Consider the following 141,136-nt stretch of genomic DNA (forward strand, 5'->3'; position numbering starts at 1 on the left):
TATTTATTGTATTATTTAGTATTTACAATTTCAATTGGACTAGCATGTTTACATGTATTGTACAAATCTGGTTGGAGTTAAAACAATAAATCTATTACATTTCTTTTCTAAAGTCATGTAAACATGATGTATTTGGTCTTCAAATAGAAAGAAATCATAAGAAAAACACATGTTTCAGCTTTCTTAGGCACAAAATAAGGTTATCCAGATTTGGTTGTAAAGTGAAGTTTTCATTGTCAAAACGCCTTGATGTCATCAATGTAACATAATGTACTCTGTAGATAAACAGCCAACACAACACTGATAAATCATCTTCGAATTACATGTTGAGGAACTCATTAAAGAACTGATGGCAGATAAAAAATGTATCTTTCTCCTTCAACCAGGTGAGTTTTGTTCATCACTGCGGTGACTTTATGTGCATGTACAAGAACAACAACTGCCTCCTCTATCAGTGCTGTTTAATGATTATTTTAAAAGCCTCTGGGGCTCCTTCTTAAAAGTTCTCAAATGAACACAGCCTGCCAAAGGAGACATTTAAATGTTGTAAATCTAGTTGAAAATACATCACCTGATTTCAGACTTATAACTGAGTCGCCCCCAGCCTACACATTTTCAGTCCACGCCTGTTTTCTGTGTCTACTTTGGTCACCTTACGCTTGATTTAATTTTTGTCAGGTTTGAATTTATCTCTTGTTGGCGACCTTTGTTCATGCAGATAAGAGTGAAGCTGTTCTCACTGCTCCAAAGTGTGTAAATGTTTTATTTATGCTCTATGAATTGTTGCATCAAACAAGACACTTAAACCACATATATTGCAAATGAAATAGCCTATAAATGTCATAAGCTGAAAAATATGCACTTCTGGTTAAAAGGATTTAAAAGGAGGAGATTAGCAGAACCCTGACCCACATTTATCCACAATGATTCTCACCGTGTGTCACTCCATACCTGCTCCACAACCGGATGCTGTTACAGATACTCTGCAGTATAATCCCCTTTCCATGAGACCTTTCAGGACAACAATGTGAAGATAAGGGACCCCCTAACTGTGAGGTGTGAGCCACAAAGAGACTTTCCAAGCTAGATATGACCAAGCATGTGTGGCCACTTGCTTCTAAAGCAGGGTCCAATGTCAGCTTGTCCTTTTTTTTTTTCTAAGTTTCAGAAGTTTCCAAGCAACTCTGTGCCAAAATACTCTAACAATGCAGAGACCTGGATGAGACTGAGGTGAAAAGTACAAAACAATCAGCTGACAGACAAGAAAATTGCCCAATTCGAGTCTTGTGGGACAAAAGAGGCTGCTGACAAAGATGTAACTGAAGTATGTGCTGTAACAAAAGCCTGTGAACAAGCCCCACCTTGCTAATCATCTCCTGTACTGCCGGTGAGGTTTCTTTATGGCTGAGTTGGTATGGCATCCTGAACTGGACCACTCTGGTGTACTCACTTGTGCCAAAACACAAGGATGCTGAGCAAGCGTTGAATTTGGCAGGATTATTGCTGACCTTTTATCAAAAGACTTGCGAGTAAATGTGAGGATGCACAGGGGGAGGGGAGCGTTCAGACAAGAGGAGGAGCTGTTTGTGCTCCTTCGCTGACCTTGGCAAGAGTCGGCGCAAATAAATGACCAGAGATATCAAGTGTCGGTGAGTAGTTCAAGTTCACAGCAGAGGAAACACTGAGTTCTGATCAGACTTGGCAGCTTAAAGTTGGTCTTAAACCAGTAAACAGCGATTATCAATGATCAGAAGGCACAATGTTTACTGCACAGGTGGTTTAAAGTACCCACAACATGCACGTTACAGCTCCATTATTTCTTTCTGTGTCTATTAAGAGGTTTATTTAATGCTCTGATTTACTCTGAAAGCACCTTCAGACCATGTGTCTGAAAACGTTTAGTATAGCTCCTCCCTTTCAAAGGCCGCCCTCCAAAAAAGCCCAATTTTCTAGAAGGGATCAAGGACTTGTGGTCATCTAGCCCGTCAACTGGGCCTCTTGGGGTTACGTGGATGACTAGATTACCACTTTTTCTTGACCCCTTGAAATAAAGGGGCACTTTACCTTTCCTAAACAGAGGGTGGGAGTCGGACCTTGGGGAAGGAAATTATATTATTGAGGTTTGTCAATCTAACCACTAGACATACGTTTTATCAAGGTGTCATTCAGAAAATCTCTCTTTAGTGTGAACTTAGGTCTTTGTAACTTTGCTTTAAACTATGAAGAGATGATAATAACCCAATATTCAAGAAAAGAGTCTAACTTTACCAGATGAGTTTTTATTGGATCTCAGTATTATCATGTGATTAACAACACGCTTTTGATCCCCTCAGAACATGTTTTGAATAACAATTTTGAGTCTGAAATCAAAAACATTTCTCTCACCATTTGAAAATCCAGAATGAATGAAAATATAAATACTGTTCATGTTAAAAGTTGCAACTGCTGGACATACATAGATACATAGATGTATGACAGATTAAGCTCAGATTTGACCTCACATCAAGTCAAATCCTTGAGACCAAAAAGCTAAAGCTGTTACTGTTTACCAGAATAGAAAGAAATCTGCATTAAGTGTGAGATAATTAAATACACTTATTTAAAAAGTAAATTAAGTGAACCATAATTCTGGATTCGACTTCACTGCTGTTGACGCCTCCTCTGCTGCACCTCCAGTGGCTGAAGGCGAACGGGTCTCACTGGCCAGCGGAGGCCTCGTCTTAAGTTCAGGGACTCATGGTCCTCAAAACAAAACGGTGAGTGCTGGAAACACGGCGCAGCATTTACGTGGGTGCCAAGCGGCAGCAGGAACGGAGGGTGATAGCAGGCGGGTAACATGGCGGCTGTGGTCAGACTGCAGACTGGATGGATCTGATCTGAAATGCCCATTGAGAAACACTCAGGGAGAAGCTCACTGAGTTCTGTTTTCTCTTGATGTCCAATTATCTCCTGCAGCTTCTTCACCAGGTCCAACCTGATGTGATGGAGCTTCAGAGAGCTCAGAGAGGAGTCCAAGAAATCTGCCAATGTTGTCTTTCCTTCTGAAAACCTCTGGAACAGCAGCTGTGAGAGAAAATGCTGAAGATGTTTTGCAGCACCCCTGTTTTTCTATCATACCCTGACATGTTGCTCCTTTAAGTGTGAAAAATGAAAAAAATTTTAACGTGTTCTACTTGACTCCGAGTCCCACAGCTGTGCCAGATTTAGTATATTTCCCTAAATTACCAACATTTATCTCATGTAATGAAGCAAAGAGACATCTATAAATTGCCAATCCTGCAGATCTCTTTTATAGGCTGCAGTAAAAAATTTCAACAGCATCTTATTAACAACAAGCTATTTGAATTATGTCTCGTTACATATTTTATTAAAGAAAACAGGCAAAAAAAAAACAATTTTCTTACCTCAAACTGCTCCTCTGCGCGATTGATCTTCTGCAGGAGGCACAGCTGAGCATGATGAATGCTGTATTTTTCTGCTACAAAAGAATATAAAATGTTTCAGGACATTAATTGAACACCTTCAGCAGTTTTGGCAGAAATTAGACCAGAGTCTGGTTCAAAACTCACCAAGTTTTTCCTGTTTGGCCTGAGTGATGCTCCTAAGTTTTTCCAGCTCCTTGTACTTCATTGCAAGTAGCAGCTTTGTATCTCTAAATCTTGGCTTCTGGGAGAGACTGGCTTTGGCCAGCTTTTGATTCGACACCAGCATCTTCTCAGCAGCCCACTGCAGCCTCTGAAACTGGCCACGACCACAACAACAAACCCAGTCAGAAATGATTTGGTTGGAAGAAAAAAATAGGATTAATGATTTAGTCTGCAGGACTGATGTGAAGATGTAGCCTCATGAATGTTTTCCCCTCTTGCCACTTTATACTTTAACTTCCACCACACTAAGAAATCAAGGTGCAGGAATGGTCCTAAAAAGGTACATATGCTTTGTTGCTCCAGCTGTACCTTAGTAGGATACGAGTGCTGTACTTTTAAAATCAGTATATTCTATTACATCCTTGTCTTTCTTATGAAAAAAAAAATTCTATACCCTCCAGTGACAAAACAAATGCCCACAACCTAAATTGTATGTTATGGGGAGTGTTGGTAATCTTTCTTTTAAAAAGTAATTCAGTTACAAATAACTTCTCCAAAAAAGCAATTGAGTTAATCCTATTTTTTTTTTTACCTTGAAAACTATGTAGTTACTGAAATATGATACTTGCGAATGAAACAACCCCATGGCATCAACAAAATAGAGCTGAAATCATTATTCATCAGTTTAATACTAGTTCAAGTCACTTTTGCATGATTTGGAAATTAGATTTTCTGCTTTTGATACAACGGAAGGAGTAATACTCTTACTTTAAATCTTTATGTTTTCTGAGGTGGCCTAACACTGTCAGTGCAGAAGTCTTCCTCTTACAAAGTGTTTGTCACCGTGTTTTTGCATCGTGCTATTTGTAAAGTTACTTTTTTCCGAGGTTTCTTCTTAAAACATTGTTGTCCCTCCACTCACCTTGTCGCTGCACCTAACAATATGGTTTATTTCTTCTTCGTTTTCTAGCAGCTCTCGCAGTTCTCTTATCCTCCGAACGCCGAGATGCAGCTGTGCCGGCAGAGACATAACGACCCCCAGCTCCGGACGCCCCGTCTGCCGCCTCACTTAGAAACCTGCAGCTCCTGAAGCGTCCCGCTACGAGAGCAGGTACTGCTGCATTTATGGAGTGTGGGAAACCGCGCCATCACAAGTTGACAGAGCACATAGCTGAGTATGAGTTCAGCATTTATGACAGTTTGACGTTCGTGGGAAGAGGATAGGTGCGCAAGCTTGTTTATTACATTTTTTGTCGTCTGTTTCAACCAACAGGCTACTGGCAGTGTTGGTCATCTTACTTTAAAAATTAGTTTGTTACAAATTACTTCTCCCAAAAAGTAATTGATTTAGTAACTCAGTTACCTCATTGTAAGAGTTTTTAATATAAAGATGTTTATATTATCTGATTGAAGAATAAAAACACTATATACAGTATTTTAGAACATTTGGTATTTATTTGAACTCAGTAGATTGCAACATGCCATATGACATGCATAGAAATGAAAATATATAAAAAATGAATATTGAAAATAAAATTCAAGTGCAAAATTAAGAAACACGTGTAAACTTGGGTAAAAACGAAACAAAGGAACATCTGGCCATCATCCCCACCCCTGCTCTCTTCAGGCAGCTGATGTGTACCCAAAACCTGACACCTTGCGTTTCATTCAACCAAATTGTAGTAACGCGCCACATTCTCAGTAACGGCAACAGCGTTGCAACGATGGGAAAAGTAATTAATTAGATTACTCATTACTGAAAAAGTTAGTAACGCCTTTATACTCTAACGCCGTTATTACCAACACTGATTATGGTTAATACCGTCTTGAGTTTCGATATTTATCTTTAGAGCGCAGCCTTTTTAAGAATTCCGAGGCAAAATTGTCCCAACATTTTATGTGAAATTCCTAAAACTAAAAAGTGTAAACATTTCAGGGTTTGAGTAAAGAATAAAATTATTGTACAAGCTATCAAATATTATGCTGCAGTTTTTATAGTCACACTTATGCATTCTGCTTTAAATGTGATTGGTATATTTTTAATAAACTGCTACAATGAAAATATAATAAACATGTTCAGAAACAAAATGTCATCTTATAACAGTCATACACTGTATGGTAGTTATGATGCTGCTTATTTCCCATGATGTGTAGTTACCTCACTGACAGATGAAGAGTGGGGCTTTATACACTGTACAGTGTGTTTTTACCTCAGTGTGTGTTACTCTGACGTCCAACACTGAGCTTTGTGTGTTTACCTTGTGCTGTCTGTCCTGTCAACAGGGCCAGCCGGGCTGCCACCCTCAGAATAACTCTGCCTCATCTATATGTAGCTTGAGTTAATCCCTAAGACGCGTTCTGCTCTTGTCCCAGGCGCCTGTCAGGGGAAGCCCTGGAGACTGAGAGGAGCTTCGTCTGCAGACAACATGCACATTCACCACAACAGCCCTGAAAACGGGACGCCTCCACTTTGTGAGTACATTATTTCTCATAGTTGACCTTTATATTATCAGTATGGTATGCTGATGTGGGCATTAAGCTTTTTGCTGATTGCCAGAACCTCATGTTGCTCATTTATAATAAACACATTTTACCATTTTTACATGCTCATGATGCAACAGGATACAATACAATACATTTTTGAAATATTATGTGTGTGTATTTGGTGGCAGTCGAATGCTCTGTGTAAATGTGAATTTACAAGCCTGTGATCGCTTTCCGCTAAGTTACATAAGAGGCTTTTCAGTCCTCTGTGTTGTATTTTAGGCAACAGTGATGATTATGCAATGTTGTCTACTGCCAGGCTGTTATCACCAGGAGAGTTTTCTTATTTTCTGTGTCTGTAATTTAATTTTTGTTCACCTGGCTTCACATTCTCAAGCCTTTTCTGGGGGTCTGAAGAAGTCACATCAATGTTAAATCACTTATTTATCCTTAAATGCCTCATTTGCAGGGTATTCAGCAAGCAAACAAAAACTTCCAGGCCTTCTTAGGGCAGATATTTAACTTGCAGAAAACAAAGGTTTTGCTTCAGACATAATTTACTGCTGTGGTCCCAGCAGTGGTTTCATGGCCTGTGTTTTTGGTAGAGCACCTTTGGTATCGTTATTGATTAAACAAGTTTTTTGTCCCTGTAATGACAACACAAAATTTGCGGAAGGAAAGGAAAAAGTCCTTGTGGTGTTGGGCGTGTTTCTGCTGCATGTTGTATTTTATCAAGTTATTAGCAAAGATATAAAACAACTACAAACAAACAATGTATTTAATGCATTTATGCTACATGATGCAGTCATCTCTCTTAGGTTGTTGCACATATGAATGCAGGACTGTTTGAAGCATCATCGTTGCCGTTAGTTGAGTTTCATGGAAGAGTTCAAGTTGACTAAAGCTCCAGCTGGTTGGTTGTAATGTGCAGCTGGTTGGTGCACATGTTTGTGCATCTAGGTGTGAAATCATTTGATTTCAGTAACTTTCTGTTTAACATTGATCAGAGTGGATGATGACGCCTGCCTGAGTTTTCTGGGAGGTGGAGAAGGGCATCCAGGCCACTTCTATGGGAGTTACAATAATGTAATAATTGTATGTGCTGATAACATCCAACACAGGTTGTAAATTCTCACAGGAGCCTAGATGTGATAATTCTACTTATTGTTTACTGGGTGGTGGTGATCTAGAGTAGACTGGAATGTATCTAAAAATATTTGTCCAACTTATTAACATGCATGAGGGAGTGTTCCTTGAGATAAAGTGCTGGAAAACGTGGTTTGACATCCGAGTACGTTTGAAAAGAATTAAGAAATAAAGTTAAACTGCTATAATCCTTATTTATGCAGTTTCCTTATTCTAAGAATTATATATTATTCTGTTTCCATTATCAATCTTTAAATTAGTTTTCCTATGGATCACTTAATTTGTGTTTAACATTATGATTTAAAAAACATCCTCAAATTTGTCTGATAAGCTGTTAAAAAGTAATTTTACTGAGAAAAACAGCATTGAATTATCTTAATTCACTGTGAAGAAAAAGCTAATATTTGGATTTTTCTGAGAAAACTCCATATTATTAATATTATTGTTGATCTATTTTATTGCAGTCACAAAATGATCTGCTGTAAATTAATGTCATTTAAGTGCTGTAATTATGAACCCTGATGCTCATAATTAAATTTTTTTTTTGTTTTATTTCTACCTCTGGAGCCCCAAAAGACTTGATACAACATTAGTCATAAATACAGCAGCACTAAAGCTAATTGCACTGTATTATATTCTACTATATTGTCTTCACACAGTATGATGTGAAGATTGACTCGTGGGTCATCCTCACCACCAGGATGTGAGACTCAGCCTCTTAAAAAGTAGTGTCAGATTATCAAACCCATAAAACAATAATTATAAGATATTAGATGTATGCATTTTGGTAGATCACTGCTAGATTTGATTGTCTTGATTTAATCTCTCAGTACTTCAACAAAACAACACTCAGTCAGCTGGTTTTCACATCCCCGCCATCTCTCATTGTTTCTGCCTCCTCACATCTCAGTGCAGTAATGCATCCTCTGGCCCTTCTACAAAGCCGCCTCTGGGACGTTCAGCTTTGAGGGAACCAGAACCGACCACCCACCATGAGCGTTGACAACGCTTGCAGGTCAGAGCTGGACTCTGACCTCCACGGAGAGCTGGCAGACATGGTGGCAGCCATGGATGTGGCTGCCAACCGCATGACCCCGCCTAACGGCTACAGGTCAGGGGCTCCAAGGAGCGCCAGTGGCCACAGAGCTCGACTCTCAGACAGGAAGATGTCCCTGCAGGAGAGGGGAAGCCGCATGGCCCGACAGCCGACAATCGAGACCAAACGGGTGTCGATCACAGACGTAGATGTAAGGAATGTTTCTGAGGAATGTGGAAAAACTAAGCTCATTGTTTGAGATATTTTCTAATTCTCCCTTTAATTTCTGTAGGATTGTCTCCAGCTCAACCAGTATAAACTGAAGAAAGAGATTGGAAAGGTGATCAATCAGTATGATAGATGATGTAGTTATTTATGAGTGACAATTTATAAAGCTCTGCTTTCTGTGTACTGCAGGGTTCATACGGAGTGGTGAAATTAGCCTATAATGAAGATTCTGAACAGTACTATGTAAGCCAAAGCTTTTAAGCTAAATTTAACTGTTTATGTGAGTTTATCTTTATCAACATCAATTAATTTTATTTTGTTCATTTAGGCAATGAAAGTAGTTTCAAAGAAGAGGCTGATGAGGCAGTTTGGGTTTTTGCGTGAGTATCATTTAAATGTCTAAAAAGGTTCCTCTTGTCTAAGTCTTGTGGTGTTGATGATGTGTGTTTTTGTGTACTTCCAGGCCGCCTGCCTCCTCCAGGATCCAACACCCAGCAGGACCTGATTACTAAACCCATGTTGCCTCTGGAGAGAGCGTACAGGGAGATCGCCATCCTCAAGAAGCTGGACCATCATAATGTTGTGAGACTGGTGGAGGTCGGTGAGACGGCAGCATGTTAAAAAACAGAACCGTTGCCAGATTACATACTGTGATACAGACTTAAACTTTATTAGAAATAAGAGAAACCAAAGTTGTTTGTGCTTGCAGAATACATGCAAAATAAATTAAATCACACTTTAAAAATGTCAAACTAACAATAGTTCTACTGATTGTTTACAAAAATAACTAGAAAAACATGAGACGACTCATTAATAATATTCCTTTTAGGTGCTCGATGACCCCAATGAAGATGGACTTCACATGGGTAGGAAATCACTCATCTGTTTCAAGCAGCAATACTGTGTTAGTACAACTGTCATTAAAATCTGATTACTTATCATTAAGCCTTCGAACTGATGACAAAAGGGTATGTTTTTGTGTACTGTTGCAACAGTTGGCTACATAAAGATTTGGTGATGAAATATAGTAATGACACCATGTTCTATTTTGCTTCACACGTGGTCAGAGCGGTGATGGAGGTACCCACAGACAACCCCTTAACGGAAGAGCAGGCTTGCTTTTACTTCCGAGATATTGTCCTGGGAATAGAGTACTGTAAGTGAAAAGAGTCTTAGGACATTTACTGTAGACATGAATCCACATCCTTGTATGTGGATTTGAAGTAACAGGATAGATTTAATACAGACGTCCTTCTCGGTTTAAGATCTAATCAACAATCCTGTCATGTTTGTAAGAGAACAAATTATGCATTTAATAGAAATTTCCTTAAATTGCATTTCCTAAATATTCATCTTACATTATCGTTTAGTCTGTTTATGTCTATTTTAGTCTTTGTTTGTCTGTTACTGCACATTGAGCAAGGAGAAACACAGTTTTGTGACTCACTTTGACGTTTTGACTTAATAAAAAATTTTAGACATCATAAAATGCCAAAATGCTAACGGAGATGGTGTTTTTAGTTGATCAACACCATCTCGTTTGTCTTTTCTGTTGTGTGTGTAGTGCATTACCATAAAATCATCCACAGAGACATCAAACCCTCTAATCTGCTGCTGGGGGACGACGGGCACGTCAAAATCGCAGATTTTGGTGTGAGTAATGAGTTTGAGGGGACAGATGCTATGCTGTCGAGCACAGCAGGGACGCCAGCCTTCATGGCTCCTGAGATGATGACTGAAAACCAGCACAGCTTCAGTGGAAAGGTGAGACTTCATCTGTGAATTCCACCTGTTTCAGGGTGTGACGTGTTGTCAGACCACCCACAGAGAGCCCATCAGAGATAACACACCTTGTTTGATTTCACAGGCAGTAGATGTGTGGGCGATCGGAGTAACACTGTACTGTTTTGTCTTTGGGAAGGTAAGCTTGCAGCAGGATGCATGTACAGTAAGAGGCCAGCCCAGCATTGAGTTGAAATATGTGAACTGTTTTATTTTGTTTTGTCCTGCTTCAGTGCCCTTTTTACGATGAGAACGTTGTTTCTCTGCACAACAAGATCAAGAACAAACCAGTGGAGTTTCCAGAAACGTAAGCAAACATGTGGAAACATTTACACAGAGCTTCCAATGATTCCAATTAACTGTTATGTGTCAGATGCATAAAGATGCAACGATACCACCTGTATGGATTCAAACTATGGCTTGTTTTAGGCTTTAAGAGTCCATGTGAATTTGGACATAGACAAACAACTGCAAAGAACTTTAATCTGTTGAATGTGAGCATAATTGTCTTTAGAGAATAATTAGAGCAGGTTTTCATCACCTGTGAGACCTAAGGCAAAATCATTTAACTTGTGCTCACTTGGTATAAATTAGTGACATTTGGACATCAAATATTTCAAGAGCAATTTTTTTCAACACGTCATCTCCCTCTTTTCTTTTTTCTCTTCTTTTAACAGGCCGTCGATAAGTGACGAGTTGAAAGATCTCATTGAAAGGATGCTGGATAAAAACCCCACAGAAAGAATCACAATCCCTGAAGTAAAGGTGAGAGTGAGAACCATAACGTGGCATTTTCACAAGGAACGTGTTTACAGTTCCTTGTTACTTTGTCGCAGCTCCATCCGTGGGTGACAGAGAACGGCTCAAATCCTCTCCCTCTGGAGGAGGAGCACTGCACGGCGGTGGAGGTCACTGACGAGGATGTGCAGAACAGCATCAAACTCATCCCTAGCCTGTCTGCTGTGGTGAGTCGCACACTGCCCCCACCCTCTGTCTTCTGACAATGTGAAGACCACAGCGCTCAAGGCTGCTTGTCAGAGTGCTTCTGCTGAGATATTTCTGATGTGATACTTACTTTGACTTCTTTCAGCTGATTACTTCAAGGGTTCGGCACTTCATTGATCTGCTAGTGTAGCTCATTTAGTCTCAGCTTTTATATCATTGGTTTGACTCAAATTAGCACTCAAATGTCAGCACCTTAAGCCTATTTTCTGTCTGGCACTTAAGTCTCAGTGAAAAATATAAACAAAAAATTAAGTAATCTGAAGATGCTACATTTGAATAATGATGATGTAATATTTATGTGACAGCAGAGGAGGATTGGAAATTATTTAACAGTCTGAGCGTATAAGATTATTAAAAAGATACTATCAGCAACTCATCAACTAGAGAGAGAAAGTAGGACTTTTAACAAAAGGTTGTTAAAAATTCCTTACTTACCTTACCTTTACTGGCAGCATGGAAATATTTTGACTCTCTCTGATCTCCCCTGCAGATTCTTGTTAAGTCCATGCTAAGGAAGCGGTCTTTTAGTAATCCCTTTGAGTGTCAGGGCAGACGGGCAGAGAGGTCCATGTCTGCCCCTGGAGGTCTTCTTCCGTAAGTAGCCTACTCTGCCAATCCTGTCTGTTCCGCTCTGCCAGCTCTGCGATTAGGCCTCTAACAAACAAAGCAGCGAGCAGATGCTTAGATTAAAACTAGATCAGCTTCATACTTCATATGTAGAATGTCTCTCACATGTTACACATCGAGATCATTAATCTTTGAATACTGACGATCTCTTATGCTGTATTTGTTGTGTTTCGGTCCTTAAATGAACAGCACTCTCAGGCAGATAAAAGCATCGGTCCTGTCTTGATAAGCTAAATGGAAGCCTCTGCAGCAGCACTGAGGGCTTCACTGCTTTTGTTTTCCATTAACAAGCCGGTCCTGTCTGTTAGGGGCACAGCTAATTACACCTCTATGTGAAGAGATGCAGAGCTGCAGCTACATCCTCCTCCTCCACCACACTTACCCAGCCACCAGCTGCACTTATGCCCAGGGGATGCACTTTCACACTCAATAAAACAATCCTTCTGGTACAGGTGATGTCTTAGCGGTAAAATCAAGGTTAGAAACAGCTGGTGGGAATGTGGAAACTTGGGCTGATAGTTGGGTTGTTGCTGTTATGAGAGCTTCGAAAAATGTATTGAAATGTAAGTATTTCATAATCTGAAAGGTCTCGATTGATGCTTCAGCTGGCTTACAGAAGATCAAGATGTCTTATTTTGATCTGCTGGGAGGGATGAGGTATTGTGGCATCGTGTTCCAGTTTACAATTCATTCTGATACAAATCCAAAGGGTTTAACATCTAATATATAATATATATATATATTATATATATATCTATATATATATATAATATAAGTAATAATGGTACAATGTTTTTTCATCCAGTTTCATATAGTTTTTACACAGTAACTGTGTTCTTTAATCAAACAAGGCAGTCATTTCTCATTATGTTCCTGTCAAAAGATGGATGAAAAACATTCAAATATTGAACAAAACACAACTTCACATAATTGTTCACTGTTTTTCCATACTGGAGCATCTTAACATAAATAAGATAAAAACAAATAAGACTTCCTGACGTGTCAAAAAACTGACAGGGGAACCTAAAGTTTCCCGCTTCCAGCCTGCATGCTAACCTCAGCTAATCTCGGTGGTTGCTGCTTGTAACTTCGTATTTAGAAACATTAATCAGTTTTCTCATGTAGCTCTCAATCAAAGAGGCATGCAAACTTATTTTCCTAAATGTCCATCAGTTGAGCGAAGAAAAAATGTGTTTATGACAAAGTGTGTTGCTGGCTAACAGAGTGTAAACCCTGGCTTCTTATATCACATCTTCTTGCAGTGGTGCTTGGGGCTTACTGGGGTCTTCGCCTCTGCTTCATCCTTCCTTGAGGTAAATTGTTAAACATGCATTTAGGCAGAGCTCACGTGCTTTTTACTTAGCACAGCTCATCAGTTGTTTGTTCAACCCTTAAGAGGATTTAAGGTGGACAAAACAAAACAAAGCTCTCAGCTGTACCTAAAATAAAAGGCAGTTGATGAGTACTTTGTGTTGGCTTTCCTGTCTCTTGTGTCCTCTTGAGGGTGATATGGATAAAAGTGACGAGCTGTGCTGGGAACACGCACTCTATGACATTTTTAGTGTAGTGTCAACCCTCTTCTCCCTTTTTCCTCCTCCTTGTCTTCATCTGCAATCTCACTTAGTACCTTCAACAGCATGAACAAGCATTTGTCGCCCACAGGAAGGTCAGCAGAGAGGGCAGCAGAGAAGGAGAGTTGGAGGACTTGTATGAAGATGAAACATTTTCAGAGTGTGCAGATTAATGTGACACATGTGTTTATGTTATGTGTTTATGCATTTGGCAGACGCTTTTATCTTATTGGTAGGCAGATAGGGTAAGGGGGTCTTGCCTATGGACCTCTACTGGAGGTAGTACCTTTTATGCAGGGGATTTGAACACAGAAGGTGGCAATCATACCACTACACTATCCAGTCCCACATGTATAGCGTGTGTGTGTGCAGAAAAGTATATTTTTTACCTTTCATTGTGTCCTTTTCTCACTTTATTCGTCTTTTGCACCATACTGTGCTGTGTTTGTGTCCAAGAGCTTGAGATTTAACTATTAATATATTAGAGATGTATTGTGCTTTGGATCAATAAAATGTTCAACAGTAAGATTTCATGTCATTGTGTCAACTGTACTCGTTTGCTGTTAAAATTTCCGTTGCAGCTGGCATGATTGGTTTTATTGGTATTTATGGACTCAAATTGTAAATAAGCTCCATAAAGAAGATATTTTTACATTTTCCTACATCAGCTGACAATAATAAAATTCATAAAACTCAAACAGACTGCTGACTATATTTTTTGTGTGATGCAGCACCACAACACTAGTGTTTAATATGTCTTATACATTTACCCTCTTTTGTCTCATTATAGTCTATATTCAATGACTCAGTATGTTTTCTTTGAGGCATTTAACCTTAAATAATATTTAAAATACTTTTTTAAACGAAAACATTCATGCATACTTCACCACATGTTTTTAAGCCCGAGTCTGAATGTTTAATGCACCTAAGTGTTCAGACCACAAGAGGGCAGCAGCACTGTGCTGCAGGTAAAGAGCTCAACAGCAATCATCCACCGTGTTGGTGCCTTCAAGCAAGAGCATGAAGGATGCCTCATTTGCAGGGGCATGGTTCTAATACCCAGGAGTAAATTTCATTTCACTTGAAATAGCTGAATCATGTGCGCACAAAATGTACAAAATTTGCTCTTTTTTGGATCTAATCAAATGGATGTTATTTTTGGAATATTTTTACATTTACACCTAGAATAAGATATCCCAGAATCAGCATACATTTTAAGTTAATTTGAAATAACACAAGTCCAAAACAAGTGCAATGTTAAACTTAATACTTCCAAAAATGTTAGTCTCCGTTTGTGATTCTGTGGTGACATAATTTTTCTCAGTAGCAAGATACCTTATCTGGTATGAACTCTGGTACAACCCTAATTTCTTTGTTCCTTTGATTGTGCTTCAAAAATAGATGTTTCAGTATTGAGGAAGGAGGTGGTATGATGCTGCAAAACATAAAAATTCCCTGAGAAGTTCTACTGCCAGTAAAAAATGACAGCATTTACTGTCAACATGTTGTCCTGAAATTTACAGGTTCATCACACTGTTTGTTTCTAGTAAGGCAGGACTTTCTTAGGTTGAGTGGGTAGATTTTCTCTCTAGTGGTGTGTTTAGTAGGTGGAACAATGTCTCTGATGGTGTGAGACAGAACAGTCTTCTATATGTGGAAAATATATGGATACTGAATAAATGAAAATGAGCCTCTTGTCCTAGGACAGCTGGAATATGCCCCAGCCTACCTTTTTAACTTTTACTGTGATGAACAATAAATACGCAAATATGACAACATTTAGGAAAGAAAGAGAATGAAATTCAAGTTATGGGTCACTGGCTTACAGAGTAGAAGACAAAATACAAGAGCAATTGAATTTTCTTGTTTTGACTCTGACTTAACAGATCAATCTTAACATAATGGAGAATAAGGAAACCCATAAAGTAGTTCTGCTAAATACTAAGTTAGAGTTGTAACTGTTGTCTTTTTCTTTACTTAAAGTTTCAGCTGTCTTTTTTTCTAGCTACATTTTCTCTTTCATATCAGAGAAAAATTACCAATTAAAGTATTCCTGCTAAATCTTAAGTAACTAGCAGAATTATCACTGCTAGCTATAAGTATTGTCTATTACTTAGCTAAAGGTTATCTATTTAGTTTGAATTTATATTTATATTGATATATGTTTGCATTGTAATTGTTCTCAGTACAGAAGATGGCCTCTGCAATGCAGGAATCTCACAAAATAAAAAAGCTTTAGATTGTGAAATAACGTGAAAACTCCATTTTTATGTAAATCTGCTTAAAGGAAAATGTAACTCAGTAGCTCTTGCAAGCTGAAATGGTTCATTTGTATTCCTGCAGTCCACCCATTTTTCTGCTCTCTGCAGTTATGTGACGACCAAAGAGGATTGCTTCTGAGTAAAGATTTCTGTGGAAACAGTTGCCATGCAACAGCACAATACAGCGTTCATACAGAGTAGTAACTTCACTGTATGACTGCTCTTTTTCTTTAACTCCCACAGCCAAGCAACATCCTGCTCTATTCTCTTCTATTCTACTGTAATCTAAATGCATAATGGGGTCTTTATTTTGGGACTGTAACTGTGGTCATTGTTTCATCAGTAGTCAGGGGAAACTTTGCTTCAGAATCTGCTCCCACACCCAGACTCCCTTCAGTTTCCACTTTCAAAGCCAGCTCATTCAACCTCAGCACTCAGCTAAACACTAACCTTTGGCTCTCCCAGATAACCCTAAATTGCTGTCACCACACTACATTTCACCTCCTCAGCCTCAGCCAGCTCCTTGTCACTGGCCCTTCTTTGCCTCTTACTCACCACATTTGAACCTACTGGCCTGCTGTCAATTGAACTTTACATCCCCTTCAGTCAGCATGACTGAAAAAAAAAAAGTGAAAGAATTTTTTTAATTTTTTGTTATTTTCTTACTTTTTCATTGCACTGTGGGGAACCCCTTGTGCCAACATACACAGTGAGTCACAACCTCAAATATTAGGTAGCAGACCCACAAACCCACAAAGTCAAGGTATAATATGTCAACCTGTTGGCACCTGAAGCGCGAACTGTAAAACAAAGCATGACAGGCAAGACATTATTAGAGTAAAAGAACATACAGAGGATCACGAGCAAGAACACTTGATTAACTTCAAACCTGAAAACTGTTTTGACATCCAGTCAGGGTCCCATCTATATCACACACTGCTCATCTAAAAATCAACCAATTAAACGCCGGCAATGTTTATGTCTTAAATTTACTGGATCTCAGTGCTGCATTTGATACTGAGACTTCCATTAACATTAAACTGGTTTAATTTGTACCTAAAAGACAGAGGCTCCTTTTTGTCTGTAGGTAATGACACATCTGAGCAGACAAAAATTACATTTGGAATTCCATAGGGTTAAGTTCTGGGACCTCTTTTATTCAGCATTTACATGCTCTCAATGGCTCAGATTATCCAAAGCAACAAAAGATGATTCCACAGTTATACACATCCACAGCCCAGATATTGTTATCCCTTACAAACACTAAGCTAAAGCTAAACACTTAGCTAAAAAACTTGCTTTTCCACTTTTCTTATGCTGTGAATTTAGTTTTAGTACTTTTTTGAATGAAAAGGACTTTGAATCATTTGAATCACATGCTTGTTGATTTATGCTATATCAATAAACTTATCATGCCTTGCCTTACTCTCTCTAGAGTGAAATCAGAGGAAATAGAAAGAAACAGTCAAAACAGCAAATGCTAAACGTAACTTTTGCTAAGTCTAGCATTCACTGGATTCATTCACATCATAAAATTACATTTTAATCAGTGGTAGTTAATCTCAGGAAGACTCTCTGTGGTGGACTTAAAAAAGTTAATTAAAAAGAAAACGGTTCAGTGAAGAAAAAAAAACCCTTTCTAATATTTAAGCCAGAATTAGCATTAGGTGTAAACTGTTTCAGTATGTGTGGCTTCCTCGTTGCAGACTCCCTCATGACCAGCGCTCTGTTAGAGGAGATGGCACAGAAAGGTCAGATAGGTCACCACCTCTGACCACAGGATCATCTCTCTGTATCACTGTTCACGGCTCACACACCTGCTAAAGAGAGACAGGCACCAGAGGAAATTAGCTTAGGCTATTTATCTTAGTTTTTTATTTTTTTTATTTAAAACTTCCCGATGATAACATTTATAGTTTAAACGATGACATTTCAGCACACTCATTTTACTTCTGATGGCTGCGATTCTCCTGAAAAGCGTGGTCTTGAAAGAATGTTTGCAGTGATGTAACCCAGAAAAGGAGGGTGGAAGGGGGGCTTAATTTTAGACTCACCTTTACAAACTTCTGCTCATCGCACAAGTCTCTGTAGTGATGAATAATTACATATTGCAAATGTAATTGTAATGGCAGCAAAGGAAAGCAAATTTTGAAAAGACTGTGTTGTGTGCAGCAGTCAGATGGAGAGGTATGTGATACCCTGGAATGTTTGGGACGAGAGCTCCCTAAAATAGCATTTCAAAGCTTTCAGCTGAACGTTGTGGCAGTTTTTGATAAATAATACAAAGACAAAATCTTATCCTGAATAATTAACGTTGAAGTGGTCATGCATAACAGCTATCTTTGTGCCAGAAAAAGTCAGCAACCCTCTGTCCTATCATAGCATAACACTGCAAGAAAAGAATACTAAGAAAACAGCAGGTATCAGCCAATTGCTTGTGTAATTTCATGTGTTTAATGGGCTGCAAGTAAAAGTGATGAATCAGGCTATTTTAACTAGACACATGAACTCTCGCTATCCATACTGAGACATAGAGTGTCTATAGTAGAGAGGCTGTCACATTGATGTCTCTGGTCTACTCACTGTCTACTCGCAGGCTGCAGGGAAGCCTATTTATAGATCTGTCTCTGTTCTCAGTCCCCTCTTTTTCTCCATCGCTCCTTTCTCCCTCCTTCTCTGCCTCTAATGGGTTGATATTTCTGGAGCTGTACAGCTATCATCACTTTTTTTTGCATCTTTGAGGTGTAGATCACGTTGACATGGATGATGAAAGTTCTAAAATCCAATGTGTCTGCACTGGGGTCTCTTCAGAAATGTACAGCAGTGTGATGATGTACATGTATCAGAGAACAGTGAATCAATCCAACAGTAAACCAAGGATTTGCTTCTAAAATCTGATTGGTCATAAGCTGCAACTTTTCACCTTATGGCCTCAGAAATTCACGGCACCCTCACTCTTTATCCATGTACTCTTTGAGCAAAGTGTTAATTACATGTGAGTCATTCTCAGAGCTATTTGCTTGTTGCTGCCAGTGCACTGAGCTGCCACTGTCGCCCCAGCGCCCTAAAACTGGCCATGACAGCCTTATGGTTTGGTTGATGATGAATGGGTCAACAGCTACTATGAGAAGCGTGAGCCACAGGAGGTTACTGGTGTTTTAATGAAGTCATTTGTGGACAGCAAGAAATACTGCATTTTATGAGCGGCAAAACAGTCTCACACCAGAAGAAGTAATAGTTACACTGATCCAAAACACAAAAAGAGCAGTTTCACAACAAATATTGCAAAATCATCACACTTTCTTGGCCACAAAATGCCTTTCAAAATCGTAACAACAACTAGTTGTGCAAATTGTATCATGCTTACAATTTGCCTTCCTTAAATCTGTCCCAATTGCACCTAAATGTGCAAAAATAAACAAGAAAAACAGACAGAGAAAAAGATTTTTCACAATTTATGAGCCTTAATGTGACACTGCTCTGTTTTTGAAAGGTGGGAAAACATATCTATTACACTTTGTCTTGCGAGACTGGGTCTATTCACACAAGCAAAGCTAGTGTTTCGCTGCTTCAGCGTTGTTACTGCCTTTTTACGCAGTCATGCCTTTCGTAATGGTCATACACACAGAGTGATGTGTCATCTGCAATTGATTTTAATCAAAATGTGAAGAGATAAAAGTTTTGCAGTTTTAACTTGTGACCAGTCACAACAAAAAAAAACCCATATTTTTAATGTTTCTAACACAGTTCCCACACACCAAAACTGAAAGGTGTTTTGTTGTTGATATGAGGTTATATACAATGACCCACAAATGTTACAGCTTTGTATTTTGCTGAGATCCGCTTCCCTGACACGTAGCTTGAGTGGGAAAAATGAGAAACACAAGTCGTATATAAATATCAAGCCTTCAACATACTTGTATAAGAAAGAAACTCCGACTCTTCTGCGGAGAGGAACTTGAAAGTGGCCATATTTGGACAAGAAGAAAGCTGATTGGACTGAGATGTGTTTCTTCTTCTTTATGGGGCCCATCTAACATCAGTAGAAAAGAACTGATCGCATGACCATTACATACAAAGATGAGGAACTGAGACGTTACTGCCAATAACATTAACAACATAATGTGGGCAAATGTGATAATTAAGTTGTGGCCAAACCTTACATATACCTGAAAGATCAAACATCTTGCTAAATGTAAGTAATATGCTTGTGTTCCAAACTGTGTGGCATCTATACTAATGCATAACCAAAACTTAATCATGTAATTGCCACACTTTACTGTCACGTTTTATGTTTTGATTCATGTCTTGTCTCGTCATTTCCTGTTTTATTTTGAAATACTAACTGCCCCTCTCGTTTCAGGTATCTTGCTCTTCCTCTTGTGTCAAGCGTCTGATTGTCTTCTCTGATTCCAAAGTGTTTCCACCTGTTCCCCATGGCTCCTCATGTGTTCAAATAGTCTGCGTCTCTCGTCTTGTGCCTGTGTGTGTAACTTGCTACGTTCCTCACTCTAGCGTCTTGAACCACAGAATCCATAGCCTTGAATCCTCGAGCCTGTAGTTGAGCGATCCCCCTACAGTGCTATCCTTGTTTGTAATTTATTCCATAGCCATAGTTTAGTCACGGTAAGTTTTCATAGCCTGTTTTTTTCCTCCATTCAGGAGTGATTTTTTTGTTTTGTTTTTGTCAATGTTTCATAGAACCTCCGTTAGAGGAGAGTTGCGTTTCAGTTATCGTTAAGAGTTTCATAGTCCCTCCGCCACTGGAGAGATTTTGTATTTCGTTTATAGAGAGTTTTGTGCCGCCGTTAAAGGTGAGCCTAGTATTAAGAGTTAAGTTTCATAATACCTTCCTTCGTGGAGCGATTTTATGTTTTCTGTAAAGTTTCATAGTGCCTCCATTTTCGAGAGCGTTTGTTTGTTCAGCCTCTTTAGTTGAGTGCGTAGAGTTTAATTATAATCTTTCATAGTTTGTCTGTTTTGGAGATCCTTGACTTGTTTATTGCAAATAAACAGTCTGACTTTGAAATGACCCTGCACCTGTGTCCTGTGTCCTCTGTCCTCACGGTCCGTGACACTTTACAAACTCACTGCCACATCTCAGAAACAAATTAGAAACTTGTGTTCATCCAATAACATTTTTCTTTTCACCACATGGGCTCTAGATTTATATGTATTTAACTATGGAAGGAAAACCAATATCATAATGTTGGAGAGGACAGGCAATTAATTTAGCTTATGACACCATAATGACTTTTGGAATAATTTACAGACTTAGCATTTCATGAGAAAAGTTTATGGTTTTTGAATGTGAGACTCGTGGAGCCAAATATTTTTTTAACCAACTCCTTGCAGCTGTCAGTGGTATCGTATTTTAAATCACTTCCGCATCAACTTCATATCTGACAAGGGATGACTTTGTCTCAACTCACAGGCAGTGGTTCTGGTAGCATGAAGTACTACAGAGATGCACCTGGAGAGAGCACAGAGGATGAAGATTACATAAAAAATACACTGTGGAAACTGTGTTTTGTTTACATCATCAAAGATATTCATTTTTGTATATCCCCAGAAGCTTTGCAACAAAGATGCAGTGGCCATCCACTGATGCTAGCGAGGAACTGAAGCCAGTGATTTAGAGTGCACTTGACTGCTGGTGACATGCCTCAAGGATAACTTGTGCTTTGTCATCCTGGACTCCCTTCATGTGATAACAGACTGTGCAGATGGAAGTGAAACAGAGCTAAACAGTTTTCTGTTTCCTTTCGATGAAACCCTTTTAAAAAATCTTCTTCTCTTGGGATGTATGTAGATTACATTGAAAAAAACAAACATTTTAATTGTATAAAATGTATACAGCATGGATGTTTGATGTACAGGGAACATTGTAAACTATACTATTCCATTACAAATGTCAATTTAGTTTTACACTAATTTGAAACAATTTGCCTCTAAATTTGATTTGTAGCAGCTGGAGATTCAATTACACATCCATCAGTAGGCGTGTTTTGAGATGTATAATGTCACCAGAATTCCCCAGTAACCATGATGCCAGTGTGCCTGAAAGTGTTGCAGTGCATTAAAACACCAACGTGAAGATAGGATGGAGCTGAATCCTGATACCTCCTGTGCGCTTTGAGCTTTCATTTTTTTTCACAGGATGCAATAGGTGTCTGAGCAGTGCAGCATGGATCTGGGCTGATGGTGGGATACTTATTATAGGCCTAGCAACAGGATAGGGATTGGTGGCTGTGGAGAGTGAGCCTGTCAGCAATTGGTTGGCGAGGAGAACCTTTCAAAGCACAGAATTTCATCTTATGAAAGGTTCAGTGCAGCAAGATGCAGCATAAGGCTGCAGTCTGAGGGTGGGGGATCCAACAGCTTGCCACTTCAGCTCATCAATCAGTGCAGGGGTGCAACTCCCAGTTTGAAATACACAGATTTGAATATTAGTTCAGATAAGCTTGATCTTTGCATGTAAAATCACAATGGGCAGGTTCATTTATAAACTGAGGATATGCTGACTCTCCAGAGATTACGACATGGTGGATGTTGTTTAAGTGCTGTGATTATAAAATCTATTATATTCTGTTGATATATTCTGAAATATTCTGTTATCTATGCCCGATTTTAGATACTAATTATCAAGGTGGTCTTAGAAAGAGCATTGTGTTAGACATCCTGTAGTAGCTGAGTGAGCTGGCAGTGTCTCTGCACTGCAGCTCACACAGACTCCATCTTACATGGTCACCCACAGACGCTCCACACATGCAGCAGTGCAGAGACATCCTATACGTACAGTACACACCGAGATATGGATGCAAACACCACACACACACACACACACACACACACCTTATTTGATCCACAAAGGATTACATAAGGTCTTACTGACTCCTATATCAGCTTGTCAGAAATATTTAAACTTGTAGAATAAAAAGAAATGAGTTGTGTTTATTGTGATATGACACTGCATGACAAGATAACAGACAAAAATGAAAATATAGAAAAATACGATAAACAAGTAACTTTAATGGGCAACAGATAGCAACCAAAAATTCCCCAGAGCATACAGTTCGCTTGCAAATTTCCATTAGGTCAAATCCTCTCTGATCAAATTCAACATTCAGATCCAGATTCAGATCTTTTTTGCTTTTTTTTTTTTTATCTCAAAGCTTGTATTTGCATGTTGTCGTGTCACAGAAACAAGGCTCAACATCCAAAACAATGAAAATTTAAAAGTAAAAACACAAACCACAGAGAAAAATAATACAAATGAATCAGAAAGGAACACAGTGTGTGTATTCTTGGCAATGAGTGAAAGTCCCCTAGTGTGACTTTTCAAAAACATCCAAACAAAAAGAAAGCGATAAAACCTCAACTCATTCTTAACTCATTTGACTTGAAAGTTAAAGTAAAATAATATCCATAAGCTGTGTGAGCATTAGTTTGTCCGGCGAGTCTTTGAGGCCATCAGCTCTTCACAATGTTAAAAATAAATCAAAAGCAGCTGTGACATACTGTGAGCTCATGGAGGCTGACTCATGATGGTGACATAATTGATAATTGGCATACATGAGCAAGGTTGTGGGACTGACCTTAAGGCTTTTGGTTTCTCTCTTAAGCCATCACATCTGAAATCAAAAATGAAAGCTCCCAAACTGCTATTTATTAGTAAAAATAATATGAATATATCAATAATTTGTAGAAGTAGCAGCATAACGACGATAAATCCATAAAGCAGCTTTCTGTGCTGTAAAGCAGCTTCCTAGTGTTGAAGGTTTGTTACTCACCAGTCATAAACTTAATTTAATTATCTATGCTCCCCCTGTGACTGTAGTGGTGTGCACTGGTGTTGAATATTCATATCATTGTGCTGTACAGACAGCAGACACACAGAAAAGTGAGGAACCATTGAACGGAAATTATTACATGTTGCCCACATGCTAGCAGGAACCTAAAATACTGGCAGATCAATTGTTTTTTTTGTCTGTTAAAGATTGACTCTCAAAAGAGGCATAAAATAATACAGGCACAAAAAGAAAGCACGCATTGTACTCAAACAAAGCCTTAAAAATGTTCTATGAAGTGGTTTTCCTTAAAACCAAATACACTCATGGGTGACAGTACAACAATACATTAGACCACCACGGAAACGGTGCATGTATAATTTAGTCATATTCTTTTTTATTATCATAGCTATTATTTCGGTTCTTGTGCAACTGCTACATAATGACTCACATTCAAGATATTTTGTCACTCAGGAACAGCTAAAAGGTATAAAAACAAACAAAATAAATGTATACTGTCAGAAATAAAATATGGTCCATGTTTGTGAATTCAAAACAGAAAACACTGACCCTGGAAACTTCACCATTATTAAAACTGGATAGCATGACAGAAAAAAGTACTTAAATACTGTTCAAAGAACAAACTATATCATAATCATATTTCAATGTGACAAACACCAGCTGGTAAGATTAAGTGAGCACTGGTGTTTTTTTTTTTTTGTTTGTTTTTTAAATCTTCCTTTTTTTTTTCTTTCATTAACAAATGAAAATACACATATTGCATGTTACTATAGCAAGGCCCATTACAGGTCAATTTTTACGATCACCATTTTGGTATAGCAACTTAAAAACCATAACAAAATTAAATAAATTAGAAATTATAAATCAACATCAGACAAAGCCGGTTTTTCTCATTCATATGAATACTTAACACCCACAGTATAAGTTAATAAAGTCAAGCTACTGTATATAAATACATCACCAGCATGCACAATATTGAATAATCGATATTATTGTTGTCATCATCTTACACTGAAGAAACAGTATAGTAGGCAAGTGCATTTAATAAAACAAACACATAAGTAAACCACAAACTCTGAAGCTGCTTTTATTTTATTTCTTTTCTTTTTTTTGTCATTTTTTAATTTATTTTTAAGTCTCTGCCTTTAGTATTCTTCACTTCCAAAAGATTCGATGGTTCCAGTGACATATGATCTGCGAGATGCCAAATACACATTAGACAGAGGGAGGGGAATTAAATTAGTCCATCCGGTCCTTGTTTTTTCACTCCTGTGTAATTTTACCTCTAAAATTGGGAAATGTGGGGGGAGGGGGGGCAGTTACTGGTTTAATACTTTCTCTTTTGTTAGTGTGAGTATAACATTAATGGCTTTCACGGCCCTCTCTGATATATAGGCTATTACTGGAACCAATGCAAACTAGTTTTGTGAGGCATTCCCATTCAAGCATTTTCTCTCTCAAGTGACTCAAATGCATCTCTATCACGCAAAAACCTAAGTAAGCAGCTTATCCTGACAGAACAAGATCAGTTCCTATGCCTGTGTGAGGCTGCCATTTCAATCCAACAACAACCACTTCAGGCTGACTGACTGACATATCAGTGGTTTTGGCAAATGTCAAAGAGAAAATCAAGAAGACGGAGGCCCCTTTCAACTGTATATATATTTCTATATATATTAAAACTAAGATTTAACCTCCACTCTCACCTCTCTTTTGATTCTTTTCTTTTAACACATGGAAAAATAAAGAACTGCTGCTGCGGTAGTATCAGCGGCAAAAGCGGCTGCCAAAGTCCACCGGCCCTTCATAATTTTTTTTATTTTCGAAGTGTGGCTTCTCTTTAATTGTTGCCCTCCCCTCCCTCGTCATCCTGCTGGTCACTTGTCCACAGTGTCAAGTTGTCTCGGAGCAGCTGCATGATGAGAGTGGAGTCTTTGTAGGAGTCCTCGTTGAGGGTGTCGAGCTCGGCGATGGCGTCATCGAAGGCGGTCTTGGCCAGATGACAGGCCTGCTCCGGGGCGTTCTGGATCTCGTAGTAAAACACAGAGTAGTTGAGGGCTAAGCCCAGGCGGATGGGGTGGGTGGGCTGCATGTGCTCTTTGCTGATCTCGTGAGCCTCATTGTAGGCCTTCTCCGACGACTCCACCACAGTGGCCCTCTTTTCCCCAGTAGCCACCTCGGCCAGGTACCGGTAGTAGTCGCCCTTCATCTTCAGGTAGAACACCTTGCTCTCGTGCTGCGTTTCACTGCAGTTCTTGATCAGGAAGTTGTCCAGGAGGTTGAGCACGTCCTGGCACACAGCCTCCAGCTCCTTCTCAATCTTCTCCCGATAGGCCCTCACCATCTCAATCTTCTTCTCATTGCCATCGGCAGAGGTCTTCTGCTCAATGCTGGAGATCACCCTCCAGGAGGAGCGACGGGCGCCCACCACGTTCTTGTAGGCAACAGACAAGAGGTTCCTCTCCTCATTGGACAGGGCCTCGTTTAATTCTGTTACCTGGAAGAAGAAGAGCACAGACTGTTAAATCCCAAGCGCCGCACTGATTGTACAGACTAGACAAAGGAATACAAGACACAGAAAATCTGCCTACATCTTTTTTTCTTTTTTTTTGTATCTTTATAAATCAGAAACCTTTAACTTTAGAACAATTCCTTCAGGGGAAAAAGCAAACTGCAGATTCCTATTTTCATCTACTGCTTTCTTTTTTCCTATCTTTTCTCTCCTCCGGATTTTAATAAAAGCATTTCATCCCATGAGAAAAGACTTAAGAGTAATTTCTCTAGAACTTTACAAACTATATGAGTCAAATAATCAAAGAGAATGGAGAGATCATTAGATGATGAAAATAAACATTAGCTGCAGTACTAATTTTTGGCACTACACTATCCTTTTTCATTAAATAATCTCCTCAAACAGCGTCATCCATCGGAAAGGGGATGAGCAATATTTCACTTGTCATGTGCAATTCCCAGTTTCCATGGCAATCCATTCATTTATTGCACCAATAGCTCCAGCTGCCACGTGTGCAACTAATGCTAGTTAGTGAGAAATGATATTCAAGATAGTTGGCAGCAGCGGGTGGGGTGGGAGGTTTGAGAAAGGAGGGATGGAGAGGGCTAAAATATTCCCACCCGCACTCAGGAGCAGCTGCAATGTAAATGAAAACCATCACTGCAGCGGCAGTTCACATGTCCCAGTGACCTTCTCTCTAGCTCAATCTGACCTTTTTACCTGTTTAAAGGACCACACTGTGACATCACTCTGAGCTGGACTGTTAAATTTAGATGTGAACAGATCATGATGATAGCTGTGTGGTCATTAAGGAGACTCTGTGTCTATAAAAAGACTGTATTACTCAGGGTTAGTTGACTGGAAAATCACCCTGTGTAGGGAAATGGTTTAGTTCAGATCAATACCCCAAAGGAAAAATCAAGTTTAGGTTCAGTAGAACCTTTCACTGAGGCTTTAAACAGATTTATTGAATGGTTAATTTCTGAAAAGCTCCTTCTGAAAGTGCCAACATCCTCCGTCAGAGGAGCACAAAGATTGTGTAAATGACATCATGGCGAGTGGATAGAGAGGGTTGGACAATATATGTAGTGGCCTTCGCAGTGCCAGCCAAAAAACTCACACCCAGTGATTCCAACTGAAAACAGGCATCAACTGTGTGTCATTTACAGTCACATGAGGAAGATCCTATTGAGAAAATTGTTGGGATTCACTGAAATTGTTCAAAACATTAGAGAAACAAGAGATCAGTCATTTTAATTATTATGTTTCAGCAAATATTCACTGATGTCGGCCTCTCAAGCTATCTCTGGTGATATAAAGTAAAGTTTTTTTTGGTTTTGAATAGTTGGTCAACTTGTTACCATGGTTTCTGGGAACTTGTGATGGGCGTTTCTTAAATTAATCATCATTAAGAACAGCACTAGCATCTCCACATACATTTTTCATTAGGAAAATGAAGGTGACAGCCTCTCGTCTGTCATTTCTGGCTGCAATCGTAAGGGATTCCCTTAGATTATAGAATGAGTGTACACACCCCTGCAAAAGGGCCCAGTTTGGACTGCACTGACATGGCAAATTTTTTAAAGGAAAAGGAATCCCTCCCAGCTGGCGCACCATCCCACCTCCTGCAACCAGAAACCCTCGATGACAAACGATCCACGAGAGCTCGCTCCGTCTCCCCCGAGGATCCAAAGACAAAATGTTCCTCCTTTAAAACAGTGATTTTCTATCTGGGTGTGAGCTCACGCAGGCTTGGCAAAAGATTCCCAGGATGCTGATGGTTCCAGTATGAGCTGATGTGACACAGCAGTTTTTTTTTTTAACCCACTGGTATATCCAGTCTCACAATTTCTTAAGGGGCCAGAGGCGGAGGAAAAAAAAGAGGAAGAAAAAGCAGACAAAGACTGTCCTCACCAGCGGTCAATAAGAGCTGAGAAAGCTAATGTGAGGCAGGCCAGCCATGTCATCCTCTTCACATCAAATATTGCACCATTTAGTCAGGGTCATTAACCCAAAATTACTTTAAATTGCTGCTGGATGTCAGCCCTGACACACAAACAGCACATGCACACGTAAAGACAAAATGACACATGACGGATCCGGTGAAGAAGATGGCAGCAAAGAACCGCATGGAATTAAATATCCTCAAATTGACTCACTGCAGTATGACAAAGAATATTCTAGAGAGATTCTACTGCCTCCTACATGGTTTAAAGAAAAGGGCATTTCTTATTGGAGCATTTTTCTGAGGCAATCATGCTCAGATAATGCCTCTCAGCTTCGTTTACTAGTATTAAGATGAGCAGTTGTGGATAATTCATTGTCTTTATCATTTTTGTGGCAAAGAGAAAAAGAGGAGGTGGAGGCAGCAGCAGTTGGTGGGCTTTTTCCGAGCAGCCTCACATGGCTCCCAGCAGCAGAGGTTCTTATAAATTCAGCATAATGGAGGAAGGGGAGGTGGGGTGGTACAATGGGGAAAATGCAGTTAATGCAACAGAGCAGGACCGTTGTAAGATGCGATGCTCTTATTAGCTGACAGATGAAGTCGGGCCTGTGTGCATTTCATTGTATCCTCTCACTGAACGGTACAGCCAAGAGAAAGGCACCGCCCAAAGACCGGACGATTTGGACTCGGCTCATAAAAAAAGGGGCTGTGAACTCTGTGTGTAATGAACTGTGGACAACACCATAAAGACATTAAAAATAATTTTACATTGGCACCTGGTTGTATTGCGGTTAATATCGAGCCAGTATGAGCGCAGATTTACAGCCAACACAGTCGAGATTGTAGGACGAGCCTTTACGCAATGAAGCAGCTCTACAACATTATTCACAGACACCTACAAGTCATGATTATTACCTTCTTTGAGTGGACTTACCGATTTCATAGCAGCTGCCATATCATCATATCTCTCAGCCTGTTCAGCCAGCCTGGCTTTCTGCACCAGCTGCTCGCGATCGACCATTTTCTTATTGATATTTGGTTGCTTGGTCGAGCTGATCTACGTCGGTTTTGCGGATGAAATGACTGATATTTTAAATCGCAATGCAGTGAAATCCTATGCGAACCTAATGCTGCAGCTGTTCCCTGCTGTCTGTCTGAGCTCCGCTCAGACGGGACACCCTCTCCTCTTCTCTCTCCCTCCCTTCCTCCCTCCCCCCTCCTCCTTCTCCTCCTCCTCCTCTTCCTCCTCTTCCTCCTCCTCTCACACTCTCCATGGGCTGCGTCATCACTCGAGAAGGTGGGTGTCTATGCCAATGATGTAACACTCCCTACATGGAAACCAGAGGGCCAGGCCTGTGGGGATTGACGGGAGCAACAGGCTAAAGGCCTTTTGGGAAATTGAGTCCTTAGGGGTCCCTGTATCTCAGCAACCATAGAACTTTCAACTAACATTAGGATGTGGCTCTGCCGAGATTTTATTGACAAGAACCATAAAATTACGTTTGGAGAGCAATAAATTATGCAGTAGCATAATCTTCCCTAAACATTTAGGAAACTAAAAGCTTTGATGAGACCTTTACACACACTGGTTGCTCCCTAAAAAAATGTACAGAGGAAGGTCAGCCTCACATCAATGTGTGCTCAGGCAGGATTTACACATAAAGATTTCATATGTAAACAGTCTCACTTTTCATTTACTTTCAATGGAGTGTTGCTAAATTAAATTTCGGGTCTGTCGCTTCTCTTTGCAAGGGTGGGAAGTTGAGAATAGTTGAAATAGCAAATCCTGCCTCGCAAACATCCTTTTTTTGTTTGTTGGATATTACACTCTTTACACAATTTTCCTAATTTGTTATATTTTGTCATTTCTGAATAAAATGATATGATAACATTCCTACAATGTTGACTGGCTAAATTGTTGGAGTTGCACAATTCTGTAAAAGTTGCCCAAAGGTTCCCATATTATAGATGTTCACGCAATGTTGGAGGAATCAAAATATGCAACTAAAAACTAATGTTACATTGACGTCAGAATAATTTTCCTGGTGAACCAAAACAGGAAACATTCCCGCAACAACAACAAGCAATATTCCTAGAACATTCTAGGATTCGAATTTTGTCAGCAGGGAAATTTGAGCAGATGTGTAAACTTCGGGTTTAGAACTGACACATTCGTCACACTCTGGCCAACAACTCCCAGTTCTTGTGAGGTGAAGGCCCCAAGGGCTGGGCCAAAACAGTGGCCTGGACCACCTGTACAATCTGAGTGGACCCAGACAAATATCCAAGATAAACTGACATTCACAGGATTATAGCTGAGGTTCAAGTTCAGCACGTAATGTACTCTGAGAGTCTAACATCATTGTAAAATAAGCATGTTTGAACAGACAGAAACTGCTGTTGCCAGGAACATCAAGCATGCTGGTGGACAACAGGAAACAGCTATACTCAGCAGAATTAGAATAGATACATGGATAATTGAAATAATGCTTGGTTTGTGCACATAATGTTTGATGCTGTGGAATATTACCAAACAATGAAAAACCACTGCAAACATTACACAAGAAACAGTGCTACGGTAGCTAACATCAGGAAGCTAAAGTTAGCTAATGCTTAAGGTGCCTGTGAAGCAGATCAGCAAATTGAGTGAACATCTGCTATAAACAGCTGCACATTTGACTTACCGTGATCACACCATGTAAGTGTCACCATGCCGGCACATTTAATCTGGAAAGTTCTGTGTTATTTCTTCATGAATACTGCCATATTCTCGGTCAAATTGCAACAATTATACTGCTATGTGTTTCCAGTTGTTTACATGGGTAATATCTATCTGTCAGGATTGTTTACATTTTATGAAATTATAAAAATCATAATACTATCATACATAATCACTGTGACAAGTTAATTGGCCGAAAAAAAATACAGAAAAATGCAGAAAAAAATACCGATAAAGCTTGTGATTGGGCTCAAGGCAAGTTTTTTTCTTATCATCACAAATGAATAATCTCATTATCTCTAGTTCAATTCTTTTTGTGGTAATAATGCTTCTATTATGCCATCTTAAGATAATAAGGATTGTTTTTCCATGATTATGGATACATTTATGTCGTTATGTCAAGATACCAGGGCTTGTTTTCTCCAGATAACAGGTTAATATGTTACTTCAGTGATTGTAAAATCGTCACCGTCACTGCAAACTGTGCATGGCATCACCTGAAGGACAGCTATTGTCTGAAGTAGAGTTGGTGAAACTCTTAATCATGCACACCGAGCAGACATTTACTAAACTCAGAGCATCACACACACATGCATGCCTTGACTTAGTGTTATAGATCCTTCCTAACTGTTATGACAGTGATGATCAATGGTGGAATTAGGTCTTAACAAAAGAAGCATTTGTTTTCAAGCTCACCAAAATCACCTTGTAATGTTATGAAACCAAAACTAGTTTTCTGCTAATAACATGCTGTAAATACGAGAAAAATAAAAGGCAGATTTCTTATGAAAATTAGATGAATTAACTTGTTATCAGGTAAGTAAGCTTTGTTATCTCAAGATAACAGAATAATGATCTTAATACAACAGCATGACAATAATTAATCCCAGGCAAGGCTGCTCTTGGCTTTCTTCGTCAAGCAATTTATCGCAATAAATTGCAGTTAATCTGCCATCTGGTTCTAGCCTCTGTAGATACTATTCTGTATTTTCTATTTTATTTGACCATTTTCTCTGATTTCAGCTGATTTACACCACAACCATATGTGAATAACTTTTATACAACCATAGTTTTTACTTCCTATTCTATATCTATTTATATTATTATTAAAGTGCTCCACGGGAGTGAGGTGGTTGGTACTGTCGCTTGAGTCTAAGAAGGTTCCTGGGTCAAATCCTGGATGGGGCCTTTTTGAGTGGAACTTGAGATGGTCTTGCTTCTCATTAATTTGAATGGAGTGACATCTTAGCTTGAAGTGGAAAGTTGACAATAGTTCCACACCAACAAATCAAATCAGCTCACTATTCATGGGTCTGAACACATGACTGATTCTAAGCATCAGGCTGCTCACCTTTGAGTGTTAAAACATCATGTCAATGAGAATCCTCCCTTATAGCGCTGATGTCACAAGTCACCCTCTTACACATTCACTCTACTCTCGTAACATTTTGATAACATTTTACTCTATAAAGTATTCTTTCAAAAACTTGGCGCTTGTATTTCTACTAGGACAGCAGCTTTTATCTTATCATATCATCTATAAGTTCAGCACCACAAACCAACATCAAGGTATTTGTCACACTGAATGTATATTGCTTTTGTCTGGTACATCTTCCACTGTAGATTGAAGTCCTGCAACGTGAGCTGTTCACAGCTCCCTCTTCTGGCCAACATTGAGACTCACAGTGGACACGTGTGAATGAGGCAAAATATTTGCCTTTGTATTTTTTGTGGAATCATAGGACGTGAGTGTAAGAGTAAAACTATAAGACACTGACCCAGTGCAAGCCCTCGAAACACAAGGGGTGCAAAATTCAATTTAACTTTATTTAATCCTGCAAAGACAGTTGCACAGAGCTGCTCACCGCAGACATTGACAGGCTGAAAGACAGGATTTAAAACAAGAAAAACTCAGGGAAAAACAAGCAGGGATGTGATACATCTATAGAGAAGTATGTGATCTACAAAAAATGTATATCAAAAAGACATGAACCATAATGAAGCAATACAAAAGATATCAGTGAATTCAATCTAAACGGATAATTACACTAGGAGACATAAAAATTCACTAAAACATCTTTAACATAAAAGTTCATTGAATCAATTAAATTAAATTTAAATAAAGATAATAAAAGAAAGCCATTGTGTGATTTGTGTGGTGAGTGATGTGTGCTTTTGAATAAAACATCCAATCTGCATTTAAAAAAAAAATTCTGATTTTCCACATGTCCACAAGAAAAAATTGTAGAGCAAAGTTAAAAAGAAAATGTTAAAGACAGATATCATCAACACCTGAAGCAGAACCTCCTGAATAAAACCTTCACCAACAGGTGGTTTGAGGAGTAAAAATGGAAACAGCTTATATTAGACTGACAATAGTTTAGATGTATTTCCTCCACAGGTCTCCAACTTTTCTTTTCTCTATGAGTCTCTTAGGCAGATTGTGACCTGGTGACCAGGGCAGAGGTCAACACGGGAAATGCTGATTTTCACTGACATGCAAACTGGGTCATGCCAAGTAAGGAGAAAGAGGAAGAAAAGGAGACTAAAATTAAGAAGATAGTGCCCTAATATGGCTTATTGTACTGCCTGTATACTGTGTAAAGACAATATTTCTTGTATTGCAGAATCAAACTGATCTGTGCTTTAATGAACTTTTTATTGCATTGTGTGGTTGCATTATAATTTATTTTTTAAGTTGCACAGTAGATTGAAAAGTAGGCCCAGTCTGGATCAAATTAAAGGTACAGAATTATTATAAATAGAATCATAATGATAATATTCTTTAAGTACGCTCACAGAACAGACACCACACGTCTGTTTGTGTTTCTCTTTCAAAATGAAATGATGAATTGATGCTGTGTTGTTAAAATGTCCCTCTCATTTATTTGCATGCTGCAGTCTTACAGTGCTCAGTCTTTGCTGAACTCATGAATCTATCTACTTGCTACAAAGAGGATTACTGCTCCTTCTGCTTAGCTTAGTTACCTCAAATTAGGATGATGGTAAGGAGAGGTCTGCTGTCTACAGCAGCCATCTGTCTGCCAGGTGGACAGTCGAGCGCTCTTTCTGCTGTAAATGGAGACAAGGCTCGAGTTGGATGTTTTGATTTACCCAGATGAAGTGAGGATTGCTACGCCAGAGGATCTCAGGGAGTGGGAACTTGAGACTGCGAGCCAGGTGTCCATTCCCACCGTTCGACTTTTTGTGGCACTTTACCCGTACAACCCTGCTGCCATGTCTCCCAACTATGAGACGGCTGCTGAGGAGCTGCCCTTTGTGCCTGGCCAGATTATCAAGGTAAATTCTCTTTTTCATTTAAAAAACTATTAAAAGTTCACATTTTGTGTGCTTCTCTGAGACACATGGCGTGTTTCCTCATTTAATCAGCTGAAAAACTTTTTTGAAAGAGCACGGTGGTTGTTTCCTGTTTGTGCAGGGTTCAGGCCTGCTGAACATGTACAAAGACACGAGCTTGTCTCTTTATTTCCTGCTACCGTTTCCAGCTCATTGATGTGATTTACCGCCTTTTTCACTGAATCTGTCTGCTGCTTCTGCAACATGCAAACACACGCACATCTTTTTGTCCAAAAGTTCCAATAAAGTGATAAAACTAACTGTCTGTTCAGGTGTTTGGAGACAAAGACGCTGATGGTTTCTATCACGGTGAGTCTGGTGGTCTCTCCGGTTATGTGCCAAGTAACATGGTGGCTGAAATCCCGGTGGATGACGAGTACCTGAAGCATCTACTCATGCAGCAGGGATTTCTTCCTGTAGACCAGACAGGTATCCATGCTCTGTTTCCACACAATACTGGTAGGACAATAAGGTTGGCATAAAACACAGAAGATAAACACAGAGAAACAAAACTGTCTACTTAAACAATTACGATGGCATAACTGTTTAATGAGGCTGAACTAATCAGTCTCCAGTTGCTCAGAGATAATCTGCAAGGCTGTTTTTATTGAGCGGTGTCGGCAGGAGGTTTAAAATAGTTTACACAACAAATAGGAACAATTCAAGTAGAATTATTGAATGTATCACTAAAAATGTAGAGCCAATGATGAGTGGCTGGAGTTTGTGGATTGATGTTGTTCCTGACCTTTATGCCTACTCTCTATCTGTTTTTAGAACAGAATTTCTAAAGTGTCTTTGCGTGTTTTGCCACAAAGGTATATCTTTTACGCCCGATCTGAGCGAAGCGGGCAGCATGTTTGATGATGTGGTTGTTCGAAGAATGGTGGCCTTATTTGACTACGACCCATGGGAAAGTTCACCCAATATGGACAGTGAAGTGAGTACAAGAAACGGATGAAATGAACCCCATATTTCTTTCTAAATTGAGACTAATCTACAGTTTTGCAAGAAGAAGGTGACTTCCTTTGTCCTGCAGGTTGAACTCGGCTTTCGATCAGGAGACATAATCTATGTGTTGGGGGACATGGATCAAGATGGATTTTACTATGTGAGCACCTCTGCAGAGACTACAAATTACTGATTATTGATTGATATTTGCACACAAGCTTAACTTTCATTCTACTTATAGGGAGATCTTCACGGACGACGAGGTTTGGTTCCATCAAACTTTCTGCAGACGTTACCCTGGAATTAGAGGAACCTGCCGCTCTATCACATTTGCTACAAATGCCAAGTCTCAGACAAAGTGAAAAATCATCAGCTTTTACCATAAAATAGTTGACATGTGTCAAAAATATATTTTTTAAAAAAGTTTCATATGATAGTGAGATACAAAATTTGCTTTAGTTTGTAAATAACCAAGTGTTTGTCAGTAATAATTCTGCAAAGTGAAAAAAAGCTCTCATCAAACAGGCCATTCATCAGATCAATACTTTTATTGAAAATATTCAGTGAAAATTACAAATCATGCATAAAAAGAAAATTAAGAATTTTATCTTTTTAAGAAAATAAAAAACATTGCTAGAAAATTATATATTTATTTTTCTGGCTAAATTTCTGTATTTAATGGCGTTCACAGATTAAAACACGTGATGATAGATTATTTTAGCCTTAAGAAATACACTTTTAGTCTCGCAGACGAGAGCGTATAAATACAGTTTGTCCATTTTTGCCTTATACAATATTCATATATCCTACAACAGGCTTATTTCTTATGCAGTGACTGAACATTTGAAAACACATTTTTTTTAGTTTTGCAGCCGTTTTCCTATTTAAAAAAGTAATGTGACAGCTAAAACTTTGTACAAAAATGATCACTTAGTCCTGATTGTCATCAAAGCTTTAAAGCAGAAACTGAAAATAAACTGTGGAACCTGCTCAGTGCTTACTTACTTTCTTTCACAGATCACACCACTTTTTGAAGCAGCTTGATTGATTATTTTCCTCTTTGACAGGATATTCTATCAATTTATGATACATGTATAAATAGATATAATGCAACATTAAATAACAAAAGTAATAAGGTGTTAAACTTTCACGTGGTCCAGTTGGTTTCTTTTTTAGTTTCCTCTGCAGCCAACAGTATACTCATCCATAAAGTAGGAAACACTACACTGTGTAATGAAGTTTAGTAGTGCTTTCTACTTTATGGGTGACAACACTGTACATCAGTAGCTTCTCGTTCCTCCCGTGAAAACACTGCAAAGCAACTGGTCAGTTATTCGCAGTTCAACTGAACACATTAATTTGATAGCTGAGAAATAAAAACAACCCAAAACATCTGGCTATAATGTTAAATGACACAGACATAGAATTGGAACCAGAGCATTTTGAGTGGAAACAGACGACAATAAAAGCAGCGGTCATCAGATTGTCATCAGGATCTTACCAGCCTTTGGACTCCAGAGAAGAGAGAAAACCCAGAAGTGAGCGTGATCTTTTTATTAACCCTGTCTGAGCCACGTGGTTAACACAGGAAAAGCTCATACAGTCGCACACACACAGAACAGACATGCAGACGAGTGTGTTCAGACGTGCACCCACATGCACGCACACATACACACACACCAGTGGGAAGAGTATTGAAGTGTGTGAACACATCCTTTTATTCAAAAGAATCAATTGTAAAATTTTGAACCTGATTTTGATATATTCTATGGATTATTATACATTGATTGTACATATGGACCCGTTTCTGCTGCAGATCAACTGGTCCTTCCTACCTACATTATATTTCTGAGTGCTGTATATGTTTTATGTTTAACTTTTACCCTCTAAAGAGTCAGTTAACTGGTTCACGATATAGAAGCACCTCTGAATTATCAAACTTAAATTTTAAGAAGTGCCCTTAGTTGAATTATTACTTACACACACACACTCACACCCACACATGCAAATTCAAAGCCTAGACCCGTGAAGCTCTGACGCACTGCATCACGACTGCTAAGTGTGATCTTATTCCTTTTAAGGACATGCTGTTAGGAGGTGGCACCTGCTTTATAACGTTGGGCCCTGAAGCAGATATATGGTTTCAATAATTATTCTTGTGGATGCTCACAAGTTATCTCAAAACCCTTCACTGATGCTGCACTGATGACTGCAAGTTATTGATGAAGCATCACTGAAATAATCTTTTATTGTATGAAAGAGCTCAAGAGTGAGATCTTTGAGCTCATAAATATAAGCAAAGGGAGTGTGGTGCTCCTCAAGATGCAACAATCTATCTGTGCAGATCTAAAACTTTGTGTTTAGATAACAGGAAGAGGCTGATATATCAGTGATGTTTCTGAGAACTCGTTCGCGCCTGCATGTATGTGACAAGGTGTGGGTGGGGGATGGTGGTGCAAGGCTTCCCCATCCCAGCAGCCAATGTGCAATATGCTTGCAACAACAGAAACTTTGCAAACAGAGTACAGAAGGCCTGTGTCCTCTGTTGTCACGACAACCCAAACCTCAGAGTCACACCAAGTGAAATAAGAGGAAGTGGGGGTAGGGCGGCACGCTCAAACCGAGAAAAGATGTCCTTGTCAGAAAAAAAGAAGTGGACTGTAATGCCAAAGATTGTGTAAATGCAAGAACTTATAAAGAGTTTCATTTGACTGAAAGCCAAGAGTATGTGCACACACAAAACTGCATGTATTTTTACGATGATGTGTCTGATTGAGTTTAAGAATAAGGAATTAACCTCTAGCAGGCAAGCATGACTGTGCATCCCGCAGATTATGTAAGCACTGTTGCACCAGGAGCCGTGCTTGCATCAGACGTCTATTCTTGTACAACATTGGATTATATCCACAGTGATCCCCTCCTCGACTTAGGGTGACATAGATAGCGTCCAGTTGCCAGAAACAATCGTGACATCTAATTATATCCAAGGTATTATCCTTCCAGAGCATTGATTGAATTATATTTTACCTTTGATAATTGATCTCAGAATTATTCTTACAAAGTAGACAGTTTGAAAATGTATTTTTGATGTCCTTGGTCAGCAATGAATAAAGAATGCTAAACTGATGCACAGGCGAGCAGCAGGAAACTGAATCTACTAAGAATAAGTGCACTTGCCCCACAAAAAGACATCATGCCTGCTTTTGCCCTGTAAAACCTCCAGCTTTTTCTTCACCTCATGGCTTTGTGTTTGTTATCAGGTCAGAAATGAGAGATTAAACCTCCACAGGAATCCAAAAGATGGAAATAAAATTTCTCTAGACTTTCATGAAATACTGTGTATACAGTTTTAAGCTTGAACTGACTTGTTTGGTGCTGCCATCTAGCGGATGCAAAAGAAGATACTGTCTTAAAATAAAGTGAATAGTGAATTTCTTCCTCAATTTAGCCTGAAATGACAATGCTACTGTTGAGGAGCACTTTCAGAAATCATTGTTTGTGAAGACAGTTGACCCTGCCGCCCACAAATACAGGTTAAAGCTCTATCATGCAGAGAAGAAGCCATATACATGCATGATCCAGAAATATCGCCATCTTCTCTGGACTAAAACTAATTTAAAATGGCAAAGTGGAAAACTAATATGTTAGTTGACTGTTGAGCAGCTAAAATCCAATATCAGACAAGAATGGGGCAACATATCTCTCTCAAAGGCCCGACAACAGGTCTCCTCAGCTCCCAGATGTTTACAGACTGTTGTTAAAAAAAGGGGATGATACGCAGTGGTAATCATGAATTGTCCCAACTTTTTTGAGACCTGTTGCTGCCACTAAATATTTTTCATAAAACAATGTCTCACTTTTAACGTGTGATATGTTCTCTATGTTAAGTGCATTAAAGTCACCAAGGAAAAAAATATCATGTAGTTTTATTTTTATAACATTTATATTGTAAAAATATATCCATAAATAGTATTCTTTCTTAAACAGCAGTCATACTAAAATTGTGTTCATTAAGTGCATTATCATTCACAAACAGCTGAGATGGACCACAGATAATTTCTGACGTTAACTTTAACATGAAAATGTGACTTTATTTAGAGGATTGAATGGCAATCAAGCCAATCAAGACATGTACGTCAATCAACATGGTTATTTGGCAATTATAAGTCTAAAAAAGTGATTTATCAATATCAGTGAACCTGATGTAGAAATGAGTAAAACCTTTTCTGAGGTAACCTGTTAAATGTGCAACTTCAATACATGTTTAATGTACAGTGCTTTCAAGTACAAGATTAGTAGATCTCCAAGTTTTACTTTTAGATATACATTTTGCTGTATTTCTTGTATGTATCGATCATAAGTAAAGAGCTGTTTTTATTTATTGGAGTTAAGATGAGTGTATCAAACAAAGTTTTGTACACTGGAAAGCAGCAGCAACATAATGAGTAATACAGAGCTAGCAAGAGCTTGGTGACCTTCAGAGTAATACACTTGTCTTCCATTCAAGGGTTGTACTGGTCTGTAAGTTTTCACCATTTTTCTCCCATTAGAAAACCGAAGCTGGTAGAATGCAGTCAGCTGTAACAAAGAGAGAATCACAACAGATAAGTAAAAATGAGCTGGGTATGGAAATGAAAATTGTAATTATGCATATCGTTTACTGAAAGCTTCCCCAGACAAAAGTTTTTCGTGAACAATCGATTGATTGCATGTGATGGAGGGATGGGAGGGATGACTTGTTGATGTAGTAATAGGTTTTTCCTTGTGGTTGGACCCAAATGGAGAACTACTGGAGGAGCAGGTTAGACAGGCAGTGAAAGTCATGGTGGCTTTGAGAAAACAAAAGGCACTGCAGAGGCAGGATGAGCAAACTCCTAACAGAAACACATAAATAACATGAAATGAAGGGAAACAATGGGTGGACTGACTGACTAACTGACAGGGGAACAACAAGAAAATTATATAAAAAATGATCTTGCAAAGTCTCGCCCAATGACTGCTGGGATAGGCTCCAGCCCCCCCGCAACCCGACTGACAGATTAAGTGGGTATAGAAAATGGATGGATGGATCTGTCAAAGGAACAAAGGAAAACCAGGAGAATACATTCTGAGTGAGTAATGAGGAGATTAACAACAGGTAAGGCAACTACCAACGGAAAACTGAGGTAAAGCTAGCATAAATAAACCAGAGGTCAGGATCTTGCTGAAAACACACTCGTGGTTTCAGCTGATTCAGTGATTGTGGTGAGGTGCAGTGTTTTATCAATGTGTGGAAATATGTGCTGTGTGGATATGTCGAACTGATCTGGGAACACATACACACAAGGTTTGAGTAACTAAATGATAAAAAAGAAGTAGGATGACAAAGTTAGAGCCACAGCGTTTCCCACAGGGGAAGGTTGGGGTGCGTGGAGGGTTTGGAAACTTTAAAGCCGTTTACTTATTTTTTGTGTTGTTTCAAAATCAAATTCGTCCTGTTTTTCTTAATCACAACCAACAACAGCATTCTAGCTTTAAAAAGTGTTCATCTGTTGACAACATGTTTTTTCACACACTAAACGAAGCTCCTATAGGTCGTGTCGAGGGTGAGTAACCAATATGGCCTAATTTCCATGTGTTTGTGCCTGTTTTTACGATAGGAAACTCACTATCTGATTACATGTATGAAATTCTGCCTCCAAAATTTGCCTTAAACTTTCTCCATTTTTCAATGATTACAGAGAGACCGAAGTGAATGTTAGTATGCTAAATGAACACATTTCTGAATGGGCAAACAAACTACAAGCTTGATCAACTTTTTGCTACACTAAAGTTTTCTAAAGAAAAGCATGGCTGTTGAATTTAATCGCATTGCTGCTGAAATTATGGGAACCTGTGGAATGGTGCACAGAGTGGTTTACACATCTTTTATAATCATATAATAAGGATTTTCACAAAACTAACCATGCACTTGGCTGACCAGTCTGCAAGCTTGCAAAATCTTCTCTGCCTGTAAAATTTGTCATGTTTTTCTGCAGTAATTCCAGAAAAGTGGACAGAAAATAAAAAATGTTTGTGGTAAAATTAGCCTCTCTGATTGCCACCGTGACATTTCCATACACAAAAGGGAAATGTATTTCCTTATGTTGAACACAAAGGACCATATTCAATACAAGATACAGAAGAACAAAACAAACAATCACATGGAAACGAGGCAGTGAGCAAATATTTGAGATGTTTTTCTTTTTTTTCCTTTGATCATCATTCATCTTGTAAAGTTTTTTTATATACCTTTGTGTTAAACTGGTTCCATTCCTATCTCGAGGACAGGAAATATTTTGTTGAAATTGGTAACTGTCTTTCAAACCAAATGGCTATGACCTGTGGGGTGCCCCAGGGATCAATCCCGGGACCCCAATTGTTCAATCTGTACATGCTTCCATTAGGCCAGTTAATACACAGCTATAATCTGTCCTACCACAACCACACAGATGACACTCAGATCTACATGTCATTGACGGCAGGAGAACATGGACCTGCAGATACATTGTGTCACTGCATCGAACAGGTCAGTGTGTGGATGCAAAACAATTTCTCCAGCTAAACTCAGACAAAACTGAAATCATTGTCTGTGGCTCATAGAAACAAAGAGAAAGTGTCACCTTGAGACTCTCTCTCTAAAACCTAAGAATAGTTATTGTGAATAGTGTCTAAACCAGACTTAGAAAAGACTAATCCATGTGTTTGTCTCCAGCAGGTTAGACTACTGTAATGGCCTGCTCACTGATCTCTCTAAACGGGCTGTAAGACAGCTGCAGAACATCCAGAATGCTGCTTCTCGTGTCCTGACTAAAACCAGGAAATATGACCATATTAGTCCAGTGGTCAGGTCTCTGCACTGACTTCCTGTCATTCAGAGAATAGACTTTAAAACAGCTCTGCTCATGTACAAGTCTCTTCATGGTCTAGTGCTCCTAAATTCTGGAACAGTCCTCCAGAAGATGTGAGACAGGCCTCAACTCTGACAATGTTTAAATCCAGGCTAAAAACAGTTCTATTTAGCTGTGCATATGGCAACTGAAAGTATTATATCTGCACATTTCGCTTTTAATTTAATGAATTCATTATATGTTTTATGGAATGATTTTATTTGCCTTTCATTTGCCTTCTTCTTCTCAAAACACTTCTGTGCAACACACCAGTCAATAAAACAAAATAGATGAATAATGTGAAAACAGTCACCTGTTTCCTGCTCAGAGGAATAGTGCTTTCAAACAGACTCCAGACAACAGCTTCAGCACAGTCCGGTGTAGTGAGGGAACCATCATAGCGTAGGTACTTGGTCAAATTCTTCTGAGGAGGAATCAACATATCCAGGGATACGTCTCGCAGAGTGGTGTTGCTTGCTGGTTTCATGAAATATCAACAAGACAGTAAAGCTGGCAACAGATCTATTTACTGGTATGGTCGATTTATTGTTGCGATTAGAGCAGAGGTTTTTTTTATGACACTGTGTTATCTTATGACAACTGCACTTTAATCTGGACCATGAAAACAAAGAGATTTGAAGTATCCAGGATACGATCATTTTCTTTTTCCTAGACGTCTGATATGACTTACGGGAATGAGTGACATCCTTCAGAGCATCAATTAAAGGAGCATATTTCTTATTTGCTGACTCGGACTCCTGAAATGAAAGAATAAAGTACGAATTAGCAAACCTCAATCATGTATTTATAAAAACTGTGACAACATAAAGCAGATGATTTCGTTCAGGTGCAGAAGCTTAAATCTTAGACAGTTTCAAAATCACCTCAAAGAAAAATCCAAGAACAGCCACACCTGTGCGGTCCTTCAATGCCTGGGATAAAGAGCCATATTCTTCTTTGATGTGGACAATGTGCATCTACAGATGACATCAAATGTTTCTGAGGTGCCGTTTTCATGTATTTGATAACCGTTATTGTGTAGTTATGCCGCCATTATCACATACATTACCTCCATGACAAATGTCTCTCCATCAATCGTGTGCTCAGAACCTGGTCCTCCATCTTTGCCCCAGTGCAGGTGAAGTTCAATTGCCTTGTAATGTGCAGCAAGATTTCCTCCACTTATCACCATGCCGAGAGGCAAATCCAGCTGAACTACAACAATACAATCATTTGACAATGCAGGGAAAAAAAATATATATAATTAAAATGGTCTATAAATAAAATGGCCCCACTGATGACGATTATTAGGCTCCTTATTTAGTTGCCAGTACAGTGGCAAACAGAGAGGATCATCAGTGTGTTACAGCCGCTTCCCTCAGAGGCCCATTGACTCATTAACCAAATCCTCTTTTTCAAACACAACCACAGTTATTATTAAGATGCACCTGTGTGGCCGTTATTGATGAGGTGACCATGAAACGTTTCCTGATAGCCAACCAATTGAAAGGGAGTGAGTCGTCCATCTGGTAACATTTTCCTTGTGATGATGTTAACTGGAGACTGAAATCTGCCATCACAGTTTTCTGAGATCCCTCCCCATACGACTGGACCTGTGAAGATATTATTTTCAGGATATAATAGATAAAGACACACATTTTTTTCGTCTTCATTCATTGAAACTGTTCATGTCAGTGGGGCTGTCTTAAAGTTTACCTAGGCAGGTGTCATTGCAGGTAACTTGTGACTGGTAGCACCAATCTAGAACAACAAGTGTCAAATAAAACATTTAATAGAAAATAAAAAAAACTGTGAGAAGTAAAGAACAGTAGGAAGAACAAAAGAAATTAAATTAGTCATTTTGGCTCATTTTCCTTTATTATTTCCTCAATAGCTTTTGATATTTTGCAACTTTTTGATAAATCTTAAAAAGTCTTATTTTGTCTTATTTTACAGATTCGAAAGAGAATTTGATGTTACCCTTCGAGAGCATACCTGTAGCTAAGATGATCTTCATGAATGACGCGAACAAAAATAAAACAGGCACAAGCAACATTGTGAAGCTACTTTATGTTTGTGTTTCTACCGGTACTGAATGGTTTTAAAGGACGATTTAAGTTAAGGACAGGTAGGCTCACCTATCAAGCCCTCCCACACTGCATGCCTTGGGATGTGACTCCTGATTTCTCGTATGCAGCAAACACTCCCATCTCTGTAGAGATAACCATTAGGTAATGATTGCATTGGGCTTGGCTTGATGACACATTACTAAATTGAAGCAGTTTGGACTTTTTGTTCATAAAATATGATCTGATTAGTTAACAACTTTTCTTGGTGTTGTTTAATTCAGATGTGATTTCATGATTCCTGGAAGCAGGGTTACTTGTAACTGACTTTTTATTTTACAGCTACCAGTGCTTGTTGTTACGTAGCAGTTTTCACTTAATCTACCTTTTGCTTTACAATGTTTGTACATTTTTCATTCATCCATCCATTTTCTATACCCGCTTAATCCGTCGGTCTGGTCGCGGGGGGGCTGGAGCCTGCACTGCGGGCATCGCACGAGAGGCGGGGTACACCCTGGACAGGTCGCCAGTCCATCACAGGACTACACAGAGACAAACGAGACAAACAACCACATACACGCTCACACTCACTCCTAGGAACAATTTTTAGAGACACCAATTAACCTAACGTTCATGTTTGTTTTTTTTACAGTGGGAGGAAGCCGGAGTACCTGGAGAGAATACATGGGGAAAACATGCAAACTCCACACAGAAAGGCCCCACTGTGAGGCAAAACTAGATTTATTTTCGAAACGAGAACAAAAGGCACGGCTGAGCTGGTTATCAAAAAATTTCAACTGTGGAGTTAGACAAAACAAGACGAGACAAAACAAAACAAAACAAGACAAGACTATGACTTGGAACATATAGGCAAAAACCTGCCCTGACCAAAACCTGGACCCCATGAACCTGATGCGTCGATAGAAGTGAGGATTCTGCATTGCACTGAGGGAAACCTGGAAACTAAATACTGTGGGGAGGTGATTGGTGATGGAGTGCAGCTGTGAAACAAAAACAGGTGACTTGAGTGAACCTAATGTGACAGGGGTAAAAACATGACAAGAAATAAACCTAAAACTTGATAACAAGACAAACAAAACTCAAAATGGGACATGACATTCTCATTTTGGGAAAAATATTTGTGCATCACTTTTTGCAACTAGCTTCAACAGGTCTGGACAGGTTTCATGAGCAACAAGACCATAGAAAGAGAAAAGGGAAAAAACACTAAATTCAAACAGATTCAGCGTTGCACTATGATGATAAGTTCCTATCAGGGTTAGGGTTAGGGTACCCTAACCTTGTAATGCTGTATGATAGAATAAGAAAGTATTTTTGTACTAAATATTCTTTGCATAAATGAAGCAAATACTCACAGAGTGCAACATGTACAATGTCCTTTATGTACTTTATCATTGTGAAAATGAAAGCTGAAAATATTTACAAAACTGTATGGGAAGAGTGGGGTAAGATCAGCCAGAGGGTAAGTTGACCCACTCTCTGTATCTTGGCAACCATACATTTTTATTGTGATCGTTCATTTTGGAAGCACCCATCGTTTCTACCAGACTGTTAGAAGAAGAAGTGCATGGGAGGAGTGATGAGCAGCAATGACAATTGGTAGTGGCTGGTCAAGGTAAAATTTGGACTTATCAGATGTAATGGTTTCTACATCAACACCAGTTCATCCAGGCCTAAAGATGTTGATATTGCGTGTCGATAATTTGTGAGCATGTTGTTGGGTAAACTGACCCAAGTTTGAGGAGGCACTGCAAGGACGACACGATAAATCGCAGCTGTTGGTTGGTTTGCAAATGCCCAAAAGTGGGGAAAAAATAGTTGGTTTTGCATGTTACAATGACTTTATTATTCAAATATTCATTTGAGCAGCAGTTTTGATTGATTTTTAGACTTGTTATGTGACTAAAATGTTTATTAGTCTCAGTGACATTTATTTGCTCATTCCACTTTAGTATTTATGTCGTTTTATCAAACAATATTTCTGGTTTTGAAGGTTAAAACTTTAGTAGACATTTTTTTGTGTGGTTGTGTGCTATCTTTAAGAAAATAAACATGACTCATTATAAAATAAACATACATTTAAAGCTGGCGATTAAAAGCAAAGAAAATCATTGAGAAAATGGTTTATGAAGTCATTGTTAACTTTAAGCTGTGTCAGGCTTACATAACCATGAAGTTCTGACTCAAGCTGCATCACATGACTGTAAAGTTGCTTCAAATATTTCTTCAGTTCATTTTTGAATGTTAAATCTTTTGTAAGTTTGTTATAACTGTATCATTATACACCTTTTCCTTTTGGGAAACAAATTCTAAATAATATTTTGCAACCAACTGGGACACTAGTTTCTTTTTTTTTTTAAATCTTTTTGTGCATGTGGACACAAAATTAACTGCATGGAAGAATAGTCTCAGGGCATTTTGTTAAACTGCCATGAAAGAGCAATTATGGCTTTAACAGGCGAAAAAGTTCACATTTGGAGGACGGTGGTGGAGTTACACTCGTGACTTCCAAGAAAGAGATTCAAATCTGCCTCGTTTCTGATCAACAACCATCTCAACTTATTTGACACTTCATTTTTGTTTTCAGTCTTGTTCTCTTCTGTTCCATGTCTTGTCTTGTCATTTCCTGTTTTATTTTGCACTGACCTACTCCTCTCGTTTCAGGTATCTTGCCCTTCCTCCCGTGTCAAGCGTCTCATTGTCTTCCCTGATTCCCAAGTGTTTCCACCTGTTCCCCTTGGTTCCTCGTGTGTTCAAATAGTCCGCGTTTCCCTTGTCTTGTGCCAGTATGTTGTCTCCTTTCGAGCTGCATTACCGGCCCTTTGTCTTGTACCACAGTTGAACCACAGTTCTACGAGCCTGCAGTGAGCGATCCTCCTGCAGTGCTATCTTGTGTTGTAATTTATTCTTACCCATAGCTTTAGTTTATTTATTCGACACGGTAAGTGTCATAGCTTTGTTTCCTACTCCGTTTGCAAGGAGTGATTTTTTTTTCCCCCGTTGTTACCGTTCATAGTCGCCTCCGTTAAAGGAGAGCCTTTAGTTATCGTTATAGTTCATAGAGCCTCTGTTTTGTTAAGAGTGCGTCTTTTGTTTTATTCCGCCTCGTTTTGAGAGCGTGTCTTTGTTTTGTTAAGCGTTCATAGCTTTTTGTTTTCCTTCCAGTTTGGAGAGTTTTGTAACTTTTCATAACTTTCATTCCTCCGATTAGTTACTGAGGAGAGCGCTTAGGTTTTTCAGCCTTTTCTTTTGCGCTGCCAGGAGATCGCCCTGCATTGCTGTGCTCTGTGTGCTGCATTTAAATAATAAAAACCTTCTTGGAACCCATACGACCCTGCATCTGTGTCCTGAGTCCCCTGGTCAACTGACAAGTCTGTTAGTTTGACATTAAAAACTTTAGGTTTTGGAAAATATCATGAGAGATGCATTAAAGCAAATATTTTCTAAAGGCTTGAGTTTTGAGGCTTTTAATGAGTTGCATCCCTCTGTGTCCTTGTGATTTTCACCTTCCTGAGCAGCAGAATAGAGTCTATCTGGTAACCAATCAGTCACATCTGTATTGTTGCAGGTCAACAGGAACAGTCGAGAACAGGATGAGAGGAAGAAGCTTTCAGCACCATCCCCTATTTTGACTATTTTCGTTAAATTTCCAAACTAATCTGCATCTGCAAGTGTGCAAATGTTGTGAATTTGATGCAACACACGCATACATAAGTACACAGTAAGGACAGCTAAGCGGCCTCCTCCAACAGCTGCCTTAGTTACCAGCAGCCGCAGTTGTTTTGAGCTGAAGGTCACCATTTAACGTGGATGCAGGTTAAACTGTAACACCAGCTATTTCACAATGATATCCAGACGATAAGCCACTTCCTCCAAAATTTAGGTCAACTTCTGTGTTAGTGAGTGCAGCCAACATAATCATTCTGTGAGTCACAGCATCTAGCCGGAAAAATGAAATGTTATCACTGACTATATCAAGGCAGCAATTTGCTTTGGTTCACCACCAATTTCCTGATGGGAAGCCATTGTTTCTTATAATAAAGTAGGACGGAGCCAGTTGGATTCCTTTGGATTCAATGAGAGTCGATTGGCTGACACAGTTTCTCATAGATGACCAATCATGCTTTACACCAAGGTTAGTAACATCCACTTTGTTACCAAACACTCTCAGGTAGGGTGGAAAAAAGGTAATAATGTGGCAACTGGGAATTTGGGGACTGTAACTGGAATTATACATATCTCAAAGTGGAATTACTGGTAGTCGTAATTCAGTTACGGATATCCGTAAATCCAGTATTCCTAGGGAAAACTGAATTACAGAAATCTCTATATTTCGTTTTGACTTCTCACAATTAAGTTACAGACATCTTGAATGAAAAATCCAACTTTTCAAAATGTAATTAGGTTACGACTAGTCAGAAAGACGTTAATATCTACAATGTTAATTATGGATAGTCAAACTTAGCTTTTAAATGTTAAAATGGCTTGTTATAAAAGATTGCCATCATGTTAACTGTATTATCAAAAAAGGGAAACAGACAAACGACCTCAAATTTATTTCATTCAGGAATAAAGTCAGCTTACATTTTCTACTGGTCTGAATAAAAAAAAAATCTAACCTAAAACAGCGTTTCGTAGTTGACGAAAATCGATGTCTATGAAGACAGACTATCACGCCAACAGTGGCGTTGCCTCCTCTGTGCGCGCGCACCATAACACATTTCTCTCCATGAGTGTTGGCAGCAAAGCCTGCAACGGAAGCAGCTCACATAGGAGATCTGCAGCCAGGCCCCTCTCCATTGATATTCAACGTCACCTCCTACGTGCTGCGTTCAGAGGGCTATATTACCTCGGTAGTCTCACCTCTGCGCTGTCACACTCTCTTCGCCACAGTTCCTGTGTCTTCTTTTTGTTTTGTTTTTCTTTGCGAGTTTAAGCACCGTAATGGACCGCTGGAGAGGCAGGGTGGCTCTTGTGACCGGAGCCTCGGCCGGGATCGGGGCGATCATAGCCAAAGAGCTGGTCCGGTTCGGTATGAAGGTGATCGGCTGCGCCAGGAACGTAGAAAAAATACAGGTTTGTTGTGAAGTAAGACTTAATTGCAACAGTTTGCAACTGGAATCAGAGGTGTGCTGTAGTCCACCTGACAAGAAGCACAGACACAGACAGGCTTTATCAGAGCAGCTTGTTGATGCTCACTTAGTTAAACTAACAAACTCAGAATTTGTTGGAGAAAGTAAGAGCAAGGCAAAGTTTTTAGAAGTATTTGTTTATAAATGTAATTTGACATGTATATTTATGTGACTGACTATATTACTTAACGCCCGCTTGCAAATTAAATCATTGAGTAAAATGGGTGTCATACTGGTGTATAAAGTTAGTGTTAACTTTAAGCTGTGTCAGGCTTACATAACCAACAGACTGGGTGTGTAAAATGGATTTTCTTAAGTAAATAGAATCCCGCGAGCAGTCAGTTCTCTTCTGTTCTCATTAGAATAAACAGTAGAATGAAGAATAAACACCGTCCGAGGCTGTAAAATCAGCTTGTAAGATGTTGCACTTAAAACTGTTCATTTAGTCATTAAAAGAAAAATGTAGTTTGACACAAGCTGCATCAGATGACAGCATCGTGACTGCAAATATGTATTCAGTTAATCTGAGCTCTGTTATCCTGAATAAATGGTGTTTTTGTTGGAAGGGGAATTCAAAGCAGATTTCACTGGTTTTTACTTGGAAAAAAAGTGGCTGCTCTAAAAGACAGAACCTTGTGTCAGCTTGATGCTAAGATACAAATATGTCAAAGTTCAACATTCTTTTACCTTTTTGGCATCTGGGGGGGATTGTTTAAAGAAGAAAAGCATACATTTTGGAATTGATTGCACATACAGTAAAATAAAAAAAGGTAAGCTGTGAGGATGAAGGTTAAAACAAACAACGGATGCAATAAATTGATGCAAGTGTCCGGGAGAAAAAGATCCACCCGTGTATAATTTCCTGAATTATTAGACCCAGTGATAAGAAATTAAACACAGTGTGTGTCTTTTATAAATTCTCAATCCTTGAACTAACAGAGAAGCAATAAAGCTCTCCAGCGTAATAAAGTTTTGTTTGGATTTAGCTGATGGTGCCAATGTCATAAAAATTTAATGAAACAAAACATTAACCATTCAAAGAAAAGAAGCAGCGGCGTGGTTCTGTCACAGGAGATCAAATGTATTTACCCTGAGAGGCTTCCCGAATTAAAGCCCCACTTCTGTTGGCAAGCTCCATAAATCACAGTGAAAACTTATGTCAAGTTTCCCTGGAATCATAACTCTGACATCTTAAAATGAAGTTAATTCACTTCTGGCGAGAAAAAACAAACCGTTATTAGCTGATCTCATGAATGAGGGACCTCAGCGTGTCATACATGTTTTTCCACAGAATCTACAGCGTTGCAGTCATTTATTTTTTTTTAAGATTGCCGGTTGCACAACTGAAAACTAAAAACACAAACTTTGGTCTGACTTCAGAAACTGGCTGCAGAGTGTCAGAGTGCAGGCCACAGCGGTGTGTTGGTACCTTTCAAGTGTGACATGACCAACGAGGAGGAGATTGTGTCCATGTTCGCGGCCATCAAAGCGCAGCACAAAGGTGTGGACGTGTGCATCAACAATGCCGGGCTGGCTCATCCAGAATCTCTGCTTAACGGCAAAACCACCGGCTGGAAGAACATGCTGGATGTAAGAGTGCAGCGCTACTTTGAGGAAAATCCTTGAATATACTTTTCCCATCAGATAGCAACTTCAAACGCTTAAATTTTTTTTGTATTGGCTTAGCTTTTACAAACTTTGACATACTGCCTTTTCATGTCTCAATAGTTTGTTGTTTATTCTCAGTGGCTTTCAGATTAAATTAGTCCATAAATAATTTTCTTACAGTAAAACAGTCACTTTAGTCATTACTGAGAGTGAAACAATGTACAACGTTCCTTAAATGCTGTATTAAGTCAAGTATTTACTTAAGGTTTTGAGGGAAGCTGCAACACTTAAGAAGATGTTGCATTTTTCTTACACAGTTATACATTTTTAATAGTTTTTTTTTTTCACAGAAAGCCTGATGCATATAATAAATGTATACGTTTTAAGAACCACAGTGAGACGTCAGTAACTGAGAAACCAGCAGTATTTGTGAAAGCTGCCATGTAGCGCTTATTTCAGAAAAACAAGCTGCTGAAATTCTCCTGGAAAACAGAAACAGAAATAGAAATAGAAATTGATATATAGTTTAATTCAGTTTAGCTGGTCCAGTTTAAGGATCCTGAACCAGTGCTTGTTCTGTCATGGAAACATTTATTGTTGCTAGTGTTTCAAAACCTTGGCCCTCAGAAAGACTCAATAAAGTAAAAAGTGGTTAATTGTGATGTCATTTTTCCATCAATAAAGCTTCAGCTTATCTGATAAACTGACCTCACAGAAAGTCCATGCAGGAAATCCAACAGTGAAATCTAAAATAAATAGAGAAATGTTTCCAACATCTTTTTGCTGACTCATTCACATATATATATATTTATATTTTTTTCTTTTAAAGTGGCTAAAAAGCAGCTTTGTTGTGCACAAGAAGCAACAATTGGGTGTGAAGTGTGGCTGCTGTTTTCAGCTGTAACCCCTCCAGATATTCTCTTTACGTTTGTGCTTCTCCAGGTGAACGTTCTTGCATTGAGCATCTGCACGCGAGAAGCCTACCAGTCGATGAAAGAGAGAAACGTTGATGATGGACACATCATCAACATAAACAGGTGCGGTTTTGTTTTCTGATGATGATCAGTCTGTCACCGTTTTTGATGGGATTTCTGGTAAAAATGTGGGTAACCAGAGTACAGTCACATGTCTGACATCATATGCATTTCCTGTAGTAATCGTTGAGTTCCTATCATGCTCAACACTAGTTACAAATGGTCTATGACAATATCCTAAAGCTTAATGTGACATCAAATTACTTGTTTCAGCCAGCCAGCTATCCAGAATCTAAATGTATTCAGCTGACTATTAAATATAGAGGAAAAATTGCTTATTCTTATAATCCAAATTGTGGAAGTTATTGACAATTTCATTTGAAAAGCCCATTTTCAGCATCAGTGATTTTCTTTGTACTATGCATTTTCTTCTGTTGTAGCCTTTGTGGACATCGTGTATTTCCCAGTACTGATATACATTTCTACACGGCCACCAAGTATGCTGTGACCGCCCTGACCGAGGCCCTGAGGCAGGAGCTGATGGAAGCAAAAACTCACATCCGTGCCTCAGTAAGGCTTCACCGCCTTTTAAAAACTTCTGTCTACTCATTAAGCCCGCAGTGTGTGTCATTAAATTTAAACGAGGCTAATCAAATTACCACACCACATCACAAGCTCCGTGAACACCATCATTTATAAGTATAGAATACACTCTCTGTGCATCTTTATGTTTACTCACTGTCACTTTGCTGCAGTGCATTTCTCCTGGTTTGGTGGAGACTGAGTTTGCTTCACGGCTCTACAGCCAAAATGCTGAGAAAGCTGAAAATATGTACGCTCAGTATAAGGTAAATTATTATCACTACTTTCCTGTTGTACTGCAAGGATGAAAAACATATTAAAACGCTGTTCCACTTTTGCAGTCTCTGCAAGCAGTGGACGTTGCTAATGCTGTTACATACGTCTTAAGTGCACCTCCTCATGTGCAGGTACTTGATTTTTATGTATTTACGTGTTTTATATTGTTTCATGTCACACATTTTTAAAATTTGTTCTTTTCCTGATGAAAACTCAATAACATTCACAAACCTTTTTTTTTACAGATTGGAGACATTCTGATTCAACCTGTGGAGCAACCATTCTAGTTCTGTAACCTGTGATGGCTGAATTGGTTTACTAACTATTCTTCATGTGATCTTTTCTCTACATTTATAAAAGTAACAATTGTAAACACTAATCTAAATAAAATAAAATGTCTGAACAAAAGCTTTGATTTAAAGAAGAAGGTTGGTGCACATCAGATTCTTTATTAAAAGATGAAGAAATGACGTTTGTAGCAACAGACCCTTGGAAACTTGACGTGTATTCAACTGGTTTTATACATGTTTTTACTGTTTTTTATACATTTACTGAACGTTAAAGGAAACATAATTGATACAAAAATTAGTTGTTATAAAAAAACCTGTTGGAATGAAGACTTTTTGTCATAGACAGTGAAAGGAGTAGTTACTAGAGGCAGATTTCTGTCGGCACGTGGCCTAAAATTCTCTTTTCCAACCTGCCATGATTGTCACTTCAGTCAACTGTAAAAACTTGGAACATTGGAAGTCTTGTTTGATGAAATATATGCAAAACCCCGGGACACAAATTTCCCTCTAACACACTGTGTTTAAAGAACTCGAAATTATGATTTCAAATGTGGACCAAAATTATGAATTAAAAGGCACTTATCGTGCATATTTTCATGGAGTAACTAGCATCCCCACAGGTTTTGCCCACTAGAGGTCACAAGCAGATTATTACATGCCTCCAGGATATAACTCATGATGGATGCTCGTGTTTGTAGGAGGAACATACACACACAGAAATGTTGTTAGACAAAAAAACAATTGTTTTATAAAGAAGATTGATTTAATGCTTCGAAAAATGTGTAGTTGTTCAGATAAACGTTCTTTTCTCTGTTTTTTGGTCATTTGATTTGTCTTTGTGGACATTGAACATCCCCCTGTAATCAGTTACAGTGTTTGTGGTCAATTTACGTTTCTTCACAATCATTTTGTATTCGTGGTAATTTAGCAACTTTTGTGTTATTTTTTTTATCTTTAGTTTGCGTTTCCTTGTATTCAATTTTAAATTAGACATATTATTAGTCATTTTATACTTTACACAGAACTTGCCAGCTTTCTTTGAACCTTTGACTGTGGCAGAGGGCCCACCGTTCCGGCTTGTCCTTGAATACAAAAACTACACCTTCATCTGGACATGGCAGAAACTTCCCACACTGCTCTAACTCACACTGTGTATGAGTGCAGGCAGCTGCAGCCTGGCACAAGCAGAGATTCTTTCTAATATTCAGTGCGTATCACCTAAAGTTGCCAACAGTCGTGTAAGTATACAAACGTGGGATCAGCATGAATGAGTGTCATTAACATGAGAAAGATGGTGGGTGGTGGTTGGCAGTCTCCAACTAACCTTGGCTTTCCTCTAGGCTGGAGACTTTACTGGCAGCTATCAACAGGCAGTAACACAGATGGAGATTCAGGCAGATTTTTCTTTCATCAAGACTTCCTGCATATTTGTCGAACAGACTCTGATGTCTTCAGCTATACATATTGATTTAACATAATATGTAATATACTACATGTAAAATTTTGATCTAATGCTGCAGCAAATTGCTTGTATATGTATATTGTATATAAATCAAGTATATGCATCACTCATGCTAAGTTAAATCCATTGAATTATTTGACATAAAATCCCCTCCACACACCGCTTCTGTCACGGTTTATGTTTTAACATTCTTGTTTTCAGGTTATTTGTTATGTTTTCAGGTTCTTGTCATGTTTTTTCCCCGGCCACTTAGTTTCACTCTAGTCACTTGTTTTCTGTTTCACAGCTGCACATCATCACCAATCACCTCCCCACAGCATCACCTCCCCTCACTCATTGCAGAATCCTCACTTTCCCTTCCATGCTCACGCCATGAAAGCTAAGTCTTTTGCCTCATAGTTAACCATTGTCTCATTTGTCATTTATCATAGTCTTGTTTTGCGAATGTTTAATATTTTGATTATCCGGCTCAGCCGCGCTTTTTTTTCTTGCTTCTTGTCTTTTTGGAATAAACCTTATGATTTGTGAAGTCTGCATCTGGGTCTCCCCTTCCTGCACCATCGTACCTGACAGCTTCTGTTATCAGCTGTTTGTTAGGATGACCTGTAGAGCCACAAAAGCCATGCTGAATGGGAATATGCTGTGCTGAGATGCAAAGATACTAAATGCTAAATGAACACATACAGATGTAAAAATACATCAGAACAATGCCAGTGATCACAGAGCTGCAGAGAGATAAACAAAGAGACATGAAATGGACCAAAATAAATGTTTTTGGACAGAGACAGAAATCAACCAAAACTAGATGCACAATGACATGCAAATTTACCTCAAAATGTTGCAGAACAATCACAAATTGCAATACAAATAGATATTAAATTGCTGCAAAGAGATATACAATTACTAAAGACACACAAAGATATGTTCACAGAGATGAAATGAAAAGTTAGGAATAAAAAGTTAGAGCTGAATGAAAGTTAGTAAATTACCAGGTCAAAAGGGTTATTTTTAGAGTTGTATCGACGTTGATCCCTCGCTCTCTACCAACCTGACTCTGAAATAATCCATTATCTCCATTCAGTATTGCAACAATAGTACAGTTCTCTGAAGGTGAACCTATGCAGTACCATGTTTACAGTTGGCTCTTCACAAATGAATCCATAGTGTAGAACATAAGCATGTGCACATACAATCCCACAGCATCCAATGTGGAACCTGATCATTAACTTGGCCTTACAAACCATCCATTTATCTAGCAATCCCAGAGATCTCCCTTTCCCTAGCGATCTCTTCCCACGGAGACCAAAGTTTTCCCAAACCAGCTGAAAGACATAATCTTTCCTCTAAGTGGAAAGTTCACACTTGTTGATTTCTACATGCATTGATTATTAATCCAAATATAAATCTTGATTTGGACAAACTACATTATTAATTACACTTACTGGCCCACTTAATCTAAGTTTTTATTGCATAAAAATAAAACAATGAATAATATTTTCTCTGTATTTTGGCAGATAATCTTTTTCTGACATTAAAACTAATATAGCTGATTTATATTCAACAGTTGTATACATGCTATGAGCTAAACATGAACGTGAAATGTATTTTCAAAGGCCATAGACTAAAGATGAAATGGAAAATTCCTGGCACTTTCTCTTCCCTTATTGTTCAATTATATTATCATCACACATCTGACTGTGTTAGCCATTCTGCCATTTCAGCTTATGATTGTGACTGTGGGCCAATAAGCTCCTTTAAATATTTGGGTCTCTTCCAAAAAAAATCTATTGATTTGTAAGAGATTACAAGTGTTTGTAATATTTAGAGATGAGATGAAATGTTTTTTTAACATCTTTCCAAAACACTTCAAAGTGCATTTCAGGTGTACCTGATGTGATTTAGGTCTAATTTGAATGAATTGCGTGCCAAAACCTTGTATATAAAGTCGTCTTATATAAGCATGTGAGAGTCAGCTGACCTGGAGGATTTCAGCCTCAGCATCAGCTATGGCCATAATATGTAAGAGGGGAAAGTAATGAGCACCTAATCGGTGTAGAGAATGGGGCCCTGCCTGAAACCACTTGCTGGGGAGGCAGTTTGAGGATCAAAGTCTGCAGGCCCTGGAAACAAAAGCGCATAGTATGAACTCATTGTTTCCTTGGGCTGCTTTTTGAAGTGTGGAAAGGAAGGACCAGAAAAAGTTGAAATCAGGTTAAGCAGGTTAGTATTAAGCCCCTGGGGTTTAGATTTCCAATTTATTCCCTTCTGTTCCCAGCTTGGATAATGTGCACACAAACATCAAACAGATGCAAGTTAGCAAAAGAGACTGATTTTCAATGTGCTAGCAACCTAGCAACCAATTTACACATTTACTCTTATGCTGAGAATTAGATGAGAAGATTTATACCACTCTGTGTATGTATATGATGCTACCACTAACAACCAGTTAGCTTAGCATAAATACTGAATATAGATACTGAATATATATTGAAACAGATATTCTGACTGTGTCCGAAGACAAAAAAAAAACATTTTATTGTGATTCCTGTAAATCTAATCAATGAATTAATTAAAAGAATAAGAATGTAGTTTTATGGTAGCCTACTTATGATAGCTTCATATTTAGCACACTTCATCCTAGAAGTATTTTTACAGCTTTATGATTTTTAAATTTCTTGGCAGCATTAAAAGATGTTTAAACAGGTTTTTCAAAATCTTTTTTAGATAACTTTGTTGCCCTTGCAGTTCTGTCCTCTGATATTGACATTTCTAATAGCCCACTTTGTCTTTGCCTAAGAATATGTATGCTTTCAGCATCTTTGATGCAGTTTAAGCATCATTCATTGATCAATTCAAACCATATGAACACTAAAAATTAAGCACAGGTCAGTTTTATTTGTTTTTTATTTTGTTTGAGGAATCTATTTTACTCTCCGGGTAATCCAGCTTCCTCCTACCGTCCAAAAACATGCATGTTAGATTAATTGGCATCTCTAAAATTGTCCTTAGGAGTGAGTGTGAGTGTGCATTGTAGTTTGTCTCGTTTGTCTCTGTGTGGCCCTCTGATGGACTGGCGACCTGTCCAGGGTGTAGGCTACCCTGCCTCTCACCCGATTACCGCTGGGATAGGCTCCGGCCCCCCCCCCGTGACCCGACCAACGGATTAAGCGGGTGTAGAAAATGGATGGATGGATGGATGGAATCTGTTTTATTAATTAAATTATTTTGTCAGTTTATAGCTTCTGGCAACTCTCTAGTAAAGTTTGCTTATTTTATCCCTGGACAAAAGCTGAAGCAATGACAGATACAGGATTAATCATTCAGATATTTTATTACTGACATGCAGGCCAAATATTACAAAACATGATTCTCACATTGCGATCAAATCTGATTTTTTAAAAATGGAATATCATGAAGCTTGTTCAGCTTATCACCAGGAGCTTTTCAGAAAAGGTCATACTTTTCTATTCTACTCCTGCTTCGCTTGCAACACATGGCTCATTGTTGCCTGTTAGACTGCACAGCTTTCCTTCTTTTCTTCCTGTTGAATTGTGCTTTTGCTTTCTCAATTGATAGCTGAAGTGGACTCATGACAGGTGCTGCTGAGATGGTCACCCACAGCTTTTCAGACCTTAGCTCTTCTCTTGTGGTAATGCTGAGTCTTGAGGTTGCAAGTGTCACCGGTTCAGTTTGTTTAGGGAGAGAAACTGTGTCGCTGAGAGCAGCAGATTTCTTTCTTGGTTTCCTCTGCTGTCTGGTTGGCAGCCGGTGGTGTTTTGTGCTGAGTGTAGGGGTGGCTGTTGTAAAAAGCCTCCATTCACTCAGAGTTACTGTTTCTTGCATTGCATCAGCGCTTGCAAGGCTGCTCACAGCAACATGAGTTTCTGGAGTTGTAAGAACAGCAGGCACGTTTTCAGACCTGCTGTGAGAAAAAAGTGGGTTTTCACCTGAGGGAAGCGCAGCTGTTTTCCTCCGTCTGTTTCTAAGGCGTCTCTCTTTTGACCTTTGTCTGTTCAAAGCATTATTGGTAGAGCTGAGAGCTGTGACTTGAATGCTCTCTCTGTAAACATCTGGCCTGTGTGAAAACTGCGGCTCTGTGGTGGGGACTGACTGTATGGTGGGAGTGGTGTGAGGGATGACGTTCAGGCTGTCCACAGAGGAATTCTGGTGGTCAGCAGGCACAAAAGGAGCAGCAGAGCTGGCTTTCCTCCTTTTCTTCCTGCCCTCTCTGTCTCCTCTCTCCTTTGACCTGATCCTTTGGACTTTGGGGATTATAATGGGGGCACTGGCAGTGCTGACAAAGGGTTGCCGTTCATTGAAGCTTTGTTGCTCTGATTGTGGAGTTGTAGTAATGGTCATGATGACAGAAACTACCTTTAAGTTCTCTGTGTTCAACACAAGATCTTCAGAAGAAGAAGTTATTTTCTTGCTCTTTTTTCTCCTCCCTTTTCTTTGTCCTCTGGTTTTTGCTTTATGTGGATTTAAAGTTACTGTGCTTGTTGCGGAAGAGCTTTCTTCTTTCAGTACGTCAGTGTCCGACTGTCCTGGCCTCTTCCGAATTGACAAAGGTGACGTTAAGGAAGCCACCTCCTTATCCATGGCTGGTTCATCTTTCATGACTTCATTGAAGGGCTCGTCTTTTACTCTGAGCTCATATTTGCTGTCATCGACTCTGTTTGTGTTTATACTTGGCTGCTGGTGTCTGTGTGACTCACTGATGAAATTACTTAAAGCCAAGACTTCCTCTGCTTTGATGCCAGGTGGTGAAACTGCAGCTCCTTCCTCTGCTTTCATGCCTGACTCTGCCTTCTGCTTTCTCTTCTTCCCCTTTCCTTTTCCTTTTTGCCTTTTGTTGGTTTTCTTCTTCTTTCCTGTGTTCTTCCTCTTCTTCTTCTCTGAGCTTTGCGCCTCGTCTTTATCGGAGTCGGCGGTGGAGCTTTGAGATGTGGAGACTGTAGCGAGTACCTTGATGAAGTCCTCGGCAGCTGTGACAACGTTTCTAAGTGAAGGTTCTTCTGGGCCTGACATTGTAGACTGAGTTACACTCTCCGGTTTGTCTTCTTTATTGCTTTTCTTGGAATCTTTCAACTTGGGAGGAGCAATCGGCAGTTCATCAATGACATCAATCCCTCCAAAGTCATATGGCACTGCCTCTCTCAGCACAGCAATGGGGAGCTTCTCATATCGTTTACACCTAGGCAAGAGCACAGAGAAGAGGTGGTGGATGTTAATTTCAGAAAGCAGTACAATGCAGTTTGTTGCAAATCAATCCAAAACCCCATGCTGATACTTACAGGCCATACCAGTGCCGCTCAGCACACTGCTCCTCATAGGCAAAGTCAAAGCAGGGAACACCAATGACATTGAAAAACGCCTGACCAACAATTCTGGAGGATGTGTCATTGACATTCCTCAGACAGGCTTTCAACCTGCAGAGGGAACAAAGAAGTCATTCAAGATATACAGTTTGCTCTGAAAGAGAGGAGTAACATTACAGAAGCAGGTGCTTGATTTGAATGATAAACATGTGGACATGCATTTACATGGTAACTATTCAGCTATAGTTCCAGGGTGAATTAAATGCACTCTGTTTTTATCCATCTGATCAGGCCTCATCAGCTTTTACTTGGTTCACCTGTTTCTCCTGACAATTTCACTTTATCTAGTATTTGCAGACAGTACTTGTAATAATGATTATTGTAAATACAAACATATATTTAAATTGATCTGAATTGGTTAAAAGACTTGCCACCTGGAATTAGTCACTATGACATAAACGCACTGAATTCTGTGAACTCTAAAGTGGTTTGGCAGGGAATAAAATTTGAACATTTGTAATAATCTATGGACAGCTATTTGTTGAACTTAATGCTTAAAGTTCATGATGTCAGATATGTCAGATATGTCAGCTCTCTTGATTTTTGTGCCAGTTCTTTAAAAGGTTAATGACCAGTGTTACATCATTTTCATATAGGCTACATCTTAATGTTTTCATATTGCAACAATTTCTATATGTGCACATTAACTTGATTTATTTTTACTCACACATTGTCACAGTCACAGTGACAGATTGAGTGCCACTTGAAATTGGTGTGTCCATAGTTTGAGGAGAAGGCATGAATGACATGGGGGCAGTGGTCATGAGTGCGGCAGCAACTGTCGGTGTCTGCAAACTCTCCTGCGGATAGGAGGTCACTGTTAAACTGGGTAAGTAATTGGTACACTCTCATATGACAAAATAATTATCAACATTTTTTAACAGATTTTAGCTTACCCAGCTGGTCATAGTTATCCGCCATGTTACCGGCTCCACACCACAGGGTCCCAGGGTAAGTAAACCCTCTCTTGGATCTTTTCAGGACCTTTTCATCGCTCTCATCCCTTGTCTCTCTGCTGCTGCGCTCTGATCTCTCCTTAAACTCCCGGCACATCGGCTTGGCCTCATCCATGCGCGCAAAATGCGTGTCCAGCTGCTGCCCGGCTCTTTGCTCCTGCAGTCCCAACCTGCACTCATGCATGAATGATCTCACCTCCATCTGATTCACTATGACGGAGCAGTTGACGACCTTCCCAGCGGGACTGACCACGGTGCGCACTACCTCGGCTCCGTCTGACACCTGATAGAGGAAGTTATCTCCTAGGATTGACATTTTTGCGCAAAAGGTGCCGTTGATCATGGAGAACATCATCTTGCTCTCCTTCTCTACGTCCAGAGCGCGGCTCAGGAAGTCGCCCTTGACGACGTTTCTGTCCAGATAAGACAGAAAGACAAAGAAGACAGACCACATGATGCGGCGAGTGGCCCTTTCAGCACCACGCGTAACGGAGACAGCTCCTCGGGGTTTTTCTGGCGCTCCGGCGCAGCCCTCCCACTTTAAAGGCGACGTTGAAGTGGTGCGATTATTAATGCGATGAATGGTCATACTGGGAGGAGTCACCACGATTAACCTCTTTGGCCTGGGAACCGTATCTCTTTGTATTACTCACAGCCAGCAGTTATAACCACCGGTTTATTCTCGCACTGCAGAGAAACATGCAGAAGGAGAGCACAGGGTTAATTTGTGGGTGTTCAGAAGTTGAACCTCCAGCTTCCACCGCAGAGAGACAAATGACCGCGAGTTACCTCCCAACCCCCTCAGCTCAACCCCGAGAAAGTGGAGATTTACTTTGGGAACATGCATGGAGGAGGTTCAAGCTTGCCCACGTTTTCCATGGTAACAAGCATGGGGTGATTGTGCCAACACAGGACATTGGACATCTTTCAAACGCCTCAAAACAGGCCCTGAATTGGTGATGACCTAAATCCCGATGTAGGGACAGAGCTCTTTCACTGAGGAATGTGAAGAGAGGGAATAGTTTCACACAAACTGCACTGAGTGACCGAAAGGCCTCAAAGTCAGAAAAAGCTCAGTGTTTTATGACCACTTCTGTTTGACATGAGCTAAATGTAGGTCAATTTAGAACATAATTTGTGTTTCAGGTTGATTTTATTAGACGTCCTTACATTTCAACCCTATCTGTTGCATAGCATTGAAATATTATCTGTTTGCAATAGATTCAACCATGTCTAATGCAATACATTAGCTCTAATATGTATTAATTGTCCCTAATCATGATTTTTCCACCAGAGAATAAAACGAATATAAATGCTTACAAAATAAAAACCCACAATATGTCTATTTTTCCCTTCTGACATGTTAAGATAGATAAAGTAAAAGTTTTTTTTTCTTTTGAATTGTACATACTATAATTATACTACATATGAGTATAGTATAATATATGTATAGTATAATATAGTGTTTTCTTTGATTTTGTTTATGAACTTTTAAGAAAGATGTCACTGTTGGTTTTGATTGTATGTAAAAAGATTTGTGGAAGACAAACTCTTTTTTAACTTAGTTATTAATATATCAGCAGCTGCAGTTGTGCTTTTATCATAACATCAGCCCTTACATATGCACCATTGTGTGGATCTGTTTTTATTACCGAAATACAGTGAATTGTTTTCATAACTTAATTCTAAAATCTCATTTACAAAATAATGCACAGTGATGTCTGCTGTATCTTTGAGTGGGTGATCTCTATCTTCAAAGGAAACAAAACCCTATAGTCAGGTTACGTTTTGAATCAGCCCAGTTTTTTGTCACATGGCTGGTCTTATTCTAGAGGAGGAGATCCTGCCTACTCAAGGCACTGAAATCCGATTGCTGGAAGGCGGAGAGAAATGATGTAGAATCAGCAGAGGCAACATTCGACCACATCTTGAGGGAGGGGATTGAAAAAAAAGTTTTCTGTGAAAAAACTGCTGGAGGTATTTGGGACAAATGAACAAGGCTGATAATCCTAAATGCAATAAAAATGCCTCAAAGGTTGACTCTTTGTATTTTAGATACATTCACAATGAACCAACATTAAAAACACAGTCTTAAATTTGGCTTTATACACTTAAAGTGTTAAATAAAACTGTTTCAAGGTTGTTTTTTTATCTTGTGGAAATACTAATCTCAATCTTTTTTTAGCTTTTTTATGTACTTTATGTGACTCTTGGTGAAGCATTATTGCGCTGTTTCTTGCTGAGTAAGATGCTCTTTGTAGCATTCGCAGACATGTCAGCTGCAGAACAGTGCCCTCTGGTTGAGCAGAGGGGTCAGTGTGAACCTGAGGTGCTGCACAGTTAACAAATACAGTGTCCTGTGGAAATAAAAGTCAACTATTCTACATTTTTTACAATATTTGAAAAAGAAAGTACACCTATTGTAAGGCTTTATGTATCAGGACATAAAAAAATCATCAAAAATAATCTGCTTCTTGCCAGGTTTTAGAATTAAGTAAATACAGCCTTAGACAAACAACTAGACATGTTACATAATATCATTACTCATTTAACAAAAAATAAGATAAAAATTCAGAGGCAGCAAGTGGAAAAACTACACACAAACTCTTATTGCTTCAGTATGAATTAAGAGGGTAAAGTCATGACAGTACAATTAGAAAAATACTCAACAAGTATGGCTTATTTGGAAAGGTTGCAGGAGAAAGACTCTTCTCTCTGAAAAGAACATGGCAGCACAGCTTAGGTTTGCAAAGATTAAAATGAACAAACCACAAGACTGCTGGAGTGATGTCATTTGGACATATGAGCACATCACCACAAACACCTCACACCAACTGTCAAACATGGTGGTGGCTGATGATTTGGGCTTGTTTTGTAGCCACAGGAACTGGACACCTTGAAGTAATTTAGTCAACCATGAACTCCTCTCTGTGCCAAGCTATTCTAGAGTCAAATGTGAGGCCATCTGTCTGACAGCTAAAGCTTGGCTTTACTGGATCATCAACAGGACAGTGATCCCAAACAAGGTGTGTCCAAGACTCCTGAAGACCTGCGCTGCAGAACTGGGGAAACCACTACAACGGATCTTCAACCTCAACCTGCAGCTAGGGAGAGTGCCCTCCCTCTGGAAGACTTCCTGCATCGTCCCAGTCCCTAAAAAGAACTGACACAGCGAGCTGAATGATTTCCAGCTGGTGGCACTCACTTCACATCTATTGAAGACGTTGGAGCGGCTCTGTCTCAGCCTCCTCAGACCCCAGATGCAACACGCCCAGGACCATCTGCAGTTCGCCTACCAGCCAGGTGTTGGTGTGGAGGATGCCATCCTCTACATCTCGTCCACTCCCATCTGGATAAGGGAAGAGACACAGCGAGGATTCTCTTCTTGGACTTCTACAGTGCCTTTGATACCATTCAGTCCCCTATGCTTCAAGATAAATTGAACAGGAGGGGAGTGGACCCCCACCTGGGATCTCCGGCTACCTCACCGACCAGCCACAGTACGTCAGACTGAAGGACACTACGTCTCACACTGTGGTCAGCAGCACTGGAGCCCTTCAGGGCCCCTCTTTTCTTCACTCTGTACACCTCGGACTTCTGCTACAACTCAGAGCTGCGTCACATACAGAAGTGCGCCGATGACACAGCCATCGTTGGATGCATCAGGGATGACAGAGAGGAGGAGCATCGGAGTCTGGTGGGGGACTTTGCTGTTTGGTGCCGCACAAACCACCTCGAGCTCAACACCTCTAAGACAAAGGAGCTGGTCATAGACTTTGGGAGGACCAGACTGAAGCCGAGACCAGTCCTACTAGAGGGAGCTGAGGTGGAGAGGGTGGACTCCTACAAATACCTTGGGCTGTGGGTGGACAATAAACTGGACTGGTCAACACATGCCAGCCACCTGTATGGGAAGACAAAAGGCAGGATGTATTCCTAAGGAGACTGTGATCTTTCAACATCTGCAGCAAACTGCTGTGGATGTTTTACCAGTCTGTGGTTGCCAGTGTCCTCTTTGTCACGTTCTATGTTTTGATTATTCTTGTTTTCAGGTTCTTTGTTATGTTTTCAGTTTCTTTATCATGTTTTCAGGTTTTTGTCTTGTTTCCAGGTCATGTTTTTTCCCCTGTCACTTAGCTTCACTCAAGTCACCTGTTTTCTGTTTCACAGCTGCACCTCATCACAAATCACCTCCCCACAGTATTTAGTTTCCAGGTTCAGTCACAGTCATCGCAAAATCCTCACTTAACCTTCCATGTTCACTTCACGATTGTCAAGTCAGGTTTTTGCCCCTTAGCCATAGTCATCATAGTCACAGTTTCTTCATAGTCTTGTTAATCATAGTCTTGTTTATTCGCCATAGTTTTGTCTTGCTTTGTTATTCACAGTTCAAGTATTTTTGATAACCGGCTCAGCCACGACCTTTGTTCTTACCTTTTGTGTTTTGGAATAAACCTTTTGTTTTTGGAAGTCTGCATCTGGGTCCTCCCTTCCTGCACCATCGTTCTTGACACTCTTCTACACTGTGGTGTGCTGGGGAGGCAGCACATCAAAGAAGGACACATCCAGACTGGATAAACCGATCGGGCGTGCCGGCTCTGTGATCGGCATGAAGCTGGACCTTCTGGTGACAGTGGCAGAGACAAGGACTCTAAGCAAACTGTTGGACATTATGGACTATGCCAGCCACCCTCTGCACACCATCATCAACAACCAAAGGAGCCTGTTCAGTGAGAGACTGCTCCTTCCAAAGTACAGGACCAACAGACTTAAGAACTCCTTTGTCCCTCAGGTGATAAGACTGCGTAACTCCTCACTTGGGGGGAGGATATAACAGGGACAGAGGAAGAGGAATATTCAATTGCAACACTTATCTATTTATCAAAATGGTCAGCCTATGTGCAATAACTCATTTCATTCATGTCAACTACAGTGCAATAACCTAATTTAATTTAATCTATATTTAGTTCAGAGTTTATATTTAGCTATTTTCTGTATTCTGCATACTTTGTATAGTATATTTTGTATCCTAATGCTGCTGATCCTTTATATTTTTTGTAATTTTTGTATAAGCTTTCTGGAGACTTGAATTTTCCTGAAGGAGTCATCCCAAGGGATAAATAAAGTTGAGTCTAAGTCTAACACAGCAGCAAAGCTAAAACAAAATGTCTGAAAAAGAGACCTTAAGAGACCTGTGTATAAATCAATGCTGCAAACGTCATGCAGAAAATGATTACTTCAAGTTATTGCTGCCACCAGAAGCTGAATCAACATTATCTGTCAGACAGGTTAACATATTCAATTTGTTCATATCCACTAAACTTTGCATTTGTGCTAAAGACAGTATTCACTGTATCATTTATTTTAAGGTCATTTGGTTTGAGGCACACATAAAACCAGACTGTGGGAAAGTTGGAGTGCTGCAGGCAGACGTGTCAGAACAGTCTTGGGCTCAGCTTGAAATCTGTTTCATGACACTCATGAAATTTCAGATTTTCCTTTGTTTAAAAACTTTTCAAGTTATGAGATGTGAAATATACTGTGAATACTGTGCGATCCAGGGTTGAATTTCTGCTGCAGTGAATGTGATCCCAACCTTGTTATTAACAATAACAACTTATGGTATGCATGTGGGAAGGATTAACATTTTTATATGATCTCTAGTTTCACTTCATTCTGTCCAGTAACCACGGTGTTAGGTGTAGGAAAGATACAAGTCACACATTTTATTTGGATCTTCATTTCATCACCTAAGAAATGCAGACACAGTCTGTGGATTTTTTAGGGTAGCAGCAAAAGACAGTACAGTTCACAGGTCTGAAAAGCTTTGGTTTTCAGCAGAAGCAACAGATCCCTTTTCCCAAAAAAGTTCAAAACCATGTCCATTAGCTTTTTCTCATGAAAATTATGACGTCTACTCCTGTTAAAACAGAGTGACTCTCCCAGGGCCCTGCATATGCCCTGTGATTCATAATTAGAACATGACAAAGCGTCCAGTGTTTAACAGCTCTGTAATGCACGTTGAAACATGTTTCCCAGCTCTTTATTCATTTAATATGAAATAAGCTTTTGTGGAAACTCATCTAGGTCATCGGGTCAAGTTTGACACAAACGGGAGGATTAATATGTGTTTACAGGCTATTTAAGCTTGGAACACAGATGAACTCCTGATGGGAGTTGTCTCAATTATGAAATTTTAGCATATGACCTACTGTCACAGAAACACTTTAAATGACCAATGTCTCAGTTCATTGTTGCAGTTACTATAGTACTGTATGCATTTCTGTTGCTGGTAAGCCATGTCTGCTGCAGAATACAGACTCCATTACATGGGTGTAAACAGTCAACTCCATAAAATAGTGGGAAACAATGAAAATATGTTTTTCAAACAAAGTGGCACTCAGAGCATTGAGAAGATTATCTCAAATAACTGCAATTACATTTTACAACTGACTGAGAATCATAATACACTTTCTCCCAATAAATGAATCCTCTTTTAGCTGTCGAAGCAGGCCTCAACAGTGTTTAAAATCATGATTTCAGTCTCAAGCTTGAAGCAAAATTCCACATATGAGCTTCAGATGGATCTAAAATCTGTCATTATTGCAAGAAATGTGCAAATCAAACAACAGAATATGCAGTTGAAATTAATAAATTAAATTAAATTATCTGTACATTCTTCCAGTTTTATGTCTAATTTTACACTTATATTCGTAATGATGCATTGCGTCAGTCTGGTCTTTGATGGGTTTTATTATGACACAAAGTTTGAGAGTTATCTCATTAAAGACAATCTCTTTAATAAATTAAAGGAAATGGACACACCTTTACAGCAGGTGATAATCCTAATAATAAGGTGGTAATCCTAAATTTCAGGATTTAAGTGAAACATGAAAATGTCTTTAATGGCCCCAAACCATTAAACACAAAGAAAGAGGCTGTTGAATGCAAATATTCCTACTATATTTTCTGAGACAAGGCAGGTTTATTTAGACAGTACAATTCAACAATTAGGCAGTTCAAAGTATTCAACATAGAACATAAAAAAGTAAAACAGAGTGGGATCTATTATTATTCAGTCCATCATTGAAATAAGTTAATTAAACACAGTGATGAAGAGGAAAGTTACAAGGTTTGATTTAAAAGAAGCAGGATTTGACACAGAGAGTTGGTTCCACATATACAAAGCATAGAAACAGAGAGCAGCTTCTCCATGATTGTTCCAACCCTGAGGACACAGAGTAAACCTGCTCCTGATGACCTAAGATGTCTTGAAGATTGATAATGTACCAGAAGACCTGAGGTGTGCTTTGGCCCCAAACCAAAAGCTTTATGTACCAACAGCAGTATCTTAAAATCAACTCTTTGATGGAAAGAAAGACAGTGTCGAGACCTCAAGATTCTAGCAAGAACCTGAGCACTTAGAAAAGGCTGAAACTGATCATATAAATGATTAGCTCATTTGATTGTCAAATGCCTTCCCAAACTGTAGAGAGATTCTGTAGCTGAGTGCAGTGTCATGAACAGCACCCTCCCACCCACCATTCACCTCACTGAAAACTGATCTGAACAACTCTCTCTCATTCACAGTCCAGTTGGTTCTCCCCAGTTTGTCCCTCGAACTTCACAGACCAGCGCTGTACTACAAATGGACGTGTTGACTGTTCCTGCAGACAGGCAGAAAGGATGGTACCTCTCTCTGATGGCCCCAAACACCAAAGGGCCAGCATTTGCCTGGCTGGACCCGTCCAGACTCTACTGCAACCCCCAGGTATGAGGGCAACGGATTCTTTGTCTACAGCTGCACAATCGTGTGCACACTTTGCATGGTGTGTATTTACCCTCTTTGCTCTTGATCCAGGCTTTGGCAGACTGCGTGAAAGACCTCCTCAGTCAATTCCATAGCGACACCATTGACCTGGTTGCTGGGATAGATGCAATGGGATTTATTCTTGGTGAGAAAACAAAGCAGTTTGTCTTCTGAGGGGAAAAATACTGAGTTCAAAGTGATCACACTGCAGACCAACCTTATTTAAAGAGGTTGTTTCTGTGCTTGCACATAGGTTGAGAAACATGAACCCTCAGGCAAAGGTACTAAATTTAGAAACAGAGTTTACCCATCTAAACTCTTCCTCTCACTCATAGCATGCCAAGATGTTTCACAGGAAGATTGTCCACATTTCTTTTCAGAGACCATTTTTGATGTTTTTCAGGGGCATCTGTTGCCACCACTCTTGGAAAAGGTTTTCTGGCTATTCGTAAAGCGGGTCATCTGTGTGTCGCAACCCAAAGCCAAAACTACACAGACTACACAGGCAGAGAAAAGACTATGGAAGTAAGGCTGGATGTGCTAAAACCAGGTTAATCTTCCCTTTTTCCTTTAACTAAATTGCATAAATATTCCTTGAAAAGAAGAATGTTTGGATCCAGAGGATTAAGAGAGAAAAGATCACGCTTGTCTTCCACTGTTCTGCGATGTTGTGAGGGATGACAGAGGTATCAGTACAGTTAATTTTCTGTTTTGAAAAGCTACAAATAATTATGATTTGATTGATAATTTTTGTGAAGAAAATAAAAATCTTTGTCAAAAATTTAAACATAAAATGAAGACTGAACTTTGACCGTTTTATCTTTGACATGAAACGCAAAAAATTCAACATTGATTTTCATGTTTTCTGTTAAGTCAGTATAAATAAGTGAAAAATGTCTCACTTCTTAATCTTCCACATCCTGGATGATGTGTTTGTATCGCAGTCCAAAATCATCAATAACTAAAAGTAACAAATCCTCACGCCTGAGAAACTAAAACAACTAAAACCACCAATTGATTGCTTATGATTTACGTAATAAGCCCACAGGAGTTGAAGAACTCGCTTGCTTGTGAGACAGCACCATCTGGTGTTATTCGAATGAATCAAAGTTGGATCTATTTGTTCACATCTATCTAAGTGTTCTTCTAAAATGCATTTTTTTTATTGTAGAATTTTTGGCATTAGAAATTTAAAAAAGCCTTTTTTAAATGGCATTTTGAAAAACATATATCACAAATGGATGGACTAAGAACATTTTCCAACAAAACTGATGAATACTGAGGATGGCTCTTCTTTTTGGCCTTTGGTGGAAGAGAATCAGCTGAAGTGTTTACATATTTTTGTACTAAAGCAACTCCTTGTTGAACTCAAATTGTTTCATGAGCGTGTAAACAAAACATTTGAACACTTTAAACATACATTTCAGTTCCTCATTTCCTCAATTCTTGTCATTGGTGCTAGAGAGGGAAAAGTTGGCTTAATCTCCTCAGCTGTTGTTTTTACAGCATTTACTTTTAGTCACGCTAGCCATATAATGAAATTCAAAATAGTTTATCCTTATTTGTTGTGTTGTCTCTTACAAGAAATGTATGTATATTGCCTTTTATTTCACAAAACAACGTCAGCATTGACACAGACTGAGATGTTACAGCCGTCAACATCATTAGAGACCCTCTATCCTACCTCAAAGATGACCTGTTTGCGTTCCTGCTGTCTGGGAAACTAAACGTCTGTCCACGTCCACACAGTTGGATCCACAGCTCTGGATTACTTTCTTCTGGGATGCCTAGTAGGACTACCCTGAACTACTACAGATAATCTACATCTTTCCCACTTTAACATGCCACCATTAATATAAAACCTACATGTATACATACTTGTTTTTAATTTCAAATGCATTCATAATTCAGTGCATACCCATAATTGGTGCAGGTCCTGTATGTATGTCTACCTGAATGAACATTATGTCTTAAACCACAGGTCAGTTGGGATAGTAAGAACAACTCAAACCAATGAGGAAAAAAGATTCTTATTGCTTTTTAATTAAATTGTAGACTGTATAAATCCAAGGTATTCCATGGGTTTCTTTTTTTAATCCTCAACTTCATCTCCTTTTTAAGAATGTTTTAATTTCTAGCTGCATTTCAAACATTTGCTGTCGACATGTGTGTTCTGCTGCAGGTTTGAGGGTTTTGTTAGTGGACCAGTGGATAGAGACTGGAGGCACAATGAAGGCTGCCATCCAGTTGGTGGAGAAGCTGGGAGCCACAGTTGTAGGTCAGTATTCACGATGACATTTCAATGAAGTCCAGCGTTTGAGTTTAAAGATCTTGTCCTGTTTGCTGCAGGTGTAGCGGCCATCGCCATTGAAAACACTGAAGGAGGGAAGTGGATTAAGGAAAACTACAAGTCTTCTCACTGCATCCCCAAGGAGCTGCAGAGCCAAATCGACGGAAAGCATCTGGACTCCTTTAGAAGCTTTAGCAAGTAGACATGGTTCCTCAGGAGTTCAATGAAGACGAGCAGGGGCATTTTATAAAACTGAGATGGACACAAAATACTTGCATAGACTTGTATTTATTAATGAAATACAGTGTAGTTATTGCCTAGTTACGTTTTTAACTTTTTAATAACTGAAAAAAATTTCTATCATTCATTTTCTCTTTTGTAATATCTTACTGACGTGTAAAATAAACAATGAAATACTTCAGTCACTCTAAATGGTAAATATTCACATACACTATGTCAATAAATTCAGTCACTGATTTGATTGTACACTATGAAAAAGTACCTGTAAAGTATCAGTATTCCAAAAAGGGGTCTCAGTATGTTGAAGGGGCACCTACAAAGGGTCACATATTAAATCTGGAGAGAAGTAAAAATGTAAATGCTGTTTTCTTTATCTATTTAAGCCCCTCACAAATACAACTGGTCATGTTTGGAAAAATGCATGTTAAAAGTACATACTGCAGACAAAACTTAAGAGAACTGAAAAGACTACAGCAACAAAACTAAAGATTTAATCCGAGCCCTAAGCAAAGAAAACATTTACCATCGGTCTTTGGTTTCTTGGCAGTACCACATTTCTGTGTGCAATTTCTGTGTCAATCTGTAGCTCCCAGCATGTTAAACTGAGCTGCACCACAAGAATCCACACTTATCCCATGGAGGAAAGCTCCCAAAGCCAGGAAAAACTGACTTTAACCTGTCAGGAAATGAAACGTCAGCGTCCCTCCCCCTTCTCCGACCACAGAAATCCTCCCAACTCAGCTGGACAGCAGCCATCTGCTGAGAAAAGCCTCACTCCGAGTCTGTGCATTTGGCTTAAAAACTCCTGCTTCCATCCATTACTGACAGCAGTTGGGCTGCTTCTTCTTTGATGTAGTGTACAGATTGTTTGAATTGCTGTTAATTTCTGAGAGGGACACAAAGCTTTTCGTTAAAATATGTGACATATTATCATTGTCATGTTTCAAGACTGTCGGGATACTCACTGACAACGTCTCCAATTTGCCTTGTTCCACTTTTCTCCAACTCAGCAAGGACATTTGTCTCGAATGCCAGTGAGGCAACTCGAAAAAAGAACTCTTTCACGTTTTCCCCTGCAGGATGAGTGAGATGCGTCAGCGACTGCATGAAAACTAGAGTGGTGATAACTTTAAAATTTAAAAATGTTGCCCAAACTATTCACCTAATTTAAATGTGTACATATACGTATTGGCTCTCATAAGAACTTTTTCCATTAGACCGAAAGATGACACATTATGGGGGGGAAATAGCCAAAATAATTTTGCCTGTAGTGTCTTACCTTACAGAACAAATTATTTTATTTCAAACATACCATAACAGAACTCATTCAACAAAAATTGGACGAATACCTAAGAGTTCATTTAAATGTGGGAAAAAAAGGGAAAAATAAATTAAGTACATATCTGTCTCTGGGAGCAAAACAATATATAAACCTGCGCAGAGGTCGAACTTTCTAATAAGACCCTCCTTCTGTAAAAGGTGCTGTAAGTTAATAAAAGGCTTCCATTATTGTAATCATTTCACCATCATATACACTACCTGACATGGAAAAAAATGAATAAATAAAAATGACCGATATCTGGATTTAACTAAGAAACTGATTGGGGTTGCTTCACTTCAGATCTGGGTTTAGAAATGGGCACAAAAGTGAGGTCATCTGACTCCCTGAATTTACTGAATGACCAGATTTTTCCCATCAATACATTTTTTTCTTTCCTGATGGCATGGGCCTATTACAAGATGACAAAGCCAGGGTTAATTGGGCTCAAATTGTGAAAGAGAGGTTCAGAAAGCAAGATATATCATTTTTACACATGGATTGGTTACCACAGAATCCAAAGCTTAACTCCAGTGAGAATCTTTAATCTGTGCTGGAGAGGACTTTACGCAGCGGTCTGACACTCCCATCATCAGTAGACTTTCCATAAGCATATCTAAACAATGCCATGGCGAATGTGTGCCGAATGCGTTTTAGGGCCTTGAGAGTTCCCAAATTGTTGCCCTTTTTGGAGCTATAAATGACCGTATTGTTTTAAAAGAAAGGTGATTAGACAAAAGTGGGGTTATTTGAGGACTTAAATCAATTAAATACCAAGGTTCTCCAAGTCACTGAAAAGAGGGAGTGAATCTAGCTGAGAAGACCATCAAGAATTTTAAGAAACTTGGACCTAGAGTTTGATGACAGAAGTTGATGCTTTTTGGATGCAGATGACTATGTTCGTATTTACTTTAACTTTTTAGCAACAATTTTTGTCCTGCTGCTATGAAACTTTTTACAGCATTTAAACATGCAGTCTTCTAAAAACTCACCTGTCAGCGATGAAACAGCCCAATACTCCGCATGGATCTCTTTTGCTAGTTTCAGGGCATCTTGTTCGATCCGAGTATACTGAGCAGGAGACTGTCACACAAAGCAGAACACAAATCTTCATAATATATTTGAAACCCACAACTACAATCCATTATTGATTATTGAGAGCTGATCTGTTATTTAATATGCTGGAACAATGAAGATGTTCACAAAAGTAAAAAGTAAAAATAAAAATAAAAAAAAACTCATTCTAGAGCCTACAAACACAAAAATCTGTAAATTGAGATGATGTGGGAAGGAACCACAGTAAAATGTATGAATGTAGCTTTCTACCACTTTAACACTGATTTAATAAAACCCAGCTAACTAATAGGTTCATTTAATCAGAGCTACAACAATTAGCCAATGAATGAATAGGATTAATTATTTGTGGAATTGAGGGGCTTACGAGCACAAAAGTCACGTATTGTTTCAAACCTTTGCGTGCGAGTGGTGTCTGAGCATTTGCAACTTTTCTCAGTTTTAGATCGTTTTTAACTCAATATCTTTAGGATCTTTTGAACTCCCGGTTGGAAAAAAACACAACAGTCAATGAGTAACATACAGGGTGCTGGAAATCATTATAGACTTCACAAAATAGAAAAGCAGGGTCGGTACAGCTAAAAACTGAGTTAATAAAGTCTTAGGAATGCTGCTGTGTTCGTCATTTCTGCCTCAATCACATAATGCTTTTGGGGTCTAGTGAAGAGAGAAACATTCCTGGGGTTTGACCCACGACACACTCTTTGTCCTGCTGGCATCAAGCCAAACAATTCACATCTGAGTCCAGGAAAAACAACAAAAAATGTCTGAAGCCATGTTCACTTTAAACATGGAGGACGTACACTCAGGTCTTTTTTTGTGCCAACAAGGAACAGCTGAACAGCGGTGGGGTCGTTCTCTTTCAAGGCATCCTCAAGCCACTGCCTGCAGACACAGAAACATGGCAGTAAATCCACAAGGAAAGACAAATAAGTGTGAACAATATTCTCATGCTCAATTCCCTTACCTTGAATGGCCCAAAGAGGCTATGTCATTTACATCAAACACGATAATCACAACTAAGAAAAAGGAAAATATTACTTTAGTATTAGCAACAGGACACTTTTGACATCTTGTGCCCAGTTAAACAATACCAAAAATGGAAAGACAAATGGAAACACATGACTTACCCTGAGCTCCTCTGTAGTATGTAGATGCAATGCATTTGAACCTCTCTTGGCCTGCAGTGTCCCAACTGCAACAGAAAGAGATGAGCAACGTCACATTAAACCGTTTAATTAATTTCTTTGAAAGAAAAAGAAAAAAATACAGATCAGACTTACAGCTGCAGGCTGAAAGGAACACCCAGCACCTCAAAGCGCTCCATCTCAAAGTCAACACCGATCGTTGCCTTGTAGTTCTTATCGAAGGCATCCTTGCAAAATCTAATAAGACAAGGACCATAACTGGTTCACAGTGATAACATCACCAAGGAAGCAATAATGAAAGTGTGTGATGATTCAGATCAAAAGATATTTCTGATTAGGCAATAATCAAGTCACTGATCAGAGGGAATAAATACCTTGAGTTAACCTTGAGTTTCAAAGGAGAAGTTAGTACTTTATTAATGGGAGTCTTGAAACATGGGATATTTTGGAACCAGGGCCAAGTGGCCATTGATACTATTGCACTTGAACATGACCATGATAAGATTTTTTGTGTATTATTTGAATGTTATGAGCATCAGTGTGATGAGATTTCTGCTTTGAATCTGCATTGCACCACTGACAGTCTCAGAAAGGTGAGGTCAGACAGCCTGTAAATGCTACGCAGACCATTCAGCAGACCCACTGCCAACAAATCCTCATTACTTGCATAGTGGGACTGTACAGCGAATTTGAATGAGCTGTGAAGAACAGATGAAATGAGTGGCTATCAAGCTCTGGAGAACGTAGAACAGGCCAGGTAGAGAACACAGTAGAAGCAAGGCCGAGCAAGGAGCAGCAGCACTCTGAAAGCCATGCAAGCTCAACGGAAACTCACTCAAGGCCAGATTTTGCTTTGCTACCTCCCAGATGGTCCAGCATTTCCAAATTCAGCTAGCAGCAAGTGAGCTTCTTGTCAGTTTGCAGAGTGCCACAGCCTCTTGGGACTTTAAAGGCACTTCAACATTGGCTTCTTCTGACATCAAATCACTATAACCCTTTTTACAACAAAAAATTCTAACATTTACTTTTTAGTGCATTTGGAAAGTGTTTATTAGCATTAAATTCTGCAGAGTCAAATGGGTATTTATCAACGTCAGCCCTGATAGGAATTGATGCAACAACCTGGTGCATACAGATAATTTTCACTGATGATGGTGGACTGTGAAACTTGCCAGTTACCAGAGACGACTAAACAATGAAGCTTAAACACAGAAGAAAGTAAAAGATTACAGTGGAACATTGGCGAGTTTCAAAGCGCTAAAGACAGCAGGGCCCATACATAATCATTGACTCTCATCACACTGACTCATTATGTGCTGTCTCTCCTTTTTCACTGGCACATTTTGTGTAAAGAGCTCTCTTTGCTCCCGTTGTTCAAACTAACCAACATGTAGTGAAAGTCGCCAAGCAACAAGACAATCACTTGACCTGACTTTCACATAACAAATGAATGAATGGGTTTACCTATTAATCAGGCAGGTTTTCCCCACAGCCAGATCACCCACCACGATGACCTTCGAGATTTTAAATCTGCTGGCAAGAATAAAATAAGTAGATAAATAAGAGTTGTTCAGTGCATACTTCATAAATCTAGGTGTCAGTACTCACCCCACGGTGCCAGTTCGCTGCTCCTGGCAAGCGGTCTTCACTTTATTGTGGAAATCATCCTTAGTGTCGAGAGCTGCCTCTTTCCTGAAGAACTAAAGAAAAGCAGCTTTGAGAGGCTGTTAACTGGGACAACAACCAGCAGACAACACTGACTGGTTTTACCTGAGGGAGCTGAGCGATGATTCGGTCCCGACGAACCGGAGGAAGAACACTCATGCCTGAAACTCTGACAGACATGAGGCCTCAAGGGAGTGCTCACTGGACAGAGAGACAACTTATCAATCAACCAATCGATGATGGTAATTCAAAATAATCTTATTACAATTCTGGTTTCAAAGTCCAGACATTAGGCCTTTAAGTAATAAAAAGGGCCATTAATTAAACTTAAATCTAGTTTCATTAAGATTATACATGATCACACATGTTAAATTCACAGTTTAATCAACTGATCATCATCTAATCATAATCGTCTTTGGGAAACTGAAAAATTTCCATCAGCATTTTCCAGGTGACATTGTCAAATGGTTTGTTTTGCAAAGAATCAAAAGCCTGCAAGAGTTGTGAAGCAGAAAAAGCCTCAAATTTGTCATTTTAGGTGAAAAAAATAATTGCAGATGCGACGGTTTCAGTGTTAAATAAGACATCTGAAGACGTTTGTCTTGGTTCTGGGAAACAAATCAGCATTTTTCATTTTATTTAATAGAAAGATACAAAATTGTTACTTAAACACAGTTGTCAGATGAATGAAATCATGAAGAATAAGTCATAATTCAGAGCTTACTTAAGAAAGCCAAACATCACCCAGTTTTGGTCCCAAACATTAAACATAAGCGTTTAACCTTTTGTAGTTACTCAAAACAGCAGTTTCCTGAATGAGATTATTAAGTGTTGATGTTGTCTTACTGCCAAAAATAATTTCCTAAAATACATAAAAGTTTAATCATATTCGCATTATCTGTTTGCATAAGAATAGTGACAAAAACCCAGAATAAAACCCAAGACATAGTCTTTAGCAGGTTTCTATTCAAAAGGACATGCGATAAGGAAGCTCGTGTTGTCCTCATTTTATAAATATTTCATATCCCCAGGCCACCAGAGAATAAACAGCAGGAAACCCCTGAAATGCAAATGAGTCTGTATCCTGGCACTCAGTTTGGACTCACAGTGTGGACTGCCCAGAAATAGACGCAGCCAGTCAGAGACATCGTTTGTTATCCATGAAATTAAACCGAGCCAGACAACTGTAATCAGTACTGATCCACTTACTGTCCGATCTAATCCTATTGTTCATCAAAGCTCCCGCTAAAGAAGAAGTTTAATTTCCTTCATTTGTTTTGATTCCGTACACAACTGAAACCTGGCGACCGTAGATTTAACAGAAACTATGGGTGAATTATTGAGGCTACACAGAGCAGCGAGTTGAACAAAGTAAACTTAGCGCCGTAAAGTAAAGTAAAGCGGCGCGTTCGAGCGGTAGAGATGTTACAGGATACCTCAGCGACTCGAGGTGGTCCGCTCCACTTCTCTTCTCTCTTCTGCTTTAACTCTTCCTCTCAGAGACGCTTCTCACGGTGCACTAACACCGATCAGACCCATTTTAAAATGGTTAAAGTGTGAACATTTGTGGAGCTGATGTCGATCCACGGAAGTTGAGGGAGCAGCAGGCTGGAACCGAGCAGCTGCTGACTCAGTTCCCTGGATTCCGTCTTTCCTCCCACATTTTCTCTGCTCGGTCCCCTGCTGGTGGAAATGAAGAATGGTCGTCTCTATCTATCTATCTATCTATCTATCTATCTATCTATCTATCTATCTATCTATCTATCTATCTATCTATCTATCTATCTATCTATCTATCTATCTATCTATCTATCTATCTATCTATCTATCTATCTATCTATCTATCTATCTATGTTTGATAAATAAAAGGACAATAAAACCTGATATAATGTGGAACTGCTATCATTAGCACTATATAAGTTTCTAATAAATTACTTATATCAAATAGAGTTTTGTTTATTCAGTTTCAGCTGTTGTACAGTTTTTACATGTTTAAAAGTCATTCAGTCCACTTTCTGCCAAGCACTGCAACACTAATGAACATCTGTGAAAAATAGTAAGGTTAAGTGAGGTACTCTAACGTGGTAGTTTGAATGTCGGTACTTTTGCTAAACAATACCACAACAAGTTTCAGGAGTAGGCTAATACCGTAGGCAGTTGGCCACTTGAGTTTATAGGCCATAGGATTTAAGCTAAATTCAGACTTTTAGTTGAAACTGACTGACTGGTGAGACTGTTAAAACAAAGACAAATATACATCATGTGATTTTCAATACTTTTTATTTCATGGTCTCACTCAATGATCAAAAAATATGGGACTCCTTAAAATCACTTTAATACAGTAAACATTTTACACTATTTTGGTCATGATCAAATGATTTCACTTGTCTCAAACATTTCTCGACTTAACATCATTATTGTGAGTATATCTGCACTTATTCACACATTACTGTTGTCTCAGCGTTTTTTCTTTTTTTTCCCCAAAGGCACAGTGGTAAAGGCACTATTGTGCAGGTCAGATGCATGTCTGCTCCGAACACATCTGCTTTGACTTTCTTGGCATCGGCTGAAATATAAAATGAAATGTACTTGTCATTAGATTTTTTTAAATGTCTTCATCAGCACTTATGACTTACAGAATAACCAGGAAAAGTCCACCAATGGTCAACATCTATGTGTACTTGTTTTGAAATATATCAAAAAGAAATGCACACTAGAGGACATTACAAAGTTTACGTTTTACAAAGTTCTATGCAACCATTATTCATAAGAGAAGGCAGAGGAGACACATCTTAATCTGATCCAACAATTTTAAAAATGGATCCTCTTTGTGAACATATCATTTTGCAAATAAGAGACACGATGTTTAACTAACTAGTTGTGATTGTGCTGCTGCCTGCTCATTGTAAGGGCTTTTTCAGGGATTCTGGAGAGCAGCTGTTAGATGGCGGGTATCCATGGATATACCCACAGCTGTGTCAAATGTACCAGTTCTGTCACAGACCAGTCTCTTCAGTCATGAACAAAGGCTTCATAGAGACAGTGGTGCACCTATACACATACATATATAATATTAAACTTAATATTAAACTGGCATGGAGAAAACATTAAACCTGGAAAAACACACCGCAGATTAAATATATATATATATATATATATATAAAATTTCCCATTTCAAATTGAAGTATTGATGTGTTCATCTCATATACTTTGATGGACAAGAGAAGAAGTTTGACTTTACCATAAATTATCTGCATTTCTGCAGAGAGGTTAAAATAATGATATGAACAATGCCTCCTTAAGAATCAAAGCATTAGTTTGAGATTTTAAGAGAATTTAATGAAAAAACGACTACATTATCAGTTGAGAGTTTCAACTGTGGGCTGTGGCTTCAACTTTGAGGCAGTTAATCAGCTGTCAATCTTATTTTTTAACCCTTAGCAAGAAACATGACACGCACAATTCTGTCTACAAACTCCATCTCTTTAAGGTTGTCACAATTGAACACATTGAACTTTTTGAAAATTTGTCAGCTTAGCTTAGAACTGAGGCTTCATTTAAAGTAGCGTTGCTTTTCATTTTACCCAGTAAAGTGACATTTCAGATTTTGCAACATTTGTAAAAAGCAGCCCCAGAAAAGGCTGCTAGTTGCTTCATTAAGATTTTTTTGGAGTTTGTTCTTTGGCAGTGAGATATAACAAGGGGATCTTTTGTCACTGGGAATGATGTCAGTTATGCTCTGAAAAAGACAAAATGTGTAAACTCCCACCTTGAATAAAAACATTGTGCAGTCCTGTAAACCCTCCCCAGTTAATCAGTGAGAAACTTCTTGGAGTTGTTGTTATGGATCCCATTCTGTCCCACGTAGGCCTTACTCCACGGAAAGAAGTCAGCACGGAGCAAACGGTAAAAATAAACAAGGATCATGGTATTCATTGCTAGCATGGTGACGAGAAAATATCCACCGTGGTCGAGCCACGAGTAGTTGTCCACAATGTACCAAGTGAGGTAGAACTGGGTGCACTGACGAAACAGGATGTAAGTGACGAGGTTGAGCAGCTTGTTGATGTAGTACATGGAGGAGGATTGAGCGCCCGCCAGCTTCAGCATCAGCCTCAGGTGCAGGGTGACACTGTTGACCTCCACAAAAAGTGCGATCACTGCACCTGCTACATACAGCTCAGTGAAAAGGGCGTACAGGAAACACCAGATCACCTGAGGATGAAACACATGCAGGGAGGTGACGATTGTTGTACTTGTACAAGCAATATTAAAGTGCATTAACAGGTTAACCACGTACAATACCACTCATTATTTAAGATAAATCTAACTTAATTTCATCAGCTATAATCATTCTTGGCTCAGAGCATACTGTATCTATTACTCTGCTCAGCTGAGGCTGTTCTGACAACATCTATTTTCTTCTCTGGATTTGTTTGGTCAATGAAACTTGATTAGAATTTGTTTTAAAAAAAATTTTAATTGAAAATGAAAAACGCTGCATACATTGAATGTTTCAGCCTAGATGTAGAGCACAGAACATATAGCAGGATGAGAGTTACGCGATAATTCAACATCACCTCAGGCAAAATGATATTTTCTCGAAAATATTTAATGATATTCTAAAACAAACAAAAAAACATGATTCTCTAATAACCCTTTACTTTCACTTTCTCTTTTCCTGTTTGTGGTGCACAAATGTAAAAAGGCTAAAAACTATACTGGTTAACCTGATCTGACTGGCTAAACCTCACATCGCTGCTCTGTTGTGTAGTCTAAACCAAAGATGCAGCCTTGTTTGAGTTAAAGGGAAAATATGACAACAAGCATGATGTCTTACCAGCACATGATGGAGTAAGAATTCCCAAGATCCTCTCGCATGTCCTGTCAGGATAATATCACCTGCGTCTTGCACAAAGTATCCTGAGAGGAATAAAACATGTGAGATACTGTAACCAGTGTTACAAGCTCTGTTGCAGATAGACAGTACATCTATCGGTGTTATCGGTTTGGGGCAAAAGCTAATGGATTTTAACCTGTTTTTAAGCTTTGTTATGTTGATGCAAAATTCTGAGTTATAACTACAGTCAGAGCAGAAAAGCAAAGACCACATGCTTTGTAAATTTGTTTCTAAATCATTTTGATCCATGGAAAATGTACTGATTAAAGCAACCATAAAAGAAAACAGGTTGGCATTCTTTGGTTTTCCAAATTGCCCTTTTCTGTTTAGTATCATTATAACCTGAAATGTGTACTTTCCAAAATATTTTGACATCATTTGGACTCATCAGGGAATAGAAAACAAATCCTTAGCAAATTACTTGATAATGATAATTGTTAGTTGCATTCCTAACTGGGATGAAAATGTCATCAGCCAACAAATTAAGTCAGAGAAGATGTTCATAGAATTTCTTCAGTCATTTGAAGACAGCATCTGAAGACCTTCTTTAGCATAATGTAAGGTCATGCAGCTCACTACAGTTTGCTGCAGATTAACTGCACACACCTCTATACACACCAGACCAGTTGGTTACGTGTTCTGCCTGCTTTACAGGAGACATCAGATTACTCATAGTTGACCCCTACTGCTCAAAATCATTTGCAGGTTTTTCAACTTTTAGTTGAACCCAAAAGTCTGACTGAAATAGTTTATTTGGTTGGTTTAGGGTCATCCAGAGACATGAGGACTCCATGTTGTTGAGCTTATCTGACAGCAGAATGAAATGTTTCTTGTCATAATTTTTTGAAAGATACAGAGTAAACAGTTCTTATTGGTTATTAAACCGCGTCTACCTGATTCAGCTGGAGGTTTTCTACTGTCTAAGAGTCATTTTCTGCCTCTGTGTGACTGACACTTTGAGGTTAGTGAGACACATAACTAGCTGCTTTGTTAAGATACATGACTTTCAGTTGTTAGGGCACATCTCCACAGAGTTGTGTCTTCATGGTAACACTAAAAACAAACCCCAGACCACTGAGACCTCAGAGGATTGTTTTTGGTGACCATGGCAATTGAGAAGAGCCGCCTGTTTCACTGTTTTGAGAAACAGGTAAGAGGGAGGAGCTGCTGTTTGCTTCTTAAGCATCTGGTGATAAGTGGCAGTTTTACACCTCCAGGATAATAGGGAAAGAGGAGGAGGTTCAATTTATCGCTTCTCACGTTAAGCTCTCATGCAGTAGTTGTGCAACAACTAGGCCGTTTATGCCCGACAGAGAATTCACTAGCAAACATTCACATATTCTGATCAAATAATTGACTAAAATCTTTTCATTCTTATAAGCAAAACTTTTTCTAGTTTCTGCCTCTCATTTGTGAAGATTACATTTTTCATATATATATATATATATGTGTGTGTGTGTGTGTGTGAGTGTATTTGAGTTTGCTTTGGGAAATTCTAGCTACTTATTTTCACTATTTTCTAGATAAAAAAAAAACTCAGATTTTGTTCAAGAAAATGAAATTATGAACATTGAAGTTATAATGCATTTACGTACCTGTAGAGACACAGATGAGCAGGTAGGACAGAGGGGTGTGATACGAGTGGATGTTGCTCAATGTCTCTGGCCATATCACCACGCTGGAGAAGGAAACATATTATGGATAGACGGCTCTGTATATGTCTCATTCAGACATACATGGGCTCACTCCTGGAGAGAAAAGCCTGACTAAGCAGACACATTCATATCAGCTGGTATGGCTTCTTATACCCCTGACCAACTGACATCCCTGCCTTCAGCAGATGTTTAAGTGTTTTTATTCTTTAATTTTATCATTACATACTGTTATTGTAAATGTAAACATTGCCTATTTCACCTCCATAGAGCTCTGAATGACTGGTAATTCATACTTGCACACATTCATCGCAGCAGACGCAGTGTGAGATTGCAAACAACTTAAAAGTATGACCTTACTCCCACTTCCTAATGTTAAAGGGTGAGTCATAAGCATAGACCCGCCCAAAAAACTGTTTCTCAAAATGCTTTCACAGGAAGCCAGCAGGTTTTTCCAGTTGATATATCTGCAGACCAAGACTTCTGGCTGAGATTTTAAAAAAAGAAAAAGAACCATGTTTGCTCTCAAACTTCAGAGTTTCTGGATTTAAATGCAACAGTACATACAGCAATAAGAGCTTTGTGGGGCTTTTACTCTACAGAAGCATTTCCCTCCCCACTTAAGAATGCCATTGTATCCTCTGTCCTTCACCCAGTCTGAACATGCCCTTCTTCTCCTGGCTGCCACAGGCTGTCACTGCTCCACACACACACTCCCACACATTACACATCATGTGGACTGTGAATAGACAATGCTGTCTCAGTGTGGATGGAGGGGCAGAGAGATGTTTACTCTGGATGAGGACTTACCAGGTCAGGGCCCAGGCTCCAGTCAGCAGGGAGTGCACCATAGAGACGGAGAGATTCTTCCACTTCCAGAAGCGGAAGGCATCCTGTCTCACCACCTTGGGCACGGGCAGCCTCTGCAGCAGCCGGTGAACCACCCTGAAAAGCAGAGAACACACCAGGACCGACAGGCCTGGGTGACTCTTCAGCACAGGAAGCAAAGCCTCCATCCTCACCTCCCCGCCCTGGTGTATCTGGGTGCTTTTGTTATCCTAAAGAGCACCCTCGCTTCGTCCGTTTCTCGTGACGACTTTTTCTTCTTCGGACCTGGTGATGGACGAATATGCGCGGTATGTGATGGGAGCGTTGTCCAGCGCAGGGGTCTACAGGGAGATGAGACGCGCCTTTAGCTGCAGGAGTTGATCCTCTGCTTCTTTAGTTCTTCAAATCACCGTAGAGCTGATTTGCGATTGATGCTGTCGCTTTTATAATTCCACGTTTTAAGCAGTTTCGAGTGTGAAAAGGAGGCCAGGGGATTCCCGTGGCCTCTCGTGGCATTCCAGTTTGACGGTGTTTGTCTTTACGCAGCTCCTCGCAACGTTGTGTGTCACCGCTTTCAGCCCGCCTGCCTGTGCAAAATGACTGGGGAGTGGTGGAGGGGGAGCGGAGGTGGGTGTTGCTCCCTGAACCACAGAAACAAGGAGGGGCAGATGCTATGATCATGTTACGTAAGACACAAAATCCAACAGCTGAAATGTGAGTTTGGGATAAGCTTTTCGAAAACAATTCAATGGCCGCGCAGGACCTTGTTTACACCAGTGGTGCTGCTTCCTGTGCGCATTTGACGCACTGTGCGTAACAGCAAATTATCTGCGTTTAATCTCCAAATAACAACAATGAGATGTATGTCTTTGGAACGCTATTATACAATCAACACAGTGTAACTTGGAGTAAAGGGGTAATTAGGTAAAATTGTGATCATCTGCTCACCACAAATCAAATTAAATGGACGACCATTGGCATATGATATATATATAACTCACACCGGTTAAGTTTGCATATCTTTAACTGTACAATACATGTTTGTTTGACTGTTCAGTTTTAAAATTAAAATTTTAAATCAGTTGGTGAAAGAAAAAAAAACACATAAAAATCACATCTTAAGTCATATTTATATGGCTTCTTGTGCAGCTCAACAACAAACTCAAAACAGTTTTGCTTTTCTTGACATGTGTTTTCATGCTTTACGTGTTTAAATAGGCTACATCATGGCTTATCCAATCGAACACCTGATCTTACATTCTTGGCAAAGTCAAACTCATCTGGAGCTTTACAATACATGTGTAAACAGCAGAAATCTGTGTGAATTAGCAGTGACAGCCATAGGAAGTGTTGTTACTATAAATAAACAACCATCCACATGTTGATAGGCTGTTTTTGCAGCACTGAAATTTAAATACTTTACACTGGAATATCTGCCTTCCTCACTTTGTATCCGTAAACACAGCATAGACCTACAGTTCCCCTCATCTGGCCTCCCAGCAGTCTGGAGAAGGAAAAGGAAGAACGCAGCAAACCATTCACACAGACATATCACAGTCAGTGACATACAGTCCTGTGAAAAACAAAAAAAACACCCTCTTTCAGTTCTAAGGTTTTATGTATTAGGGCATAACAATCACCTGGTCCTTTCCGGGTTTTAAAATTAAGTAAAAACTACCTCATCTGAACAACAGCACATGACATAATACGCATTGTCATTCATTATTTGACATAAAATAAAAAAGAGCAAAACCAGTTTTCAAAAACTAAGTACACCCCATGATTATGTTGCTTATAACAAAACTTGAAGAAATTGTTTTCTGTATGACGTTTTCATTCTCTCATTATGCTGCAAGGTATCTTCTTCCCAACAAGTTCTTCTTTTTGCACAGCTCTCTTAAGGTCCCACCACAACATTACAGACAGGTTGAGGTCTGGACTTTGACTGGACCATTGCAACACCTCGATTCTTTTCTTTTTCACACATTCTGTTGTAGATTTGCTGCTGTGTTTGGGATCATTGTCCTGTCTCATGAACCAATTTCAGCCAAGCTTTAGCTGTCAGACAGATGGCCTTACATTTGACTCTAGAATACTTTAGTATACAGAGGAGTTCATGGTGGACTCAATGACTGCAAGGTGTCCAGGTTCTGTGGTTACAAAACTAGCCCAAATCATCAGCCCTCCACCACCGTATTTGACAGTTGGTATGAGGTGTTTGTGCTGATATGATGTGATTGGTTTCCTCCAAATGTGGTGCTGTGCATTATGACCAAGTAATCTACACTTTGGTCTCTTCTGTCTGAAGGACATTGTTCCAGAAGTCTTTTGGTGTGTTCAGATGCATCTTTGCACTCCTGGGAAGATTGTCAATTATCTTGAATGTTTTCCACTTGTTAAATCATTTTTCTCACTGTAGAATGATGAACTCCACATTGTTTGGAAATGGCGTTATAACCCCTTATTACTAATGTCTCTCCTACTTGGTGTTGTGTTTACACACCTGAATGCTCTAGACCAGCAAAGTCATTGTAAACCAGGTGCTCACTGACTAAGTGTATTTGATAAGCAGCACCTGGCTGCTACCTATACTCTTATTGAGTTTGACCCCTATCTCAACATAATAATGAGATTGTACGTTATGAAACCTCACCAGCAGATGGCAGGTAAACCTCATGTGAGTTAGTCTCACACACACAAAATCTGTTTTTCTGCTGTAAACGTTAGTTTCTCACCAGACCATCAGGGGGCCCACTTCTCCATGAACCTCCTGGAGCACCCGCCTTCTCTGGGAAGTGCTCAGTGAAATTAAAATATTCCTTGTCATTCAGGAGGCATCAGTGGCTATTTTTTTCACTGACTTTAAGTAATGTGTTACATGGGGTCAATCAGATGTTCTTTATATATTTTTGCAGATGCATGAGAATTCAAGAAAGATGTGACATGCAATTAATTAATCCACTTACAGAGCACAGGCCTCTGTAACGAAAAACCCAGCAGTCAGAAATGTAATTTAATGCCAAAGCTTCTGTGTCCTGGTTACCTCACTTTGGTTATGTTGTTGTAGTCAGAGACACTGAAAGGCTTTTGCTTTCTTTCTCTTTTGTGATTCCTGAAACCTGTAATTCCTCACAGCTTCAGGTTTCTAAAGAAACTCTGAGAGCAGATGCAAAAGATTTGATTCAGGAAAAGCTGCAGCTGCTGCGGTGAATTTGAGAATTTGCCTCACCATCATGTGATCTGTTTAAGACGGGAATCTTTGTGTTTGAATCTTATTGATCTTGGAGAGGTCTTGGAGAAACTGCTAATACAGAGAAAACCAAGATGTTAATGGATGTCTTGGAAATAGATCATAAACAGCCAAACAGAAATAGGTCCATCTTGATCTGAGGGAGTTACAGTTTCACAGTTGGTTCAGAGATTGGTGCTGTTGTTTTAAGTAAAAGATTTACAATCCATCATTTTTAAAACAAAATTTAATTAAATGGCTGATGTTAGTAGCTGGGTTTGTCAAGTTTTACTATTCATGGTGTTCCAGTAAGTACCTGAATCACTATACAGTAGTTCAACAAAATATATACAATAGATCCATAAGTCTCCATTATAATCATCTTGATGAAAAAATGTGAATGAATATTTGAATATTCCTCTTTCAAAATATTTACTTTGAAAGTTCATGACCCAACTATGATTCAGAGAACTACTTCCTTTTATGTCAGACATGTTCCACCTTTCTTGTGTTGTTATGTTAAATGTTCAGTTAATGTCTGATTAATGTGGAGGAAAGGCTGATGGTCCTTCTTCTCTTTTGGCCTTTCTGTCAGTTATCTCCTTACATACACCCTTCTTTTATAGCCACAAGTCTCTAATTTGGATCCATCGGTAAAAAGGACTTTTATTCCTTCCTGTATACAGTCAAATTTACATTTAAATAACATAGACTACAAACTTTAAAAGGTGCTCTTCAAAAAGCATTCATATATGGAAACAATATATATATATATATATACGTATCTTCAAACATTTTCTTTAAAAAAGTAAAAGGTCGGAAAGCCTTCAAATTTAATTTCAGAAGCATTTAATCATTTTTAAATTTCAACAATTTAACTTTCTTCACAAATCAATATATCAACCTTTGCTCGTGTTATTATCTACATCTGTTCTTTTTTTGTCCTGTAAAAAGACATGATGCTACCTGTGGGAAGGGCTATCTATAAAAGAAAAAGATGCTTCTTAGTGATAAATTACATCCTTCACAAAAACTTCCTGTCATAAGTCTTGAGAAATCTCCAGAGATTTAAAAGATCAAGCTCTGCAGGCGCAGGTTCATACCTGGAAGCCAACACCAGTTTCACTGTGCACACTGTGAATTCCTGGTTGCTGACTGTCACAAAGATGGTGACAGATGGCCAAATATGTCACTAAGCTGGTCTGAAGAGCGACGTATACACCTTAAGGCTCCCGCAGGTACTCTTTTGTTGAGATAATATATCCCTGAGAAAGAGCAAACTATTGTTTGTTCAATCACAGACTCATCTGACCCCCCTCCATCTAGCTTAATTGTAGGGAATGGCTCAATTACATGCAGATGATTGTTTGTGGTGATGTATCATTATTTCAGATTGATAATGATAGTGGAGGTATGTACTTCAGCACAACACAGAGCAGCCTTTGTCACAACACAAAGCATTTATTATTTCCATCATGGCTGAAAGGGAAATAGCACTCAGGCAGACCCTTCCTGCTTATCTCAGATGAGGGGAAGCTGCTTCATAATCACCAGGTGATCTGAAGTCCAAGCTCGAGACGTTGCACTAATCACATGTGTCTCAATGGTTATCACCACCTCCTCTCTCTTTAATTCACTTTTCACATCAGTTCACATGTTTATATACACAACTGAATGTCCAGAGATTTTTTTTACAGGTCTGTTACATAGTTCATAGCATAATATGTTTGCTCACTTTTCAGAAAAGAAGCTTTTTAGGTTGGATACAATTAACAAAACTAGGACAGTCTTTACAGACTCCTGAAATAGTGAGAATTATTCACATACCTAATATCAGTTTGTCCAGGTTGTTTGCTTTTTTGGTAACGCAATGTTCAAAGTCTACTCAAAATCAGTAACGCTGAGTGAAGAAAATACAATTAAAAGAAACAACAGAGGGAGTTTCTTTTTGCTGGAAGAATCCAGTCCTTCTACAGTGGTTTAACTTGTCTGGCTTTACTTTGAAAAAGTCCAGAAGCAGTGATTTGTGGTTTTAATTAACCAGGTGAAAATATGAGGATGTAGAGTCACTGAGGAGCGTTATAGTGTTCCTGTAGTTTATTAGTTTCAGACTACTATAGACACAATGACCAATTACATTTCTTTGAAGTTGAATAAACTCATGAAAATATGGTGATGAATGATAATATCATAATAATATATATAGAGATAATAACAGAGATAGAGTTATGAAGACACCATTGAACTTCAACCAGGACACTTTAATTATGAGCAAGCAGCTCAGGTTGAGACAAGAACAGATACATGACTGTTACCAGTTCTTGTCCAAGGCACAAGTTATATGTGATTTACCATTGCGTGTAATTTTTTATTTTTTTGTAAGATGCTGTCTTTACTTGTCAAAACACACAGACAAATCAAGCAATTGATGCAGCCTTTTTTTCCATTTGTGACTGAAAATATGTACTAAAATAGTGCCTTGCCTAACGAAACTAGTCAGTGCACCCTTTTCCGTATTTCTCTGGTATGTCCCTCGTTAGTTGCCGTAGCGCTAGGGATAGGTTGCCTGGAGACGACGGAGACGTTTGTGCGCAGTAGCGATGGAGAAGTATGAGAAAATCAAAGTTGTTGGGAGAGGAGCTTTCGGGTAAACTCTGGTTTTAAAAACACTTTGTTGTCGTTTTGTGTTACACACAGTTGTCTTTTTCGAAAATACGGCGCTGTCGGAGTGTTTGTAATGTAGCCATAAAAACTCGTTCCCCCGCAAAAAAAGTAACGGAATGTACGCTGAGGAAGAAAACACCCGCAGAGGCGACTGAGCATCGGACAAAGTTGATGAAAAAGTTACCTATAAAGAATACTTAGGCTTAGAGCTGCTATTTAATCTAGTTGCCAAAGCCACATTGAGTTTTTAAAATGTAAACATGTGGCTTTTTTGGATATCATTCTTTTAGAAAGCTCGTTTAGCCGCCACCTAATATAAACTTACATATAGCACCGTTATAATTGGTAGAAGAAGACTTGATAACTTCAGGGTTCCCCCTAAAAGTGAAGCATTAGCGATGCATGTGCTTAATCCTAAAAATGTATAGTATCAGCAAAAGTAATATGAAAATATAGTAAAAAACTATTATGGCACAGTTTCATGTTTTCACATCATTGAATCTGCCACTTATCTGTGACAAACTTATCAATAAATGTCCTGTTGAGAATTGTTATATTAACCATTCACGTCCCTTGCTTCAGTAATGACAATACACTGTAAAGACTCTTTATTAAGCTTGTGATGTACCTAAAACTAAAAAATACACAAACTGTTACTGAATTTCATAATATTAGTTTATTCTTATGCAGGCAGTAATTTTAAAGTAGGATTTAAAGTGGGATCTAAACTTACCAGACAAGTTTAGTCAAGTAGAAAGGAAAAAAAAAACTTCAAGGGAATACAAGTAGTTGGATTTTTTCTTATGTACATTCCCTGGATAGATGCTTTTGAGTAGTTTACTCTGCAGCAACTCCTCTTTTTATGATACTTTCTTTTAAATGTAAAAATATTAGAAAATTAAATATATATGTATGTATATATATTACAGTGTTTTAGTAAACATTTTAAGGTTTTGCAGGGGGAATTTGAAATTATATAATATTGGCAGAAAAATGTCTTTGTTCCACCAATCGACTCCTAATTAGCTCCCTTACCTCGTTGCAGTACTCTCTGAGATGGAACAGCTTTGGTTTTTACTTTGCAATGACAGTTAAACAGCAGCCACACACTATTCAATGGCCAATATACATTCCTTCTGTACAACTGCTCAGCTTCACAGTATCAACAGTATTAATTCTACAGAATACAAAACGTTTACTTTGAAGTTTTCACTTTAAATCTGTCTCTTACAGTTTGTGCTGCTTTATTTTGATCAGTTATAACTCAGAAATGTATAGAGAAATGTTTCACGACTGTTCTTTTCTTCCTCAGACTGTATATAATGCATCTTTGTCAGTAACAAAATCGGTCCCAGCCACGTATCATGCTTTTATTCTTTATCCAAGAAAATACGTGTGACATTTCTTCCGTCTCCTGGCCTGTCAGGATTGTTCACCTGTGCCGCAGGCGCAGTGATGGGGCCCTTGTCATCCTGAAGGAGATCCCCGTGGAGCAGATGTCACGAGACGAACGCCTGGCAGCACAGAACGAGTGTCAGGTGCTCAAACTGCTCAACCATCCAAATATCATAGAGTACTACGAGAACTTCCTGGAAGACAAGGCCCTCATGATAGCGATGGAGTACGCACCTGGTAAGCTCACTGTCGTATCTAATTACACGACCCTCTTTTGTTCGTTGTGCAGCAGCTAGTTTTTCCCGTGCTTTAGTGCTGTAGGGCTCCATAACTTTCCTCATTCCCACGTTAGGCCTTGGAAGACCACTTGAGAACCTCTTAATGTGTGTGTGTGATGATGGTGTTGTGAGGGACCATGTAATCGGGTAAAATATATATGTTGTTATCAGTGAATCCAAAATTCTTCAACGTGACCCACCTCCATCACCTTGGAATTATCAGATTACATGCGTCTGCTGTCCATATTTTCAAGTTAAAGATCAGCTCTGGGCTGTCTTCATCAATACATTTTATCGCCTCTCTGGACAATTGAGTGGCTTTATTTGCATAGGAAAAACAAATGTGTCTCATCATCAAAGCTCATGTCCTTCTGTGCTTTATTACCATTTGAAGATTTCTTTTCTTTTCCTGCCTTGTTTTGTTTACCTATCATTGTTAGTTTTGTTGTAATCTGTCTTTCTATTTTTGGAGTAGTTTAGTTTGGTAAAATCAAGTCTTTTCTGCTGGCTGGGGTTTTTTTCTTCTCCGTAAAGAAGAAAAGCTTAAGGAGGAAGGTTGAAACTTCCAAAAAGTATGAGATTATCTGCTTCTCTTCTGCTCACGAAGAGATAGAAAAATAACTTTACAAGGCTAGATGTTTATTTACTATGTCTGATCATTCTTATGGTTTCCTTTAGCATACATATTGTTAATTACTTCTTCTATGCTCTCTTTGTGCAGGTGGAACCCTGGCTGACTACATACAGAAGCGCTGTAATTCCCTCCTGGACGAGGACACCATCCTTCACTTCTTTGTGCAGATTTTGCTTGCTCTGTACCACGTGCACAACAAGCTCATCTTGCACCGTGACCTCAAGACCCAAAATATTCTTCTCGACAAGCACCAGATGATTGTCAAAATTGGGGACTTCGGCATATCCAAAATTCTTGTTAGCAAGAGCAAAGCTTACACGGTGAGCTGATTTGCTTTTGTTTTGAAACTGTGAATAGAATAACCCCATAACGTTTGCAAGCATGAATTTATAGCTGCTGCTTTGACTGTGCAGGTGGTTGGGACTCCTTGCTACATCTCCCCAGAGCTGTGTGAGGGAAAGCCGTACAACCAGAAGAGTGACATCTGGGCTTTGGGCTGTGTGCTGTATGAGCTAGCGAGCCTCAAGAGAGCCTTCGAAGCTGCAGTACTGAAAACTTGTTTACAGCAATTCTTTGTTTTTTGGGATGTTTTGATAATGATGCATTTGCTTTAGCTTTTGCAGTAGTATTAATATCAGTAATGTATAAACCATCTTAACAAACATCAACGCTACACTAAATTCACTAAAGGATACTCTTTCCATTTCTCATTCATGTGAAGACTGCAGGTTTTCTCATAATAAAGCGCTGGGGCTTTTTATTTTCACACAAACCAATAATTCAGTCAAATCTTTCTGCTTTTTGCTCAAATCTATTTGCACTACCAGTTCCACAGTGAATTACCGACGTGAGAACCTTTTCCCTTTTGTGGAGTTTAAGGAGAAAATTGTAGACTTTTTTTTCTAATACTTGTGCAATTTGTCTCAACGTTTACACTCTTTGATTTTCCTTTCAGAATCTACCTGCCCTCGTTCTGAAAATCATGAGCGGTACCTTTGCTCCAATCTCAGACCGATACAGCCCAGAACTGAGACAGCTCATCCTCAACATGCTCAATCTGGATCCGTCCAAACGGCCTCAACTCAACGAAATCATGGCTCTGCCCATATGCATAAGGCCTCTGCTTAATCTCTACACAGACATAGGCAATGTGAAAATGCGAAGGTGGGGCTTCAGTGCTCTAATATTGATAATTAGGCCTTTTAAATGAACAGTTTCTATTCATTTGTGATAAGATTTCACAATGCTTTGTCCCATGAGTTTATATTCCTAAATTCTTCCCTCCAGAATTGAGAAACCACTGTCTACAGTGCAGCCTGGTCCTCATGGACGACAAGGAAGGAGAGTTCCCACCAACAGGTCCAGAGGTAATGCACCTAATATTGTTTGACAACAGATCAGGCTGCACCACACTGACCACAGCAGTAACTGGTTGTTACTGTTTGCTCCGAAACAGATGGGTCAGTCGGTTTAGGATCTGGAAAGGTGCATTCCCTCCCGCTGTCCTCTGTGTATACGTGGGGAAGTGGCATCACAACGCCTCTCCGTCTGCCAATGCTCAACACTGAAGTGCTTCAGGTGTCTCTTGGCCGCACTCAGAAAATGGGAGTCACCAAGTCTGGTCGTCTAATTACATGGGAGGTCTGTCTGAACCCTGATGTTTTATATTTCTATAGTTTCCTAAAGTGAGCAATTATAAAGAAAAAATCCTTTCGAAGCAGCTCTGTTGTCTCACAGCAAGAAGGTTCCTCGTACTAACTTTATTTGAGGCTCCTTTGTATTGAATTTTCAGGATTCTTCAACACTCACAGGGCAGTACTTTTTGTAGCTAATGAAAATATGTGTGATAAATACAACTATCCTTGGGTAGTATTGCAGACTCAAAGAGCGACAGTGCAGGGAAATGTGTTGAAGAGGCAGAAATAGCAGTGATTTCTTCAGTAGTCCATAGAGCAAACAGCCACCATTAATTTGTTGTGTTTTTGCCCATTTTCACAATTATAGGATACTTTAGGAAGTGCAGAAAAACACTAACTGCTGCTGCAGTTTGGGTAATATGGGAGTATAGAAAAACACCTGGTCAAGACTGAACATCATAGGTTGATGGTATTTTAATGGTGCGGCAGCAGGTGGATTCTTTTATTTTCTATATTCAGTATGAAGCTTATTATGATTTATCATCACAGGCTCCATCAGTGGTGTCCGGAGAGACCAGTCTTCCTGGTGTGGTGGAACAGATGCAGCAACCTTTCATTTCTCGCTTCCTCGAGGGTCAGTCTGGTGTCACCATCAAGTCTGTGTCGTGTGGTGATCTCTTTACCACCTGCATGACAGGTTGGTGGGCTGTTCCTCTTTGGATAGATTAAAAAGATCACAGCCATGGCCTGTAACTCAAGCTTAGGGCTCTGCTTTGGGAAATCTATGATTATGCCTCACTTTTGCCCTATGCAGCAGACTCTTTTTTCCTGATAGTGTGAATCTACTTGTGAAATAAACCTCATCTTGCTTGTCTAGCAGTTTGAAAGAGCTGTTTTTCTGGAGCTCAAACTGTGGTGCTCTGTTAGCCAGTTTGCTGTCGGAGGCTGTTTTCAGTCTGTCCAGCACTGGAAAGCAGATAACACAGGATTAAAGACCCTTCCTCTTAGCTCAGTTGCCTCTCTTTCATCACTTTTCACTGTACACAGATTAACGTTTTCTGGATCAGGATTAGAGGCATTCTGTTGGTGTACACTACAATACACCTACACTCATCAACTAATAGTCCTGTTAATCCCCTGTTTTTATTTTCCATTCGCAGACAGGGGCATTATCATGACATTTGGAAGTGGGAGCAACGGCTGTCTGGGACACGGCAACTTCAATGATGTAACACAAGTGTGTGTTCACAAGTAAAAATGTCGTGTTCAATACAGTCTAATACAGCCATTTTGCAGTGGATTTCTTAGATGTTGGTCTACCAATTAAATTTGAACACTGTGCTACGAAGATACAAAAGTGATTCAGGTTTGGATCAGAATTTATAACTAAACAAGTGGCATTTCTTTTCTCTTTGTTTGCAGCCCAAGATCGTGGAGGCACTCCTCGGCTATGAGCTGGTTCAGGTGTCCTGTGGAGCTTCCCACGTTCTTGCTGTGACCAATGAAAGAGAAGTATTTGCTTGGGGAAGAGGAGACAATGGTATAGCAAATGAGCTAGTTATAGTTTTAGCTATCCTGGTTGTTTTTTTTTATTTGTTTGTTTATCATACATCACTAATGTATGACAGCAGCTTCTAAACACGTGTTCAAACAAACATGGTCCCTGTCTGAAAGGTCGCCTCGGGCTTGGCACCCAAGACACCCACAATTGTCCTCAGCAGGTGTGTTTACCTGTGGAATTTGAGGCCCAGAAAGTGGTGTGTGGCATTGACTGCTCTATGATTATCAGCACCCAGGGCAGCATTGTAGCATGTGGAAGCAACAGGTAATTATTCTGTTTCTCAGCCTAAAATAAATCACAGAAGAAGCAAAGGGAAAACATGCCTAATTCCACACTTAATGCAAAGACATTGCTGCTGTATGTTATCTGTAAAGTATGATAAAACTGTACATCCAGTCGGCTAATGTTCAAAGTATGTGTGTGGGCTTACAGGTTTTGTGGCGCACAACCTGTGTGACAACATTCTCCCGAAATGACACAGTGTTTGCTTTCATTGTAGTCAGAAACCATATCTGTGCGTTAGAAAGAAACTGTAACCTCCGCAGCTCTGTGCAGATCATGTCTGTGGGACACAGGTTGATCACAGACATACGACCAAAGATTAGTCCCTGGGAAAAAACTAAATTCACTGAATGTATGCTTAAAGGGATATAGAGTATAAAAGATTTGGTTGACTGCTGTTGAGCCGTATGAGAGCTCTTGATTTTTTCTATTTTGTTGTGGTCAGATTCAATAAGATTGGCCTGGATAAGATTACTGCAGGAGAGGAATCAAATCCTGTGAATCAAGTTGAAGAAGTTCATTCTTACACTCCGGTCCACTCAGCCCCTCTCAACACTGAGAAGATTGTTTACATCGACATTGGAACGTCACATTCTGTTGCTGTTACAGGTTAAGAAATTCAAATTATTCCATCAAAAGGCATAGTTCAGATTTATTTGACTCTCTTTTAATGTCAATATTGTACAAAATAGTAGATGGCAATTGATTACTTGAAGTGAAAGGCTGCTGGAAAAGATCACCTGCAACATGTTAAAGTTCCTAGTAAAGCTTAAAGTTGTGAGCTAAGCAGAAAAAGTAGACGTTCCCTTATTTGTTTCAACGCTCTTGGTATGAAGGCTTAAACGTGGATGCATCAAACCTGATATGAAGAATATTAAAAATGGAAGTGGAAATCTAACATATTATCTTGGTTTCTGTCTCCCATGTTTTCAATAATCAGAGGGGGGTCAGTGTTTTACTTTTGGCAGCAACCAGCACAGACAGATGGGCTGCAGTTCGCGGCGGAGCAGCCGTCTGCCTTACCTGGTGTCTGGCCTGCAGGGCATCACTATGGCTGCCTGTGGCGATGCCTTCACCTTGGCCATTGGATCTGGTGAGAAGAAAAAGTCTTTATCCTCGTTCTCTGTGCCTGCACACCTGGACAGATGTGGTGGGGTTTACAAGTCTATCATATTTTGTTGAGCTAACATGAACCTGAAAATTGTATGTACACACACACACAAGCCAAACAGTCAGTGTTAAAAACATTTCTCACATATCCTTGTTGTGTTTTGATTATATCTGGATCATTTTCTTTATGTTCTGAAGAGGATAATGCAAATCTAGAGGATCTGCGTCACAGTACCTTCACTGAATGCAGCAGGGTTCACCTGAGCTTTGAGTCGAGAAAACATTTCTACATATGTGTGGTTATTCTGCTGGGAAAAGCAATAAGAACCTTCAGTACGGGGGGCATTTGAAGGAAAATTCTGTGTTTTTCTCAACCTGGGTCCTGTTTGTTTGGGTTTTTTATGTAAAGTATTGGTAGAACACCATGACACCAAAGTACTAAACAGCTGCAGTCTTATATAACTTTGCAAGTGTCTGTTGCTTAGCCGAAGCTTGTAGTAAATGTTATGTGATATTTACCAAAAGAAAAATCCTCCCAAATCCTAATCAGAGCTAATCAACATTTATCTAAGCAGCCTTTTTACTTAACAGGGGATATTTGACCCGTTTTATTTTATTGTGACTGTCATGGCGTTCTCGCTCAGTACAGGTCTGATTGCAAAACATTTTTGAGCCTATCAATTTTTCAAGCAGTTAACAGGGTAAACAGGCCCACATCGAAAACTCCTTAGCTTATCCTTAAACAAGAACTGTCACTGCATGTGGCTGTTTGCCACAACAATAACTTTAACTCTGTTACAAAAATGATTGACTTTGAAACAACTTTCAGGTTCATTTTCACGTGACCTGAAAGTTTCAAACTGAAGATAACATGGACCATATGGTATGCTTTGACTTAAGCTAATAGGATAAACATACAAAAGCGCTGCTATAAACATAGATAACAGATGTGCATGTCTTTGTGCTGACTATCTGTAAGTCAAATGGTAAAATGTCTTATTGTGCCAGCGTTTGGTTCCCTGGGGAGAAGACAACAGTGCCTGTAGGTTTTCTTTGTATCAGGAAGGCTTTGTTCGGCTCAGACTTCCTACAGCTAGAGTCTTTATGCTGCCCCTGCAGGAGAGACCGAGCTGTCATTTAAAGGTTTGTGTGGATTAATGCGTCTCGCTCTGAATTTGGTGACCAGCTCCTTCTTCTCTTCTTTTCTGCAGAAGGGGAGGTGTACACGTGGGGAAAAGGGGCCCGCGGCCGCCTTGGAAGAAAAGAGGAGGATTGTGGCATACCGAAGGCGGTGCAGCTCGACGAGAGTCACCCATTTACGGTGACATCAGTGGCTTGTTGTCATGGCAACACTCTACTGGCAGTGAAACGTAATATTTTGCTTATTACCCTCTGTTAACAAATGCTGTGACATGTTGGGATGTGGTGAAATCTGACTAATCCCCAGATGAAAGACCGGCTGAACTTGAGACAAACATCTCCTGATAACGTCCGCAGCGATGCATGTTTGTCTGAGAGCTAATATTAAAGGACTCATTTGTGAGTTTGAGAGCTCAGCGGCGACCGAAGGCACGATGCATTCAAACATGTCCACTAATTTGATCTGAACGTTTCCACCCAAATGCTTGAAGAGATCATTCAGTCCAGTCACTGTGGCTATTGACTCTGGATGCATCTATATCATACGACTATCCAACTTTTATTGAAAGGAGCAGAAAATTAGTGTCTGATGGTGTGAAATCCATAGAAAAGAAATTGGAAAATTAAAAATAATCGACTAGAATCTAGAAAAAAACAACTGAAAACGGCCAGCTAGAAAACATGCATGTCAAAGCTTGTGAATTATTTTATTTAGTTAGACCTGAAGGATGCACACAGTGTGTGTCTGTGAGTAAAAGAGCCACAGGACAGCTTTGATTTTTAAAATGGAAAATTCGTAATCCTCTCGACACCCTTTTAGACACAGAAAATGTATTAATAATTCACAAAACTCACAGGAGACTACATGGAATAAAAACAGACAAACGAATGATAATCCAAACATATTGCAGATGTAGCTGAAGGATCCGTGTGAAGAGTCAAGACTCATCTTTCGTGTTCAGAAATCATAGCTGTGACCTCGGGCTGCCAAAGATACACCGAACTAACTGATGTAAAATCAATTTTTGTTGCAGTGCTGATGGTCAAAGTGAAAAGCAGAAAACAGCAACGATTAAACAGACCAGTAAAAACACATAGAGGAAAGGAGGAGGGTGGCGTGTCAAAGCAGACGGGTGAAACTGTGGACATTATTTGGTTCGCTGCAACAGGAAGGTGTGACAAACTAACCAGAAACATTCTGTTTGATTTTGGGAGTTAAACTTGACAGAGTTGTAGTGATATCTGATCAATCATCAGACTGCAGCATAAAGCTCAGCCCTCATCTCTTTGTATCACCTGACACACGCCCTGATCAGCTGATTGTTCAGCTGACTCACATTTTTGTGCATCCTATTGTCAAACCTCATACAGAGAGCTCTGTTTTAATTGCTTTAGTCCACATACCTTTACTGCCACCTCTACAGGCCACTTTCACAACCCAGCCCCTTTTTTTCATACAGTCTAACTCTCTCAGTGTCATGTCTGTTGTCATAGATGCCCCATCTGTTCGGCTCTGTTCAGTAGGGAGGTTCTATAACAGAGCAATGCCGCCAAATATAAATACTGCAGGTGGTCATAATGGCCTATTGGGCTAAAGTGGTGATGGCTGTGTAGTTTCTACAATAGGGGAAGCCATTTGCCTACTAATAGATAACTACAGTAGTTGTTTAATCTGCTGGTTACTTTGTTAAATGTTTTGTCTAACGCATGTCAGGATATAGTGAAGGTTTTGAGTCAAAGCAGCATCTTCAGATTGCTTCAGTTCAAAACAAAGAGAGGTCGAGTTATGGGGAAGAAATTCAGGAACGAGCCAAATGGCTGTCAAGTAATTTCTGCCAATCATCTTTTTGATTGATCAACACCTTTCAGTTGTACTAATATTCACTCATTTTTCTTCTGCACCCTCTTTTCGTAGCTCTGTTCGAGGAGCCTGTACCGAGATGATTTGGGGCTGAAAACTTACCCCCTGGGAGCCCAATGAGAAGAACATCTTCCTCAAAGAGACCCATCTGCACTGCAGCTGAATGATTTCCTTTCATTCTGCAGCTGCACCCTCACAGTTTCACTTCTTCTTCATCTCTGTCCGGACCTTTCATGGACGAATGTTTGTTTCAGTAGGTGGCCTAATAACACAGAGAAGGTCCTGACCTGTCTGAGGTCGCAGGTGTGTCTGACGATGTGCTTGTTAAAGGAATGTTGCAACACTGATACTGAATGTGGATTACAGTAGGTCATTAGGCAGCTCACATGTGGGGAACTATTGTCTTCCTTCACTTGCAGTGTTTGCTCTGTAAACCATGAAAAGCCAGTGAAAGTCAAACTGGTTTGAGCTTTCTTAAGACGCCAGTGAATGAGACGAAAAGAATGGAGCCACTTGAGCGCTCATCAGTCGAATGATGCGAGCGCATTTATCTCACTTGACTGGTGACTGGTCACTTTGTGCTTCATTGGATTAGTCCTGCAATACAGCATCATTCAGACCAGATAACGAGGGTCTGTTTGGGGTTAGGCTGAGCTGTGGCTGAAATCACTCTCTTGTTTCCTCATTCATGGCTCTCTGTAAAGTAAACTGTTATAATTGGCTTTGTTCTTAGACATTATAAATTCATATTCTGTATTTTACTAAATAACCTATGTTCCTAGCTGGTACTTTGCCACTCTGCTCATACTGCACAACAGATGACCTTAAATGGTCCAAGACCTTAGAATGACATAAACAACTGGGTCAGACAAAACATCTCTATTAGGGCAGATATGTCTGGTACATTAGATCCACGCCTAAAAACAGCACACACACACACACACATTGTTTATCACATCCAAAGAACACAACAAGGACAGCAGCTGGCCTGATCATGCCACTCAAAACTGGCCAATTATACTCTGACAAGTGTGGATACAACTTCTGTGAGATAAAGCTGAATATAAATATGAAATGTTTCCGGATAACGGGGCTCGGCCTGACGGATTTCCTGCGGGAGCTCTGGCACTCCGAGTCCAGCGCTGCAATATACTTTACATGTGACCACTAATAAATACTTTTTTAATAAACGATTTCTCCAGCTTATTCTTGGGCTTCCAATGAAAAAAATCGGGCTAACAAAACAGTCAGCTGTTCACTGTGTAGTGAGCAGTAAATGACATGTTATCAACAGCACTGGTTTGATTCCACTGTACAAATCTTTTTCACTTTTTGGACTCAGGAAATGGTGAACAAGAGTAGATAGATAAGTGCACGACTCAACTCAACTCAACTTTATTTATAAAGCTCTCTAAAAACAGCCGTGGCTGAAACAAAGTGCTGTACATGAATAGCAACACGAAGTATAAGCCATAAAACATGAGAACAATATAAAAACAATAATAAACTATAACAATTTTAAAACAATAAAAACAATAAAGCAAACACAAAAACAGAGTCTGGTGCTGGGTTAAAAGCCAGGGAGTAAAAATGAGTTTTAAAAATGGACAGTGAAGGAGCTTGTCTAATGTGCAATGGGAGGTCATTCCATAGTTTAGGACCGGCACTGCCGTTTAAACAGGGAGGGATTTCAGACACAACTTTGTGTTTTGTTAAGATTCTTTTTGTCGCTTGCTAATAAGTGTAATATATTGTAAATGAAATGGTTGTGCAAACTGTGTTCATGAGATGACCAAAGGCTATAACTGCCAAAGTGTTCAGAAAGTCCAGCAGGAAATTAGATAATTACATGAATATTCAGATCTAAGCTGTGAGGCAACAAGGAACAACACTGAGCTTGAAGAGCAGAAAGAGCTTGAAAAACTCTTTCAGTCTCCATCTGATAAAAAACTGATTAGAGAAAAACGACAGTCATAGAACAAGGCTGCTCTTTCTTAGCGGTGGCATGCTCAGATGAGTTAAGTTAACAGATCTGATCCTTCAGCTATGCATCACTGGAGTGACGGTCTGAGAGTAAAAACCATCATCCCAATAGATCGTATTCAACAGTACTTTAAAGTTACAGCTGGTAACAGCGTGACTACTTTGAACTTCATATTCTTCTACTTTAATTTGTAGTAACATACGCTGCCTGGACATAACTTTCGTTATGTCTGATTAAGGTACACATTTACCATTGATTAAGCAATGCCACAGCAATCATTTCTTTCCAGAGCTGCTTTAAGTTTATTTTAAGACCTTGTATTGATGATGGGAGAGTGAGATTGCTGTGTTCTCCAACACATCCCAGAGATTCTCAAGGTGGTTAAGATCTGGACTCTGTGGTGGAAATGCTCCCTGAACCACGTTTTTACCTAGTCTGAGCCGATGAATCTCGGCATAGTCATTTTGGAAAATGCCTGTGCTATCAAAGAAGAGAAAATCTTTTGATTGTTGCTGAACATCGACCTAACTAATTAAAGCAACCCCAGATCACAACACTGCCCTTATAAGCTTGTATTGTAGGTACAAGGCATGATGGGTGCAGCGCTTTATCCTCCACCCGTCTCTCAGAAACGGTAAATCTGTACTCATCAGACCACATGACCTTTTTCCATCTCTCCAGAATCCAATATTTATGTTCCTTAACAAATTGAAGGTATATATCTATATATTCAATCAGCCTCATTGAAGGGTTATTTTAAGACAATGCGGCTGTTTAACTCCCAACACCTTGAATTCTGTTTGCACTGTGTGTCTGAAAATGCTCCTACTTTCACTATTAAATACTATCATGGCTTCTGCTGTTGATTTCATTGGATTTGATTTCACCAAACAGTGAAGTGTTGTCCGATCATTCAGGATTTCCTTCCTTCCTTTTATGGGCTCGATACAGAGAAATAATTTGACCCCTCTGAAACAGAGTAACATCTTAGCCACAACCACAGGATGTGTCTTCCAATATGAATGTTTAAGGAATAAGAAGCTCCTCTCTGGATCAGTTAGGATTAAATAACTTGCTTCCCGCTGAAATATATTAATCATTGAAGTATGACATTGGGGGTGCTTGTTACCTCTTTGTGTAGTTGAATCCACTTTGAGTATTATTGCTTTGCAGTTCATCATATTCTGAATTAAGTACAATATCTCCTCCCAGCTTGTAGTGGTCAACAGAGGGCATTTTACAAAACAGAACTCTGTTAAAAGAGTGGAAACTTTTTCGTGCATGTTTGTTTTTCACTATCGATCGTCACAGGTGCAACAAAATACTGAACAGCATTAAAAAAAATAAAGTGAAGCGTGCCAGAAACGGTGAGACGACCTAACCTGAGAAATTGATATTTAGGTTGAATTATGCGTCTGATCTTCATCATGACTGAAAACTTTCAAATGAAACAGGTTGTGCATCATTAAAGAGGTCCTTCTAAGCGACAGCCTCCTTTATCCTCACATGATCATGTTTTGTTTTCCCTTTGTGACAGTTTGGGATTAATTAGCAGTCGCAGTTTGCTAATATTCTTCTCTGCAGACACCTTTTGTGAGGACATGGCCCTGCTGCCATTGTTGTCCTGTCTGATGATGTAATGGTGATGTAATCCGGTGGCAACACGGCAGGTGAAAATTATCCAGATGTGCGGATGCGCGCTCTAATGCCACTCTCACAGATGTTGTCCGGGTGCTTGTTTTTTCACGAGTGTGAAAATGCAAGCCCGGGCCAGATTTCACGGTGTTGATGTGCATCTTTACAACAAAACCCCACAAAGATTAATGTTCCGTTTGTGTGCAACTTCACCAGCAGAGGGCGTCTCTCACCCTGTGTATGCCTTTCTATGAGATCTGTTTTCATTTATCTGACTGAAATTTTAACAAAAAACCCTCACCACTCCTGACTTAATCAACAGTGAGTGCTTATGTGAAATATTTGTTTTTCTCAGCCACTTTATGTGTGCCCACAAATGACTGCAATCGGATAAATAACAGATTTATATCACATATGAGCATTCAGAACAATGAACAGCTCATTGAGGCCACTACAGCCGGACAAAGGCCCAATTAAAGATCCACATAGGGAGATCAGAGAGATGAAATGGTGTGAAAGGAGCGTCTCAGCTCCTTGACTCCTCCTGCCTGGAGAAGAAGGAGGAGGAGGAGGGGGCGGGGCTCTGTGCACCTAAACAGACGGAGTGGTTTTACATTGTGCTCAGTGTGTCAGTCAGTTCAGCGCACAGCACAGCCAGAAAGCAGCTCTGCCGGTCAAAACAAAGCCTGCCTGCGGAAGGAGGATCGTTTCTGCAGCTGTCTTTGTTGACATCAGTCTTCGGACTGCAGGAGGAAGAGCTGCGGAGCACTCGCCTCCTTTAAGCCCGATCAGTCAGTGGCGGAAGGGGACGTGATATGAGCCCCTCATCGGCTTAAACGGCAGCGCAGCCAAACAGCTCCGTGTGCAGGGGGGAGGACCAAGAGGACATTTGTACCTTTAACCTGCAGCCGAAGGCCCGAGGAAAGCGACTGAACCCGCAGCCATGCCCGGCTTCGATTACAAGTTTCTGGAGAAGCCGAAGAGACGGTTCCAGTGTCCGCTCTGCAGCAAGGCGATGCGGGAGCCGGTCCAAGTATCCACCTGTGGACACCGGTTCTGTGACACCTGTCTGCAAGAATTCCTGAGGTACGATGTGTGTATGTATGTATGCGTGTGCGTGTGTGTGCGTGTGTGTGTGTGCCCGCGCGCGACAGACGGAGATCCACCTCTTTATGGAGATACCGAACGCTGCAGCTCCGCTTGGTCTAGTTTCGGTCGAGCCTCAGTAAATAAAGGATGTGTAGGTGTGTCCTGCTCACCTTTCCTCTACGAGGTTTCACGTTGATTTGAGTCTTTCGTGCCGCTGCTGCACAGAGCAGTAACACAACGTAAGGCCTGGTACACAGCGGCTGCTCCCCCCCCCAACACACTTGTAATTTCAGGAGTGTTTTCCACCACATGTGAAATAACAGGCAACAAAAAATATTTTCTCTCGAAGAGATTGATCAGTTAATGCATGCTCTGGCAGACTTTGCTTTCTTTTCTTCATACAGTCTGCAGGTTAAGGTGATTTAGAGTTCATATCTCGTGTTGTGGTGATTATGTCCTGCAGAGGTCTCCCCATCCTGTCTGTGTTTCTGCCTGAGGGTGGCTGAGTTTGTATGTTAGGAGTCTGACCTGAGTCCAGGATTAGACAGTCCTTCACTGGTGTCAGTCAGGGGCCCCCCAGGGGACCACTGAGGGACCTTTCTGTCAGAGGTCAGCAGCATGAGAGACCACCTAACCTCGTAATCTGCTCAACACTGAAGTCTGTGTTGAGCCTCGTACAAATGTGTCTTTGTCATGTTGTTTTTAAGACACTGTCACTAATCATTACTCAACGTTTTAAGAACACTTGTTAAACATCAGATCTGTAAACAACTTACCTGCAGTTCTCACACCTGCATCAGGAAGATCTTGGGGCTCATAAACCACATCATCACCTTGTTTCGCAGCCTCTCCTCTGTGGATGGAGCCCCCGTGGCTCCTGATTTATGTCTTAATCTGGAGTTCTTAGGGCAGTAAATCATACAGCTGTCAGCTCAATCTGAGAGGTGGATGTTCTTCTGTCAGCATGGATACTTTGTGTAGTCGCTTAATCTCTGTTAAAAGCACAATTTTGCCTCGCTGTGATAAAAGATTTCTCACTTTACTTTGTTTCATGCCATTTGAAATCAAATAAGTCTTTGTTGACAAAACAAGACCTTTTAAAAACTCATGTCAACATTTGAAAACTGTCACTGATTTTCTCACAACATTTAAAACAGATTTAGAAATCATTAAGTGATCTGTCTTACAACAACGCTACCCTAAGTTTTCCTTTCTTTTTTTCCTCAAAAGCCTTTTTATTTGGTGCTATAGATTTCTGTAGCTATTCCCATCAAATCAGAAGACTTGGAAGATTATGCTTGTTTTTGTGCTTTTTACTTGGTGCTTTATAATACATACAGAACTTTCTAGATTTGTCTCGCAGATAAACTGAAACTCAAATAATAACTGATTGTTTGATGGGTTGATTGAAAAATCCAATCTTGTCAGTGATATCAGATCAAACTTTTGAATCATCCTCGCAGACATGAAGATTTGCTGCTTATCTGCATCTTTATTGACAGTTGTGTTTATGTTATGACGTGAATGTGACATCAGAGAAATATCAGATGCTGGGGTGTAGATGTCACCTGTGATGACCCACATCTGAGCATCAGTGATTATATGAAAAGATAAATGTAGAAAACAGAAACTTGATATGCTGTGTGTATAAAATCAACAGCTGCCATCATATTCCAGTGCCTAGCAGCTCTTATACAGACTTAAATGTCACATTTTAATGGTTATAATTTGGGTTTATGTGTCATAAAGATGCTGCAGTTTCTTGGTTTGTTGTTTTTCTGCAGTAAAATCATATCAATCTTACAGATCTACAGTTTCATTTAACCAATACAGGCATTTAACTTTAACAAGTGCTTAAAAAGATCTAACAATGTCTTCAGTTTTTTCTGATAAAACATGAGGACAATGAGAAGAGTTTTCATTGAAAACTCCACTTGCTTTCAGGAAAGATGAATATCTTATTTAGTGATAATTTTCTCTGCCATCCTGCGTCAGAAAAAGTCTGCTGGTGGACAGCAGAGAGGTGGAGTGATGCTGTGAATACATTAGCCGGTCGTGAGTTCCTGGTTTGCAGTGTTTTGAGTCATCAGGAAGCCTCCTCTGGCTTGCTAAACAGCAGCAAATTGCATCTGGTTGAAAAGCAAAGACAGATGAACAAAGAGGGCGAGGGAGGAATGGCGTTCCCTGCTGATCAACGAGCGGCCCGACGCTTTGTCTGCCTCATCCCGCCCGCCTCCATGCTCCTCCTCCACGTTACGCTCCTTTTTTCACTCCCACACAGACTGGATTTACAGTTTCATAACTTCACAAAGTTTTGAGTTGAGTAACTTCATGCTTGTGTGTGGCAGGGATGTCAGCAGAGGTGAGAATGATTCCTCCCCGTTTGATTAGACGTGACCAAAAGAAACCACAAATAAAATGTGTGTTACAACTCTCCGATGACGGAGCTAAGTTCTGTCCTGTGGCCGCATCAAAACCTAGTGATGCTTTATAGGTCACTTAAGGTCACTGATGAGAGGAGAATTTGGGTTCATAAGAAGGGACTAGGCTGTTATTATTGGCTTACAAATGACTGTAAATGCTGACTAAAGTCTTTATTAATTCCTTAAAACACTATCTAAATACATGAGGCGTGAGTAATGATAGAGGCACCCTTAAGCTACGAATCGCCAACACAGAATTAGTATAAACAAGTTCCAATTTTATGAAACTTTCAAAAATAGACGCAGACTCGGATTAGAGACGGTTGACTTTAGGCGTCAAAAAACAAGCTGTTTCCCACAGTCAGATTTATTATTGTGGTAGCTGTGAGATCTTAGACCAGGTCAGTTGTTGCTGTCCGAAATATTCCCCTGCCTTGCTTCATGTGTAGTTTAAAGCATAAATGATGACATCAGCAGCAGACTACACTTCAGCAGCTCTTCCGCCCTCGTGGACGCTGACAGAAGCAGTCGGCTGGCTGCATTCTCACCTCTTTAATTAACTAAGTGTGCCAGTTGAAGCCATCGAGCGTGATCATGTTTTGTGAGCAGAGTTCAACTTTATTGGGGCTGACAGACAGTAGTTGGCTAATGACTTGCCCATTGTGTAACTAGGTTGATCCTCTTTCCCAGTAATTTTTGAGGGCTGTGTCACATCCAGTCTGGGCATGCCAGTTAAGTCGGCCCACTTTCACATTGACAGCCCTGCACCCGTTTCCAGAACTTCGAATCTGTTGCAACAACATGCACAAGAATGCTGCTGCATGAAGTTACTTTCTGTAACATCCACTTAATCTGCTGACTGGTTTCACGGAAGCATCATAAACTGACACAGTAAATGACAATAAAAACACAGCTGAGGGCAGATATAAACCATTATTGCAGTGTCTCATAAGTTATAGTTATTTTTGATATGCTGTTTTAAAATGCTAAACCAAGTGTTTTGAAGAGTTAATCGTAAAGTTTTGCTTCAATTGTTCCTGTGATGCACATCAATTGTTCTTGCTATACCGTGTCCAAGTGCCTCGGTTAGCATGTGATGCTAATGTGTGTGTTTCCGCCCGGGGAGGAATGTGCAGCAGCAGCAGTCATGAAGGCTGCCCCCACTCCAAGAGAGTCATGGGGTAAAAGCAGTCCTGCCCTGCAGCTTTAACACCCTCTGCAATCAATTATGAGTCACATGCTTCAGCAGCTCAGTGCATGCTGATCAGAGCAGGCCTTTGTTTTACCTACTCTGCCTCTCTAATAAAGGACAATCAATACTTAATAGCAGGGCTTAGCACTGTGCTGCACAATGCCAGGCTCGTCAGCTTGGTTCTCCTGAGCCACAGTGTGACAGCGGTGCCTCTGTAGGGATGATGCAGTGCAGCTTCACGGACTTGACAGGGGTGTAATTGGTTTGTTCGGCTCAGGAGCTTCTTCCTACAGGCCTCCATGCAGTTGTACAGTGCTGTTGCTGACTTCCCCGGAGTCACGAGGAGCTCTAAAGTGGGCTAATGAGAGAATATTTCTCAGTTCGATTATTCACTGTCCGAAAGCCAGGAGGGAAGTTTTTTTTTTTGTTTTTTTTTTTGGTAAGAAATGGACCGTTATTCATTTTAACTTTGACACATCCTCTGTGTGCAGAGCATCTTTTTCTCCCTTCACTGATGTAGGTGATACTCACTTTTCCGGCTCTCCCACGCTTTTACCATCTGATGTAGAAGTACTCCAGCTGAACGCCTCCTCTCTTCCTCTTCTTCCGCCAGCATCTGTCTGTGTGTTTCAGTTTGTGGGAGTTGAGAAAGAAATCTAACAAGCCACCTCTTATTAAGCATTTGCAGAGTTTATGAAGTTTGTAACGTGTTAACGTTCAGCTTTTAGTTCATAAAATGTCCAGCTTAATTTTCTTTGTCTTTCACTAAAAGCACAAGAAATTAGCTCTTTAAATGTTTAGTTTTGCCAAAATAAGAACGGTATTCCATTCAGAAAGGTGAGCAGGAAATACTTGGTGTAGATCAGCTGAGTCTGAGTATTTCTACATGACAAACTCCTCAGTTAATCACCTAATTACTAAATTGTTGGATTTTTTTGTGTGATGATTGAGTGTTTCCGTACTACCATTATAGGATCTTATGCTGTTTTTAAATAAGCTGCCTCTTGGTTTCCAGTATGTGTTAGTCATACTTCTATTTGGTAATCTGCTGTGTGAGCAGCTCATTTGGTGTTTTCCTGCTGAATTAAAGAGATGGATCAATCTTTTGGAAAATATCTTCTTCTTTTTCCCTTCTTTTCTTTCTACAGCTAGACAAAGTCACTTAAGCCAAAATAGAGACTAAAAACAAGGGACAACAGTAGCCTTGCCTCTGCGGATCAGAGCGCTGTATAGAAAGGCTCTTGGGGTGTTTCTTAAAGGGCTAAATGGAGCTGTGTTGCATTAGCGCTCAATGTTGTGTATAAGTCTGCCACTTGAGGCAGCTGGGGCTTTGTGTCTCAGTGGGTATCTGTATCTAAATGGGAGCAAAGCCATGGATGGCTGATGAATTACTGCGCTCTTATTGCCATTCCCGTCCCTCTGTCCCATCACAGAGACATTCACAGACCCCGCAGGTGTCCAAAGGCTGCACAGGCGTCCTGGGTCCAGATCCGGAGTGTTAGGGGACACTTTAGGGCTCTGTGCTTCCCTGACACACAGAGAGATGTTGTGTTTAACTGAGTGAAAGTGCTCAGGCCTCTGCTCCATACTTTAAGATCTATGAAGAACATACTCGGGGTGAAAGCGCTGGAAACGGCCCAGTAGATCTTAATAGATCAATGCAGAGGCAGAGGCAAAGACACACGGTGAGATAAGAGAAACTGCAGAATAGAGAAGAGGACAGCCATTGCTCTTTACGCAGTCTAAATGTACCTGTAGAGTCAAGAAACAAACACCAGCCACCGTGATGCTGAGACACCCACACTTTTCTCTTATTCTGGCAGGGAAGTCATAAAGTTACCAAATGTTCTTGAACTTTGCACATAATCATGCTGCTGGACTTTGAAGTAACGCCTGAATGAGAAGTCACTGATCTTTAAAGTTTAACAGTGGTGATGTTTACTTCCTGAATTGTGGAAATAGTGTTCAGCTGCAGCCACAAGGAAAAATATGGGGAGTTTAGGCTTTTGGGACTAGAACTGCAACTACAGAGTGGTCTTATTCATGTTCATAAGGGGAGAAAGTCTGAGAATGTAATCCAAACAAACAACCGGAAACAATCTCAGATACAGTTTCATGAGAGAAGGAAATTAATGTTCACTGTAATTATCTATGTTTAGACAGGAGAACTAAAATGTTAGTTTTGACTTGCAGATCTTATTGAAATTAGAGTTTGTTTTTTTTAACTTGTTTCAAACAGCAAACAGGATAAATGATCGCGGGCAGTCAAATAATTAAGTTTTTCTAACGTGCACTTTGCCCCAGTTTTCTCATAAACATTTCCCATCATAGTTTGGAATAAAGAAGAGTGCAGCAGAGTGAAGGTAGATTTTATTTATTTTTTCATTGTTGTTTTTATAATAATATTCTCCCGATAGATCTTGACAGATAGATGTTAGCCAGCCTGTTTCAGGATAAGACGTTCGTCTCCTGAGAGGAAGCTGAGAGGCTTTACTGATGCAGCTGTGATGACGACATTGCCATCACTGTTTCACACAGCTGTGGCGGCTCTCCGACACAAAATAATGTCATTATTTTGTTTTGTGACAGCTGTTTGAATGTAAAGAAACGAAAGAGGGCGTTTCTGTCAGGAGGAAACTCGGAGGATGAAGGTCCACTTCACTCTCAGATGTGCATGTTCCTGTGTTTAGCCTCTCGTTGCGCTCTCAACGCTTCACTTTAAGGCGGCATCATCTGTCGATGCGAGGCAGTTTACTGCCAGCTCAGGCTTTTCTCCTCACCTCTGAAAGGCTCCTGAAGCTGATTTTGGTGTAGTAGCTGTGAGAGTTCACACAGGAACGCATCCTGAACGACGTCCTCTAAGGAAACGAAACACAACTCTCTGCCTACAGTGTCACTGCTGTTTGTCGTTATTTGTGGTTTGTTGAAGGTGACTCAACTTCACACTTGACTGACTCCAATCTATTGCAGCTCTAGCTTGACTCCATTTTACATACAGTGTAATGTGTGTTTGCGGATAAAGACAAATTTCGTCATTTGTTGCGCATTTTTTTGGTTTGTAGTTTAGTTTTCAATTGCTAATCATTTAGTGTATCTCTCAGTTCTCTGGATGTATTCATTTCCTTCATTTACTGCCATAAACTCTGCCATGCTGAGCTTAAGACACAATATAAAAGTATCTTATATCTAAAGGGGTGGCTAAGGCCCTTTGCGCAACAGATTTGACTAAATTTAAGAAACTCCTTAATCTTAATTAAAGGATTTAAGGACAAGACTTAATTCTTTTGTGCAAAATTTTATTTATTTATTTTAGTTTTTTCACGAAGGACACCTTCTCTAGGACTTGGAAGATTGGAAGTCTTCCAACCGGCCCCAGGTCTTCAGCTCATCATTTTACGCTTGATTGTAAAAGTTAGCCCATCCCAGACTTGAAAGAAAAGCTTATCACAACTTTTCTTTGATTTTTGTCGCTTTTTTCTTTTTACATTTGTTTGCAGGTTTGATGGGGCAAAAAAAAAATAAATAAATAAATCAAAAAAACAACCACTTGTTTGTAAAATCGGGACCTAAAAAGTTGATTCCTATGGAAAGTTATTATGATATTGTTGCAACTGAGGCTACACCTACCTGTTATGTGACGATACTAATTTAACGTAACAAGAGCTGCTCATTAATTTGTCACATCTATGTAAGGCTTATCCTACATTAGCCGTCACTGGTCATTATCATGGTCATATTACTGCATGCATGCAAGGTTGTATCAGCACTGCTGCTGAGTGAATTATTACAAATGAATTAAACTTTTTTATTACTGCTGTTTTAATTGATCCTTCTGTTTAAAAAAAAATTAAGTACCTCTGGAATGTGCATGTTTACGATTCTGTTATAACCCAGTTATGTCATTGAATAAAATATTGTTTGGATTAAGCAAACTGTTTCAATATGAAGTCGATTAGTGCTGTTTGATGGGAGAAGCATGGAAAAGTCCAGGTGGGAAACAATCCGCCCAGAGATTTGTCAAAAGCTTGTGGAGTCTTGTGACTGCTCATGTCTTCAGGTAACACTGAAGACTAACACTGTCAGTGCAAGTTTATGGTTTTTGTGTTTATCATCCATCTGTGCATGTCTGCGTCACGTTTCCAGCTAAACGCAGTAAACAACGCAGATTTCCTTGCTGTCAGAACACTGAAACTTTTCATTGCAAAGCAGCTGGATTCTCACAGATTCACAATCACTGGGGAGAAAGATTATGGCCTGTTTTTAGATGTGAAGATGAGCAACAGTTGCAGGACCTAAGATGGTTAATGCAGATCAACTTCAGGTTCACTGGAACTGAAGAAAATGTATTATTTGAAAGAGGAGCAAAGCACAACTGTTCAACCCTGAATGAAGGTGATAGACTGATAGTGGCTGCCTTTTCCAGACATATTCCAGTGTCAGCCTCCTATTTGATTTAGTGTAACAAATATCTTGTCCTTTTGGATTTCAGAAACATGAATTAACCTCTATCTTAACTCACAGAAAACATAGGGCAGAGCTTTGTAAATCTCCTGAAAGGCGTTTGATTCGACCTGCTGCTGGTGATAGATCCATGTCTGAACAAAACAGCAGCTCTCACAGAGTGGGAGTGTCAGTTCTGGACATGCTTCGACTTGCCCTCCTCCATAAGAGCTCCTTTAAAATGAATTCTGCAGCCTTTTGGGCTAAACAAAGGCGTAAAACATTCCAGCTATGCAGCAAAGCACCTTACCCTTTGCTCAGTGCGCATGCTGGGGCCGAGCTGCTCAGCCCAGCCCTGCTGGGAACACAGCCAGTTGGCTCAAATCTGGAAAGCATGGCTAGTGCTTACACGTGCTCGGGTATGCATACTATGTGAAGCAGCTCAGATAAAGGTGTGTTTATCACAGCACATGCATGCACTCTTCCTGTTCCCGCCGCTGCAGCGAACAACATGCGAGCAGAGGCTTGTAATAAGAGCTGATTCTCAGCGTTCAGCAGCAGATATTTTACAGGATGAGTTTTCAGCACTCAGCCTGCTGACATCTGTTCTCTATTGTACTAATTGACTCCTCCCTTTAGAGCGTGTTTGCATTGTGCACAGGTCACTGAACAGAGCTAGTGTGCATGCTGCAGCGCACATGTTTAAACTCCCACAAGAATCATTCCAGCTTTCCAATTCGAGCTTCAAAACTCGAGCTCACACATGGCCAGAGCAGTCAAACGCCATCGAGCTCCCACTTTGTGCGGATTAGTTTGTTAACAAATAATTTCTAAGAAACTGCACACAACAGTTTCAGCTTTTGAGTTTGGAGCTTTTCTTGCGTGTAGATATCTTATGTGACAGTCAGTTTTGGGTGGTTTGTTATCATTTTTCTTTTTTCCTAACTAAACTGTTAAGAGGTGCACTGATCAGTTGATAAGTTAACTTCCCCAATTTCTCCCTTGTTTATGATACTTAGCTACTTAGCGTCAGATCAGGCTGAAGGAAGTTGTAGTTGAGCTATAGTTGTTTGATGTAGAAAATGATTAGAAGAAGATTAATCAAATAAAAAAAAAAATAGAATATCTACTTTTTACAGTCAAACAACCACATTTCTAATACCAACTTGCAGTTGTCAGTCAGGAGCTGAATTTCAAAGACTTACTTTGATGATAAAACTTCTTAGATTCTTATTTTTGCTCATTTTTTTTGTCCAACTCTTTTTTACCACAGAGTGACAAAAATGCTCCAGTGCAGTCTCTTTCTCAAAGCATATTCTTTTACCGCCAACACACTTGAGCACCAGTTTAAACCTAAATGGCCCCTATTGTATCAGGAAGTTGTCTTGGCTCTGCCGTGGTTCCTGAGGTGACAGTCAGGCATGTGAGGAATCTGTGTCCGAGGTCTGACAGCAGGGCAGCTGGAGCGGAGAGCGTGGGGAATTGGGCGAGTCGCTGCAGAGGCACCTGTCCCCAGTGAAAGGCTCCTCTGTAGAGCCAAACAGGTGTCGGCAGAGCAGTTAAGCCCTTCACTTGAAGCGCACACATTCTGAATTATAGTCCTTTATCCAAAGAGGCCTCCGTCAATGTTAGGGTCATTGCCCAGTTGCCTTTCCGCCGTCCTCTTTTTTTTTTTTTTTTTTCAGTGATGAAGGCTTCCTTCCTGCCAAAGTTCTTCCATCCTCCTCTCTTGAGCTGGTGTGTTAACTGTGGTGGTCCTTTAACCAAACAGCTCAATGACTCCCTTGTTGTGCTCACAGCTCCTTTTCTGATATGTCAACATAGCCTTAATTCTCCAAACTGCCTTCTTCCTCCCTCTGAGCTGCAGATCTCATGAAAGGGAAGCACAGGAAGGCTCCCGGTCAGGTGCACCTCCGGATGGATCGGCCCCCTTGTTCTGAATGAAGTAATACTAGTTTTACAGACTTTCTCAGCTGGCCAGCCAAGGGAATAAAACACAATCAGTTGAATGAGGAAGAAGATTAACAAGAGATGATCTCACTTTTTAACAAACATTGTTGCACAACACCTGGCAAATCACAGCAGCACTTGAGGAAAACCTCTACTTATTCAGCTGACTTGCTGCTTGAAGCTTTACCTTGTTGTTGCATAGCAGTCAAAGCAATGCAGCTTTTACATTCTCTGGCAGAAAGTAAAAGCGCTCTTCCCAACAGAAAAGGATTCATCATCATAAGAGTTGGGTGACAGATGGGTCTCTATTTGTTCTAAATTTTCCCATTGCTCTTTTATTCAACAATAGAAAAAATCTTGTCATTTATCTCATTGTTGCTCCTAGCAACAGGGGCAGGTTTCAAGAATCGAACAATGCAGCCGAGGCGTTTTGAAACAAAGGAGGCGATTTGACGTTGGCACGTCGCCTCGCTGAACAAAGACACGGCATCCACGGAGCAGAGAAGTGGACAACTGCAAGAGGCAGTCAGTCACAGGAGGGCATGAGCATCCGGGGGGGGCGTCTCACTGTGTTGTTTTGGATTTCATCAGATGTATTTTTCAGATCCAGACTGAAAAGGAAAGTCTGGAACCACAGTGCATCTAAGGTGCTACTATTACACCATCTTATAAAACAAGCCCTGAACAGGGTTTATTTTGTGTTTTTTTGTGAATCAAACCAGACATTTATGTGTGATCACTGTCAGCCACATAAACCTAAAAAGCCCTCACCATCCCTGCCAGTTACCATGACAAAGCACAGAACCTGAAATTGTCGTCGATGCTGACAAGTCAGGAAAAGGAGCTTTTCCAAGTAAGCCGGATGTTCACGTTATGCAACGCTGTTCTCTTCAGAGAAAAAGTGATGAAGGTGTGCAGCATCGAGGAGGAGTGTTGAGACGAGGTTGAGACAGAAAAGTTTTCAGTTTCTCTTCCTGAGAGGAACTGGAGTTACTCACGCCACATCAGACCCACGAGTGAGCCTCCCGCATTCGGCTGCTGTGAAAACACTGAATCACAGAGTGGCAGGTCACGCTTTGACAGGGGAAAATCCAAATCATTAACACACCTACTGTCTGCACCTCTATCTGTTTGTCATGACCTCAGGCACTTTCTGGAAAAGTTTGTGCGATGCATCAACAAATGGGCTTATCAGTTTGCCAGCATTTAGTCAGTGAGGTTGAGGCATTGTGTTGAGGCATTAAACTACTTTATGTATCAGTGACCCTGTAGGATTGGACTCCTTGTCTCTGGCTAAATAATGGATGCGTCACACATGGAATTTCTCATTTTTTCAATGATGTTTATTGGGCGCTGGACCATAATAACTCCCTTACACTGAGAAGCTGATAACGATTTACCCACACCTGCTATTTCACACACATGGCAGGTCAGCTCGAAAGGTGTGACTGTGCTCATTTGTGTGTGTTTGCGTGGTGTGAACTACTTATCTATGAAGGACAGGAAACAAAGACAGCTGGTTACTGATGGCAGAACAGAAAAGGCCGTTGGAAAGCATTGACCTGCTGAGGAAAAACAAAGGTGGACAATCTTTTTCTTCATACACCAATGCAAATATTTGAGTTTGTGGTTAACAGCCAGTGGAGTTGATACACCAATCAGTGCCATTGCAGTTGTTTGCTTTTTTGGGGGGGGATTTTCAGTATGGAAGTCATGGAGAGAATTCTCAAATGCTTTTGATACATACGTTGATCTAAACTTCAACAACCTCCACATAGTTTCAGCCATAGACATAGTTTGAACTTTGTGTCAAAAGACTTTCAAACTTACTTTCTAGTTTTTTTTATATCCTTTTTTAATTATCTCTGTTTGAGTTTTATGCTTTCTTTTGCCCACTTCTGAGTTTATGATGTATGTGTATTGCTTTATCAGGAGCTTTTCAGCTAGATTGTTATTGGTTTTTCACACTCTGACTGTCAATGCACAGTGATAAACAGAATTGGAACTATGAACCTCAGAGTGCCCTGAACCATCTTATAGTCTTGAGCAAAAGAACAATTGTGGGTACTTTTTAAACTGCGAGACTTCCCACAGTATTTGGTTGGTGGTATCTTGTTCGAGCCGTTGTTTTGCCTGTAGAGAGGCACTTATCAGTGGACAGATGAGGCAACAGTGCTAACCACCACACCTCTGTGCAGCTCATTTTATATAAACACAAATTGTAAATAGAAATAAGAAGAGAGTCTTTTCATGGTCAAACACTTACATTTGTATTTGCTCACAAAAGACGCCCCTTGAAACGCCAAAGATAAATCACATTTTGTAGCATCCAATGTGCAACCTTTTTGAACATTTTTAAAACTGCAAAATTTTAGGTCTGATTTGCTATTGTTGTTTCATCTACTTCCCCACTGTAGAGGATGAACAGGTGTGCGACCTGTGAGAAGAATTATCTGTTGTGCCTACATGCTGCAGTTGCTCCCTGGAGAAGGGGTGATGTAGAAATGAAGCATCATAGTGATTGTGGGTCATTTGCTTCTACTTCATAACACAATAAGTGTCCTGTATTTCAGTCTGGCTGCAGACGCTGGTTTGCTTCCCCCTTTCACCTTGTTTTGCTCTTACTCTGCTCTTTATATTTTTTTATGGAGTGTCAGTCTGCAATAAAAGAATAGTTCTAATTGAAGGGTGATGAGAGCTGTTTTTGTCTGATTCTCTGCCCCCTCAGTACGCAGCAGATCTGCATGCATTAAAAACAACAGTCCTCTTTGTCCAGTGTTGGCTCTGAAATTGAGAGCCAACTCCATAAACGAGTGAACCAAAGACCTCTCCAACGTATTGCTATAAAGAAGAGATTTATGATGAGAGCAGCGTCCCATCCTCCCTTCCTCTGCTGCCATGAGCTCATGCGTCTATAGGTGCTAAATAGTAAAACTTTAGTGCTCAAAGTGGTCTTTGATTAATGTTGCGCCTCTGGTGGCCAAGCCTGAAATAAATTCTCTTTAAATTTGAACTGTTCATCTTGGCTTCTTTTGCGGTTGAAAATGAAATTGGAGGTTTTTAAAGTCATAAAATGTAACCCACGCAGAGCAAAATGAGATCATTACGCAGGAAAGATGTGCTGTTAGTTCCAGCTCACAGTATATTATTCGTCTTGTCTTTCTTAGATCCTAACTCACCCTGAAATCTCAAATTAAAGTGATTATTTATGGCAAAAGCCTAAATTATTTGACATCATTGATGATTTTTTGATTACTTAATTGTTATGAAACAGGATTTATCACAGTATCACATAGATTCTTCATTAAACTTACTCCAGTCATGGTTTACAGAAGTTCTACCTGGTTGCTTCAACAGTAACGTGGCATTTAAATCTTAAGTTGATCCATTGTTAATGTCATTTCTCTCTGATTTCTCATCTAATATTTAAACTAAACGGAGAAAGTGTGCTCAAACAAATTGTTTTTATAATAGAAAATATGCTTATCTCTGGATTTATTGGGCATTAACCTCCTAACCTCCCTGTGAACCATCTGTCAGATGTTCTGACCAGCAACAAAACCTGGACTCAGTCAGGTGATTATAAGCTATGAGATGGGTTAGAGTTACACCGGAGGATTGATACCACATTGGCTAAATATGAATCTAACCCAGCTTGCAGCTTTGTTTACGAGAAAAGCTAGCCTGGTTTTGTGCAAAGGCTTTAGTACGGATTACGCAAACAACATATTATGTAGTTAGTTTGTGAGCTTTAGAGGTGTTAGTAAGCAGATTGTATACTAAGCCAAACTAGCAGTTTCCCTGTTTGCAGTCTTCTACTCTCTGGTAGCTTTATTTAACAAACAGATATAAGTATGTGCTGATTAGTTTAGTTTACACTGGAAGAAATAAAGAAACAGTTAGCTTAACTCAGCACATCAACATCACTAATTGAGAGGTCACATCCTTTATATCTATAATCTGGGGCTGTCACAATATCTGATTTTCACTTCATGAAGCATTCACGATAATGACACGATCACAATGTTAATTCATTCATTAAAAAACACCATTATCAGATGAATTTGTGTTTGTTTCTTGAGCTTATTTGTGTCTCCTTCTTTTGACAATTACACTCAAAATGGGAAGTAAGTAAATTTTAAACTGTACAAACACCAATCTGCACTTAATGAGGTCTGGTCTGATCCTATTATCATATGTGAATGATCAATGTGGTATCGATAATTCATTCTTCCGATTTGGAAGAGTTGGTAACATGCAGTTATCACACTGATTAAAAGTGCGTCTCATATCTCTTTTTTACAGTTTGTACAATAGCTTGAAGCATGCTGCTGCTTCCTCACTTAATCTGAATTAATGCTGTGATTTCATGCTGCACTTCTCGATGATTGTGACTCCAGTCACTGGTCCTTAATGCTGCTCTATGGAAAAATGTTGCCATTACATTTGGCATACCTCCTCTCCTTTTTGCATTGTTTTGGCAATCTCAGATGCCCTCATTTCATCACAAGTGTTCATGAGCTTAGTGTTGCAGGACCACTGCACAGTGAAGCCAGCCGCCATCGCTGCAGATAGTTATTTTCATCAGAAATCTGCCTCTTGACATGTAGCTATAATTAGACCAGCCATCTGTGATTAAAACAGCCAGAATTTACATGTGCATGGAAAAAAACTTTTATTGGATCTAAGTGGTTCCATTTGTTGCTAAATAACTGCACCCTCTTGCTGTTTCAAAGCATTTGAATCCTCACATTTGTGTGAAAGTGAGTAGTAGAATGGTTAGTGGGGTGTTTCACACCTACTGAAACCATGACAGCGGCTTTTAGCACTTCTTCACTGACCAGTGGGTCCTTGTCACATGTGTGACATGTTAAAGCTCAGGACTTTCATTGATCTCCAGATGCAGGCCTCCACCCACCCAGCCCTGCACAAACCGCCCTTCAACCAGATCAGACATAAAGCCTCTCCTTTCAAGCCCTTCTTTCCTTTCATGTACGTAGTGCAGGCCCTCGTCTGTGTGGATACGCCTCCGTTATGGTGGTCTATCCTTTTTCGCTGTGTACTGCGTGGGTGAGGGTGACCACACTCATGCATGCATGAGCTTAGCTCCCAGTAAAATTGATGGGAGTTCTCTTTTTCAGCCCCCACCCTGCACCCAGATTAGCAGCAGTTAATGAAAGTGGATTGATTTTCCTATATTTTGTGCACACAGCATATAATCAAGGGGACAACACTGATCCGGAAAACAGAAGTTTTCTATTATATTTGCTGTTTTATTTATTTTTACACACACCTGACAGCTGTTTTCAATATTTTTGGGAACATTTTGCACTTTTTTATTATTTTATGTCACACTGGAGACACTGTGTGCAACCCGACAATGTCAGATATTCATATTAAATATTAAACATTTCTATTGTGGTTAAAGCTTGCTAAAAGCACATGCACCAGACTGTTCTAAACAGCTGTTCTTCATAATTATTTCCTATTCTTAATTTCAGCTAATCACAACTTTTTCAATCTGCTACAGGTAAAGATGGTTGAACTTACAATCTTTGGGTTCTTTTAGGCTTCCAGAAGTTGGCTAATCAGAAGATTGTAGGTTTTTCGGGAGGGGGAAGGCTTAAAGAGAGAAGCGCTAACGTTTCGTGTTTCAGATAGAGCAGAGCATGACCAAATGGGGGGCATAAATGGCCTGTATAAGATAAATAAGGATCAGTGTCAGTCATGCAGAGCTACTCTAGTGAAGTTCTCCAGTAAAAATCTAGCTCTAGAAATTACCGAATAAGCCACCTTAAAGGATAGTTTGGGGTTTTCTTTAAGTGGGGTTGAGTGAGGTACTTATGTGTAGTTAGTACTTTACCTGTAGTAGGCAGTGGTCAGAGCACCATCTGTTTGTATAAGCAGGAAGGAATGCTAATGGGGGGCCGAGCTAGCAGCTCCCGAGAGCAGGGAAACAAGAGCACTGAGTTTTTGCCATGTAAGACAACTCAAACCTCAAAAATGTCATGGCAGTTCAGTAAACGCTACATTGCAGATTATTTTTTACAATGCGTCAATGTTGCATCAGACTGTTGTTTACTTTGTTTCTATTTTCTAAACTGAGTAATATCCATGTCGCTCTGCGTCACCTATTGTTTTCTGCTGCTAATCAGCTGAGTCCGCCAGAGGATGTTATCAGGCTTGTTGGAAGTCTTCCTCCTGGGCATTACTTCTGCAAAGATTTCCAAATTAAATTTTTTACTGTCGCGTAGTTCTTTTTTTGGGAACTGTACGTCCCAGCTGAAATTGTTATGCTATGAAAGACTATGAGTTCTGTGACCGCAGCCCAGTGCAGGTAAGGCACTAACTACTCATAAGTACGTCACACAGCCCTACTACAGAAATCTGAAACTGTCGCTTTAAAACCAATTCAAGCTAACGAGCTTGTTTATTTTTATTTAATTATATAAATATTTCCCCCCTTACTTGTGTTTCCCAGAATCTTTAACGACTTATGATTTCATAATGTTCCAGGTGTGATTTGGGCGGACGTCGTGAGTTTCTGATACTTATAAATTCATAAATTCATCTTAGCCAAACTGAGGAGCTGGATTAGCACCTTCTGTTATAACCAAGCCCTCACTGAAAAAGACTCGATGTCACAGCCCACTCATGTTGATGGAGGGAGATAGTACAAGGGGATTATAACTAGTTCTAAGTGCTGTCTCCAGTTCTCTCACATTTAAGGGCAGATTATTGCATTTTGTATGCTTGCTTTCAGCCTACAGATGGCTTCTCCTCCTCCCTCTGACCCTCTGAATTCACCCAGTCTTCCTCTCCTCTTTTTTTTTTTTTATCTACGGTTTGCCATCATGACTGTGTGGCTAAGCTGTACCTTTGGCAATATTATTAGTCATCATCGTCTCATTGTGCATAAACTGCAAACTGACTGATTTGTGGATATTTCTGTCCAGGAAATGTAGGTCTGCTTTTAAGAAAAAATGTTAACCAATATTGTCAAAATATAGAAACATAGTTGTATTTATCTAAGTCTGTGTATATACTTACTGTCTATGGAAATGCATGATATTACTATCAATACAACTTAACATTCATAAAGAGAGAATGCCATTGATTATATCTTACAGGTCCATCACTGTATGATCTTCTTTTCTTGTAATATTTGCTCAAGTATGAAGCAATAAATGAGCAGTCTCTTGCCACAAAAATTATATTTAAGGGGCCAAGAAAATCTATTGTTATTGTTGAGTCAGACTGTATGTAGCACAGAGTGTACATTGATATTCGTCTTTATCTGCTGCTGCACGCTACTGCAAAGCTGACATTTAAGGAAAACAAACTGAGACTTTGCTAACGCGGTGTGAACTCGCTCACAGATGACTTGCGCTCACAAATGTCAACACGGTAAATCTGTTTGGCATAAAAGGTATTCAGATTACAATTCTGCTGCCATAATGCTAGACGGGACAAGGGGGGAAAAAGAAAAAAAACCAAAACAAATGTCAACACGGTGAGGTGAACTGCATAGAGAAATGAATATCATTACATAAGCATGACGCCATTAGCAGGGATGGCCCTAGGTGTCCTGATCTACTGTGTTTTGTGTGGTCAGAATATTGCGTGAAACAAAATCCCAGCAGCATCAAAATCCAGTCTTTTGTTCACTTTTTGTAGGCGGTGTCAGTGTTGGTCGTAGTAAAACCATCCTTTAATGGTTTTCTATCTTGGTCCACATTTGGTTTCATTGAGAGTGTTACATGGGGCACAGGAGACGAAGCCAGGGAAGGATGCCAGACATCCACCCACACACACACACACACATATATACACACACGTCTCTGCTAGTAGTGCCTTTCTTCCACTTGCATCATCTTTTCCTGCTTTGGCACAGCAACACAACAAGTGGAAGTATGAAATAGGGAGTTTTAACTACTATAATCATTTAATTGACATGAATGTATGCAATGAAGGATTTCATTTTCCACCTGTCTTTATAGGGTTGTCTGACACTGAGTCACAGGTGATTTGTCTGTCTTGCTGATGAGCGTGACCTGCACACTGTCAGCCATTGTTACTTCATATGAAACGGCTGCCAGCGGCTGTTAGTGACCAGCAGAGGAAGTCGGAAAGGATTTCACCGGTGTCATATTCCAAACAATTGTACCCTTCAGGCTCCTACCACACTCAACATATAGGCTTCCGCCATGTGTCTGTGTGCTAAAAACCCCTATTTCAGCATTTACTGCCCCTTTGCACCAAGTTGGAATCATTCCATTCCTTTTAAGCATTAATATGGAGAAGAAACTCTTTATTTAACAATTTACTGACTGTTGCTTAACAGTGGAATACTAAATGTCATTTGACTAAAATTCATCTTGCCATCTCTGTTTTTGGTGAAATTTGCTTAGTAACAACAAAAACAAAGCAGGCGAGATGATTAAGTACATTCTGTACAATCTTTATCAACTGTGTAAAACTGCTGAAGGCAGTCTCCATGACAGAGAAGAAGATTCCAATTAAACTATGCACTGATCAGCGGGATGAAAGAGTTTGCTCAGTGAAGTGATACAGAATGGTAAAGTTGCTAAAGTAAGGCAGATGTGGAACAGTCAATAGCTACCAGAACCAGCATGTGAGTACTTCGCCAGATGTACAGCTTACAGTTATGCTCAATTTTTTTTTTAACTTGAACTCCAATAGCTGCATTTATTCTGCAATGATAGGGATGAATAAATTAGATGATTATTACCTTTTTATAGAAGATACATCAGACAGTTGTCATGATGTTCAGATTACAGTAAAGGTAAGAGAGGAAACTGAAATTGTTCACATTTGAAAATGTTTTTCAAGTTTGTGATCCATCAATTGTAGGTTTCCGAGAGCTAATAAATTGATTCACAGCACTGTGCCGAAGTGTTGAGCCACCCCTCATTTATTTATATGATGCCAGGAAAACAGGATTTATTGAAATATAATATATAAGGACAGAGGACATATAAGGACATATATTATTCTCCAGCACAGGCTGAACCCTCTTAGACAAGCTTTCTGTCATTTCTTTACGTAGTCTTCAGGCTGTTTTCTGCCTTTTGTTCCGTTCTCTGTTAAAATGATCCCATACCGCTTCAGTAATGTTGAGGCCTGGGATCATTTTGCTCTTCTGCGGTCACTTTGTCGATGCACAAATCATAATTTCATAGATTCAACTAAAGAAGTGGGAACAAACTGTGTCTTTGTGACAGGCTGCTAGTAACAAGGTCCCTGAAGAAACTTTAAAATTGGTTCATTGCTAAGTTGTCATGTATAGAAAAAATGCAGGTTCATCACTTGATTTCGGTTAATTTTTTATGCTTGAATGATTCAAAGTCAGTGTAAAGTGGCTTAATGAACATGAAAAAAATGAGAAGAAAAAGATCAGGTATAAGGACTGGACTGAAAATAAGTGAAAAAGCCAATGTCCAAAGAAAAACTTTTAAAAACCTTGTGAAGAACTAGTGATCAAATCCACTTGAAAAGATTACAAGGAAGTCTGGATACTTGGAAGCAAAATAAAAAGAAATGAGGATTGGTTAAGGGTTTCTGCACAGTACTGTCGCTATTCTCTTCACAGTTTGGATAACAACATTGGTTTGTAGAAACATAGTATATCCTATGATATTATGCTGTATAGCATTTGCATGTCTTAGTTACAAACATTAACATTTTGTACGGTTTGTTCATTATTTCAGAGGAATACATTGATTTACTTGGGTCTTCCTAACAGCTATTAGCTTTGCGTTCCTGTCAACGTCGCATAATTTGTAAAGAACATAATCTCTGACAAACCGTGGGTGTGGACAGCTTACAATGTAGGCACTAAATCGCAGACAATGAGCTGTCATACTGTCAATCTGTGTTCATCTGTCACACAGAAAGCCAATATAGAGGCCATACTTCCACCTGTGGGCAGGAGTGTCATCACACCCTGTGAAAGTAGATGCTGCTCCTCCCTCAGACAAACGAGGCGGCTGCAGATAGCTCGGCTTAAAGCCAAATGTACTCCAGGCGAAGCCTATCAGGTTCCACAGGTGGAAACACCACCGAGCCTCATGCCTGCTTCTTAAGGGGACACTTCAGTCACTGTTAGTCATGAGGATGAAGGGTAGAGGGACTGCAGGGCGAATACCTGCTGTCACTGACAGGAAGCTGTTCAGTAAGGGTGGTTTGTATAAATCTAGTGAGTGAATAAAGTAGGTCAGTCTATAAGGGCTGTTAGGAAAGGCTTTAAGCTCATCTATTGATGATTGTAAATCCAACTTTTGACTGTTTTGTGTGCAAAGAGATGTTAATATAAGCTGTAAACTAGCGTGATGTTTTAAGTACACTGTTGCTCCTTTTGTCCTTGATAACTGAAAACAGCAGAAATGCCTGTAAGCTCCTCCCTTCTCATTTGCAAGAAATTAAAACAAAGTGTGGTTTGTGGTCAGACAGCTTCAAAGACAGCTGGAAAAACACAAGAATTAACTGCTAAATCTGAGGAAAAACATTTAGCTTTCTCTTTGTTGGGTTCTGTAATTAAAGTGCCAGTAGCTTTCTGAAGTTGCACATAAAAATGACCCTAACTTCTTCAATGCTTAAAGCCAGTGTAACATACTTTCACACATAGTATGCTATAGTGTTTGAACAGTTTAAACAGCACTTTATAAAGTCTGGGTCTCATATTTCAACTTTATGGAACCAACCAAGACACTGAATCATGTCCTAAATTGTCACGCTGACATAACTTTTTAGCATCTATGTAATGCAGTTGATTTGCTTTAAAATATATATATTTTCTAGTAAATTACTAACTCTTTTTTAAAGTTACTGGTTTAGAATCATTGGTTTAACATATAATGGTTTTATGCTGTCTAACTGAAAGCCAGATGCAAATACTGAAACCAGGTTTATACCTATGTGCCACACAGGCATAAAAGGTTATCCCAGCTTAACTTAGCTTAAAGACTTGAACCAGGTATATTGTATATTCAAAGTATATAGTATATCTAAAGATTATTATTTATTATTATATCTTACACTGGTGCAGACTTCTTAATTAAGATAGTGTGCATTATTTTTCATGCAAACTAAAAATTAAATAAAAATGTTTAATTTTCTTGGAAAACATCACACTCCAGTCTCTCTATGAAATCTGCACTCATTGTTCAAAATTGGAGGCTCAGACAAAGGAAATCCTGGCTTCTTACACACTTATGCTGAAAACCAGATGCATTCAGGGGATTACAGTAACTATATCTGAGATAAAACAGAGGGCCTGTTTTCTCAAGCTTCCTGAGAGGACCCAAAGCTTGCAGGCAGGGCACTGCTGGAATTTAAGGTTTTGTTTGTGTATATTAAAGTTAATCCTGGTTGTAACTTGAAAAGACAAAAACGGTTTAGCACAGGGGTGAACATGAAAGCTGGAAGTGAGTTCCTGAGGGAAATAAGTTAGCAGTTCAGTCAAGGCTCCCGACGCTATCTGAGTCAATGACAGAAGTCTGTTTAAGGTGTTAATGTTCTACAGACGTGCACTCTCCAAAGCTCTGGTGCTTTCGATTCAGTTTGTTTAGTACATCTCACCAGCTGTTCCCGCCACAATGGCAAACAAAAGGAGGTTTGTTTAGGAGTCTTTCTGTTAGTCAGTAGAGCAGGACTCAAGGTCACTCCGTGCTCCTGGTTTGCGAGACATGCTGTCACCAACCTGTCCTCCATGTGTGGCCTGCAGGCTGGTCACTGTCACTCGAAAAGCAGCGCTCCGCTTTGCACCGGTGAGATTTAACCTGAGGAATTTGTACTTCTCACCGTCTGCCTGACAGGACGTGTGCACACAGTGATGAGGCATGTTGTGATGGCTGTCCTCGTGGTATCAGCTGGATGAATGGATGGTGGGTTAATCCGAACCTCAAAAGAAGATTTGTGGATGAGGGGGGAAGAGAGGGCAAATAGAGGAGAGAAGGATTTAGGGTCCAAGGTAGAGGATCTGACTTCTGGGAACATTTCTCCTAAAGAGGTGGATGTTCTGGTTGTTTTTTCTTGTATGCTCACAGAATGTGATAATGTGATCTGGCAGAGACAGACATGCTCATCTCTGAAGCAGAGCAGCTGAACGGACAGAGGGAGGTGATGAAATTTTAATGAGGTGATAGCATTATATTGTATGTAGTAAAATCTTAAGTTATTCCCATGTGACGTCCCATCACATCTCTGAAACATTGTTTATGAGTTTCTCCCTGGATGCTCATTGACTACGATGTGAACTGCAGTCTGGGAGCCGATAATCATAAACATTTGAGAGATATTCATTTTAAATGAGGTGTCTGAGATACACGTTCTTACTTGCAGCGGTGTACACAAAGGAGTTGTACACAAAGTGTACACAAAGGAGTTGTCTCTTTGTGTAATGCTTACCATGTAATAACTTCATTGGAACCATAAATAACAGTCAATGCAACCGATTAAGTCGTAAATTATAGAGGGATTATTCCCTTAGTGTATAAACTGGATCAGAATGTCAGAGGTCAGATAGCTCACAATTTCCCACACTCCAGAATTAAACTGTCAGAGTTTTGTCTCATTTCACAGCCCCTGTTTTCAATCATATGAGGCAGCAAATGCACACATGTGACCAGCAAATATTCAATGTAAACCTATTAATGAACTACCAGTAACTAGCAGTAAGAGTCGATTTCAAACAACTCCGACCACTGAAAAACAAAACAGTTTTGCTTTGTTGTTTCTCAAACACCAACAAATTGCAATAAGTCTTCAATGGTACAAACGGCACCTTGAGAGGGCAAACAAAATTCTATTTAGCCAGCAGATTGCTTTGCTCCATCCAGATGTAGCATGTTAGTATATTACATGAGCTTACTTGGAACAATGTGATTATTATTTCTGCTTTGGGTGACAGTTTAGTGGATTTCAGATTGTCTTTCGGACAACTAATTGTTTTGTATATTTTGACCACTGAGGCATTCAACAATCCCAAACTCTTTAAATTTCTAACAAAAAAGTTGTGCTCATCAAAGACCAGTACTTTACCACCATTCCATACCACCACGTTTCTGTCCCATTTACAGACTTATATTACCTTCTATTGTTACCCTTATGCAGAGCACACGTGTGATGAAAGTATACATTTATTTGAACCAGAACGTAACACTCAGACAAAGCAATTACATGACTGTTTACTCTGTATATAGTTTCCTGTTGAGTGGCTAAATACGTTCTTACTGCATTCTTTCCCATCTAATCATCCACATTCCTTCTGTTTTGGGCAGAGCATTATTTTTTTGATCCAAGTGTTAACCCTTGAGGGTTAAGATAATTGTTATTTGAATTATTTGTGGAAACGCAATGTTTTTTAGTTTGGTCATGAGACATGTAATAGCATTTTTGCTCCTTTGTGATGTTTCATTCGTGATATTTCTCTGAAAAACTTCTGAAAAGATTAATCATTTAAGCACTTACAGCCCAAGTTATATTTAGTCCCCCCGGATAGACCTCACTGTGCAGAAGAAATAAGCTGCACTGATCCATAGCTGTGTGACACATCAACCCTATCTTCCAATGTTTTGTTACAGAGCCACAGAAATTTGACTCAGGAGATTCATGCGGCGTTACGTTGGACACATGAATGCGTGGCTGTGGGAACTTCTCTGCGACCAGGGAAGGAATTATCCTGACACTCTGTGACTAGGCTCTTTTCGCCTGTCTGCCTCCCTGTGCGTCAAATGCGGGGCGCGAGCTGTATGGGGCCTCGGGCTGTGCCCTGCCTGCGCCTACATCACCCCTGTCCAGAGTGGAGAGCCTGTCGCTTCCCATCTCCTCTTGCTTTAAGGTTGCGGGACAGGCAGCGCTCTCCATAGTGATTCCTCGGTGATGGCGATGAGTACTGTAAATTATTTCACACATGAGATGCTGACTAAGCTCTTCCAACCTCTAATCGATTGACCCTCTTTTGCAGCCCGCTGTGGTTTGTTAATTGGTCTCCAGCTCCCTGCTGACACAGTAACCCTAATGGAAGAAAATTACTGCTGTCTCGTCATGCATTAACCTCCCCCCTCCGCCCCTCTTTTCATCAACCCTCCTTTACTCTCGGGCTTGACCCCTGTACACAACCCCCCCCCCCCCCCCCCCCATCGGTTTGCTCGTTTCACAGCTGGGTAGATGGGGTGAAGTGCACATGCACTCCCGTCCTGTCACATGGCCCTGTGCCTCTGGGAGCTGCGGTCAGGTGACATTGCCAACCAAATTAAGCACTGAAAGGCAAACCGTTAGTGTTTGCACAGTGTTGTCCCTTAATTAGTTTGAACTAATTTAGGCACAATCTGGGTCAGAAGAGGCCTCTTTGCATATAGGAGGTCAGATTGAGCCTCAGGTCCTCTGACTTTTGTACAGAACACATTCATCTTTTTTATACATCTTATTTGCCAGCAGTTTCATGTAAAATGTTAATGAATTAGCACTGCTTTTGAAGATTACTTTTATCATTTGTATGTATCAATTAAAATGATAAAGCCTCTCATGGATGTGTTTACTGTCAGCTGTGAGCCTTGGTGCTGTGTTGCAGCTCACCGCTTGTGGGTCTGAATATTTCATGATGACATCATGGTTGAGATTAAGGGATGGGGCTGCCCTAATGAGCCGTGGCACTTAACTCATTTGACCCCAAACAAGCTTCTGAACTCTCCTCTGTTTTGCCACAGAAACTGCACAGTGGTGAAAGAGAGGTTGAATCCTTTTTTGGGAGTTGTTAAAGCACAAAAACTCATGTCACTGTTGCACCACCAGATCAGCAAATTGTTTTTCCAGCAAGGCAATGTTCAGTCAATGTTTGCAATGTTTTTTAAGAGAAAAACGGAAACCTGCTCAAATAAGATCTTTTGTCATCAAATATCACAAGGAAATAGCAAAGCAAGCTAAAGTCCTCAATTATCTCTTTATGTATTATAGATTAACAGACCAGGCTTTAATTTGTACTTTCATTCTGCTGCAGTAACATAAATCTGTGCAGACATATCCTCTGAGGGGGAGAGGATGAAAGAGCCAATGTCATTAAAGTCAGTGGCTCACAGATCTGGCTTCATTGTGCACGTGAGTGTGTGTTTGTATGTCATACAGTATGATGACTCAGAGAACTTCTCAGATTAAAAGTGAGTTTGAACAAAGTAAAACTAAAGGCAGTGCTGCACTGCTCTTGCAGACTGTCAAACAGGCTTTTATCTCTGAGCATGAGACTTTGTAATCTAACTGTGCGTGATATGAACTTTTTTTTTTTTTTAGTGATGCATTTAAACTTGTCATCATCTTCCATTCTAGTTGATTACAATCATAACAAGATTTTTTTTCTGTTTTTTGCAGTGAGGGAGTCTTCAAGTGTCCAGAGGATCAGCTTCCATTAGACTATGCCAAGGTACGGCTAACACTCTGGCACAACACACTTTACTCCACTTTTGATCCCAAACTAACAGGAAAACAAAACAACATAAATCTACAGCCATTCCAGCATCTGTTAGAATATCTTGTTTGAGTGCTTACATATTAATATTATAACATCCTCAGAATGTTAGTACTAACACACAGCTACCTTGTTTACCAGTTGTGAGGTGAGTTGCACCATAGGAATCAAACTCTAACCCTTCGTGACTCATATCGGGCAGCAACTCACATCAGGTTGTTACTCAAAGTCTCTGATCTTAATCTAGCCTTTTGAAATCAGAGTCACATCCACAACATGCCAAACAAAGAATCTGGTTTAAAGGTTTTTGTATCCCTCTGTCTGGGTAAAAATGAAAATAAAGCTAGTGCAGAACTGTCTTTAACTGCATTCTATCTTTTGACTAGTAAGGGACGATTCATGGAAAAAGAATACTGTTTTTATAGAAGTGTGTAGAGAAAAATAACCTATTTAATCACATAATGTGTTACATTAACATTAACAAAAATGATATATTTAATATATATATATTTATATTTGATACAACATGATGTTAATTTTGTGAAATTGTACTAAAACTGACAATAAAATGAGGTACACATTAGCTCGGAGCTACATTGTGTAGCTACTCAGTAGACTTGGTTAGTTTCTGCAGTTCTCTGTCAGATCCACTGCTCACTTGTAAATTAAGGTTTAAAAAAAGCGGAATGATGTCGGCTAAAATGCTAAACTCAAGGCTGCAAAACATCACAGAAGCTACATCCATTCATTTACACACTATATGATACTAACCTGCTAATCCCAACATGCAGACATTTAGCAAGTTTAATGTGGATCATATTCTCTTGATTTTTGTGTGTTAAGGTTTGATAACCCTTCAACATTTTAGGTCGTTAACACTCTACAGTAACTACAGGCCACTTGCTGTGAATGTCAATGAGTAGCATTAAAAACAAAATGGTTTAGAAACTAAACATTAAGATGCACAAAAAGACACTTACATTGTTGCCAAAACAAAAGAAGAGTCTGTAACATACATGTTCTGCAAAATGAACATAAAACTGGGTGAACAGGATCAGTCAGGAAAAAATTCAAATCAGAGAGGAGACGGGCACATACAGTAGATCTAGATGTAGTTTGAAGATTAGATGCATATGGACAGACTTAACCCATTTAAAATCTAAATGATCATTTTAACATGGAAACTGGTCTCTTGACATATTTAATCTGATCTTAAAGAGCAACAGTTAAAAATAGTAACTTTGACTTGGTAATGTTACAAGAAAAACTGAAGATTTTTATCAGTGAATGATTATATAACATAAAGGCAGTAAAAACCTGTCTTAACTCAAAGTTAGAGGTTGCATTTAATTTTGTTACGCATTTGTTTAAACCACTGCACTAAATCTGTCCCCATCCAGAGGAAGAAATAAATTTCAGCTGCACTCTAAATGCAGCTAATCAAGAGAGGGGGGGGGGGGGGGGGGGGGGTGTAAGAACCCGCTGTATTCAGAGTTAGGACTGTCACGTGTGATATCCACATTTCAAAGTGAGAGATGGGAACATAAGGATAAGGGACAGGAAAGGATCATCTCTTTTTCTGTGCAGCTTTTGGCATCAACTGATATTTCTCCCATGCACTCTGTTGGCTTTAGTCTGATTTAGCCTTTAAGACTCAAACAGCACAAGCGATAGCACGCTGCTGGCTCAGTTATTATGCAGTGCACACAAACCTTGCTCAAACCCACAGAAGAAATTAAGAAGTGAAGATTTAAATTCATAGAGAAAACGACGGCACACCATGACAGCTCGTGTTTGAGTATTTCTCTCAGTGTAATAGTCATATTTAATGAAATGCTGGAACAAGCGGATGCTGTCAGACAGTGAGGAATAAGACGATTTTAACAAAGCTACTTAAAAGGAAATGAAAGAAGAAATGTTTATATTGAGCGGTTAACCAGAGCTGCTGCAGGATCACCGTGGCAGTAGTGCAGGTCTACATGCTGTGCTGGGAGCGATGACGGCGCCTGTAATAGCAGGGACTCCCCACAGGAAGGATGTACTCATGGCACACCTGTCAGACATTGTTATTTACCTAGGCTCACACAAGCTCCCAGTCGCCTGCAAATTACCCCATCCTGGTGGTCTCCTGTCAGGGTTATTGTAATACACGCTGCCCTTCAAAAATGTGCACAAACACAACCTTTCTACTGCAGAACAACAGCGTTGCCGTCATTAAAGGATTGTAATGCTGCTGCTGCTGCTGCTGCTGAAGAAGTGAGGGGCAGCAATTGCTGCAGCAGACAGAATAAACCCCCAACCCAGTGCTCCAAAGGGCTTAACCCCCTCCCTCTCTGTCGATCAGCCGGAGACTAAGTTATTAAAAGGTCATTGCTGCCGTCCTCCAGCAGATTCCAAGACTGGAACAATGCTTTTGAGTTTTTTCTTCCCTCTTTGTTCCTCCTCAGAGAATGTGATCATGGCAACAAAATGTTGCCTGCTTCTTTAGTGCAAATGTAGTGCATCATTTGTATATCTAAGCTTCACTTCACAGCATTTGAGCAAATCTAACATGAACACTTGAAGACTTCTCCTTCCTGACAAAGAAGGATAAAGGTGATTTTTCCCATTGAATTTTTAACTCGATGGACATTGCTCCCATATTTTGGTGTAGATACACGTGAGCCCAGTCCAGCTGTAACTTAGCTGTAATTTGTTTAGAGGGCTGTTGTGACATTTTTGAGGAGGTTACTTTTCTTGTTTGACCAGTGTTCGGCTTGTGTGACAGCATGGGGGATGGAGGCTCAGCATAGATCTGTAAATCCTCAGGACAGTGACCTGATGGGGAGGATTTGGGGTTTTTGGGCAGAAAACTGACTCATCCGCATCGCTCAGTGACTGAGGACATTTAAATATTTTCCTCTGCTCCACAACTCTGTCAAGATGTCTCTCAAAGGTCCCATGAACCCATAAACGTGCTCATTATCACTGCAGTGGCTGGCTCCACTCACTGCGCTGCAGTTTGGTGTGGGTTTCTTCCTGGAAAATATGTTAGTTTCCCTTTCTTTAACATATCGGTCTCAACTCTGTGAGACTGAAAGCAGCTGAACAACAGTTTGGAAAAAGGACTTGACTTATTTTTTACCTTTTGCCTGTTGAACTGACAAATTTGTGGTTTTGCAGGGACTTTTTCCCAGCTACTCAGATAAAGCTGTACTGGATAGATTGCTGAGTCATTAACTGCCACATTCAGACTGACACAGTGATGCTGGTTGAACAAGATGATATTGATGGCAATGTCAAAAAAAAAAAAAAGATTAGTGATGAAAAATTAGGTGTTTAGATTCTGACATTCTATTAACCTTCCAAAGAAAGATGAAAAGGATTGACTTCATAAAACACTTTTTTTTCTCCATTTAGATAAGTAAGGGAAACACTTCTTAAAAATATGACGGACAGAGAAATAGCAGCAAAAAAGCAGAATATTAGCTAATACACAGAAAATGTGTGCTTCCCCTTCAACCTGTGGTCCTTCAAAATCACTTTGTTCTTATAAGAGATGCACCAGCTGTGAAATTCTGAATGAAAAAAAAAAAAATTAAAGATAGTGAGTTGTTGGTCGGCCAGCAGCTGATCCGGATTGTTTTTTTTTTTTGTTTCTTTTTTACTTTATTCTTCCTTCAGTGCCAGGGAAACAATTAAATGTGCTTTATAAAAAATAGCAGCTTTCAAGTATTTCCATCCTCCATCACTGAATGAGCATAAATTGTTTCATTCGAATGTCTCCTTTTACAACCTATATTGTAACCTTTCAAATGAAAGATCATTAGTGAGAAAACAAAATTGTTTGTCTCTTTTCAGCCTGTAAAACAATTCACCCAATTCAGTGACTTCACTGCTCACTTGGCCCGGTAAAATTTCTTGCGCCCAATAAAATTGAATCCTCATGAATTGTCATTGACAGGCCAAAGTTATCGCAACATAACCAGGACACAACAGATGAATATTGGCCACTGCCATAGGCCATCCTATTAGCAGGCCACTTGCAGTTAAAAAACTGAATATCATCCAATATAGCTGTCCACCCATACTAATAATATTTTAAAAAACATTTCACATTGATATATGCTTTTATAGTTTGTATATTTGTATATATTTATATTTGTTAATGAGCTGGACGCTGTTGCTTTTATGAAAGTTGTTTCAGAATGAACTTGAGAAGGATCATCTTAAGCTGTGGATTAATACACATTTTATACTGTAGAGGGTATTTCCACCAACAGGACAGCATATGTGGGTCTGACTTCATGTGAAATGTGTCTTTGCCCTCAGGAATAACTTTGCAGGCTTTGTCACCGATCTTTGGAGTTTGGTTGTTGGATGGATTGGATGTGGTGTGAGAAATATCAGTTAGCTAATGCTTTAAACATTTTTTTTTAAACACACTAACAGGTGTTAGGGACACTTTTGCTGGATGATAGTCATATATTACAAGCTACAGGTGTTGCTGGATCTGCCACGCTGATCCCGTCCGGCTTTCTTCCTCAGATTTACCCGGACCCAGAGTTGGAGCAGCAGATCCTGGCGCTGCCCATCCGCTGCATCCACAGCGAGGAGGGGTGCCGCTGGACCGGACAGATGAAGCAGCTGCAGGTAGGAAGCTCTCATCTCCTCTCATACCTGCTGCCTCCTCTCCTTGCTCAGCACTCGACATTTGGGCGAGTCTGTTTACATGTCATGGTGTCTCCCTCAGGGCCACTTCTCCACCTGCGCCTTCAACGTGATACCATGCCCCAATCGCTGCTCTGTCAAGCTGACACGCCGCGACTTGCCTGACCACCTGCAGCACGACTGCCCCAAGCGCAAGGTCAAGTGCGAGTTTTGTGGCAGCGAGTTCACCGGTGAAGCCTACGAGGTAAACACTCCAAACCGGTTTCTTTTATTTTCCTGTTATAACTCAGCATGAGATTGACGCAAACAACCCGGTGTGACAACTCATGATTTCCATGGTTACGTGAAAGGTGTATTTGTGAAAAGCAGCTAGAGGAACTAATGCCTGCGTGTCAGCACCGTTAAAGAGTATTTTGAAATAACATGTGTTTTAGCAGAAGGAAATAACCCTTGACTGTGTCTTTCATACTGAAAGAGTTTTCCTCAGCATTCGAGCTGAGGTGCCTCATTGCTCCTCACCAACAGCTCAGTCATTCCTGCCCCTCCTCTGTTTACACTGGACTCCCCTCAGCAAATAGTTCCAGCGCCATTTAATCCACCTTTCCACTCTCACATTGAAAGGATTCTGTCTTCTGGACCGGGCTTTAAACTGGTTTAATTTAATAGCACTCAGACTAAGGCTAAATTTACATCTTTGAATGTGCCACAGTGTTGGAATATCAGTCAACAAAGAAATGTGAACTACAGCATCTTTTTAGCATTATCAATCAGGCATTATTGATCAATAAACAAAGTTGCTCATGTTGATTTCCTTTAAGTGATTGCTGATTTGGAAACAATTAAGTTGTTGCTGAAAAGGTCTGACATCCTGTGCTGGACACGTTTAGATAGAATCAGTTTTAATATGGGAATTTGGGCCACATGTTATAAAGTAATCTCACTTTAAAGCTTTCATGAGATCAAAACCACCAGACTAAATTAGCCTTGAAGTGAGATGCAGATTTGTTCTTTCCCACCAAACTATGTTACAATTATATTCCGAATTGCCCTACTGTAGGAAAACGGTCATTATTTTGTTCATTTGAATGCAGCTGTCATCGAGGAAACCTACATTTTAAAGCGTGGACTGACTCTATAACTATGTGTTTTCTCTCCATCCCAGAACCACCAGGGCGTGTGCCCTCAGGAGAGTGTTTACTGTGAGAACAAGTGTGGGGCGAGGATGATGCGTCGTCTGCTGTCCCAACACAGCATGGCTGAGTGTCCGAAACGCACGCAGCCCTGCAAGTACTGCGGCAAAGAGTTTGTCTTCGACACAATCCAGGTCAGTTTCCATGATGTCAACGACCAGAAGCTCTAATTTCCCCCAAAATTAATGCTTGAATTCCTTCTGAACAGTGAAACTTCAACATTATATCTGGCATGATGAAGTGCAGAGACCTATTTATTCTCATTCAAGGATCATTTTTCTCCTCTTCTGACTTTAATGTGGCTCGTAGACAGTTTAAAGCCTCAACAGAGCAGGAAACACAAAGAAAACATACTGCAGCTGCAAGATGAGTTTATTCATGGTGTACCTGTCCTGTGAGCTGCTGTTTAGCCATTTGAGCTTTAATGTGAAGGCACCTGCTGTTGCACACATCTGGCCAGAGGCTGAGCAGTCATGTTGCGCTCCCCTCCCCCACATAGAAGGGCAAGATCTGCCATAATGACAAAATCTTTGCTACTGCACACAGCAGCTGAAGCTGAATTCTTTTAGTGGCTCCTCATGAGATTTTCAGGATCTCCTTCTGGCAAATGCACACTTAATTTCTTCTGTTTACTTCAATTGATTTAAGCAAGTGATTATAGTCCTATTGTTGCCATCTCATCCTGTCACAACCGGTAAGGTTGGTGCGTGGCGTGGTGGAGATTAGGACCCGGATGCAGATAGTTCAAAAATAAAACTTGATTTATTTAAACAAAAAGAACACAAGGTGCACACAACTCAACATTAACTATGAACACAAGATTAACTATGAAAAAATAAACTATGACTGTGACTATGGCTGCAAAAACATGAGATCAAACATGAAGTGACAAAATATGAGCATTAATGACGGTGGGGATCTGACCGAGTGCATGGGGGAACCTGGAAACTAAATACTGAAGGGAGGTGATTAGTGATGGAGTGCAGCTGAGGGGGAAAGCACAGGTGAAGTGAGTGAAGCAGATAACCAAGAGTGACTGAGGGGAAACATGGTAAAACTAATTCAGACAAACCTAAAACACGAAAAACCTAAAGTCATAACAGAAAAACCAAGAACTAAAAACACAACAAACTAACAGATGTGACACATCCATTGTAGGGAAACTGTTTTGAGAACCTGTTAAGGATTTTAGTAATTTTTCATGCAAAAGTGAGAGAAAGAATGATTTCCTTATACTTCACTATGAAGATATTCTGCTTGTTCTGTTTGATATTGCTGTAAATTAGATATTTATGTGCGGCATTTGAAGATATATTTTTTTAATTTACATATACAAAAAGACTAAATGAATTAACAAAAACTATTGATCAACAGTAGTTTCGTCAAGAAGACATCAGAAAAGGAGTAAAATGTACCTCAAAAGGTCTGTTTGTTCAGCCAATCCAAGAATTTAAGCTGATGGTAAAATAAGAAAAAAAAAAAGGGGTGGGGAAGACTTTAATTTGTTGGCTAAGAATCATAAAAATGACTTTAGGTTTCATGATTATTTATCCTCTGTTTCTCTGGTCTTTCTCTGCAGACTCTTTTAAACCCATATGTATTCTTTGAACTTTCAAGGACAGTTTTCTGTGTGTGACCATAATTTTGCAACCCCGCTGTGCCCTCTGTGTTCTAATAACTCTTGCCGTCTCCCACAGAACCACCAGTATCACTGCCCTCGCTTCCCTGTCCAGTGCCCAAACCAGTGCGGCACACCCAACATCGCTCGTGAGGACCTGGCTAACCATGTGAAGGACAACTGTGGCAGTGCGCTCATCCTCTGTCCCTTCAAAGATGCCGGCTGCAAACACAGAGTAAGACTGACCTGCATCATTTCACTTTGACTGTCTCTGTCACCACCATTAACACCACCATTGTTACAAGTTAATGATCTGCTGAGTTTTAATCGATTTAATTTTTTTTTATGTCGTTGGTCACCATGTCAAAAGTGATGATTTTTTTCCTCATTTCCAAACATCCGGTGCTGTGCCCGTAGGGCATATTTTAATGAGAGCAGCTCTTCTACATTCTGACAGCACATTTTTATCTATTTTTGAAACTCCCATCAATTTGTTGAAATGTGGACAGGTTCAAGAACAAGCAACAGATGAGCATCAAACTCTGTGCTGTTGGCTCGGCACTCTGTTTTGACTCGGAGCATCTGGAAAGCTTTATGGAAATGAAAACAACAGCTGACTGATGATTCATTTTGACAGTCCAAATGTTCACTTATTCATCATATTCAGTGTTTATTATTTATTTAGGTGCACATATGATTTGAACACACTGATTCTTCATTCTTGCAAATGTCGTGAAAATTCTTTGCCAGGTAAAAACACTTTAAAAAAAATCATTGTTCCCTCTCCGTAGTGTCCCAAATTAGCTCTTGGTCGTCACCTGGAAGAGACCACCAAGTCCCACCTGACTATGATGTGTAACCTGGTGGGCCGCCAGCGACAGGAGATCCTGGAGCTGCGGAGGGAGATGGAGGAGCTGTCTGTCAGCCACGACGGCGTTCTCATCTGGAAACTCAACGACTACTCCCGCAAACTCCAAGAGGCCAAACTGCGGAGCAACCATGAGTTCTTCAGTCCGCCCTTCTATACTCATCGCTACGGCTACAAGCTGCAGGTGTCAGCCTTCCTGAATGGCAATGGCAGCGGCGAAGGTTCCCACCTCTCCGTTTACATCCGCGTGCTGCCTGGAGAGTACGACAACCTGCTGGAGTGGCCCTTCTCCTACAAGGTGACGTTCTCCATCCTGGACCAGAGCGACCCGTCGCTTTCCAAACCTCAGCACATCACAGAGACCTTCAACCCTGACCCCAACTGGAAGAACTTCCAGAAACCCTGCAGCAGTCGCAACTCGCTGGACGAGAGCACCCTGGGCTTTGGCTACCCCAAGTTCATCTCGCACGAAGAGATCAAGAAGAGGAACTACATCCGAGACAACTGCATCTTCATCAAAGCTTCTATAGAGATTCCCCAGAAGATAATGGCTTAGGATCCGTCGTTTGCTCTCTCTTCATGAAGGAGAATGAGGGTTAAAGACTGGAACAGATACTTAACCTTGGAAATTCTACACATTTACCCTTTAGATACTTTCTGCCCTTACAGCCTCTCCACCACAGAGCTTGAAGTGAGTCTGTTTGGCTGAGTAAGCTGACTTGGAGGACCTTGATGTATCAAAGAGAAGAAAGTGTTTGGTCCACTGAACCATCACTCTCTTGTGTTTTTTTTACTATTCTTTTCTATAAGTTTGCTGACATTTTATCACAGTCTACAACAAAAAGCCTTGGAAATCAAATAGTGCCTAGAGAGTTTATCTTAAGTTATACTTTTTTTAAATTAATGTTATCTCCACAGTAAAGACGTTGAAGATTATGGAGAAAATATAAATGTTAGGGGCTTCACTGCACTTAGAGTAGAAAGAGGAAAAGTTGTTTAGAGATGCCCCATCTATCATGGGTAATCGAAAGTGGAGGGAGCTCAGCAGACTCAAGCTCAAACCTAACTGCCTTTTGTTTACACGCTCATACAGTATATTGACCCCTTGACAAACATACAGTCCCTGGTAAGAACTTCTCATGAGATTTATCTAAACACAAACAAATAAAATCAATGTTTTCAGGTGAGAATCACAGCTTAAATCATGTTTTAATGGAATAGTCTAGTTTTGACTGTGCTAAATATGAAACTAGAGGCAGTTTCTGGTTGGCTTAACACAGCCTGGCTTTGTTCATGAACAAAATCTACCTACCAGCAGCTGTATAGCTCACTTATTAATCAATACACAAACCTTTAGACAGAGCCAATGTGCTATTTGCCCTGGTTTTTGTTCACTATGCTAAGCTAAACTTAACATCTATCAAATATCCTACTTTCCGTTTACAGAAAAAAAAGTACTTCTTGACTTTTAAATTCAGAAACCAGACAAAAACTAACTCATGGCTGCTATTTAAAAACATATTACCTGCCAACATTGAAGTTACAAATCTGCGTCTCCTTTCCATTGCTGGAACTGTCTGTGACTTGTGTTTGTAATTAGTTTGACCTGGTCATAGGCTTCAGGAGCACTTCGATGTACCAAACACACACTTCATACTGACCGTGAGAGGCTTCATATTCATTGTGGAGTCCAACAATGAGAAAAGATAAAGCACCTTTTGTCTGTCTCCGAATGAGCAGAGCAGACAAAGAGGCCAGTTGTTGGAGTACACGTGCATTTAATAGTGAAGGAAAAGCCATGTGGCCTTTTTATACAGTACGTCTTCTCATGAGGGTTTTAGGAGTGAGCAGGGCAACAAACACATGCATGCTTCATGTGCTAACACCTGGATCACTCGTTTATACTGTAACCTGTATTCTTGAAATCCTCTCCTGTTCATGACTATTTTGTCTCTTTTGTTTTTGTTATTTTTCTTTGGACCATTTGAAAGTTGACAAACTGTAAAAAAAAAAGGAAAAAAAAGAATAGTTTTTAAGTTTTTTGTTTTTATATACATAAAAATGTGAACGCTCCTGGTGTAATAACCTATAAAGACAATGAACACCTGGATCGAGTGTGTCGTTTTGGATGTTGTTCAGAGGCTGACATGATCTCTGCACATATGTGGGTGTCTCGAGACAGACTGCACCTTTGTTGTTACCATGGTCACCGGTGACTATCTTCAGATCGACACACAATGCAACGATGATGAGCAGCTCTGTGCTCTACGCCCATCATGATAGCGCCATCAGGGGTGTGGGGGACATTGATGATATAGTTCATTCATGATGTATGTGAATACTAATGTAAAAATGCAGAAGCACATTCTGTCTTTTTATTACCACATGAGAAAATTCATGATTTCTTGTCATAATACCAGCTGATATTTTACAGTGATTTAAAGAAGCAAGAAAATCAAAGTTTTTGTAAGATTCTGTATTTTTAAAAATACTTAGCTGTTTTATACAAACTCCTTTGGTTGGAGAGTCGGGGTTAACTTTGGGAATTTTCCAACCCTTTCGTCTCTTGGACATTTGGATAATTTGTTTGTCTGTGTGGTTTGAGCCTCACGTATTCTGTCTGTATTATTTCCTCTTAAAAGTATTTATTTTAAGGAGCCGTCATGTGAGTTTGCTCTGATGACACAAACGTTTTAATATGTTGATTGATGAGTGCTTGTCAATTTCTTATCTGAAATAAAATACCATATATTATACTTGTTTTACATGTTTAATTTGATGCTTTACAGGCTCAGAAAGGAAAATATGCACTTGCTTTGCAAACTTTGTGTCATTATAACAAAAATCAGCAAAAATATAAAGGACTTTATGGTTGGAAAAGATTATATGACTGGCAAAACAAGATATATTTGTAAAAGTGATCAGGAAACATCCATTGAAAACCATCCTATGACCTATATCCATGCAAACTAAAACTAGACATGTCTTCTGTATGTTTACATGATGTGAACAGATTAGAAAGCACATAGATGACTACCATTAAATTAGAAATATTCAGTATCTAAAGTTTGCTACCTCCAGTGTATTTTATGTTATAATCTCACATAATGTGGTACATATCCTGGTACATGATAGATATATACAGTATTGGTTGGATCTCTTAACACTTTATGGTACTTCTTGTATACCTTGTGTAAAAAAAGAAACAGAGATGACAAAGAAAGAGCA

The 141,136-nt window shown here is 39.7% G+C and overlaps 12 protein-coding genes across 16 annotated transcripts; 6 read left to right on the forward strand and 6 right to left on the reverse strand.

Annotated features, from left to right (window-relative positions):
• Positions 1-2,515: 2,515 nt before the first annotated feature.
• On the reverse strand, positions 2,516-4,802 carry LOC140313696 (vacuolar protein sorting-associated protein 37D-like). 2 transcript variants are annotated; one of them, XM_072391689.1, is made up of 4 exons: positions 4,510-4,802; positions 3,570-3,741; positions 3,405-3,475; positions 2,516-3,063 (listed from the first exon to the last, which is right to left on the reverse strand). In XM_072391689.1, the coding sequence occupies exons 1-4, from the start codon at positions 4,615-4,617 to the stop codon at positions 2,641-2,643; spliced, it is 774 nt and encodes a 257-aa protein (XP_072247790.1). In that variant the 5' UTR covers positions 4,618-4,802; the 3' UTR covers positions 2,516-2,640. The 2 variants fall into 2 exon arrangements, with proteins under 2 accessions (XP_072247790.1, XP_072247789.1); XM_072391688.1 differs by having other exon boundaries at positions 3,405-3,478.
• A 1,015-nt stretch (positions 4,803-5,817) lies between these two features.
• Positions 5,818-13,645, forward strand: camkk1b (calcium/calmodulin-dependent protein kinase kinase 1, alpha b). Its single transcript, XM_072392191.1, has 17 exons — positions 5,818-6,059; positions 8,128-8,464; positions 8,546-8,593; positions 8,671-8,724; positions 8,810-8,861; positions 8,945-9,078; positions 9,311-9,347; positions 9,428-9,449; positions 9,549-9,637; positions 10,046-10,245; positions 10,349-10,402; positions 10,497-10,570; positions 10,941-11,028; positions 11,100-11,228; positions 11,759-11,862; positions 13,158-13,208; positions 13,558-13,645. The coding sequence occupies exons 2-17, from the start codon at positions 8,210-8,212 to the stop codon at positions 13,637-13,639; spliced, it is 1,473 nt and encodes a 490-aa protein (XP_072248292.1). The 5' UTR covers positions 5,818-6,059; positions 8,128-8,209; the 3' UTR covers positions 13,640-13,645.
• A 9,094-nt stretch (positions 13,646-22,739) lies between these two features.
• On the reverse strand, positions 22,740-29,205 carry ywhag2 (3-monooxygenase/tryptophan 5-monooxygenase activation protein, gamma polypeptide 2). The gene is made up of 2 exons (XM_072392192.1): positions 28,930-29,205; positions 22,740-26,035 (listed from the first exon to the last, which is right to left on the reverse strand). Exons 1-2 carry the CDS (start codon positions 29,014-29,016, stop codon positions 25,379-25,381), a joined length of 744 nt encoding a protein of 247 aa, XP_072248293.1. The 5' UTR covers positions 29,017-29,205; the 3' UTR covers positions 22,740-25,378.
• Positions 29,206-33,602: 4,397 nt separating this feature from the next.
• Positions 33,603-35,591, forward strand: LOC140313697 (RIMS-binding protein 2). The gene is made up of 5 exons (XM_072391690.1): positions 33,603-34,014; positions 34,344-34,500; positions 34,887-35,008; positions 35,108-35,179; positions 35,261-35,591. The coding sequence occupies exons 1-5, from the start codon at positions 33,793-33,795 to the stop codon at positions 35,324-35,326; spliced, it is 639 nt and encodes a 212-aa protein (XP_072247791.1). The 5' UTR covers positions 33,603-33,792; the 3' UTR covers positions 35,327-35,591.
• A 3,829-nt stretch (positions 35,592-39,420) lies between these two features.
• On the reverse strand, positions 39,421-44,155 carry ca4b (carbonic anhydrase IV b). Its single transcript, XM_072393095.1, has 8 exons — positions 44,083-44,155; positions 43,644-43,688; positions 43,376-43,540; positions 42,997-43,142; positions 42,812-42,904; positions 42,619-42,685; positions 42,241-42,404; positions 39,421-39,597 (listed from the first exon to the last, which is right to left on the reverse strand). Exons 1-8 carry the CDS (start codon positions 44,153-44,155, stop codon positions 39,421-39,423), a joined length of 930 nt encoding a protein of 309 aa, XP_072249196.1.
• Positions 44,156-48,878: 4,723 nt separating this feature from the next.
• On the forward strand, positions 48,879-53,088 carry LOC140314131 (dehydrogenase/reductase SDR family member 11-like). The gene is made up of 7 exons (XM_072392193.1): positions 48,879-49,090; positions 50,527-50,736; positions 51,697-51,791; positions 52,169-52,298; positions 52,484-52,576; positions 52,652-52,717; positions 52,832-53,088. The coding sequence occupies exons 1-7, from the start codon at positions 48,959-48,961 to the stop codon at positions 52,871-52,873; spliced, it is 768 nt and encodes a 255-aa protein (XP_072248294.1). The 5' UTR covers positions 48,879-48,958; the 3' UTR covers positions 52,874-53,088.
• Positions 53,089-57,690: 4,602 nt separating this feature from the next.
• proca1 (protein interacting with cyclin A1) lies at positions 57,691-61,162 on the reverse strand. The gene is made up of 4 exons (XM_072391691.1): positions 60,613-61,162; positions 60,384-60,516; positions 59,633-59,767; positions 57,691-59,532 (listed from the first exon to the last, which is right to left on the reverse strand). Exons 1-4 carry the CDS (start codon positions 61,124-61,126, stop codon positions 57,837-57,839), a joined length of 2,478 nt encoding a protein of 825 aa, XP_072247792.1. The 5' UTR covers positions 61,127-61,162; the 3' UTR covers positions 57,691-57,836.
• Positions 61,163-68,267: 7,105 nt separating this feature from the next.
• Positions 68,268-70,974, forward strand: LOC140314134 (adenine phosphoribosyltransferase). The gene is made up of 5 exons (XM_072392196.1): positions 68,268-68,443; positions 68,534-68,627; positions 68,886-69,032; positions 70,665-70,760; positions 70,832-70,974. Exons 1-5 carry the CDS (start codon positions 68,321-68,323, stop codon positions 70,972-70,974), a joined length of 603 nt encoding a protein of 200 aa, XP_072248297.1. The 5' UTR covers positions 68,268-68,320.
• Positions 70,975-71,126: 152 nt separating this feature from the next.
• On the reverse strand, positions 71,127-77,879 carry rab34a (RAB34, member RAS oncogene family a). 2 transcript variants are annotated; one of them, XM_072392194.1, is made up of 11 exons: positions 77,654-77,879; positions 76,323-76,418; positions 76,161-76,252; positions 76,017-76,085; positions 74,688-74,789; positions 74,535-74,599; positions 74,372-74,423; positions 74,208-74,289; positions 73,323-73,413; positions 71,978-72,085; positions 71,127-71,898 (listed from the first exon to the last, which is right to left on the reverse strand). In XM_072392194.1, the coding sequence occupies exons 2-11, from the start codon at positions 76,395-76,397 to the stop codon at positions 71,831-71,833; spliced, it is 804 nt and encodes a 267-aa protein (XP_072248295.1). In that variant the 5' UTR covers positions 76,398-76,418; positions 77,654-77,879; the 3' UTR covers positions 71,127-71,830. The 2 variants fall into 2 exon arrangements, with proteins under 2 accessions (XP_072248295.1, XP_072248296.1); XM_072392195.1 differs by having other exon boundaries at positions 71,129-71,898; positions 76,017-76,082.
• Positions 77,880-79,534: 1,655 nt separating this feature from the next.
• tlcd1 (TLC domain containing 1) lies at positions 79,535-83,785 on the reverse strand. Its single transcript, XM_072392200.1, has 4 exons — positions 83,580-83,785; positions 82,713-82,795; positions 81,058-81,140; positions 79,535-80,432 (listed from the first exon to the last, which is right to left on the reverse strand). The coding sequence occupies exons 1-4, from the start codon at positions 83,783-83,785 to the stop codon at positions 80,028-80,030; spliced, it is 777 nt and encodes a 258-aa protein (XP_072248301.1). The 3' UTR covers positions 79,535-80,027.
• Positions 83,786-83,816: 31 nt separating this feature from the next.
• nek8 (NIMA-related kinase 8) lies at positions 83,817-100,541 on the forward strand. Of its 3 annotated transcripts, none has more exons than XM_072392198.1 (15): positions 83,817-83,905; positions 90,917-91,122; positions 91,885-92,117; positions 92,211-92,342; positions 92,753-92,961; positions 93,085-93,164; positions 93,254-93,438; positions 93,984-94,131; positions 94,595-94,671; positions 94,857-94,974; positions 95,109-95,259; positions 95,723-95,886; positions 96,218-96,370; positions 97,599-97,757; positions 99,443-100,541. In XM_072392198.1, exons 1-15 carry the CDS (start codon positions 83,889-83,891, stop codon positions 99,469-99,471), a joined length of 2,061 nt encoding a protein of 686 aa, XP_072248299.1. In that variant the 5' UTR covers positions 83,817-83,888; the 3' UTR covers positions 99,472-100,541. The 3 variants fall into 3 exon arrangements, with proteins under 3 accessions (XP_072248299.1, XP_072248300.1, XP_072248298.1); XM_072392199.1 differs by lacking the exon at positions 83,817-83,905 and adding an exon at positions 84,136-84,224; XM_072392197.1 differs by lacking the exon at positions 83,817-83,905 and adding an exon at positions 88,296-89,473.
• Positions 100,542-103,605: 3,064 nt separating this feature from the next.
• Positions 103,606-140,664, forward strand: traf4a (tnf receptor-associated factor 4a). Its single transcript, XM_072392201.1, has 7 exons — positions 103,606-104,093; positions 129,486-129,537; positions 134,110-134,214; positions 134,315-134,476; positions 135,395-135,556; positions 137,120-137,275; positions 137,832-140,664. Exons 1-7 carry the CDS (start codon positions 103,951-103,953, stop codon positions 138,462-138,464), a joined length of 1,413 nt encoding a protein of 470 aa, XP_072248302.1. The 5' UTR covers positions 103,606-103,950; the 3' UTR covers positions 138,465-140,664.
• The last annotated feature ends 472 nt before the right edge of the window (positions 140,665-141,136 follow it).

The sequence above is a fragment of the Leuresthes tenuis genome, unplaced genomic scaffold (assembly GCF_036924035.1).
Source record: "Leuresthes tenuis unplaced genomic scaffold, fLeuTen1.0.hap1 SCAF_9, whole genome shotgun sequence".
In the NCBI taxonomy this organism is placed as follows: Eukaryota; Metazoa; Chordata; class Actinopteri; order Atheriniformes; family Atherinopsidae; genus Leuresthes; species Leuresthes tenuis.

Bases quoted from the DNA above. Each gene is read 5' to 3' on its own strand.
- LOC140313696 (XM_072391688.1), bottom strand. From the start codon at position 4,617: ATGTCTCTGCCGGCACAGCTGCATCTCGGCGTTCGGAGGATAAGAGAA. The intron at 3,742-4,509 runs GTGAGTGGAGGG...GGTCGTGGCCAG, and splicing joins TTGTTAGGTGCAGCGACAAG to TTTCAGAGGCTGCAGTGGGC. The intron at 3,064-3,404 runs GTAAGAAAATTG...TTTCTCTCACAG, and splicing joins GCGCAGAGGAGCAGTTTGAG to CTGCTGTTCCAGAGGTTTTC.
- camkk1b (XM_072392191.1), top strand. From the start codon at position 8,210: ATGAGCGTTGACAACGCTTGCAGGTCAGAGCTGGACTCTGACCTCCAC. The intron at 8,725-8,809 runs GTAAGCCAAAGC...TTGTTCATTTAG, and splicing joins AAGATTCTGAACAGTACTAT to GCAATGAAAGTAGTTTCAAA. The intron at 9,079-9,310 runs GTCGGTGAGACG...TATTCCTTTTAG, and splicing joins ATGTTGTGAGACTGGTGGAG to GTGCTCGATGACCCCAATGA.
- ywhag2 (XM_072392192.1), bottom strand. From the start codon at position 29,016: ATGGTCGATCGCGAGCAGCTGGTGCAGAAAGCCAGGCTGGCTGAACAG. The intron at 26,036-28,929 runs GTAAGTCCACTC...TTCTTCTTCCAG, and splicing joins TGGCAGCTGCTATGAAATCG to GTAACAGAATTAAACGAGGC.
- LOC140313697 (XM_072391690.1), top strand. From the start codon at position 33,793: ATGGAGACAAGGCTCGAGTTGGATGTTTTGATTTACCCAGATGAAGTG. The intron at 34,015-34,343 runs GTAAATTCTCTT...CTGTCTGTTCAG, and splicing joins TGCCTGGCCAGATTATCAAG to GTGTTTGGAGACAAAGACGC. The intron at 35,180-35,260 runs GTGAGCACCTCT...TTCTACTTATAG, and splicing joins ATCAAGATGGATTTTACTAT to GGAGATCTTCACGGACGACG.
- ca4b (XM_072393095.1), bottom strand. From the start codon at position 44,155: ATGGTTATCTCTACAGAGATGGGAGTGTTTGCTGCATACGAGAAATCA. The intron at 43,143-43,375 runs GTGCATCTTAAT...GTATTGTTGTAG, and splicing joins CATCAATAACGGCCACACAG to TTCAGCTGGATTTGCCTCTC. The intron at 42,905-42,996 runs GTAATGTATGTG...TGTCATCTGTAG, and splicing joins GAGAGACATTTGTCATGGAG to ATGCACATTGTCCACATCAA.
- LOC140314131 (XM_072392193.1), top strand. From the start codon at position 48,959: ATGGACCGCTGGAGAGGCAGGGTGGCTCTTGTGACCGGAGCCTCGGCC. The intron at 50,737-51,696 runs GTAAGAGTGCAG...GTGCTTCTCCAG, and splicing joins GCTGGAAGAACATGCTGGAT to GTGAACGTTCTTGCATTGAG. The intron at 51,792-52,168 runs GTGCGGTTTTGT...CTTCTGTTGTAG, and splicing joins CACATCATCAACATAAACAG to CCTTTGTGGACATCGTGTAT.
- proca1 (XM_072391691.1), bottom strand. From the start codon at position 61,126: ATGTGGTCTGTCTTCTTTGTCTTTCTGTCTTATCTGGACAGAAACGTC. The intron at 60,517-60,612 runs GTAAGCTAAAAT...TCCTATCCGCAG, and splicing joins GGATAACTATGACCAGCTGG to GAGAGTTTGCAGACACCGAC. The intron at 59,533-59,632 runs GTAAGTATCAGC...GCTCTTGCCTAG, and splicing joins GAGCGGCACTGGTATGGCCT to GTGTAAACGATATGAGAAGC.
- LOC140314134 (XM_072392196.1), top strand. From the start codon at position 68,321: ATGGACGTGTTGACTGTTCCTGCAGACAGGCAGAAAGGATGGTACCTC. The intron at 69,033-70,664 runs GTTAATCTTCCC...GTTCTGCTGCAG, and splicing joins GCTGGATGTGCTAAAACCAG to GTTTGAGGGTTTTGTTAGTG. The intron at 70,761-70,831 runs GTCAGTATTCAC...TGTTTGCTGCAG, and splicing joins GCTGGGAGCCACAGTTGTAG to GTGTAGCGGCCATCGCCATT.
- rab34a (XM_072392194.1), bottom strand. From the start codon at position 76,397: ATGTCTGTCAGAGTTTCAGGCATGAGTGTTCTTCCTCCGGTTCGTCGG. The intron at 76,086-76,160 runs GTGAGTACTGAC...TATTCTTGCCAG, and splicing joins CAGCGAACTGGCACCGTGGG to CAGATTTAAAATCTCGAAGG. The intron at 74,600-74,687 runs GTAAGTCTGATC...TTTCTGTTGCAG, and splicing joins GTTCCTTTCAGCCTGCAGCT to TTGGGACACTGCAGGCCAAG.
- tlcd1 (XM_072392200.1), bottom strand. From the start codon at position 83,785: ATGGAGGCTTTGCTTCCTGTGCTGAAGAGTCACCCAGGCCTGTCGGTC. The intron at 82,796-83,579 runs GTAAGTCCTCAT...TTCCTTCTCCAG, and splicing joins GGAGCCTGGGCCCTGACCTG to CGTGGTGATATGGCCAGAGA. The intron at 81,141-82,712 runs GTACGTAAATGC...TATTCCTCTCAG, and splicing joins GCTCATCTGTGTCTCTACAG to GATACTTTGTGCAAGACGCA.
- nek8 (XM_072392197.1), top strand. From the start codon at position 89,427: ATGGAGAAGTATGAGAAAATCAAAGTTGTTGGGAGAGGAGCTTTCGG. The intron at 92,118-92,210 runs GTGAGCTGATTT...TTGACTGTGCAG, and splicing joins GCAAGAGCAAAGCTTACACG to GTGGTTGGGACTCCTTGCTA. The intron at 95,260-95,722 runs GTAATTATTCTG...TGTTGTGGTCAG, and splicing joins GTAGCATGTGGAAGCAACAG to ATTCAATAAGATTGGCCTGG.
- traf4a (XM_072392201.1), top strand. From the start codon at position 103,951: ATGCCCGGCTTCGATTACAAGTTTCTGGAGAAGCCGAAGAGACGGTTC. The intron at 134,215-134,314 runs GTAGGAAGCTCT...TGTCTCCCTCAG, and splicing joins GACAGATGAAGCAGCTGCAG to GGCCACTTCTCCACCTGCGC. The intron at 134,477-135,394 runs GTAAACACTCCA...TCTCCATCCCAG, and splicing joins TCACCGGTGAAGCCTACGAG to AACCACCAGGGCGTGTGCCC.